General features: G+C 39.8%; 4 protein-coding genes and 1 non-coding gene across 6 annotated transcripts; 4 read left to right on the top strand and 1 right to left on the bottom strand.

The window, feature by feature from the left end:
• Positions 1–35,724: 35,724 nt before the first annotated feature.
• Positions 35,725–38,365, bottom strand: chchd7 (coiled-coil-helix-coiled-coil-helix domain containing 7). Of its 2 annotated transcripts, none has more exons than XM_063041864.1 (4): positions 38,227–38,365; positions 36,428–36,568; positions 36,244–36,342; positions 35,725–35,871 (listed from the first exon to the last, which is right to left on the bottom strand). In XM_063041864.1, exons 2-4 carry the CDS (start codon positions 36,479–36,481, stop codon positions 35,767–35,769), a joined length of 258 nt encoding a protein of 85 aa, XP_062897934.1. In that variant the 5' UTR covers positions 36,482–36,568; positions 38,227–38,365; the 3' UTR covers positions 35,725–35,766. The 2 variants fall into 2 exon arrangements, with proteins under 2 accessions (XP_062897934.1, XP_062897944.1); XM_063041874.1 differs by having other exon boundaries at positions 36,428–36,504; positions 38,227–38,296.
• A 113-nt stretch (positions 38,366–38,478) lies between these two features.
• Positions 38,479–92,301, top strand: LOC134354689 (zinc finger protein PLAG1-like). Its single transcript, XM_063063823.1, has 5 exons — positions 38,479–38,613; positions 55,056–55,178; positions 77,935–78,064; positions 78,472–78,837; positions 82,376–92,301. Exons 4-5 carry the CDS (start codon positions 78,596–78,598, stop codon positions 83,637–83,639), a joined length of 1,506 nt encoding a protein of 501 aa, XP_062919893.1. The 5' UTR covers positions 38,479–38,613; positions 55,056–55,178; positions 77,935–78,064; positions 78,472–78,595; the 3' UTR covers positions 83,640–92,301.
• Positions 92,302–114,079: 21,778 nt separating this feature from the next.
• mos (v-mos Moloney murine sarcoma viral oncogene homolog) lies at positions 114,080–115,196 on the top strand. The gene has a single exon (XM_063041852.1). It carries the CDS (start codon positions 114,109–114,111, stop codon positions 115,102–115,104), a length of 996 nt encoding a protein of 331 aa, XP_062897922.1. The 5' UTR covers positions 114,080–114,108; the 3' UTR covers positions 115,105–115,196.
• A 22,902-nt stretch (positions 115,197–138,098) lies between these two features.
• On the top strand, positions 138,099–143,177 carry rps20 (ribosomal protein S20). Its single transcript, XM_063063867.1, has 4 exons — positions 138,099–138,255; positions 139,973–140,072; positions 140,615–140,688; positions 142,955–143,177. Exons 1-4 carry the CDS (start codon positions 138,253–138,255, stop codon positions 143,135–143,137), a joined length of 360 nt encoding a protein of 119 aa, XP_062919937.1. The 5' UTR covers positions 138,099–138,252; the 3' UTR covers positions 143,138–143,177.
• LOC134356777 (small nucleolar RNA U54) lies at positions 140,483–140,546 on the top strand. The gene has a single exon (XR_010020428.1). It is a non-coding gene; the product is annotated as a small nucleolar RNA U54 (small nucleolar RNA).
• Positions 143,178–144,179: the final 1,002 nt, after the last annotated feature.

Here is a 144,179-nt window from a genome sequence, read left to right as displayed (position 1 = left end):
GGGGTTCAGGAGGAGGAGGGTTGAAGACAGGAGAAGGGGTCATCAGTAGGGGGAGGGGAATCCTTGCCAAAGAAGTAGGCTCGGAGACGTAGGCGATGGAAGAAGAGTTCAACATCATAGCGGGCACGGAACTCATTGAAGTGTAGATGGAGGGGGACAAAAGTGAGGCCCTTGCTAAGGACAGAACGTTCTGCCTCAGAGAGGGGAAGGTCAGAGGGGATGGTGAAGACACGGCAAGGGTTGGGGCTGGGGTCGGAGGAGGGTGAAGAGTGGGAGGACTCAAGAGGGACAGGAGGGTTGGGATGTTCAGGGAGAGCGGGGTTAGAGGAGGATGAGGAATCAGAGGAATGGATGGACGATGAGGGGTAGAGGGATGTTTGGGAGTCGAACGGAGGAAAGAGGGTAGTGGGGGAATAGGATAGGCGGTGGGACCCAGCGGCAGTAAGAGCAGTTCCAGTTTGGAGAGTTTCGGGAGCTCCATAGCAGCTGGATCCTAAACTTGGCGTGGCGGAGACTGTATCCTGCAGGGCACCAGAACTGAGGTCGGAGTCGGAAGCGGGTGAGTTCATGGCTCGCCGGGAGCTGGTTCCCCTTTTCAGGAGGCGGTGGTTCCAGTCGGGGTCAGAATCAGAGGCGGGTGGGTCTCCGGCCTACTGAAGACCTGAGAAGTCGAGGTCCAAGGGGTCGGGGTCCGGGCTGGAGCCGGTCGTTGTCATGGGCTCCAGGCGGGAGAGCTTGTTGTCCTTCTTGGACGTGAGGAAGGAGAAGAAACGGCGGTTGGAGGTGTGAATCCGGCGGAGAATGAAGTGTAGGAGAAGTCCATGGCAGACGGTGGAGAGCGAGGCCCAGAGTGGTGGCAGAGAGAGGGACAGGGCTCTTAGGTATCTTCGCATGGCAGCAAGCGTGGCGCGGAGAATCCTGCGGGAGCAGCGGTCAATGAAACGGAAGTACCTAGGATCCTCGCTGGGTCCGAACTGGGAGGCCTGGAACCGGAGCTGGAATTCCTGCGGTAACAGATGGCGGCGGAGACACGTTCCCAGGAAGGAGACGTGGCTGTGGTAGCGGGTCTGACTCAGGATGTGGTCGAAGAGTCGGAGAGAGACAGAGATCACAGAGGGGGAGCAGTGAGAGAGGGTCTCACTGAACTCCCGTCGAAGAGAGGATTTAAACTTCTTCAGGGTAGGCATACCTTGAAGAGACTTCGCAGCAGAGTACCAAATCATAAACACAAAATAATCTGCAGATGCTGTTGTCAAAGGAACACTCACCACCGCCTCCCGAAAAGGGGAACTAGCCCCCGGCAAGCCATGATCTCACTAGCTTCCGACTCCGACCTCAGTTCTGGGGCCCTGCAGGATACAGTCTCCGCCACGCCAAGTTTAGGATCCAGCTGCTACGGAGGTCCTGAAACTCTCCAAACCGGAACCGCTCTTACTGCCCACTGGGTCCCACCGCCTATCCTATTCCCCCACTACCCTCTTCCCTCCCATCGACTCCCAAACATCCCTCTACCCCTCATCGTCCATCCATTCCTCTGATTCCTCATCCTCCCCTAACCCCGCTTTCCCTGAACATCCCAACCCTCCTGTCCCTCCTGAGACCTCCCACTCTTCACCCTCCTCCAACCCCAGCCCAACTATTGCCATGTCTTCACCATCCCCTCTGACCTTCCCCTCTCTGAGGTAGAACGTTCTGTCCTTAGCAAGGGCCTCACTTTTGTCCCCATCCGTCCACACCTCAGTGAGTTCCGTGCCCGCCATGATGTTGAACTCTTCTTCCGTCGCCTATGTCTCTGAGCCTACTTCTTTGGCAAGGATTCCCCTCCGCCTACTGATGACCACTTCTCCTGTCTTCAACCCTCATCCTCCTCCTGGACACCCCGCCCGGGCCTTCTACCTGCACTCAATCTCTTCATCTCCAACTGTTGCCAAGACATCAACCATCTCAACTTCACCACTCCTCTCTCTTGTTCCAACCTCACTCCCTCTGAACGCACTGCCCTCCACTCTCTCCGCACTAATCCCAACCTCACCATCAAACCTGTTGACAAAGGTGGTGCCAAACGGCAGCTCTCTGACACCTCCTCTTACTTACCCCTGGAACAGGACCCCACCAAAAAACATCAAACCATTGTCTCCCGCACAATCACCGCCTTTATCAACTCCGGAGACCTTCCATCCTCAGCCGTTAAACTCATTATTCCCACACCCCGTACCGCTCGGTTTTACCTCCTCCCAAAGATACACAAGCCTGACTGTCCTGGTAGACCCATAGTTTCTGCCTGCTCCTGTCCAGCCAAACTTGTATCTGGCTACCTGGACTCAATTTTGTCACCCATAGTTCAGTCTCTCCCCACCTACATCCGGGATACATCCCATGCCCTCCACCTCTTCAATAACTTCCAGTTCCCCGGTCCCAACCGCTTCATTTTGACTATGGATGTCCAATCATTATACACCTCCATTCCCCATCAAGAAGATCTCAAAGCCCTCCGCTACTTCCTGGATAATAGACCTCACCAGTTCCCCACCACCACTACCCTCCTCCGATTGGCGGAACTGGTTCTCACACTTAATAACTTCTCTTTTGGCTCTTCCCACTTTCTTCAGACTAAGGGTGTAGCTATGGGAACTCACATGGGACCCAGCTACGCTTGCCTCTTCATTGGTTCTGTGGAACAGTTTGTGCTCCAAACCTATTCTGGTACTGCTCCCCAACTTTTCCTTCGATACATTGACGACTACATTGGTGCTGCTTCCTGCACCCATGCTGAGCTCATCAATTTCATCAATACTTCTCTCCCCTTTCTCGATGTCTCGGTCGCCATCTCTGGAGACAGACTATTCACTGACATCTTCTACAAGCCCACTGACTCTCATATCTACCTCGACTATACCTCTTCCCACCCCGCCACATGCAAAAATGCCATTCCCTATTCCCAGTTCCTCCGTCTCCGCCGCACCTGCTCCCAGGATGAGGCTTTCCGTTCCAGGACACTCAAATGTCCTCTTTCTTTAAGGATCGTGGTTTCCCTTCTACGGTGATCAATGATGCCCTCACCTGCATCTCCTCCATTTCCCGCACTTCGGCCCTCACCCCATCTTCCTGCCATCACAACAGGGACAGAGTTCCCCTTGTCCTCACCTACCACCCCACCAGCCTCCGGATCCAGCACATTATCCTCCGCAACTTCCGCCACCTTCAACAGGAGCCCACCACTAAGCACATCTTTCCCTCTCCACTCCTCTCCGCTTTCCGCAGGGATCGATCCCTCCGCGACTCACTTATCCGCACATCCATCCCCACGGATCTTCCACCCGGCACTTATCCCTGTAAGTGTAAGTGCTACACCTGTCCCTACACCTCCTCTCTTGCCACCATTCAGGGCCCCAAACAGTCCTTCCAGGTGAGGCAAAACTTCACTTGCAAGTCTGTTGGGGTCACCTATTGCATACAGTGCTCCCGGTGTGGCCTCCTCTACATCAGTGAAACCCGACGCAGAATGGGGGACCGCTTCGTCGAGCACCTCCACTCCATCCGCCACAACAGACAGGATCTCCCGGTAGCCACCTACTTCAAGTCTGCTTCCCATTCCCATTCAGGTATGTCCATACATGGCCTCCTCTACTACCATGATGAGGCTAAACTCAGGTTGGAGGAGCAACACCTCATGTACCGTCTAGGTAGTCTCCAGCCCCTTGGTATGAACATAGAATTCTCCAACTTCCGGTAATTCCCTCCCCCTCCCTTCCTCTATCCCTATTTCACATCACCTCCCTCATAGTTCCGCCTCCTTCTACTACTGCGCATTGTTCTCCTGCCAATCACCTCCCTGCTTCCCCTCCCCCACTCCTTTGTCTTTCAAATTACTGTTTTTTTCAACTACCAGCATTCTTCAAACCCTCCCCAAAGTTCTTCCTTCAGTCCTGACGAAGGGTTTCGGCCTGAAACGTTGACTAATCTTTTCAACTGATGCTGTCTGACCTGCTGAGTTCCTCCAGTGCATTGTGAGTGTTCCTTTGACAACAGCATCTGCAAATTATTTTGTGTTTCTGACTTGGACCAACCAAGCAGAGTCCACTGCCAAGAAGGCCCACCAGCACCTTACCGAGAAAACTAAAGAAATTTGGCCTGTCCCCTAAAATCCTCACTAATTTTTATAGATGCACCGTAGAAAGCATTCTTCTTGGGTGCATCACAACCTGGTATGGAAGTTGTCCTGTCCAAGACCGGAAGAAGCTGCAGAAGATCGTGAACACGGTGCAACACATCACACAAACCAATCTTCTGTCCTTGGACTCACTTTACACCACACGCTATCAGAGCAGTGCTGCCAGGATAATCAAGGACACGACCCACCCAGCCAACACACTTTTCGTCCCTCTTCCCTCCGGGAGAAGGCTCATGAGCTTGAAGACTCGTACGGCCAGATTTAGGAACAGCTTCTTTCCAACTGTGATAAGACTGCTGAGCGGATCCTGACCCGGATCTGGGCCATACCCTCCAAATATCTGGACCTACCTCTTGGCTTTTTTGCAATACCTTACCTTCCATTTTCTATTTCCCATTTATGATTTATAATTTATATTTTTAATATTTACTATCGATTTGTACTCCAGGGAGCGGGAAGCGCAGAATTAAATATCGCTGTGATGATTGTACGTTCTAGTATCAATTGTTTGGCGACAGTAACGTATAAAGTATAAAGTAGTAAATTCCTGGAATATTTAAACCATTTCTCATATCTTGAAAAACACCATTCAGTGAAGGCAGATTTCAATACTGAAATTCACCATTTCTTCAATGCATCAACAGGTATTTTGGTCTATTGAGGAAAAGTGTGTTTGAAGATAAAGAACTCAAAAATGGCATACAACTCTTGGTTAACCACTTTTGTACACTCTTCTGTGTGTTCCTGAGACTTATACTACCTAGACCAGGCACCACAGGACGCTGAAAAGATAACACCAATGCTGCATTGTGAAAAATCGTAAATTCACTTAAGGATAACTGAATCTACATAAGAGACCTTTCCCAGGCACTGAGGTATGAATAACATTCAGTCCACTCCTTTAGCCAAGTCATGTTGTATGGAGATCCACCATCAAACACTAAAACACTCTATATCAAACTGCTGGAGGAACTCTACAGGTCAAGTAGATCTGTGCGGGATGAGGGAAAATCAACATTTTAGGTCAAGACCTGATGCAAAGTCTCATCCTGAATATTGACCATCCCCTTTTCCTCTACAGATGCTTCTTGACCCATTGGTTCCTCAACTAAACTGTATTTAGGTTTTTGATCTGCAAGACTCTTGTGACTCTATCTTGGAGCTCTGACATGGGAGACGATGAAGCTGGTCGACAGAAGAATCAATAATGTCCTGAAAACCTCCATGAATGAAATCAACATCCCCATTGACTTTGGGAATCCCTAACTCAAAAGCATTCCATGTATAGGAGTGTCTGAGATGCTACCAAAAGCCTTGTTGAATGGTGTTTTGAAGTTAAAGCAATGAAACATTTTATTATAACTATCAGTTGCATATAAATTCTCGTTGCTCTTTTGAATTAGTCTAGTTCAAATTCCATGGCATTGCTCACAGGCTGAATGAACAGAACCTTATAAAAACATATCCAAAAGATGGTAAAGGTACAGATCAGAACTATTAGTCAACAAATGTAGGAGAAAGCATAGCAGAAAAAAATACAAATGAACATTATAAACTTCAAAGTATTAGAAAATACCCAATATCCAGAAGTGAAGATGCTATGAGCAGCTCAACTGAACCCACCTTACCATCCAATGGGCTAATGTACAAATATCAGCACAACTTTTCGTGATTTAAAATCTCTCCTATCTATCACTTCCGTGGCTCTTCTCTATTACTATTTACTAGGGCAAGAAACATGTATACAGCTATTAAACAGGTTTAATATTACTGGCATATGTTGTGACATTTGTAAACTTTGCGGCAGCAATACAATGCAATACATGATAAATATAGAAAATTACTGAATTGCAGTAAGTATATGCGTATATGTATATTAGATAGTTAAGATAAAATAAACAGTGTAAAAACAGAAATAAGTAACAAGAAAGTAATGAGGTAATGTTCATGGGTTCAATGTCCAATTTGAAATCAGACTGCAGAGGGGAAGAAGCTTTTCCTGAATCACTGATTGTGTGCCTTCAGGCTTCTGTACCTCCTTCTTGATGGTATCATTGAGAAGAGGGCATGTCCTGAGTGGTGAGAGTCCTTAATGATGTCTGCCACCTTCCTGAGGCACTGCTCCTTGAAGATGTATTTCCAAATAAATAGGAGAGGCCTTCCTACATTGGTGCCTAAAGTCATTTCACTTTGCCTCAAAAGACTGAGGTATTTCAGAATTAGAATCAGGTAACATCGCTGGCATGTGTTGTGCAATTTGTTGTTCTGCAGCAGCAGCACACTGGAATACATAATAATAAAAACTATAAATTAAAACAAGAAGTATATTACTAAAGTAGATAAGCACTGCAGAAAGAGGGGGAAAACTGAGGTAGTGTTCATGGGCTTATTGTCCATTCATAAATCTGATGGCAGAGGGGCAGAAGGTGCTCCTGACTGTGTGTCTTCAGGCTCCTGTATCTCTTCCTTGATTGTAGCTATGAGAAAAGGGCATGGGGGTCCTTAATGATGGAAGCCAGCTTTTTGAGACATCACCTTTTGGGGAGGCTAGTATCCACGATGGAGCTGGCTGAGTTTACAACTTTCTGTCACTTTTTCCAAGCCTGGGAGGTGGCACCTCTATACCAGATGGTGATGCTACCAGTTAGAATGCTCTCCACAGTATATCCATAGAAATCTGTAGACATGCCAATTATCCTCAAACTCCTAATGAAGTATAGCCGTTGTCATGCCGTCTTTGTCATTTCATCAATATGTTGGATTCAGAATAGACCCTCGGGGATACTGACACCCAGGAATTTGACATTGATGATGCTTTTCACAACAGACTGTGCTGTACTATTGATACACATGCTGGTTATGGTGTTCTGAAATGAAAAAGTAGCTGTATTAACCTTTCAATTGTACAGGAACATCATTCAACAGACACATTTTTGTCACTCAGAAAATAAATTGCTCTCCAAAGGATACTCAAAATACAGGTGATTCAAAGAGGACTGCCCTTCAGTTTGGGACATCTCATTGAGATCTGAATTTCTGGTTTGTCTGATGTTGTATCCTATGACCTTCTCTGATTCATGCCTTCAGATGCTGCTGCAGTGGGACTTCACAAGATCTAAGAGAGGCGAATGAGCAGCCAGAAGTCTTGGTACATATTGGCACCAACAACATACGTAGACAGGGTGAGAAGATCCCAAAGAGAGAATTTAGGGAGCTAGGTAGAAAGCTGAAAAGCTAGGCCTCCAGGGTAGTAATCACTGGATTGTTGCCTGTGCCATACACCAGTGAGAATAAGAATAGGATGATCTGGCAGATGAATGCGTGGCTGAGGAACTGGTGCAGGGGACAGGGGTTCAGATATCTGGATCATTGGGATCTCTTCTGGGGAAGTTACAACCTGTGCAAAAAGGACAGGTTACACCTGGTTTGAGAGTGTCAGGGGACAGAAGAAAGTGAAGTTGCCATTAATAGGGGGAAGATGATTGGGAAACTGAAAGCTCTGAAGATAGTTAAGTCAGTTGAACCATACAGAATTGGTCCTTTATCTCTTTCACCAATCAACTTCCCAGCTCTTTACTTCACCCCTCCCCCTCTCCCAGTTTCACCTATCACCTGCTACCTTGTATTTCATCCTTGCCTACCCCCCACCTTCTTACTCTGATTTCTCATCGTTTTTCTCCAATCCTGCTGAAGAGTTTCAGCCTGAAACGTCAACTGCTTACTCTTTTCCATAGATGCTGCCTGGCCTGCTGAGTTCCTCCAGCATTTTGTGTGTGTGTTGCATGTATTCACTAACTTTCTGTTACAGTCTCCATTACACATTCCAAACTTGTAAGTCTCAAACATATCAGAAAGCACTCATCTAACATCCCCTTACCAGTTTTTTACAACGTCCGTGAATTAGACCCCATGCATAATTTGTAAGTAAACTGACCGGCTTCTCATAAGTATCAAACCTACCTCCAGCCAACACTCTGCCTTTCTCATTTCATGTATTGTCACATTGCCACATTGTTCTGTTCTCCTGAGTTGTTGATGATATTGCTCATTCCCAAGAACTTCTCCACTTGCTCTGGGTACAGGATAAATAGCTGAATCTTTTCATGTGCTTGATTACCAACACAACCACCAAGTCCAGTGACTTCAGTATGTAGAGACCTCACGTTTGATTAGGATCATGTTGCTTCCTTAAGCAGCAACATCCCAGACACACCATAGCATTTATGTAATTTATGTTCACTGAAGAAAGTAACAAAAATGCAACTTCCAACACAAAATATCACCGAATCTTGGGGACATAGCCTCAAGATTCAGGGGAGTAAATTTAGGATTCAGATGAACAGAAATTGCTTTTCCCAGAGAGTGGTGAATCTGTGGAATTCTCTGCCCAATGAAGCAGTGGAGGCTACCTTAGTACATATATTTAAGACAAGGGTGGATCAATTTTTGCATAGTAGGGGAATTAAGGGTTATGGGGAAAAGGCAGGGAGGTGGAGATAAGTCCATGGCCAGATCAGTCATGATCTTATTGAATGGCAGAGCAGGCTCAACGGGCCAGATGGACTATTCCTACTCCTATATGTTATGTTCTTGAAAAGTAGCCACTAGTACAGCAATATATCAAAAGTCATACCACGTGCTGCAGAAGTATCTCAATTACTGAAAACAGCTCCCATAATTGAAGTATGGTATATTGAGTACAGTTGCAGATTTGGTCATAACTAGTTCATGTCCATGGCTTTTCCCTTATATCTATATTATTTTTTGTTTTGTCCTATGTAAAACCATGGGGTTTCATTTACTGCAAGAAGATTAAATACATTTTAGAACACAATTGCAAAACATCAACTGAATTATGAAATATAAAACCATGTAAATAAACGGTACCCTCGTTGTTAGCACAACACTTTACAGTACCAGCGACCGGGGTTCAACACCTCCCGCTGTCTGTAAGGAGTTTGTACGTTCTCCCCGTGACTGCCTGGGTTTCCTTCAGGTGTTCTGGTTTCCTCTCACAATCCAAACACATAATCAGTTTTTAGGTTTATTGGCCATTGTAAATCGTCCCGTGATTAGGTGAGGGTTGAATAGGGGATTGCTGGGCGGTGCGGCTTGAAGGGCTAGAAGGGTTAATTCTGTTCTGCATCTCAAAAAAATAAATAAATATAAATAAATAAAACATATTCAGTCACCATAACCCAGTTTAGTTTTCCACTTTACCTTGTAATTATGTATGTGTCACTTTCATTATAGGTTATTTTAATCATGTTACCTATGGATTAATTAGGCAGTTACGCATTTACCTTTAGTAGTAGAATCTAGTTTGACAGTTGTAAATATTTCATACTATTTGCCTAGCTTTTAGAACAGACACCAGTAGTGAACAGTCAAAGGGGTTCTGCTAGTTGGGATGTGCCGCCATTGTAAATATGTAAATCTGTAAATTTGCCTGACTATATTCCAAATGTTAAAATTTGTTAGTAATTATGGCAATTGAAATTGTAGCTAATCATTTATTGTTATCTTTGTGTTGAAGAACTATAAAACATAATTTCAGGACAGTGATATTCCCCTGGATTCTCCTGGCGGTTTATTGTGCGAATAAACACTTCTATAATTCTTAGTTCCAGCTTCTGTGCTGCTCAATTATTGTCGCTCACAACAGGTCAATAATTTACTCTTTCCTTACTTGTCACTGATCTCAGTATAAGCTGTTTTCATAGAACATAGAACATAGAAATCTACAGCAAATTATAGGCCCTTTGGCCCACAATGTTGTGCCAACCATGCAACCTACTCTAGAAACTGCCTAGTGCATAGCCCTCTATTTTTCTAAGCTCCATGTACTTATCTAAGAGACTCTTAAAAGACCCTTTCGTATCTGCCTCTTCCACCTTCACTGGCAGTGCATTCCATGCACTCTCCACTCTCTGTGTGAAAAACATACCTCTGACATCCCCTCAGTACCTATTTCTAAGCACCTTAAAACTATGCCTCCTCGTGTTAGTTATTTCAGCCCTGGGAAAAAGCCTCTGGCTATCCACACTATCAATGCCTCTCATCATCTTATACACTGCTATCAGGTCACCTCTCATCCTTCGTCGCTCCAAGGAGAAAAGGCAAAGTTCATTCAACCTATTCTCATAAGGTACACCCTCCAATCCAGGCAAATTCCTTGAAAAGCTCCTCTGCACTCTCTCTCTATAGTATCCGCATCCTTCCTGTAGTGAAGTGACCAGAACAGAACACAGTACTCCAAGATGGGTCTGACCGAAGTCTTATATAGGCATAACATTACCTCACGGCTCTTGAACTCAATCCCACGGTTGATGAATGCCAACACACCGTATGCCTTCTTAACAACACTTTCAACCTGCGCAGCAGCTTTGAGTGTCTGATGGATATGGACCCCAAGATCTCTCATATCCTTCACACTGCTAAAAGTTCCTCCTCAAATTTGATCTACCAAAATCAACCACTTCAAAATTATCTGGCTTGAACTCCATCTGCCATTTCTCAGCCCAGTTCTGTGTCCTATCGATGTCCTGCTGTAACCTCTGACAACCCTCCAGACTATTTACAACACCCCCAACCTTTGAGTCATCAGCAAACTTACTAACCCATCCTTCTACTTCTTCATCCAGGTCATTTACAAAAATCACAAAGAGGAGGGGTCCCAGAACAGACACCTGCAGAACACCACTGGTCACCAAACTCCGTGCAAAATACGAACCATCTACAACCATCCTTTGCCTTAAGTGGGCAAGTCAATTCTGGATCCACAAAACAAGGTCTCCTTGGATCCCATGTCTCCTTACTTTCTGAAGGAGCCTTGCATGGGGAGTCTTACTGAAATCCATATACACTACATCCACTGCTCTAGTTTCGACAATGTGTTTTGTTACATCCTCAAAGAATTCAATCAGGCTTGTAAGGCAAGACTTGCACTTGACAAAGCTATCCGGACTATCCCTAATAAGATTATGTCTCTCCAAGTGCTCATAAATCCTGCCTCTCAGGATCTTCTCCAACAATTTGCCTATCACTGAAGTAAGAGTCAATGGCCTATAATTTCCTGGGTTATCTCTACTCCCTTTTTTGAACAAGGGAACAATATTTACAACCCTCCAGTCCTTTGGTACTTCTCCGGTCCGTATTGATGATGCAAAGATCATTGTAAGAGACTCAGCAATCTCCTTCCTCGCTTTGCACATTAGCCTGGAGTATATCTCTTCGGGTCCCAGTGACTTATCTAACTTAATGCTTTTCAAAAGTTCCATCTCTCTTAATATCTCTATGCTCAAGTGTTTCAGTCCACTCCATGCAGAATACGAACCGTCTACAACCACCCTTTGCTTTAAGTGGGCAAGCCAATTCTGGATCCACAAAGCAAAGTCTCCTTGGATCCCATGCCTCCTTACTTTCTGAAGGAGCCTTGCATGGTGAAACTAATCAAATGCCTTACGGAAATCCAGATACACTACATCCATTGCTCTACTTCAGCAATGTGCTTTGTTACATCCTCAAAGAATTCAATCAGGCTCGTAAGGCACGACCTGCCCTTGACAAAGCCATAGTGACTATCCCTAATCAGATTAGGTCTCTCCAAATGCTCATAAATCCTGCCTCTCAGAATCTTCTCCCCACAACTTGCTCAGTATAGACCTTTTGGATTTCACTACATATTTTCCTTGTCACAGTTAATATAAAAGGCCAACAATGCTGCTAAAATAAAACACACTCAAGGATTATGCTGATGACATATGGAACATTAACAAACATATATAATTCTGTGATAATGATTACGTCGGGATGTATGACAGCAAGATGGTGCCACCGACCAATGGCAACGTCTCTCAGACAGTTCAAAAACTAGTTCTTCTTCTCCATTTTCTTTTAAATATAGGACAAGGGAACATGAACCATTCTTCATAAAAGGATCAGGAGTGGAGAGAGTGAGCAATTTTAAATGCCTGGGTGTCAAGATCTCTGAGAATCTAACCTGGACCCAACATATTGATGCAGCTATAAAGAAGGCAGGACAGTGGCTATATTGTATTAGAAGTTTGAAGAGATTTAGCTTGTCACTAAAACATGATAAAACTTCTATGGATGTACTGTGGAGAGCATTCTGACAAGGTGCATCACTGTCTGGTATGGGGGGGGGTGCTATAGCACAGGATCGAGAAAAGCTACAGAAAGTCGAAAATTATTCAGCTCCATCTTGTGTACTAGCCTCCACAGTATCCAAGACATCTTCAAGGAGCGGTGCCTCAGAAAGGTGGCATCAATCATTGAGGACCTCCATCATCCAGGGCAGGACCTTGCTTCATTGTAAGCATCAGGAAGGAAGGACAGCTCAGTGATTCAGGAACTCTGCCATATAGTACCTAAATGGACATTGAATCCATGAACACTACCTCACTTTTATTACTTCTGTTTTTGCATTATTTTTAATTTAACTATTTAATATACTTACTGTAATGGACTTACTTTTTTTTCTATATTATCATGTATTTCTTTTCCAGTCTTTTTATTAATTTTCAAAATTTTAAATAAAACAATAATAATGATAAACAGAGAATGGGATTACATTATTGATAGTTTACATTTGCAAATATAAAACTGCTAATAGTACAAGTATGTTAGATCTCCCCAACTCTAAATATAATTGAATATAATTGAAAAAAAACTTTTTTAAAAACCCAAACTAATGTTAATGGGCTTAATGGACCGGTGAAAAGAAAAAGAATCTTAACATGTATTAAGAAAATGAAGGTAGATTTAGCCTTCTTACAGGAAATGCATTTAACAGAAACAGAACATCAGAAATTAAAGAGAGATTGGGTGGATAGTGTTGTTGCAGCTTCATTTAATTCAAAAGCGAGGGGAGTAGCAATTTTGATCACTGAAACGTTACCAATTAGAATACAAAATATAATAATCGATTCTGCGGGGAAATATGTGATTATACACTGTCAACTTTTTTCCGAATTATGGACTCTCATGAATATTTATGCACCAAATGAAAATGATGCAAAATTTATACAAGAAGCTTTTTTGAATTTGGTTGATGCACATGAAAAAATATTAATAGGAGGAGATTTTAATTTTTGTCTAGACCCAGTCTTAGATAGATCAACTAAGGCTGTTACAAAATCAAAGGTAGTAAAACTAACTTTATCATTGATGAAAGATTTAAATTTGATTGATATGGAGAAGAAAGAGTTTATTCATTCTATTCTAATAGACACAAAGCTTACTCAAGGATAGATTTCTTCCTATTATCAATCAATATTCAACACAGAATGAAAAATATGGAATATAAAGCAAGAATATTGTCAGATCACTCTCCTTTATTAATGACAATAATAATGACTGACAAGGAAGAAGTGACTTATAGATGGAGATTTAATTCAACATTATTAAAACATCAAGATTTTTGTGATTTTATGAAAAATCAGATCCAATTTTTTTTGGATACAAACTCTCATTCAGTGGATGATAAATTTATACTATGGGATGCGATGAAAGCATATTTGAGGGGTCAGATAATAAGTTATACGTCTAAAATTAAGAAAGAATATATGGCAGAACTAGATCAATTGGAAAAAGAAATTACAAAATTAGAGAAAGAATCTCAAAGACATACAACAGAAGAAAAACGAAGACAACTTGTCAATAAGAAGTTACAATATAATACGCTTCAGACATATAGAATGGAAAAAGCAATCATGAGAACTAAGCAAAGGTATTATGAGTTAGGTGAGAGAGCACACAAAATTCTTGCTTGGCAGTTGAAAATAGAACAGGCTTCCAAAACGATAAATGCAATTAGAACAAGTGCAAATAAAATTACTTATAAACCTTTAGAAATTAATGAAACCTTCAAAAGTTTCTATTCTGAATTATATCAATCCAAATCACAAAATGATGTTAATGAGAGAAAAAGATTTTTATCACAAGTAACTCTTCCAAAATTGAATTCGGAAGAGCAGAAGGGATTAGATATGCCTTTTACATTAAAAGAGGTTGAAGAAGCTTTAGGATCACTTCAAAGTAATAAATCTCCAGGAGAGGATGGTTTTCCAGCTGAATTTTATAAAAAGTTTAGAGATTTATTATTTCCTCCTTTTATGGAGTTAATACGTCAAGCGGAAAAAACACATAAACTCCCAGAATCTTTCTCAACAGCGATTGGAATAGTATTGCCAAAAAAAAAAGAGATCCTTTAAAACCAGCATCATATAGGCCTATTTCTTTGTTGAACACGGATTATAAAATAATAGCAAAAATTTTATCAAATACATTATCTAAATATTTACCAAAATTAATACATATGGATCAAACAGGATTTATTAAAAATAGACAATTGGTAGATAATGTAACTCGGCTACTCAGTATAATTCATTTGGCACAAAAAAGGAAGGAGATGAGTATAGTAGTAGCCTTGGATGCAGAAAAAGCATTTGATAGATTGGAATGGGATTTTTATTTAAAGTATTAGAAAAATATGGGTTTATAAACTGGATTAAAACTTTAAATACTAACCCTAATGCTAAAGTAGTGACAAATGGTCAAATTTCAACACCAAACAACAGGAATTCTGCAGATGCTGGAAATTCAAGCAACATACATCAAAGTTGCTGGTGAACGCAGCAGGCCAAGCAGCATCTATAGGAAGAGGCGCAGTCGACGTTTCAGGCCGAGACCCTTTCAACACCATTCCAGTTAAAAAGGTCAACTAGACAAGGTTGTCCATTATCACCTGCTTTATTTGTATTGGCGATAGAACCATTAGCAGAACTAATTAGAATTGATTCAGATATTAAGGGTTTTAGAGTTAATCAGGAGGAATATAAAATTAATCTATTTGCTGATGATGTTCGGATTTATTTAACAAACCCACAGCATTCGTTACGTAAATTATCTTCTAGATTGGATGAATATGGGAAAGTATCAGGGTATAAAATAAATTGGGATAAAATGAAATTTTACCTCTTACTAAAGGAGATTATAGCCAATGTCGACTACTAACACAATTTAGATGGCCGATAAATGGTATTAAGTATTTAGGTATAAGACTTGATAATGATGCAAAGAATTTATATAAATATAATTATTTACCACTATTGAAAAAAATTCAAGATCTTGACAAATGGATGATACTACCAATAACATTAGTGGGTAGAGTCAATGTTGTAAAACTGAATATATTTCCTAGGTTACAGTATCTGTTTCAAACATTACCAATACAACTGCCACAGAAATTTTTTCAAGAATTAAATAAATATGTGAGAAAATTTCTTTGGAAAGGTAAGATGTCAAGAATATCATTGGAAAAATTGACATGTAAATTTGAGTTAGGAGGGTTACAACTTCCAAACTTTAAGAATTATTATAAAGCAAATCAACTTAGATTTATTGCATCTTTCTTTGACGAACAAAAACCGGCATGGATTAGAATAGAATTAGATAAGATAGAGAAAATACACCCGAAAATTTTATATATAAATGGGAATCTAAATGGATATGGGAAAAGAAAGAATCTCCTATATTAAAACATTTGATTGATCTATGGAATAAGATAAACGTTGATGATGAAATAAAGAAATCTTTATTAGCAAGGAGACCTTTGATTCAAAACAGACTTATTCCTTTTACAATGGATAATCAACTTTTACATAATTGGTATCAAAAAGGGATTAGATCTATAGGAGACTGTTATGAATGAGGTATATTGATGTCATTTGAACAATTAATGAATAAATATAAAATATCAAATAACACTTTCTTTTGTTACCTTCAATTAAGGGCTTATTTAAAAGACAAACTGGGTCAAACAATGTTTTTGCCAAAACCCAATGAAATTGAAATTTTAATTCAAAAAGGAAAAATTTAAAAATTTATATCTTTTATGTATAATTTGATTCAAATACAGATAATTAAACAAGGAATGCACAAATCAAAACAAAAATGGGAAACAGATCTGAATATTAATACTGATGAAACAAATTGGTCAAGACTATGTCTTGACAGTATGATAAATACAATAAACATACGACTAAGATTAGTACAATATTATTTTTTACACCAATTATGTATTACACCGCAAAAAATAAATAGATAAAATTCAAACTTATCTGATCAATGCTTTCGATGTAATCAAGAAATTGGTATTTTCTTACATTCTATTTGGTCTTGTTCCAAAATTCAACCTTTTTGGATAAATTTAAGAGTTTTATTGGAACAAATTACTGGAACTCAACTTCCACATAACCCTATATTATTTCTAATAGGTGATATTGAAGGGATAAAACCGAAACTTAAACTGAATAAATATCAGAAAGAATTTATAAAAATTGCATTGGCAGTAGCCAAGAAAGCTATAGCAGTTACTTGGAAATCGGATTCGTATTTAAGCATGGATCGTTGGAATAATGAAATTTCTAGTTGTATTCCACATGAAAAAATTACTTATAATTTAAGTGATAAATATGATACATTTTTGAATATTTGGCGCCCATATTTACAAAAGATAGGATGGCATATTTAGTTACTCCGATGATAAAGATGTTGGTCCCTTGGGGAAAGTAATAAATAAATATACTAAATTTATTTTGAATCCCATGGAGCATGTGGAAACTTTCCAATATCCAGGCAGTTCTTCTTTCTTCTTTCTTTTTCTTCTCTGTTTTTTCCTTTATTTTCAGGTAGGGGTATATATCGGGGGGGAAGGGTTAAGGGGGGGGGAGGGTAGATATTATCTTTCTATGTAATCTTTTCGAAAACTCAATAAAAATTTTATTAAAAAAAACCTAAACTAGGAAAGAAAAAAACTACACTAAATTAAGCTAAGCAAAACTAGACTAAATTAAACAAAACTAAAACAAAGTCGGGCTAACATATTAAATTGGATACAATCATTAATGTCACTAACTCCACTCCTCTATCCATATATTTTTAGTATTTCATTGTACAGCTGCTGTTAAGTTAACAAATTTCACAACATATGCCAATGATATTAAACCTGATTCTGACTTTTACTACTAATCTGCATTGATTGGAGGCTGTAATTTACATTTTGAAAATGTGTTTTTGAGCCAACTGAGTGGTCTACGGTTTTTGCTGTCTCCGGAGGAGTGCAGTGCGGTTGAGAATGAAGTGTGCAATCTCATGTCGGAGCGCAAACACATTTCTCGCTGATTAAAGCATCAAGCAAGATTGAAATCGACAAGGACAAGAGGAAAAGGTAAGTGAGCATTCAGCGTTGTCTGCCTGCGTTTGACCGGTCTCCCTCCCTCTCCTTCTCGCTTGCCGCTGCCAGAAGGAAGTGCAGCAGTCTTGGATCTTGGGCAAGGTTTGATCGGTGTCACTTGTGGATTGGACTTCTTTTTAAAGGACTCTGTGGTTCATGTTACAAATACATTTCTGATTTCAAGTTACTCTTTTTTATTGCTATTTTGCACAATTTTGATTGGGGCATTTTGACATGGACTGGCTTTGTGGCCTGCAACTAATGAATGACACGGCACAAAACTGAGCTTAACTGAACGAAAGTGAACAATCCTAGACTGTTTCAAGAACGCTGTGGTTTGATGTTTAATATTCTGTGTGCTAGTCACTCACTTTTTTTCACTTGCACAATTTGTTCTCTTTTTTGCACGTTGGGTGTTTCATGTTTTCTTTGAACAGGTTCTATGGTACTTCATAGCTGCCTGCAGAAAGACGAATGTCCTGGTTGTATACTGCATATATACATTGAAATGTACTTTGAGACTTTGATGTTGCATTATCATTAGTCTATGAAACAATACTTCATGCTTAGGCTTAACTCCCCAGTAGTTCGGAAGAGGAACTAGTCACACCAAAGTTCAGAATCTAAACTAAGACATCAAAGACAAAGCAGATTAGATATTGAAAATCTGAAAAAAAAACAACAGAAATTAATCAAAATACCCAACTGTTAGCCACTTTTTGTTAATATTTCCAGTTAATGACCTTTCATTAGAACTGTATTACAGTTTTATAATTAGCTTTGAAAGCTATCTGTCTCTCTGTATCTTGTTTTACGGCGGTTGGCATCCAGCTTACTGGTGCATTACCGCCACCCTCTGCTCCCGAATGTGCACTAGACATACATTCTAAATCCCTTCACCCAATCGTGCACGTGCGCGCGCGCACACACACACACACACACACACACACACATATATACAAACCTACACTTCACCCTCCCATCTTTGACCATCCTAGTATCCTATTCCTGTTTATTTGTCATATTCTATAAAAAAACCCCTGTACCCCTTAAAAACGCTAAAAATACCCAGACTTGTGCTCTCTCACCCATGCCCAGCAACCCTTTGAATGTGAATTCCTGCATCCCCAACTCCCTTAATTTATTTCTCATCATCTCTCTCTGTATCCCATACTTCCTGCAACACAAAACTACATGTTCTACTGACTCCTCTTCCTGACATTCCTCACACAATCCTGTCTGGTGTTTCCCTATCATTTTCAATGTTTTGTTTAATGCACAATGCCCCAGCCTTAACCTAGTCCACACAATTTCCTCTCTTCTGTTTCCACTACCTACCCTAGTAACTGCAACACTCTTTTGTATTTGATATAAATGCCTCCCTTTCCCCTCCCTGTCCCATCTTTCTTGCCACATTCGGTTGACTTTTTCCCAGATTACACACTTAACCTCTGCTTTAATGTGCATTTCCACATTTACTTTCTTTAACGCCCTCTTTGCCAACTCATCCACCCTCTCATTCCCCTTCACCCCTACATGTGCTGGAACCCATAGAAATTTTACCTGACCTCCCTGATTTGCAATTCTTGTAACTAACTGAAGGACTTCATAAAGTACATCTTGCCGACTGTTTGTGTGAAAAGACCTTAAACTTGCTAGAACTGAGGATGAATCTGAACATATCAATGCTTTGGCTTGTCTGGCTTTCTGCACCCATTGCAACGCAACCAACACTGCCAGCATCTCCACTGTAAACACCCCTAACTTATTAGATGTTCTTCTGGTGATTCCAATTTCTTTTGCTGGTATTACCACCCCAAACCCTGTCACTCCTGTTTCAGGTTCCTTCGCACCATCTGTATAAATGTGAGTATAATCACTATACATTTCCATCACATGACAGTTAAATGCATTTACCAAATCTGTTTTTCATCTTTCTTTCCTTTTTACCTCCAACAAATGCCAGTCTATGTCAGGCCATACAAGCTTCCATGGAGCTACAACCAGATAAACTACTGAAGGACTTATCCTCAGATCAAATACTCCACATTCTTTCGCGATATCATTCCCTACCCGACTAAAGGTATCCCTCTGAAACCTTCCATTTTCCCAGCACTCCTGCAACACTCCTTTAGTAGGGTGAGAATCATTGTGCCCCTGCAAGTTAGCCCAGTAGTTTGCCATCAGTTGCATCCTTCTTAGTTCCAAAGGCATTATTCCCATTTCTACCTGTAGGGCTGACACTGGTGACGTTTTAAAAGCCCCACTGCACACCCTCAAGGCCTGAGCCTGAATCACATCCAGTTTCCTTATAAGAGACCTAGCTGCTGATCCATATGCTATATTTCCATAGTCCAACACAGATCTCACTAAAACCACATACATTCTCTTCAAAGCTGAACAACTTGCTCCCCATTCCCTACCAGTCAAACATCTCATCACATTTATTACTTTTTTACATTTCTCCTCAACTTTCCTGATATGGTCTGCCTATGTTAATCGTGAATCAAATATAACTCCCAGAAATTTAAATGATGCAACCCTTTCTAATTCAACCCCATACATCCATAACTTCTTCCCTACCTCAACCCTTTTCCTGGTAAAAAATACAGTTTGAGTTTTATCTACTGAAAATCTACATCCCCAATCATAACCCCACTCCACCACGTCATCAATTGCTTCTTGTAGTTTCCTGATTATATGGTCCATGTTCCTGCCTCTTTTCCACAAGGCCCCATCATCCGCAAACAGTGACCTACCTATATCCACTGGTACCTTTGTGAAGACATCATTGATCATAATGATGAAAAGTAACGGGCTAATCACACTACCTTGAGGTGTGCCATTTTCCACTATGTACTGTTTTGATAATTCTGATCCAATCCGAACTTGAATTTTTCTACCAAACAAAAAATCTTTAATCCAATTAAAAACTCTCCCACCAACCCCCATCTTGTGCAATTTAATTAATAATCCTTCCTTCCACATCATATCATAGGCTTTTTCAATGTCAAAGAGCACTGCCACTACTGACTCTCTATTTGTCTGGACCTTCCTTATTTCAGTCTCTAACATAATCACTGAGTCCATGGAATTCCTTCCCTTTCTAAAACCACCCTGATAACTTGCCAGCATTCCCCTTTTCTCAAGCTCATATGATAACCTTTCTATTATCATCCTTTCCATTATCTTACATATACTTGATGTTAATGCAATTGGTCTGTAGCTAGTGGGTTTTGACAGATCCTTGCCAGGCTTCCTTATTGGAATTACTACTGCTTCATTCCATGCACTTGGTAATCTTCCCTCCTCCCACACTCTGTTATAAAAATGCAGCAACTTCAAGAGCGCTCCTTCTCCTAGATTTTTTAGCATCACAGAGCATATCAGATCTTTCCCTGGGGAGGTTGGTCTCGATCTCTTTATTGCTCTCACCATTTCTGCTAATGTAAATGGATCATCAATTATATCATCTGTTCCTTCCCTCCTGCTTAACACACCTGGGTGTTGGCTCATTATTCTTTCCCTTCTTCTTCTCCCTTCTTCAGACAAATTTTCTGAACTGTGTATCAGTACAAATGACTTGGCCATGACCTCAGCCTTATCCCTACTGGAGACTGCAGTTTCCTCCTCAGATATCATTACTGGATATTCCCATTCCCTTCTATCTCCTCCCATCCTCTTAATCATTCCCCATATCTCTCCCACAGGTGTTGTTCTTCCTACCTTGTCGCAAAAACTCCTCCAACTTGCCCTTTTAGCTTGACGTATAGTTCTTCTCACCACTGCCTGTGCTTTCTTATATTGAACCAAATGCTGCATATTATGGGTTCTTTTAACTAGCCTGAATGCTCTATTTCTGTTCTTTACAGCCTGACAACATTCCTCTGTCCACCATGGTACCAGTTTTCTATTCATCCTATTTTTACTCCTAGGTATAGATCCTTCTGCTGCCATAATAATTGCTGAAGTCACCTGACTGTTTAATTCATCTACATTTCCAGAAATATCAATCTTTGTCAACCCTTCTTCACTCAATTTCTGGAACTTACCCCAATCAGCTTTTTCAAACACCCACTTTGGGGTTCCGCCACCTGGTCTTACTTCAACTCTTTCACCCACTGAACACAAAACTGGGTAGTGATCACTGCCTACTGTTGAAGCAGTCCAAACTCCCCAGTTACTAATGCCAGCCAAGGTATTAGACACTAACATAATAGCTAACACTGACTCAGTTCCTGTTGTTATATCTATCCTTGTGCTGCTACCATCATTCATACACACCAAATCCCTTTCTTCCATCAAATCTTCAATTACCTTTCCATTTGGATCTGTAATCTGATCCCCCCATATTGTGCTATGAGCATTGAAATCTGCACACCACACTACTTTATGTCTGTTTTGTCCTTCTATCTTTAATAGGCTGTCCAAATCCAACCTTTTACATGGATTGTAGTAGTTAATTATAACCACCCCCTCCCCTCTCTCCCACACATCCACCACTATGTATTCCTGATCATCTCCTTTTTCCAGTACCCTATATGGTATACCTTGCTTGATTATCATAGCACAACCCCCTCCTCCCCCTAGATTTCTATCTTTCCTTATCATTGTATACCCATATACCACAAAGTCTAAAGTTGGTTTCAACCAAGTTTCCTGAATACACACTACATCCGGCTTTACAACCATTTCTTTAATAAAGTGCTTGAATTCCTGGCTATTGGCCAGTAAGCTCCTTGCATTCCATTGTAAAAGATTCACCATGATTAGTATTAACAAACACATGACACTTCCTGGCTTGACTGATTACTGAGGTTCTCCCTCACTTCCTCCCATGTCAGTCCTACTAACCCTAAATGGTTTACTGCTGCTTTTACCACCAGCTGAGTTTTGTCACTTTTTGACTTTACCTCAGCCGTACTATTAATCACTCCTGCAATGAATGTTACTAGAGCCTTTTTGTCTACATAAATCCTGTCATTTGTTCTTTGTTGCATCTCTCGTATCCCTATTGCTCCCTGTTCATTAGGAGCATTATTCTGTTCTCTTGACATTCTTACAGCTTCTGCATAAGTGATCTTTCTTTTCACTCTTATTTCTTGAATTTTAGTCTCCCGTCTGACAACCTCACACCCACTATATGCAACATTATGAGCTCCTCCATAATTGCAGCATTTTGGTTGAACTCCTGTTCCGCACTTTCCATATTCATAATCACCCCCACATCTAGCACATCTCCTCTGCCTTTTACAGTTTTTAGCCACGTGTCCAAACCTTTGACAATTATAGCACCTCAGTGGCTTTGGCACATACACCCTTACTGGGTAACTCATGAAACCCAGGAACACCTTCCTTGGCACTCTTTCTTCTTCAAATTCAATCAATACTGATTCACTTTTTCACTCCCTCCTTTGTTGTTTACAGTCTTTGAACATTGATTACTTTCCCTCCTTTGATATTCCTCTTTATCTCCTCCATATTTATACTCATTGGTATCCCCGTGATCACTCCTTTACAACCACTATTTTGTGCTCCCACCCTCCCTGTGTATTCCACCTTGCATTTTCCTATCTCATTTAGCTTGAGTGCTTACTCAAGTTGTTCCTCATTCGCACATCTTACCAATAAGTTGCCATCATTAAGGACTTTTGCAAATACTATTTCCCCAACCTTATTTGTCAGAGTTGTTGTTAGCACAAACGGGTTAATTTTCTTCATATGTCCCTGAGCCTTCTCATTAAACCTAATTATGACAACACCTCCTCTCTGAGCTTGTTCATATTCCTCACTTTCAGAGCTTTCTCCACTATCATTTCTTATTCTTTTATTCCCTTGGTCTTGGTTTTTATTCATCCGACCCCTCACTACCTCCTCATTCCCTTTATTTCTCCCTTCACAATAATCCACCTCTCCCCAGCTGCCTACCTCTGGTCCCAAGTCTCTATCCCTCTCCTTCTCCACTTTCTTTCCCTCAACACCACCTCTTATCTTGTCCGCCATTACCGAACCCACACGACCCCCTCCCAGCAATTTCCGTTCCTTCCCCACTCTCTTTCCCTCAACAGGTTCCAAACCACATTCACGCATCAAGCAAAACACCTCAACCAGCCAACTCCTGCGCCAGCCAGGATCAGATCCTTTGAAAGCTATTAAACTTTCACTTTTCCCTTAATTCTGAGGAAGGGTCACTGATCCAAAACATTGAATTCCCTCTCTTTCTGTTATTGCTGATTGACTGGCTGAACTCTCCTAGCATTTCTGGTTTTGTTTCAGATTTCAGCATCTACTGTTTTATTTGTTTCATGATTAACTACAACACTGGTGCAGTTTCCAGTATACACGCCAATCACTGGTTCCACACAGAAAATGGGGATTCAGTATCAATGATATTCAAACTTTTTTAAGTTATGATGGAAAAAAAAATCCACATTTATGAAATGTAATCCTTCTTGCAGTGATTTCTCTGCAGAACCATACAATTCTGGAATGAAATATTTGTGCCTTCTAGAGAACTGGTGTAGGTCACATAATTTAATTCTTAAATAATACCTATCCAATATTGTACCCAATTATTACATCCTTCTTTTCTTATTGAGAAAGAAAGAAACAAACATCCAAAACAAACTCATCAGCCTCAATATGTTTTCTTCTTTCATAAAGCTTTCTTCTTTACTCAAAGCTGCTATGCAGGTTGACTCTGTGGTTAAGAAGGCAGGCAGTGCGTTGGCCTTCATCAATCGTGGGATTAAGTTTAAGAGCCGAGAGGTAATGTTGCAGCTAAATGGGACCCTGGTCAGACCCCACTTGGTGTACTGTGCTCAATTCTGGTTGTCTCACTATAGGAAGGACGTGGAAACCATAGAAAGGGTGCAGAGGAGATTTACAAGGATGCTGCCTGGATTGGGGAGCATGCCTTATGAGAATAGGTTGAGTGAACTCGGCCTTTTCTCCTTGGAGCAACGGAGGATGAGAGGTGACTTGATAGAGGTGTACAAGATAATGAGAGGTATTGATCATGTGGATAGTCAGAGGCTTTTCCCCAGGGCTGAACTGGTTAGCATGAGAGGGCATAGTTTTAAGGTGCTTGGAAGTAGGTACAGAGGAGATGTCAGGGGTAAGTTTTTTTACGCAGAGAGTGGTGAGTGCATGCAATGGACTGCTGGCGGGGCGGCGGTGGAGGTGGAAACGATAGGGTCTTTTAAGAGACTCCTGGATGGCTACATGGAGCTTAGAAAAATAGAGGGCTATGGGTAAAGCCTAGGTAGTTCTAAGGTAGGGACATGTTTGGCACAGCTTTGTGGGCCGAAGGGCCTGTGTTGTGCTCTATGTTTTCTATGTTTCTATAAAGTATTCTGGGTATCAGTTCTCTCAGATCTGCTACAAAGTGATTGCTGAGCTGTGCACATTATCTTTACATCTTCTTCTGTCAAGTAAATCTCTTTCTCTGTTTCCCCTAGTACAAAGATCAACTTCTTAACTGTGATATTCTTTGCCCCACTGTGCTCTTTCTCAATGTTTACTGCCTCTTCTCTTGTGTTACGTTAATTCCAAGCAATGGTATCTAACAAGTAGAGTGTTAAAACAGATTAGTTATGAAACTTCACCTGCCTTTCTTTGCATACAGCACACTGAAAATGTTTGCCCTATTTAGACCAGGCAACACATATATCTTCTTCATAGGAAAGGCTGCTCTGCACAACTTCATTAAGACCTTCAGGATCCCAGGCAAATTCTCAGCTTCCCACTTCATTCTTCAACAATATACAACTGTGAAGATAGACTCAAAGTTCAAAGTTCAAAGTAAATTTATTATCAAGGAGTGTACATGTCACCATGTACTACACTGAGATGAATTTTCTTGCAGTCATTCACAGTAGAACAAAAAAAACAGAATCAGTGAAAAACTACACTCAAAGACTGACAAACAATCAATGTGCAAAGGACAACTCTACAAATAAAAAAGTAACAAACAAATATGCAAATAAGTAATACCGAGAACATGAGTTGTGGAGTACTTGAAGGTAGAGTCATAGTTGTGGAACCGGTTCATTATTGAGTTGAGTGAAGTTATCCTTGCCGGTTCAGGAGCCTGATGGTTGAATGATAATAACTGTTTCTGAACCCGGTATTGTGGGATGTAAAGCTCCTGTACCTCCTTCCCAGTGGCAGCATTGAGAAGAGAGCATGGCCATTCAATTCTCATGACTTAACTCAATCACTTACGTCACATAATCCGTAATCACAAATGTTGGTTTTATTTTTCATGAATTACCTCCAAACAATATTAGCTTCATTAATAACGTACCAAAGGATTCATTTTGAGCCTTACTTTCAACAAAGAATGACTATTGGTGAACATTTTGATTTTCACGTGGGTTCTGATGTGCTTGTAAAGTATCCAATGCATTCTCTGGGGTTCCATGGCGCGGGATAATTCTCTTCCCTTGTAAAAATGAGATGCATGAATGCATTTAAATTCCTTCTCTTCAAGCTCATTGTCAAAGTCAGGTAAATACATAGTGTGATCTAATCACATTACAAGCCTCCATATTCAGTACTGAATCCATAATGTCAGATAATAAGCCTTTTCTGTACATTGGATCTGGCTAGTTTTGGTGCAAATACATCCACCTGTAACCGGTTGGGTACTTCCCATCTTCCCCTTTTTTGATTCAGAATTTTAGCAACAACTCTGTTCTGCATCCCTTGGCTCCAGCATGTACTTCTGTTCTGCTTCGCTATCTCTTGTTTCTTATTTTCCCAGCTCTGCTGGAAGACATTGAATGAAACATTAACTCTATTTCTTTCTCTGCCTGTTGTGCTGAGTATTTCCTGCATTTTGTTTTAATTTCTATTTATCACGTCAAGTTTTTCTCTCTATCATTTCCATTATTCAGACTATTACTTGCCTGGAAATATGGACACTCGAGTGCCTTCATTTGCTTGATCTTCTATTGTCACAATAGAATCCTAAAGCTCATTGTCTCTTGACACATATTCAAATGTTATGTCAACTGGGATGGAATAGTCTTAAAATTTGGTATTAAGATTCAGGGTATCACATCTATTTCCCTCATCTCTGCTCTTACAGTTCTGCTCCTGGACAGATAAGTAACGTGTTTCCATAATCCACACCTTACATCCCACCAGCTTGTACATTTATTTTGGGGAATTTATGAAAATTTAATGAGATTCCACCGTGAGAATTCTTTTTGCCCTCTCCTTGCTTTTCTGTACACAGAGAGCATTGTTCCCTTCACATCTCCCTGGACTGCTTTACTGTCTCTACTAATCAGCCCTCTTCTTACGGTGCTTTTTCATTCCAGCATGGGGAATGCAACGCCCTTTACCTCTTCTCTTCCCACTCTCCTGGTTCCTCGGCAGTCCACAAAGATAAATCACTGATTCAAGAGTTCAAGATTAATTATTGTTATTTCCTACACACAAGTGTAAGGAGGACATAATAATTGTTACTCCAAATTCGACGCAGCACCAAAAACACATAGAAGATAAAGAACACAATAACATTACCCAAAAACACATGATAAATATAAATATATAAGATCTAATATGTATCATTTGATCCTCAGAATGGTATCTCCTCTCCTCAACTGAATATAACATCATAAGGATCTATAGGAATTTCTGCTTTAGATCATCCATCTGTAATTCTCTCTCCCTTAGCATGGTCTGACCTGCCAAGCATTTTGTTCAGCTTCAAACTGTACAGCTTTTATGTTTGTTGGTTTGTTTGAGTTCCCCATAATTGCCCTCATTTCATAGCTTTTGAGCTCTTGTGTTCATGGTCACTCTCTCCAGCTGCCCTCTAAACTATCAGCCAGGTGATTCAACATGAATCTTATCTCTGTAGTTACCCTTGCTTCATCCTTTTAGAGATTCCCGACATCTCTGCAACTTAAAGCTAACTTGCTTTCTCATTTTTTATGAAGAATGCAGATCAAAACATAGTGCCTATATAGCCACACATTTTCATTGTGGATTGACTAATCTATAAATTGCAAGCCAGCAGTGTTTTTATCTTATTTTAACAACACCTTTACAGTTAAATAAGCTTTAGATGTAGGAAAGGAGACTTTCAAGCAGAAGAGAGTTGATCTAAAGTATGGACGAATAGGTAGATTTTAGAAACAAAGTCCCCTAAAATACAACATCATCAAAATAACAAAATCATTCCAAGGAAATGCACTAGAATTCTGTGAATTAAAAGAATTGTCCCAAAGCCACAGAGGTGGTAGTTGACAAAAAACCTTGCACAGAGCTGGATTTTTAGGGGTAAGGTGACATATGAGACAAGGGATTGGGTGTTTGCGTAGTTGAAGACATCACAGAACAATTAAATTCAGGAAGGATCAAGATGCCAGGCCTGGAGAAGTGCGGACAGTGAGGAAGAACAAGGATGATGAATGAATAGGTCTTGGTCAGGTTAATACATAGGATAGAGTTTTAGATGAATTCAGATTTACTGAGTATTGAACAGGAAGTCCAGCCAAGAATACACTGGAACAGTCAACTCTAAAGGTGACAAAATATTGAAGGTTCTGTGTGTGCTAATGAGATTCCTGGATGGTACAGTATGTTGCCTCCTGGGTGCCAGGGTCTGTGATATCTTGAATCGAATCCTCACTATTCTTAAGTGGAAAGGTGAACAGGCAGAAGTTGTGGTCGATGATGATACAAATGACATGGGTATGATGAGTGACGATATTCTGCATAGGGAGTTCAGGGAGTTAGGTGCTAAGTTAAAGGGCAGGACCTCCAGGGTTGTGATCTCAGGAGCCATGTGCTAGTGAGGCTAGAACTAGGAAAATTATACAGTTTAATACATGGTTAAGGAGTTGGTGTAGTAGGGAGGGCATACGATTTTTGGATCATTAGGCTCCCTTCCAGCGAAGGTGGGACTTGTACAGAAGGGATGGTTTGCACCTGAACTGGAGGGGGACTACTATCCTAGTGGGAAAGTTTGTTAAAGCTGCATGGTGGAGTTTAAACTAGAGTGCAGGGGGATGGGAACCAGAGTGCCAGAACGGTTTGTGGATAGGTTGTAGACGTAGATGTTGGTAAGACCTCAGACAGAGTTCTGAATCAAAAGGTTGAGCATGGTGTGACTACTGTCCCAAGCTGCCAAAATTTCAATGCAAGAAGGGTGAATACGGGACTGAAGGTGTTGTATCTGAATGTGTGCAGTATACAGAATTAGGTAGATAATCATGCAGGACAGCTGCAGAATGGCAGGTATGATGTTGTAGTCATCACTGAATCATGGCTGGAAGATTATAGCTGAGAGCTTAAAGTCCAATGATACACATTGTATCAAAAGGACAGGCAGGAAGGCAGAGGGGCAGCATTGTTATGTTGGTAAAAAATGAAATCAAATCATTAGAAAGAAGAGACATAGGGTCAGAAGGTGTTGAATCATTGTGGATAGAGCTAAGGAACTGCAAGGGTAAAAAGACCCTGATGGGAGTTGTAAACAGACTCCAAACAGTAGTAAGGATGTGGCCTACAAATTACAATGGGAGACAGAAAATGCATGCCAAAAGGGCAATGTTACAATAGTCATGGGGGACTTCAATATGCAGGTAGATTGGGAAAACCAAATGATTGCTGGATTATAGGAGGGGGCATGTCTAGCGTGCCTACGAGATGGGTTTTTTTGAGCAGCTCATGGTTGAGCCTACTACAGGATCGGCTATTCTAGATTGGGTGTTGTGTAATGAACCAGAATTGATTAGAGACCTTAAGATGAAGGAATGTAGGGGCAAGTGATCATAATGTGATCAAATTCACCTTGAAATTTGAGAAGGAGAAGCTAAAGTCAGATACATCAGCATTAGAGTGGAGTAAAGGGAATTACAGAGGCACGAGAAAGGAGATGGCCAGAATAGATTGGAAAAGAACACCAGCAGGGATAACTGCAGAGCAGCAATGGCTGGAATTTCTGGAAGCATTTCAGAAGGCATAGGATATATACATTCCAAAGAGGAAGAAGTATTCTAAAGGCAGGATGACACAACCGTGGCTGACAAGAGAGATTAATGCCAACATGAAAGCCAAAGAGAGGGCATATAATAGGGCAAAAATTAGTAGGAAGTTAGAGGATTGGGAAGCTTTCAAATACCAACAGCAGGCAACTAATAAGTCATTAAGAAGGTTAAAAATGGAACATGAAAGTAAACTAGCCAATAATATTAAAGAGGATGTGGAGGACACTAGTGGTGTGATGGAAATTCCAGGTGTCAGAGGACATGAAATGTGTGAAGTTACCATAACTAGGGAGAAGGTTTTTTGGAAACTGAAAGGTCTGAAGGTAGATAAGTCACCTGGACTAGATGGTGTACACATCCCAGAGTTCTGAAAGAAGTGGCTGAAGAGATTGTGGATGCATTAGTAATGATCTTTCAAGAATCACTAGATTCTATAATGGTTCTGGAAGACTGGACAATTACAAATGCCACTCCACACTTGCCTGACAAATCTGTTAGAATTCTTGAAGAAATAACAGGCAGGAGAGACCTGGTTGGTGTTGTGTACTTGGATTTTCAGAAGGCCTTTGACAAGGTGCTACACATGAGGCTGCTTAACAAGCTACTAGCCCGTGGTATTACAGGAAAGATTCTAGCATAGACAGAGCAGTGGCTGACTAGCGGGAGGCAAAGAGTGGAAGTAAAGGAGGCTTTTCTGACTGGCTGCTGGTGATTAGTGTCCCGTAGGTGTCTGTGTTGGGACCAATTCTTCTTACGTTATCTGTCAATGACTTGGATGATAAAATTGATGGCTTTGTCGAAAAGTTTGAAGACGATATGAAGATAGGTGGAGGGGCAGGTAGTTTTGAGAAAGTAGAGAGGCCACAGAAGGGCTATGACAGATTAGGAGAATAATACAGAAATGGCAAATGGAATACAGTGTTGGGAAGTGTATGGTCATGCACTTCGGGAGAAGAAATGAAACATTTGACTATTTTCTAAACGTAGAGAAAATACGGAGTACTGAGGTGCAACATGATTTGGGAGTCCTTGTGCAGGATTCCCTAAAAGTTACTTGGCAGGTTGAGTCTATGGTGAGGAAGGCAAATCCAATTTTAGCATTCATTTCAAGAGGACTAAAATATAAAAGCAAGATGTAATGTTGAGACTTTATAAAGCACTGGTGAGGCCTCACTTGGAGTACCATGAGCAGGTTTGAGCCCCTTATCTTAGAAAGGATATGCTGAAACTGGAGAGGGTTCAAAGGAAGCTCATGAAAGTCATTCCAGGATTGAATGGCTTGTCATTTGAAGAGTGTCTGATGACTCTGGGACTGTATTTACTAGAACTCAGAAGAATAAGGGGTGACTTCATTAAAACCTATTGAATGGTGAAAGGCCTAGATAGAGTGGATGTGGCGAGGATGTTTCCTATGGTGAGAAAATATAAAACCAGAGGACACAGTCTCAGAATAGACAGGTGTCCTTTTAGAATAGAGATGAGGAGGAATTTCTTTAGCCAGAGAGTGGCAAATCTGTGGAATTCTTTGCCAGAGGCAGCCAAGGAGGCTAAGTCTTTATGTCTCGTTAAGGCAGAGGTTGATAGAGCCTTGATTGGTCAGGGCATGACGGGATACAGGGAGAAGGCAGGAGATTGAGTCTGAGAGGAAAATTGGATTAGCCATGATGAAATGGTGGAGCAGACTTAATGGGTATAGCCTTGGAATAGAGTGACATCCATTTAGAAAAGAGATAAGGAAAATTTTCTTCAGGCAGTGGGTAGTGAATCAGTGGAATTCATTGCTACAGACCACTCTGCAGGCCCAGTTATCGGGTGTACTTAGGACAGAGATTCATAGGTTGTTGATTAATCAAATTTTACAGGGAGAAAGCAGGAGAAAGGGGTAGGGAGGGACAATAAATCAGACATGATGGAATGGCAGAGCAGACTCGATTGGCTAAATGGGATAACTCTGCTCTTCTATCTTATGATCTTATAATCTTATATTCCAGTCCTCTCAAAATGAATGCCATTTACCTTCTTTACCACTCTCTCAATCTGCAAGTTAAATCTTAGGGAATTCCTGCACAATGACTCCCAAGTCCCTTTGCTCCTTTGTTTTATAAATTTTCTCCTCATTTAGAAAATAGTCTACACTTTTATTCCTTCTACCAAAGTGAATGACCATACACTTCCTTACAGTATATTCCATCTGCTACTTCTTTGCCTATTCTCCCAATCTATCAAAGTAATTTTGCAGACTCCCTGCTTGCTCAACGCTACTTGGTCCTGAACCCATCTTCATATCATCTGCAAACTTGGCCAGAAAGCCACCAATTCTTTTGTCCAAATCATTTTGGCATATAGCACTTACCAGTAATGACCCCTGAGGATCACTGCTAGGCACCTACAGCCAACCAGAAAAGCCCCCTTTTATTCCCACTCTTTGCCTCCAGCCAGTCTGCTAATCTTCTATCCATGCTAGTGTATTTCCTGCAATACCATGGACTCTTATCTTGTAAAGCAGCCTCATGTGAGGCACCTTCTCAACGGCTTTCTGAGAATCCAAGTAAACAACAGCCACTGACTCTCCTTTGTTTATCCTGCCTGTTATTTCCTCAAAGAATTGCAATAGATTTATCAAGGAAGATCTCTGTTTAAGGAAGCTATGCTGATGTTGGCCTATTTTTGTCATGTGTCTCCAAATATCACAAACTCCCTTTCTTAATAATGGACTGCAACATCTTCTCAATCACTGAAGTCAGTCTAACTGGCCTATAATTCCTCTGCCTGTATACTGGGAGCAGAATTAAAGCCAGGTGGTTGGACTTTCTGAAGTGCGGACATGGGATGACACTGTAAGTGTTCTTTATAGTGCTATAACAGTGCGCAGATGTGTTAGTTTCTCTGGTTACACAGGTGATATCTTGGTGATAGTTGTTCAGAGAGTTCTTCAAGCTGGCCTGTTTGAAATCTCCTATAATGGTAGGGAAGGCATCAAGGTGCACTGTTTTGTGAGTGCTGATCATGGTGCTCAGTTCTTTCAGTGCCTGCCTGACATTGGCTATTGGGAGAATGTACACCACTACCAGAATGGTGGTGGAAAACTCCCTTGGTGGATCAAATGGATGACATTTGACTGCTACATGTTTCAGATTGGGTGAGCAGGATTGAGACTGAGTTCCTATAATATATTTATATTCAAATGTCTGACCTGCATACATTTGTACCTACAAATTTTCCACTTTGAGCAATTGTTCTTTCCTTTCAGTTTTATGTGCTTTGATGTCATTCATTGCAATATTGTGGAGAAATGGTTACTATTTTGAGTAATTTATACCATATGATGGAGTGAATCATACTAGTACCCAAGAAGAGCAGGGTGAGCAGCCTCAATGACTATCACTCAGTTGCAATCATATATCAATTCTGATTAAGTGCTTTGAGAAGGCATGGCAAGAATCAACTTTTGCCTAAGCAAATAGCTAGACCCACAGCAATTTGCCTATTGCCTCTATAGGTTTACAGCAGATGCAAGATCATTTGCTCTCCACTCAGCTTTGGATCACCCTGGGCAATAGCAATACCTATCTCAGGCTGCTGCTTATTGACTGCAGCTCAGCATTCAATACAATTATTCCTACAGGTCTGATCAAAAAGCTCCAACACCTGAGACTCTGTACCTCCTAAAGGGATCCTCATAGAGGGATCAGAAGTGGAGAGAGTGAGCAGCTTCAAGTTCCTGGGTGTCAAGATCTCTGAGGACCTAACCTGGTCCCAATATATCGATGTAGTTATAAAGAAGGCAAGACAGCAGCTAATCTTCATTAGGAGTTTGAAGAGATTTGGCACGTCAACAAATACACTCAAAAACTTCTGTAGATGTACTGTGGAGAGCATTCTGACAGGCTGCATCACTGTCTGGTATGGAGGGGCTACTGCACAGGACCAAAAAAAGCTGCAGAAGGTTGTAAATCTAGTCAGCTCCATCTTGGGTATTAGCCTACAAAGTATCCAAGACATTTTCAGGGAGTGGTGTCTCAGAAAGGCAGCATCCATTATTAAGGACCTCCAGCACCCAGGACATGCCCTTTTCTCACTGTTACCATCAGGTAGGAAATACAGAAGCCTGAAGGCACACACTCAGCGATTCAGGAACAGCTTCTTCCCCTCTGCCATCTGATTCCTAAATAGCCATTGAATCTTTGGACACTACCTCACTTTTTAAAAAATATACAGTATTTCTGTTTTTGCACATTTTTAATCCATTCAATATATGTAATTGATTTACTTGTTTATGATTATTTTTTTCTCTGCTAGATTATGTATTGCATTGAACTGCTGTTGCCAAGTTAACAAATTTCACATCACATGCCAGTGAAAATAAACCTGATTCTGATTCCCTCTGCATCTGGATCCTCAACTTCCTCACCAAAGTCTACAGATTGGAAATAACATCTCTACCTTACTGATAAGCAACACTGGTGCACCTCAAGGATGTGTGCTTAGCCCACTGCTCCATTCTCTCTACACCCATGACTGGCTAGGCACAGCTCAAATACCACCTATAAATTTCCTGACCACACTATTGTTGGCAGAATTTCAGATAGTGACAAGAAAGCTTACAAGAGCTAGTTGAGTGGTGTTGCCGCAACAACCTTGCACCCAATCTCAGTAAGACCAAAGAATTGATTGTGGACTTCAGAAAGGTGTAAGATGGGGGAACACACACCAGTCCTCAGAGAGGGATCAGAACCGAAAGAGTGAGCAATTTCAAGTTTTTGGATGTCAAAATCTCCGAGCCCAACATACTAATGCAGTCGAAAAGAAGGCATGACAGCAGCTACATTTCTTCAGGATTTTGAAGAGAATTGCTATTTCACTAGACTCTCACAAATATCTGTACCATGGAGAGCATTTTAACTGGTTGCATCAATGTCTGGTATGGAAGGACCACTGCACAGGATCAGAAAAAGATGCAGAAAATTGTAAACTCAGCCAGTTCCATCATGACACTTGCCTTTCCAGCATCCACAACACCTCTAAAAAGCAAAGCCTCAACAAGGTGGCATCCATCATTAAAGGCCCCATCATCTCTTCTGATGAAAGAGGTGGTACAGGAGCCTGAAGGCACACACACATTTCAGGAACAGATTCTTCCCTTCCATCATCTTATTTCAGAATGAACAATGAACCATGAATACTACCTCACTATCATTTTCCTCTCTTTTTGCACTACTTAATTTTTATATACATTTCTTATTGAAATTTAGCTTTTGTTAAATTTGCTGCCACAAAACAATAAATTTCGTGACATATGCCAGTGATACTAAACCTGACTCTGATATTTGCGTATTTGTGGAGATAACTGACTAAAGGATGTTTGTAGAAACAGAACCTGTTTGTTATCCAGGGACAGCATGTAAATTCTCCATGTACTCCCAAGTTTGATATCCCCAAGCAAATATAAAAATCCCGAACTTGCATGCAGTGTTTCTCCAGTAATTTCCCAAATGATAGAGAATCCAGACTTGCATTACACACTTACAGCAATTCCCCAGGACTTAACCTACAGAATCTGCCATCTGAACCTCAGCCAGGTCACAGTGACTCTATTTATTTGAATTGAGAAAAGCTTGAGAGAATACATTTCATTAATTTAAACGCTTGAATTGAGTTTTCTTAAAAGTTAATTGTTTGAAAGTATTCTTGATTCCAGTTTTGTTTAAAAAATAAGTTGAGTACTTTTTGAATGTTTCTGAATTTTAGCAACATTCAAAACATTTAACTTTCCGCAGATTTAGCAACCCGCTTACCCAGTTCCCTCGGCTTTTTCCACGGCGACTGCTCCTTACTGTGTATTGCTATACCGAGCTTCCTTTTATAAGTCTAGCATGAAAGCACAGGCTGACAACTATACATCCACAATAGTCAAACCGACAATCAGCACGGGAACTCGCCACTAGCAGCAAACTCCATCATTTGTAATTGCCCATGTTGGCAAAATAAACACAACACCCTAGATCAAAATAGAAATATTAGCCTCCAGCATCTTACTGTCAGGCCATAAACTTAAGCTTTTTAAGTTGACAATGTAATCCAAGGCTTTGCATTTTAAAGTTATGTGTTTCAACAATGCTTTTTTATTGTACATGGCTAACAGTAATGACTTTAGGCATCTATGTTCTGATAGCTGCATGTATATACACCAAGCCCTTGTGTTGTTTTATTGCATTATATTTGATGGTCTACTTATATTCATTAGGTAAAAGCTTTACTCAGACATAAAATTACATTTTCAATAATACTCTGGTTTTTAATTCACATTTATTGATTTTTCAAGAGTATAATCAGTAGGGCTTCTCTTGATATTCTTCTAAAATCTCTTTTCTTTCCTTGGCAGATGGCATTTCAGGTTTAACACCACTCCTCCTTCTTTGCACTGTTACATTATTCTTCATAAAAGGGACAAAAAGTTCCATGTAAATAATAATTTCCAAAAACTTTATTAAACATACCACAAACTAAGAGAAATATGCAACATATATGCTTTGGAAAATAGTAGTAAAAGTTACAAAAGTCATAATTCCTGGATTGGACAGAGTGAAAATATTTTTCAAGTCCTGCATCATCTCCGGCGGAAAATCCTGAAAAAGGAAATGTTACAAGAAAGCACTTGAAGAACCTCCAAGCGGTGGAATAGTTAACTTGATTATAAAATCAAGGCTGTTGCAATATTATCCCAAGGCAAGCTAAATTTGCAACTGACATTGACTGATGTTGTTCATGGTCTCCTGTTTGGGAGTTAAATCTTCACTTAAACTTACCCAGAATTTCCTACACATCTTATATCTCAGAAAGTAATAGTTGCACATGTTTTTGTTGTAGTTATTTGCTTCTAGGCACTTCTTGGAGGCATCACCTTCCTTTAAATAAAAGTAGAAGAGCTGTCACATCTGTTAACAAATTTAGTACAATAAAATAATTGCTAGCATTTGGTAACTCTCCTACCTCAATACATGGATTTATGTCTTCATCTCTTAACTTTCGCACATTTCCAGGCATTCTGAACTAGATCTTAAAAGTATCTTGCATCAATAGAAGGTGCAGTGTAAATGACCAATCTTCCAGTAGTGTGGAAATTTCTTAGTGCTTCTCAAGTGGAAAATTGGTTTAGGAATCATTCTGCAAACTTTATGAAAAATATTTCTTCCCCAGACTCCCCAGTTTCATTCACCTTTACAATTTATTTCTCCTCTCTAAACACATTTCCATTCTCAATCTGTTTTACTTTCCGTCCACTTTCAATTCTGGTGTCTTTATCTTATGGATCCTTTTCCTTTATCACCTCTCTCCACAGATTTACGTTATACCTCGCAAATTCACTGAGCCCACATTTCCTTTCTTTCTCATCCCATCTTCCTCCAACATTCCTTTTCCTACCAGCACTAGGAAAGAAGATTGAGACAGTATTCATATCTTACAGGAAGATACGAGACAGAATTTATAAACACAAGAGATTCTGCAGATGCTATAAGTGCGGAGCAATGGACACAAAATGCTGAAGGAACAGCAAGTCAGGCAGCATCTATGGAGGGGAATAAACAGTCCACATTTCATTACGAAGAGTCTCGACACAAATGATCCCTCCATAGATGCTGCCTGACCTGCTGAGTTCCTCCAGCATTTTATGTGAACTGCATGAGACAGAATTGATTGATTGGGTGTAGCGCACAAATTTCTTCTCTAGTGATTCCATCTTGCTCCTTCCTTTTCGAACAGTAGTTTTCTTTTCTTCTTTCTACCCAGTTTCTATATGCACTTTATCTCCTTCTATATCCTCCTCTTTTAACTCTCATCTCCACTGTAGTCTTTCTTACTGACCTTTTTTGGTCACTCTTCTTACTGGAGTTAGATCTTCATTTAATCTTACATTCACCTCAAATTACCTTCATCCCTACTGTCCCCTTATGTTGCCTGCCCTCCTAAATCATCCCTTATCTTCCCCCTTCATTGGCAAACTATGCACGTTGTTTAAGCACAAACAAGAAAAAAATCTGTAGATGCTGGAAATCAAAGTAACACACACAAAATGCTGTGGGAACTCGGGTATGGAAAAGAATAAACAGTCGATGTTTCAGGCCGAGACCCTCCCCAGTCCTGATGAAGGGTCTCGGCCCAAAACGTCAGCTACTGTATTTACTCTTTTCCATCGATGCTGCCTGGTCTGCTGAGTTCCTCCAGCATTTTATGTGCATTAGGCAGTTCATTCTCGCACTGCTCCCTTACTCCCTCTCAGCTATGGCTTTTCATCTCAGCTCTCTCTTCCTTCAGCACCTTTCTACCATCTGCCTCTCCTCTATATCAGCTCTGTTGTTCTCCAATTGACCCCCGCCTCCTCTCCGTCCTTTTTATTCCCCAACTGCCTTCTCTCTTCTCTGCTCCTTTCTATTGCTTTCTCTTTCGTTTTGTTGATCTTATCTTGCCATAATTTCCCATCCCCCCCCCCGTACCCTCTTGGTCCTTTATTATTCCCTCTCTCCCATCCCTCGCCCGTAATCTCAACATTCTGACCCGTCCCAAGTGCCTTCTTGGTCCTAATTGCTCCAATACCTCCATTCATATTCCAGTACGTCCGTATTCTTCTCCCATTGCAACACACCCCTCCCCCATTACACCTACTCTTCCCTTCCTCTGCTTCTCTCCGTCGATTCTCTATATGCTTTGGTCTTTTGTCCTGGATAACCTCTAATCCCCACTCTCACACTTAGTCCCTCAACATCCCTCTACCACTTGCCCACTCTCCTCACCTCCAACATCAGTACACATCAACCAGCGACGTCACAAGCGGCCGCGCATTATAACATGTGTAGAACCAAACGTGATGGCGGAAACCTTGGACTGACATTGATGGACAGAGATATTAGACCATTAACGCATGGAGTCCTTTGCCATATGTCAAGGGGAGCCCCGCCCCTAATCCCTAATAATCCAATAAAAAAGGGGTGAGGGGGCGGGATGTCCGCCATCAAGGTAGGTGGAAGCGCAGCGCGTATACAATGGCCGCTGGAAGGAGGCTAAAGCAAACAATTTTTAGGCCCGCGGTGAAACAAAAATATGAGAAAAAAATTTTTAAAAATTCGTAACATTGTTTAAAGCCGGAAAAAATACGGGAAAGTGATGTTGAGTGTCCCGCGGTAAGTTTCAGTTGAATTTTGCCAGGTGTTGTCCCCGTTTTGAAATAGTTTATCAGGGTTATTTAAATCATGTTGTGAGAGGGGAGAAAGTTTGTGCCCCCGTTTGTACCTCAGAGAGAGAGAGACGGAGGCAACGGCTGCAGAGACAGAGGAAACAACTTGTGCGACTAATCCCAGCTCATCGCCACTGCCGGGAGATAACCTCGCTGCCTGTAACACTTTATTCGCTCTCAGCCCGGCTTCGGCTGGGACTAGAGTTTAATTTATCTTAATTTTTGTTGTTCTACGTTCAGCGACAGCTCTGCGGAGGGAAAGAAAAACTTGAAGCTTCTGTCAAAGCTGCAACGCAACTTAAACGAATTGAAATTTTAATGAACTTTTCATTAAAAAGTTCACTTTTAAAAAATGCGCACTTTTCAAACTTCCCTTTCTCTTCTCACCCCCCCTCCCCCGCCCAGTTTTTGTTTCGTATATGACTTTTGGAATAAACGATAACAAATAAATTAGCGCTTCAATTAAAATGTTAACTACATGTTGTACTGCAAACATTTTTATAGCATCCATAAGTTTTAAAGTTTCTTAATTTAAATTTTCATTGCAGTATCGAGATGAAGTGAGCAGGATTTGCTGAAACATGCAACTAAGGTGTTGAGGGGGAGGGTAAGAAAAGGGTTGTAGTTGAATATTTTGAGTTTTAGCGATGTTAGTTAAGATGTTTTTAGGAAGAGGCGCTTTCTTAAAACAAAACATTTATTTTTAAATGACGTTTCGAATCTGGCAAGTTTCGGGGAATAATGGAAATGTAACTTTTCTCTTTAAACTTTGTGTAAATAAAACAAGATTTGTGTAATGTGATGTTTCCCAAAAACAAAATGCATACAGCTACCTTAACTCGAACCACTATTGGCTTATTTAGCAATGTATTTTTCGATTAAACTGATAATATGGATTTCAGTTTGGTACAAGTGTTTATAATTGGAGATTAATTTCGATTGCTGTTTCTATTTTTTGCATTTTAATTTGCGAAGTACACAAAATAATTCCACACAGGACGATTTAATGTTATGAAGAACGGTGGGTTGGGGGGGGGGGAAGGTGGAAACGAAGCTAAACACAAATTAACATCTTTACGACTGCATACTGATGAATACTCTAAAGTCGGTCTGATTAATTGGTTCCTCTGCCCAGAAACGGACTGATGTTTGCTTCTGTTAAATTATTGCCTTTCCTTCTTTTTGGTTTGAATTGGCTGACGCAAATTGTGCGTTTTTCTGCACATGTAAAGCAGTACTGCATTTCTGACATGTTTCAGGCGGGGGGAGCGGGGGTGGGATTGCTTCTTGCAGAAGACAACGTGAGTTGATGAAAACTATTTTGAAATCGAAAAGACGGATACCTGGTTCATTCAATTTTTTTTAAATCTGCGAACTCGAGACCTACAGCACTTGTATTTGTTGTCTCGTTGTATTGTGATTAATATTCTAATTACTTGTGGACGTAGAGCACGTCAGCGCCATTGGAAAGCCTCTGCTCTTGCTGCTTCTGCAGCCATTGGTATAATGACCTGAAGGATGGGCTATACGGTGATAATTTCAAAAATAAATATTAATTGCATAAATAGTTGTCTCTGTAGTTTACTCGAATCATTCGATTGTTTGCCGAAGTGTGAAACGTACGATACATCGCATCATTTATGACGACTATTTGAAATAGTACTTTTACATGATTGAATTTTATTGAAGCTGACCTAATCATTGCAGATTGTATGGAATTACAAATTAACTTCAATGTAAGTGTACAATTACTATTTTGATGGAAGAAAGGAGACTAGGGAAATAAAAATCCGAATCTAAATTTGAAACGGTGTGTTCCTAGGAATGTATTAATCTACTTTAAAAGCTAAAGCTACAACGGTGTTGAAAAACACGCACACACTAATTATATTTCTAGAACAGGAGAATGCAGAAGTCTAGAACACTGGATTAGGTCAAGCTTGGACACTGTTCACAGTTGTGTCTCGTCTATGCTTTTAAGTATGGAGGAGGCACAGGAAGGAGTGCAAGAGGTTTCATCAAGTTGATCCCAAACTAAGGAAGAACAACTATCAAAGACCAAGCAGCTCCGAGTTAATTTAGGGTGACAGGTCTTTAAAATGACCGACTGGACTAACTGCAAAGCAGATGTTACCAGTTGTACAAGAGATTGTAGTCATGAATTCAAGCATACGAGAATCTGGATTGTGTGACCACACAGAATTGGTCGTTCACGTCAGTGTGGTTAGAAGTTAATAAGCACATGGGGGGAGGAGGTGTGTGTGGTGGAGGAATAATATTTTGGCTTGTATGGAAGACAAATACTGGAATTGAGTTTTTTTTTGGTCAAATGACTTCAGAAAAGTTGCATCAAACATTCTGCATTTAACTGATTCTATTTAATATAAATTATTCTGGTTTCAGATTGTGCTAGCTTTTGTTAAATGTTTGCATAACTGAGCCAGGTAACGGTTGGGTCAATATTCTAGGTTTAGTACATTTTATTCTGTAATAACTGATTCATAATGAAGCAGCAACCATCTGGTAAGTTTATAACGAGAAAGGAACTGTAGCTTAAAATAATTGATTTTTTTTTGTGTCTGTCAATTCACAATTAATTGCAAAGCTTCTCTCTCCTGGAAAACATATCTTTGAATTCAATACTTCAACAGCTAATTGTTCTATTTGACTTGGAGCATTTGGGTGTTAAGGTTTTGGTAAGTTCATAAGTTTCTGAATTGGAATCATTTTACATTTGAGTAGTGACTTTTAAACTCCTTTATAAAGCAGACTGTAGTTTAAATTCCATTGAATTATTAACTAGGTGTATTTTTATTTTAATAAAACGTAATTGTATCAGATCTGGAAGCACTTTGTAGTCTCAAAGTCATTTAAATCCTGAATGTATTTGGGAAAACTTTTTAATTGTCTAAGGTTTTTATTGGTGCTAATTTCACCTCTAATGTACAAAACCTGGGTTCATAATCCTGTCATTTTGTAACTGGTTCACATGGACTTCAAATTTTGTGCCTGTTTGTTTTGATGTTCTGACATTGAAACAATCTTGGATATAATAGTTTGTAAACTTTACTCCAACATGGGAATTGTCAAAACATGTTTGTAAAAGTGAGAGCAAAGAAATTTACGAGCAATGATATTTAGGAATCACTTCAATCTCAGGAATTCAATACAGTATTTTCTATTCATTTCACAGCGGGTAGTCATTCAGCTGTGATTATTATCAGAATGTGGAGTGTACACAATTTAATCTACAATTTAGATGTATGTATGTATAAATAGTGTTTATAAAATAATGCTTTGGTTTCTGAAAGCCAGTGAAGGTGTTCAATTGTCTAGAGATTAACTGCACTGTAAGAACACTGCACTAAGTTCATGCTGCAAATGCATCAAACCTGTTATGATAGGCTACTGTTTGAATGCATATATTTTGTGGTACTAAACTCCAAAAACTCTACTTTGTGTACTGATTAGCAAGATTAATAAAGGTAAAAGAACCTGTGAAATCTATCAATAAGATCGATTTATTGTCATTCTATTGGAATAACTATATTTAAAACTAAATTGTTTTAAATTCCATGTAAGCATTGTTCAGGTTGTTTCAATGTCAGATTTTTTTTCTGTCTTTTTTTCAACAAATTAGGGTGACACTTCTGAGTATGCCATTTAAATTGAGCAAGAAAAGCCACAACAAAACATAACACTGCTAATCTGTAATTGGTGGCAATAGATTGGTGATGAGAATTTAATTGTTTGTTTAAAAGTTCTTTTTGGGTTTTGAAAGTGCAATTTTTGTTTTGGCAGTTCTTAAACTTTACAATCAGAAACTAATAAACATTAACATGCTTTCATAATGGTCAATTTTAATATTTGCAGAAGCTGATTTGCTTGCAATTTCTGGTGTTTTCTTTTTAAACTAGAGAAAATAAAGGATGAGGTTCCATTTTAAAAATTAAAAGGTGCAATTTGGAAAGTATTATAAGACAATGCTTGCTTTGTTTAAAACAGCAGAATGTATTCTCATTCCAGACTATGCTGGAAATATTTGTTTGTATTCTGCCATGTTTTGACACCTGGAGTAACTTGTATAGAGTTGACCTTCTAAATGAAAATATTAAGAATGCATTTAATTTTGGAGTGTATTGCTACCTTTGCAGAATCACTTTTAAAATACTTTGCCAGAATTCAAATTGATTTATTCCAATAACTTTGTATATTTAAGATTTACATACAAATGTCATTTTTAAAGTAAATGTTATTTAATAAAATTCACTTATTGATCTGACAATGAAAAAGTGCTTTCAAATGTAGATCAATGGATCTGGTCATTAGGATTCTAAGAACATGAAATGTTTGCTATTTAATAATTTTTAGTTGTAATTAATTTCAAGGATGAGGTGAATTAAACATTTAACAATGTTAAGAACATGTTATTGAATAGAATGATACAAGTCTGCTGTACACCCTCAATCTAACAGCTCTTTGGATCTTATGAATATTTTGGTTACATTGCATTTTGCTGCTAGTATATAGTTGAGGGTGTTTTTCCAATGTATTTTCAAATCAATGTAACTGTAATCCTTCATTTACATCAATTTTTCATGAAAATATTTGTGGTTTAAATGTACTGGCAACTTTAGGATGTTCTCTGGAGTAAAAGGAATAGAGTCCATTGTGCAATTTTTTCAAATAATTAGGCCTTTAGTTTGATTTTAGTTAGAATAAGAATTTGTGTTAAAACTCCTTCTGAAAGATTTGTTTGAATGGTAACATTTGTTAACAAGGTCATTGGTTCAAAAACCAGCAAAAGCATTAATAACTAATGATTAAATTTCCTTGTTTAATTTTGAGAGTTTTTTGATTCCCAAAATAGTGCTTTACTGTGCAAGGTTTAAGGAACTAGTTAAACTATAGTTGCACCTATAATCAGTTTGTATATTTGTACATTTTTATCAAAATTATTGAAAGTGATCCATTAATTGATCAAAATCATTGGCATCAAAGTGTAGTGTTCCTACATGGTAACTATTACTAATCCAGAATTTTGCTACAAATGTATCTTGTAATTTACTAAGTTAATAGAACATAGATTGTAAAGTTTCAGTGCATAATTTCAAATTTACCTATAAATAAAAAAATGAAGCTCATTAAAGCACTGTACTTATCAACTATGTTGGAATGCATTTAGCAACTACCACTGTATGATTCCTCAAAGTGTATTGAGAGCTGAGGTGGAGTACCTTTTGCTCTTTTTACTACTTGATCGTTTAATCAAATTTGACATGTATGGTTCATTATTTTTAACAATTTTTGTGCCATAATTGTAAACCAATATTTTCAGAAATACATCTTGAAATATCAGATGGTATTTCAAGTGAAGGAATACATTTTGGATGGAACAAAAGTAACAATTTAACTAACTTTCAGCAAAGTGTGGCTAACTAATTAAGAATCCATTTCTTCTAACACTGCTTTCTTTAAAAGTGACAACTGAAATCATTAAGATTTTATTTTCAGAGCACAAATGACCAATGTAGCATATGTTTTGTTTTTAATGTGCTGTGTTTTTGTTACAGCTCTAACATCCTTGTAGAACTGAGCAACTTAAGGTGCTAAAATCTGTATTTGCAATTAGGATTTGAAAGTATCCGCTTTGACAAATTATTTGCCTCTTAAATGAAGTTCAAGTTAAGTGGCATGGTAACATGTAAAATGGTTGTACAGAAATGAACAAGATTTGTTTATAATATTTTTATCAGTGCTTTCCCAGTTTTTTTTTCCCTTTTCAATAACTGAGTTTAAATCTGAAATAAGTTTGTAAAGTCAAGTCCTTTTAAAGCTTTTTTATTTTTATGTTCCATGGCAATAAATTGCTAATGAACCAGAAACTTGTTTCTGATGTTCAGATTTATTAAAACCAATAACATTTTGTAATGCCTTACCAAAGGCATTTCTTAATCTCAGTATGAAAAAATTACTAAAGTGTATTGGTCTAAACTTGAGCTATTGCTGTAGGTGGTGAAAGATCTTAAGAATATGGATGTGTGCGGTAAAACTTCAGTGTGTATGAGGTGACTTTGTGTAACCAGTTAGGATATAGACTTCAAGTGTGTGGGGTAAATTATGGCAGATGTTCTGATGCAGTATTATCAGTACAATTATAAAAGCTGTGCAAAAAATTAAGACCAGGCTTTATTATGTGAACAAATGTTTTTTTTAAAAGCAGCAGAGAAATGCCTTAAATTATCTATCCTAGTTTGGGGCAGTGACTTGGTGTTCTTCGGTCTATTGCTGACCAATAAATACCACACATTTAATGTCTAAATAGATCACAGGAAAGTACAAAACAAATTAGTAAAATTTAACAACATGGGCTAAAGGGGTCAAATGTATGTTTTAATATTGGTGGGATAAACTTAATTTTTTTTTTTAAAAAAACCTTGAGTTAGGCTAGATGACATTTGGGGGCTGCTATACTAAATTTGGTCTCTATACTTGTGGATTCTGAGGGATTTCAGAAGAGCTCAGAATATTCCCAGAAGTTCAAATTTTTGAAAAGTGAATCTTGAACTATTTGGGTGGGATGGAAACAGAAGCTGAAGGTTTCTTCTCTAGAAGAGAAAGCTGAGTATGTGATGTAATGAAAGTTTTTGATAATCTAGGTGTGTTCTGCTTTTTGGAAGACCAAAATCAGGGGATGTATTCATAAAATAGGCAATACTACCTGCTATACATATGTTTCAGTTGGGGGGGGGAGGAAGAAAGGAGACAGAACATCAAAGTAACTAATGAATCAATGAAGTCATGTGGGGGAAGATTTGTGTGAAACATAAGCACTATCGACCACTAGAATGAGTTTCTATGATGTCATTTGTTATTTTCAAAGTTAATACTACTTCTGAATACTTGACTGCTAAGCTATTCTGCACCATTCAAGTATTGACTTTGCCTTAAATTTATTTTTAAATTTTTAGTATGTGACTTACCTTTCAAAATTCACTTCAAGCAGATTACCTGTTTAATATATTTGGTTTGTTTTCTCTAGTCATAATTTAAAGTTAATGGTGTGTTTGCTATAAACATTTATCTTAGAAAAGTTCATTTTTGTGATATTAGCTTCAAAGAATCTAATTGACTTTAAAATAGTGCTTTAAAATATTCATATGCTGATGACAATATTCACTCAACTTGTATTCCAGAATCCTCATGGAGCTGGTGTTCTACAGGCTAATGACTTGCATAGAATTTTATGTTGAGAATATAAATTGCCCTCTTCAATGGACAGTACTCCTGCATTTCTGAATCCACATAGTAAATTCTGGATTTTGCAGAAATGTATACATTACCTCATTTTCCATTCTTTGAGATAAAACTAGGAGGCATGTTCTTATTCAAATTTAACATTAAATTGTTTCTTGCAAGTGTTTTTATATAGTTTTGATGTCTGACTTGTAGAATTATGATTGGATACTAAAATTCATTTAGAATGCTATTTGAAGACAAGTTGTTTTATGCACATTTTCAATAAAACACATTATCCCAAATAACATGTTATTCTCGTTTTTTCCAGAATATTCAATTCTTGTAACTTGCAGCCTGTCTTGTAGCAGGCAATGGTTCAGATGCTAACTCAAACTTACCAAATGCATAGTACCAAAATGTATGAGGACTAGAACAGTTTCTGTAGAGCAGTTTATAACATTTTAGTGAATGTAAAATTAGCTGCCACTAACTTGTCCATGATGTAATCAATTCTAAATTAATTAATCTTTAGCTTGCTCTTTTAATTTTAAATGTTGTCTTTATATAGCTAGCAAAGTATTTAATATGGTATGTTAATCATCTCCTTTGCTAAATTCCCTTTACCTGTTTTAAACTGTCATGATTTTAATGAAGATTGCTGTATTTTCATTAATGATGTTTTTAGATACTTGACCTGTATTGCTTTCTTTACACTTACTTGGCTTTATTTCAAAATGTATTGAGTTTCTCTACGTTTGAGCCAGTTATCCATTTGTCCCACATCTATTGTAACATAATAGTTTAATTTATTGATGGCGTTACCTGACTGTCTTTTTTTTTTAAAGAACATGGCACTTAATTTTCCCTATCCATAGTATTTACCAGATTTTGTCAATTGCATCTACTCCACAGAAAGCCTAAATGTAGAGAATCTATCCTATAGATTTCCTTCAAGGGTGACAGATTGTCTGAGCCATGATCCAACTATGAATCATTTAAGTACTTTAAATGATGCAGTATCAATTAGTGATAGTGGTTCCATTTTCATGTCTTTGCCACCCATTAAAGATGGCAGTTCCCTAAGAACAGGATTTGTGCAAAAATTCCTGTCTCTTTTAGGGATCTGTCTCTGGTATCCAAAGGTCAATGCAATATTTGAATTATTAGACAAATACATGTTGAAATGCTGATACAGTTGTCCTGGAGACTATACATTTAGAGAGGAATGTCTACAGCTTGAATTCAGATTTCAGCAAGATCACCCCAATGTGATGGAGAACAACTAGAGCATGTAGAATGGGATAAAATTGTAAAAGTAATGTCTGACTCTCCATACTTTGAAAATTCAACTTGTTCAGTTGGCTCTAAATCTACTTTTTTTTAAAAAAAAAGAGAGAAACTGGCAACTTCCCCAGCTCTCAAATTCTACACTATAATAATCTCACAGGCTTCAATATCAATATCAAGTTCACAATATTGAGTTATAAAACAGTCCGATTTGAAGTGGCCACTAATAGGCTTGTTAACAACATGGCAACAACATGGCTACTGCAGGTTTGCGATAAACATTTACCCATTTTAATTGAGAATATTCAGGGATGCCCTTGAGGTAAGCAACATCAATATAAACATATTTGGTCCAATTGAGTAAGTGTTGGGATGTGTGCAGTGGCATTCCCACAGTTCTAATGTGGGTTGGGAAGAATGATTTGTATTTTCAAGGTGACTATTTTGGATATTGAAAGTGAGGATATAAACAGCATAAAATTCAGTATGATAATAAAGCAACAGCCTTTAGAAGACCAATTAGTGGAAATAACAATTTTAATCAGAATGATGGAAAGAGTTAATGGGCTGTTTTTTAAAGTGCTAAATATGTATGGTTGTCTACAAAAATGTTTTGAAAGGGATAGCAAGTGTCTGTTGGCCTGTACTCGAGTTTAGAAGAATGGTGGGGGAGGGGTGTGGTCTCATTGAAACCTAGCAAATATTGAAAGGCCTAGATGGTGGCCATGGAGAGGATGTTTCCAATAGTGGGGCACATTCTTAGAATAGAAGGTCGTCCCTTTAGAACAGATGAGAAATTTCTTTAGCCAGAGGGTGGTGAATCTGTTGAATTCATTTTCACAGATGGCTGTGGAGGCAAAGTCATTTTGTATATTTAAAACAATGTTCTTGATTAGTAAGGGCATCAAAGAGTATGGGGAGAAGTCAGGAGACACAAGTTCAGGGAAAATCGGCTATGATCTTGGAGCTGATTGGTGGAGCTAACTGGATGGGTAAATGGCCTAATTCTGATCCTATGTCTTGTGTTCTACCTGCAGTGTTTCAAGTTGATGCAATGTTTTGCCACCTTGAAGTCAAAAATTGAAGGGTGATGCTCAGTAATGGTTTCCAATGTTGATAAGATCCAGGGGATATTAAGAGAATTTCTTTTTTCCCTGGACACTGGATCTTATCAGTACCAAGGAGGGACTCTTATTAGGATGCTCCAAATTGAGGCATTTTGTGGTAGTGGGGTCTGTTAGTCAATGGGTCAAACGTGGACAAAATTTCAGGAAAGATTTGAAATATTTTGCATTATATAAAACACCAAGAAAGTGAAATTGATGCAATAATAACATCGGAAAGTGATTTGTATTTTGAAAATCATGAAACTTTTGCAAAGTTAGCAAACAAGTAGGACAATTTAACTGGCTGTTAGACTTGTTGGGCCAACATAGCTATCCAGCCTTCTATGCTTGTATACTTAAAAAGCATTACTGCTACTAAGCTGTGTTTCTTCCAAAAAGCTGCCTGTCGTTCAATACAAATCAAGGTGCATCCATTCAGTTACCAATCTGGCTATTTTGTCTCCTCTAAAGCTCTTCCCTCTGTTTGACTTGTGCTTTAATTCAGCTGAAAGCCTTACTGAGAACTGATTTTTATTAAAGCAATTGAAATTAGATCGCTGTTGGAATGCAATGTACAAATCTATCCTTTACAATGTTTTTAGTTGCCAGCAAAACACAATTTATTATAAATTGCCTCTACAACCTTCAGAAAGTCCTTCCTAGATTGAATTTAACTTGTCATGCTTCATGCATCTGTTCCTATGAACAAAGTTGCTACTTCACTACTTTTTTAAATGAATTTCTTAATTGTAAAATGGGTCAATTGTTTTTAGGTAAATTTGACTTGCTGGTTCTTGACACACAACAAGATGGAGAACTTCCTCCACAGGATTATTTTGACCGCTGGTCTTTTGGTTTCAGCTGTGCTGGTGTTCCTAAGGGGGAAATCTTGTGGGTGCAAACAAACCCAATCAGAATCTTCACAAAAGAGAAGGCAATTGCAATCATGTGACTTTGTGATATCACCATATGCGTTCAGTGGATTCTTGGATTGCCTATTTTCTGCTTTTCAGTGCCAAGTTTTTCTAATGTCTAGTTCCATACAAACTTGTAAACAGCCCTTATTAATTTACAGCAATAGAGTGGCTTGTCAAGAGGCAGGTAATCATGAGTAGTATGTGCTATCCTATTCAGCTCAAGTCATCATCTTCCCATAAGTGATCGTGAGCTTTTCTGCATCAACACTCTTGCAATACTACAAGAGCAGAGCATAGACAAGGAAATCTGCAGATGCTGGAAATTCAAGCAACGCACAAGAAATGCTGGTGAACGCAGCAGGCCAGGCAGCACCTATAGGAAGGGGTACAGTCGACGTTCATGTCCTGACGAAGGATCTCAGCCCGAAACGTGGACTGTACCTCTTCGTATAGATGCTGTTTGGCCTGCTGCGTTCACCAGCATTTTTTGTGAGAGTAGGGCATAGATTGTGCCAAATGTCTTTGTTCCTAATCTGTGCCTCTTCAACTTTTTAAAAAGGTGATTTAACATTAGCTGAACTTCCAACAATTCTTTAACTGTACTGTTGTCCGAAATAAGAATTTCTTAATCAGTGTCTGTTATGGAGTTGATTATTAACTAGTGGTATGGTTGTTCAAAAATGCATTGCAGGGGCTTAACCAAATTTGTTTTGATGGTAACAACCACTTCAACAAATACTGCCCAAAGGAGAGATCAATAAATTTGAAAAGGCCATAATTCCTTTTTTTTTTGGGGGGGGATAGAATTTGACTATTAAGAGATATCAATGCAGCTTGTGTATTAGAGGTGGATAATATTCATTACCCCTGAAACTGAAAGGCTCGACAGTCTGTCTGTCTAGGTGCCATATCTGATGTGGACGTTGGTGACCATGGTTTTCCATATCGATCTATCCTTCGTTCTTTGGATGACTTCCATTTCCTTGATGTGTAGCCACCTGGCTAGGCTTTTGATGTACATAAGCCGAGGTCTTCCTCTAGGTTTGCTCCCCTCGATCTTTCCAGAGAGCATGAGTTTTTCTAGCTCATCTTTCTGCATGATGTGTCCTAGGAATCTGAGTTGTCTTTCTCTTACTGTTGGTATGAGTGATCGAACTGCTTGGGCTGTTCTGAGAACTTCTTCATTTGATGTGTGTGTGTGTGGTCCGTGATATTTTTAACATTCTCCTATAGAGCCATAATTCAGCTGCTTCTAGTCTCTTTTCCATTGCTGGTGAAATGGTCCAGCATTCACTTCCATAAGTCAGGATAGAATAAATGTAGGACTGCAGTATTCTGTTTTTAGTGTACATGCTCATCTTTCTGTCTGTTAATATGGTCTTCATTTTTTGGAAAGCTTCTTTCACCATTGCTATTCTGTATTTGATATCTGTGTTGCACCTGCCATTACTTGTTATTAGGCTGCCAAGATATCTGAATTTGTTGACTTGTTTGATGTTTGTATTTCCGATCTTGATCACACATTGTGGGATGTTTGTCTTTCTGGAGATGACCATGCTTTCTGTCGTCTTGGTGTTGATTGAGAGGCCTCTGCGATTACTTTCTGCTGCCACTATAGTGAGTAGTTCTTGAAGTTTTGTTTCTGAGTCTGCTATTAGTATGATGTCATCAGCATATCTGATGTTATTTATATTACAGCCTCCAATTGTGAATCCTTTGATGTCTTTGATACTTAAGATATTTCACTATACAGGTTGAATAAGTCTGGTGAAAAGACACAACCTTGCCTGACTCCTGTCATGATATTCACATACTCACTCACTTCTATTCTGATGGATGCTGTCTAGTCCCAGTACAAGTTTCTTAAGAAACGTACATCTTTCCCATGTATGTCAAGATCTTAAAGCATTTCCAGAATATCTTGCTGTCTGACTGTGTCAAAAGCTTTTGTATAGTCGATGAAACATGGGTAGATGTCTTTTTGTACCTGGATGGCTCGTTCACTGATCATCCGTAGCATGAAAATTGCATTTCTGGTTCCAGTGTTTTCCACAAAGCCGCATTGTTCCTTACTGATTTCTGGTTTTAATACATCGTCTTGCTCTCATCATGATTACTCTGAGAATAATTTTTGCCACGTGACTCATCAGGCTTATTGTACAATGTAACTCACATTCACAACTCAACAGTAAATTTGTTTAATGAATACTGCCTGTCTTTAATACACAAGCTGCATTGATGTCTCTTAATTATTGGTGCAGTTTTAACAACAGCACAATTTTAAGTGAATGCTTAATGTTATAGGATAAAATATGACCTTTTATGAAGCAGGAAATTAATCTGATACAACTTGGATTGTTTCTATTTCTATTGTCTAGTCCTGTATTTCGAAATTTGCTATTTAAACCTTCAATTACTGATCCCATCTTTCTTTTATTGAGAAATAAGGGGATTTGTTTTTTTGCAGATTTATTTAGTGATGGTCAATTGATGTCTTTCGAAGAGTAAATATTCTCTCACACACATTTCTTGCAATATTTACAGGTTAGACAATTTTTACAAAAATGTTTCTACATTTCCATATATGCAAGAATCTGATTTGTTGGACACTATTTTGAACATGAATCCCTTAGTGAGAGGCTCCATTGGTAGAATTTTAAATTTATTTTTACTTCAAAAAGATAACCTCTCACTGAAGGTTAAACAAGATTGGGAGAGAGAACTTAATATGACTTTTGTTAATGAAGATTGGTCGTGAGTTCTGAAAATGGTTAATTCTTCTTCGATATGTGCCAATCATTGTTTAATTCAGTTTAAAATAGTTCATCGCTATTATTTAACAGAGAAGAGGCTATCCAAAATATTCCTTAATATAGATAATTATTGTGATAGGTGCAAAAATGAAGTAGCTACTTTGTCACATATATTCTGATCATGTCCCTCGTTGAAATCTTTTTGAAAATCTTTATTTTCTACAATTTCTAAAGCTTTGAAAATTAATTTACAACCTAATACATTGACTGTTCTATTTGGAATAGTTCCGCATCATATTCAGGGTATTTCATTTTCAAACCAACATGTAATTGCATTCGTTACATTGTTGGCAAGAAGAACTATTTTATCGAAGTGGAAAGATACCTCTGCTCCTACACTAACTCAATGGTTTTTCCAAGTAATATTATGTCTTAGTTTGGGAAAAAATTAGAAGTAGAACTTTTGATCCCCGATTTGATTTTGAGAGAAGGTGGGGCTCTTTTGCTAAATATTATCATTTAATTTGAATCAATTTACATGGTTTCCTTCCAATTTTATGTAATATAAATGTGATTTGGTGGTTGTTTTCTTTTTCTTTTGTTTATTTATATATATTAATCTGATACAACTGATGTATTAATCTGATTATATAATTAATTGTAAGATGTATTGCTCCGGGAGTTGTTTCCTAATGGATTTTTCTTTTTTTTTTGTTTTATAGTTGGTGGGTTTTTTTTAAGTTAGCTGGGTTTCTCTTTTTTCCTTTTTTCTTTTATAAAAAATTTTTTTTTCATTAGCATATGTTTTTCTTCAGCTTTATTATATATATATACACTAATTTGTTGAATTTCTGTATTTTATAGCTGTAGAAAATTATGTATTAATAAAAAGATTTTTTAAATGAAAATGAAATGTTACGGTAGCATCACTAAAAATGCATTGTTCTCATTTGGTGTTCAACAAAAATTGTTTAGTAAGAAATAAACTAAATGTTTTCAATCCATTTCTGCAGATCAGATGTACAAAGCTTTAGTTTAAAAATTGCAGGCTAATGTAAATTTGAATAGTGCTATAAATGATTTGTATTTGGTGTTTCAGTCTTCTAGTTTTGAGTTTATGTAGCAAGAAATTGGGCCAGATTGAAGACTTTTCCAGTTTCAGAAAATTAGATATCAATTTTCAAAGTCATATCTGGTATGCAGCTGCTTTGTCGTCTTACAAGTTTACTAATTGCATTAAAGATATCACTGTCTGTCAAAGGAAAACTGGATACATTTTGGAATACAAAATTAAAGATTTGAAGTATATTATAACAGATGAAATATCAGTTTAGGTAATCACATAATAGACACACTCATCAGCCATCAGTATGGGACTAAATCTACAGATGTGTACAGTTGAGCAATCATGTAAATAAGTAAGCAAAAACTAATTTCTGTTTTGAAGTTTAATGCTAAGATCATGTTAAACACCAGCTTACTAAATCACTTTTAGCAGGATTGATTTCATTGTCACTTCAATGCAAGTAGTTTTCCTCTTTCATTGAAGGCTGCAAAAATAATTGATTTTGATGTTCTACTTGTGCACAGAAATTCTGAAACTATCAGGTTTTCATGGCCTGGTTTACTGGTTATTTCTTCATTACACAAATTCTGGGTCATTCATAATCCTATTTACTGTTTTCTGTGATTAAATCATTCAATTTTAAAAACTGAAAATTTGTGTCCAATATGTGAACTGAGAGTAAAAATATTAAATTTCAAACCTGTAACAAACAATTTAAGATTATAAATACTGATATCAATGAGTTTAGTTTGGTATTTATTCCACAAATCAAATAGTCTTTACAAAGTAAATGTATAACTCTTATAAATTTACCATGTTCTTAATTTTAGTTAACATCAGGATGTCTAATGTCCATCATTTTTTTTAAAAAAAAAATCTGATGGGTTGCTGCGTGTTTCCTGAGCAGATTAGTTTACCCACAAATCAAGCTATGAATAAAACTCGGAAGTAAGAATTTGGGCTTGACTAGAAAAATAATCTGAAATGCTAGAAGTCAAATCTAGGGTAAGAAACTTGGATATTCAATGTTCAACAAAGCTTTTTGATTATTGGCCAGAGTATTTCTTCAGTTAACATCACACTAAGACCCAGTAATATCCAAGAGTAAAGTTGTATAATCTGATTTGGTTTATCGAAATATGTTCAGGAGCATTTGGTGTTCAATAGACTTCAAAATATCAAAAATCCATATTTTCCAACAGGGAAGAGACTTATTCATGCTATAGTTACAAATTTTTGTTGAGGTTGGTGTTTCAGTACATTAGAACTGACTTGATGGGTAGCTGGAATGCTTTGGGATAGTAGTATGTTATAAATTGCTGTGGACAATTAAATGTTATAAGTGGAGAAATTGTAGCTTTTTAACAAATCCATGGGATTTGTTTCTTAATGTTTTTTGATACAGAATAGTCAACTGAGCCTAGCAATAGTATTAACCAAAGTCATTTGTTCTTTGCTATTTGTTCACTTTACAGCATTTGGACTCTTTTATACTAAAAACCATATTTTTTTATAGTCCATTAACATCTCAGGGTATTAAGCAAAATGGTCATTGCCATTTAAAACCTGTTATAGCATAAATGTATTCTAAGCAATATTTAAAGTAATTTAAATAAATAAAATTGCTGTATTGTATAAGCAGCCATGTTTCACCGACCACAATTTATCATCCATTAAATCATACAGCAACTTATTCTGACCAGACTTTCCTAAATATGTAAACCTGAAATCTTGTCTGAGTAAATTCTCGGATGGACTGTAAGAGTAGTTTGAATTGTATCATTCATGCATTTTCTATTAGGAGTTTTGCCAGAATTTGTACATTTCACCCTTACTACTAATTTGGTATGTTTCTAAATAGCAAAACCTCTCCTCCTGAAAATGAAATTGTCAGCATCTTATAATGTAATAGCTTGCATCCGATTTCTCAAGTTGAATTTAATATTCCTAGCAATAATTAAGTGAATGAGGATGTGTTGATACAAAGTTTATCTGAAGATGACTTCGTACTTTTTTTTTAGGCCGTCAAAAATGGGACACGGCCAATTCTGCTCACAACCTAGAAGAATTGGTGAAACTGGCTGAGGATGCTATACGAGAAGCTGGAAATTTGAACTATTTTTAAACAGTGAAGTACAAAGAAGGTAAATATGATGCCCATCTTTTGTCAACGTGGGCTTAGTATGCAGTTTTTAGATGCAAATTATTTTGAACTGTTAGGTCAAGGTGAATATCTCAGTTGGGCTGTTTGGAGGATGCTACTAATCTGGTTGAGCATCAAGTATGAGGGATAATGAAGAGTATCAACAAAGTGCTTTTAGTATTTGAGTTAATAAGGGTTCTGAACAGATTTTGATTCAAAAATGATTAAGCTAAATTGCACGTGAACAAGAGATCTTTGCGGCAATACTTGTGCTGTTAAGTGGACACATTCCAATAGTAAGTGAAGGAGCCGCATTCAGAGAGAATTTAGATTATTAAAGATGTAAAGGTTAAAATGAGAGAAATTAGTTTTAGAGTTCTGAATATATTAAAGAATATTGAATATAGATAGCAGAAGAGATCTGAAAAGTAGCCTGTGAACCCACAAATTTAGAAATGAGAAGCCTCCTAGATTTGTCTGCCATTCAATAAGGTCACGGCTGAGCTGTTACTTTTCATCCCCTTATTAAGAACCTTGTCTCTTTTGATGAGAAAAATCAGAAACCTGGTGTCCACTGGTGTTTTAGGAAGAGTTCCAAAGATGTACGATCCTCAAGTTTTCGGTTCATCTTAAATGGTGCCCCCCCCCCAGTTCTGCCCCCAGCCCACCCTCCCGAATCTCCCACAAAATGAAGCAATTTCTCCATTTATGCCCTGTCTGGACTGTTCCAAAGACTTGCTTGTTGTATTCAAATCTCTAATCACTTTTAAACTTGCCCCAAGTGTAAGCCTAAACTAACCTTTTTCCTTGCAGTAAAACAGTGCAGTTACAGGTCTTTCCAGTCAAATGGCCTATGACTGTGCAGAGGAGCTACTTGGGGTGGTATTGAGAGCGCACACACACATACGCCTTGCATAAATGGCAGGGACACAGCACCTCACTACCTACTTGCTCATCATACCCAATTTTGGAACAGTCAATGTTCACACGAAGTCTACATTAATCACTTCGGATACTGCAAAAAGAGGAATTAAATCATTATTTAGTCTCGAATAATGGCTTAAAGACCATTGAAGTGCAAATTTGGGTTCAGAACCTTTACAATAAACAAAGTTCTGTTGGATGGCTAAATTGCATGTTGAACCTGCACACTAGTGTTGTGGATCAAAAGAGTCACACTCACTAGTCTATTCTGGTTAAACAGAAGTGTATTTGATCAGTTGTTTGCCTGCATAAGGGAAAGGGATATCATTACCTAACAGATTCAGTCAATATGTTGTGTATATATTAAAAAACATTTGAAAGATGGAAAAATTATAACAATGAACAGGCACTGATTTCATTTAAAACTTGTCCAGTACAATATTATTTTCCAGGTGTCTTATCATGGAGAGTCCTGCCTCGGGTCAGTATGAGTGGTTTCACAATGCATCCCTTAACTTAATGTTTGATACCAACCACATCTCTTAAAGGCAACTGCAAACTTGTGGTTCCTAGAGATGTTCTGTCTAACCTTATGTACCACATCCCAGTTTTCAGCTGGCCTACTGCAGTAACCCTTGATCCAAGGAAACTATTACTAAGCTAAAATATCTTGTATTGAGTTTAGTTCCATTTGGAAGTCTGAGGTGCTAATTAATACTCTTAATATACAGCAATGCCTTTAGTATTTTGTTTAACTTTCACATTCTCATGGCTACATTTGCAGAAAGGACAGCTAACTGTTCTTGAAAACAGCACCGGTACAATTTGTATGACCAGAGCATCAAATGTGATTTGGATCGAATAATAATAAATACTTTATTGATCCTGCGTGGGAAATTCTTTCGTTACACCAGCAACATCTAAAAACACACGTAGCAATGTGCAGACTTGACTAATAAAGTACAGAATATGCACAATTTACCAATGTGTAATAATTTGCAATAATGTATGAGATAAAACAGACTATTGTACTATGATGTGTGTTCTCCTATCGCACAGGCATAAACTGTTGTATATGCGAATTGCAGTTGGAAAGATTTTCTGTAATGACCCTTGTGACAGCAGAGTTGAATGAGCCTATTCGAAAGGGTGCTCTGTTGTTTATTCAGTAGGTCATGGAGAGGATGTACCAGATTGTCCATAATGGATCTACATAAATACTGGATTTCCCTGAATCCATAGTGGGTACTATTCTGGCTCTACTCTTAAACTCCTGTTATCCTTATTTCATCCTTGGACTTGGGATGCAACTTAACTGGCTGTGTTACCACTTAGTCACGCAGAGATTTGCACAGAAATAGCTTCTTTAGCCTACTGAGTCCAGGCTGGCCATCAAACCCCCATTTTTGATGGGGGCTTTGCCCTCCCCTTGCCCTTTTCACCTTCCATCTTTCCCATCAATTTCCTTTCCCCATGGATTCTCCACTTAATTACACACCAGGTATAATTTACTGTGGCCAATTAACTTGCCAACCGGCACACTTGGAATGTGGAATCACGTAGAGGAAACCCTCTTCCTAGGCAATAGATGCACATTCCACATTAGCAGTATTTCTACAGACTGTGTGATATATGTGCCCTTCAGGATGTGTTGTACTTCATATTTTTCTATTAGTCAAGTTACCTGCACGAGACTTGCACAAGGAGGGCAATCTTGTTTAAGAGCAGAGAGTTAAGATGTCTTAAAGATTGGTGTGGGAGAAATGGGTTTGAATTTGTGGGACATTTCACTAGTATTGAAGGAGGAGGGATCTGTTGCAATAAGATGGGCTGTACTTGTACTATGCTGGCACCAGGGTCCTGGCAAATTACGTAAGTAGACCTGTGGATGGGGCTTTAAACTAAATAGTAGGTGGGGGTCAGTTCAACAGCTTTGAAAAAGTAAGAGGTGAAGTTGCTGGTCCGGTCTCCAGAATAAAGAATAAGATAGTTTGGAAAAAGATAAGAATTTTACTTAAGGCAACATGGAGAGAAAATTGTGGATGAATTTTAACCCGGATAAACTGTTTTCACCATGCAAGCCCTGTCTTGGTGACCTCACATTTGCTAGAGATTGCCCAATACTTGTTGAGGTCACAATGTTCATCAAATTCCATTTTAGCTAGATGGCAGAACTGATAACTACTCACTCCCATGGCCCTTTAGGAGGCAATGAATGCTATGCATGGTGTCTTTTGGTACTTTGCAGCTACCCTATCATTACCATTTGGGTAGCCCCCTACAAGTTAGTTAATTACAGGTAATTTTTCTTGCATTCTCATGTGGTCTTGCTTCCTGGAATGCTACCTTGCTTTGGGCTTGTCTTGTAATGAGGCAATTGGATTGATCATTTACAATTACCTACCTATGACAACATAGCAAATGGTCCAAGAGTACACCTAATCTCCTACATAACTAATTTTAAGACATGAGTTCATCGTCCATCACCTCTGGGGATAAGAACATAGAACAGTACAGCACAGTACAGGCCCATCAGCCCACAATATTGTGCTGACCCTCAAACCCTGCCTCCCATATAACCCCCCACCTTAAATTCCTCCATATACCTGTCTCGTAGTTTCTTAAGCTGAACTCTGTCACATTGGTGGCTATGTGCTAATTCCATTTCATGCGTCTCACCCATAGGGTTGTAGAAAATTCAACATGCATCATTCACCCTATCATCACCTTGTCCTTGGAGTCACTGAATGACAGCTGCCAAAGTAATTTTGCAAATCTGCTCCCATCAGATTGCCCAGTCGCACAACTTGGTTATGTAAGAGACCGCACATGCTGTAATCTGGAGGAATGCAATAGGTCTGTGTGAGGTTAGCCCTGGTTACTTTTCCCATTGATTTATTACCCCTCGTGCGGTCCACCATCCCCTAAGTTGACTGTTCCAGTGATCCTTTTACCTACGACAGTAGAAACCCTATAATTACTCATCTGTAATATTCCTCTTGCTCTTGTAAAGCATATGTATGTGTACACTAGTACATTTAATGGTGTCAGGTACTTTTGTGAATATTAATTTGGCCAGTATAATTTGTCTCAGCATGGGGCTTGTTGCCGACAAACCTGTGTACGGTTAGGTGCCGATCTAACCGGTTTCAAAATTGGCCCCTCTATGGTACGTGCATCAGTGCCTTTGACTTGATACTCCCTCCCTCGTGAGTATTTCATGATATTTTGTTAAGGAATTGCCTATCCAAGGCCCATTCCTCAGTGTTCAGTTTTTTTTTGCAGCTTGTTGTCTGCCTACAACCAATTGCACTTTTGAAGTTATTACTTATTTTGGTGCACTTTTCCTAAATGGAATATCCATTATTGAATGTAATCCCAATAAAATAAAACTAATCTGGAACCCTCAGGGCTCTAGTGGTTCCAGCTGGAGGCTTTCTGGAGTATCTGATGTTATTCCTAATCATACCCCAAAACACTTGCAATTCACTTTTTTTGTATTCTTGTTGTATAGTAATTAATAATGAGGAGCATTCAAATGGTGCACAGGAAACCTGGTGAGTTTAAAGGGAATATTGGGAACAGCAGCCTGGTGAGCCAGAGTCAAACCACTGGGTTGTCTGGGCAGTTGGGCAGTGGATTGCAGTTTACTGTATTCCTGATAGTCTGACTTTGTTTTTCCATTTCTAAAACTTCAAAACATCTTATTGTTCGACTGGCAGGTTTTGACAAAGTTCATCTGGTTTTCCCCAATTAAAGATTCTCTGCTGGTTGGAAAGAGCTGCCAGTGGAAATAATTAACATCTCAGCATTATCTACACAGGAAGCGGTGTTAATTCTGCTTTTATGGTAAATAATTTACACTGTCTTCGATTTTTAAACTGATAAAAACCTCGAGGATCCAAAATCAAATAGACAAGTTAGTATTCATAGATTTAATCTTTCAAATCTGTAATTCCATTTTGCCTAACAAAACTTTTGTGTGTGAGCAGTCCAAACAAACAAGCTCTCAAACTTACAGTAACTGAAATGTTTGAACTAGAGCTAAACAATACCACTCATCTCAACTTAGATCATTTTAAAAAATTGCCATGACTCAGCTCCATTGACATGATCAGACACCTATCTGAAATTTGATTTCATGTCATGTTTAATTCTCAGCTGCAGTCATTACTCCACTGGTTAAAATAATATATGCCAGAGCATGCCATTAAAAATTAAAAGCTTTATAAATAAATACTAAGTTTAATTCCTAGGTTGTAAAATTAAGTATGCAAAAGAACACTACATGCAACTAACAGATATCCCATATAAACACAAAAGACTGGAGGAAATAAGGTCAAACACCATCTATGGAAACGAATAAATAGACAATGTTTCAGGCTGAGACTGTTCTTCAGAACTGGGCAGAAAGGAAGACTCTGGCATAAAATCAATTAGAAACTTACCTCAGAAGATAAGATGTGTGCATATGACCACTTCCAACAACAGACAGGGCTGCAAAGGGTTAACAGCTTTCAGCTTTTTGTGTTAATAGTGACTGATAACTGAAAACAAAATGCAATCATTTTTTATGGATAAACTTACTCAAGGAATTGACAAGGCAAACATTCTGATGCATGAGAATTCTAGCATTTGTTTTGAATCTTAATGTATCTTGGTTTATTTTAGTGTATGTTTTTACATTATAATAATGCAAGGTAGTCCTATATCAAGGTAATCTCAGTTTTCAAGACGGCACCCTTTATTTGGAACGTGCCTAAATGACTATGAAATGCTTTGAGCGGCTCGTCATGGAGTACATTAAAGCCTTTCTCATGGCTACATTGGCCCCTTTCCAGTTCGATTATCACTCAAATACAACGTAATAGCCTCTGCCTTCCACTCTGTCCTGTCCCACCTGGAAAATGGGGTCTCGTACATCAGACTGCTGTTTATAGACTTCAGCAGCATCTCTCGTCCCATTACGCTAAGCACTGGTGCTCCCCCAAGACTGCACGCTCACCCTGCCACTATTCACACTGCTGACATTTAACTGTGTCACAGGATCCAGCTCAAACCATGTCATCAAGTCTGCAGATGACACAACAGTGTTGGCCTTATCAAGAATGATCTACCTCTGTGAATACATGGCTCCTCTATAGAGGGAGTTCATGTCAGGGATGACATAATCTAGTAGCACCACCCTAAACAAGAAGGCACAGCAGCACCTCCACTTTCTATGAAGATAGAGGCAAGCAAGTCTTCTCTTCCTCTGCCCCCCACCCCTATCTTATCTGCATTTTACAGGAGCACCACTGAGTGTCCTGACAAGTTGCATCTCTTATCTACTATGAGAGCAGTCGAGCATCGGAGCAGAAGTTCCTACAAAGGACAGTGAGAATAGCTGAGAGGGTCATAGGGGTCTCCCTACCATCCATCAGTGACGTTTATCAGGAGTGCTGCATATGTAGGGCCCTTAGTATTATTAAGCATCCCACCCATCCATCGAGCATCCTCTTTGACTTTCCTACCATCAGGCAGGAGAGTACGATGCATAAACGCAAGAACGGTCAGGATGAGAAACAGTTTCTTCCCCCAGGCCATTAGGATTCTGAACTTCCTACCTGAAAGCATTCAAAATGTCACTGGGTAATCTGTATCGTACCTTACAATACTTAACATTAACGCACTTCTGTTTGTTATTCAGCTGTAGATTTTATTCTTGCCTTGATAAGTTATTGTGTGTTATGTGTACTACTGCACTTTACACCTTGGTTCGGAGAAAAGTTGTCTTGTTTCTATATACATTATATAAGTTATATACATGCATGTAGTTAATGACAGTAAATTTCACTTGATATGCTGCCACAGTAACCTTTTGCATATCATGGACCTATTATCCAGATCCTTCCACAACTCAAATTTCTGCAAAATCTTAACATTTAGATAAAATGCTGTTCCTTTTGACATTTCACTGTCAGAATGGACCATATTTTCCCACATTTGCTTGATCTGTACCCACACATCTTGTATCCTCCTCTCTGTATTTTTCACACCTTGCTGTTTACAAAATATCAATAAATGCAGTAACTATGCCTTCAGCTCCTTTCATCCAAGTCATTGATGCAAACTCTTTATTTTTTCTAAATTGAGGTCCCAGCACTAGTTCCTGTAGCTCACTAATTACATCTAGCTAACCAGAAAACACATGAATAGTTGAAGAGAGTGCCAAATCGGGGGTCAAAGAGGAGCGGACAATATGAATGAAATGTGTTGCCTATTGGAAAAATCATTTCGAAAAGTAGGCATGTAGTCTCATTGGAATTATTCAAGGGACAGAAAGTGAAGAGTAAACATTTCATATTTATTCCATTTTAGAGGAGTCTATGGTACCAAGAACGTATTGAATGGCCTACTCCTGATCCTTATTTGTAGGTTCTTATTATTAAAATAGGCTTCTGAGCATTGCAAATTATTGTTGCTTTGAGTGTACAGAACTTAGTTTAAATTTGAAGATTATACAAAGCTCAAGTAACCTAGCATTTACCCCCAGAGTGACAAATGCATCTTACAATACATATAGAATGAAAGCAATAGAGTTTTGGGGGACTTGGGGAACAAGAGGGGTTTATAGATGGATTTGGGAGAATGGAGATTGTACATAAAGTTGTACATAAATTATTCTGGCAAATTCAAGAGTGCATGTACTGTACACATACACCCAAGTCTCTGGTCTGACATCTCATTTAATGTTGATGCAAGGGCCATGTGCTTTCCTTTTGGTCCTACTGTAAAGGGTTTTGGAATGTGAAATCATAAACCTTTGTCGAAAGGATGCAGCAGAGGCATGGAAATTTGATCCAGATGGTACAGCATTAAAATTTGTGAAGGACCAGAGACTGGAAGTGTCTGTACACAAGTTCTTGTAGCTGGCAGGACAACTTGATGACTGTTAAAGTAATGGGATATTTGTAGTTGTTCCCATATAATTCAGGACAAAGGTTAGGAAGTTGTGTCAAATGTGGGTCTTGGGAGGAATATTTTGATCATTTGTGCACACTGCTCTTTAGTAAAGATGAGACTTTGAGTTCACCAAAAAAAAAACGTGAATGGAGCTGTTCGTGTGCAGAAATTGAGTGTGTAGTATGACTGATTGTGATTTATGTTTCTGGTAGTAATGTTGAAAGAACATGCAACTTTTAAGAAAGCTGTTGCAAGTAGCCATGCAAGGTCCGAAATAGTGGCAGAAACGTGTAGTGGTAACATTTTGAAAATGATTACAGCGTTATAAGGAAAGAGTAGAGGAGATGAGTAAATGTAATTGAGTGCAAAAGAGGTGTCTGTGTCACAGTGAGATGAAAGTCCTTGTCTTTTATTCTTTCAGGTGGACAAATTACGCTGTTTTTGTTATTCTGTCTTGATATTTCTTTGAAAAGACTAATAAATGCTGGTTTTTGTTAATGTTATGAATGTTTGAATACAAATTTTAACACCAAATAATTCTTTCTTAAACAGTATATACTTAAAGAAAACACAAAGGTATATAAAGCTTTAATTTGCTATTAGTAATTACATATTGTGATACAGGTATAGTGAAACAAATAGCCATGTAAGGTCCACAGGATGGTAGAGTTCACTGTATTTTGGAACATGTTCACCTCAGTACAAGAACTTAGAGGCAACAAAGTTCTTGGAGACTTCTTTATCAATGCTTTCTAGTTTACGGCATCCACAGAAATGCTTTGACAACTAGCCAGTTTTAAAGTAAACACGAATAAACAATGTTTGTGTGTGTGTGTGGGGCGGGGGGGGGGGGAGCCATGACACAAAGATTAAAATACTGGACACTGGTAATCAAGAGTTTTGGACAGATAATTTGAATATGACCAACAGACAGTGTATTCAAATTCTGCAAGTTTAATTATTGTTCAACACAAATACACGTGAATACAACCAAATGAAACAGCATTACTATGAGACCAAGGTGCAAAACACAGTACTAACAGTCACACACTGCCCAAGGCACATATAGCACATAAAACATCGCAGTAAAATATAGTCATATACAAAAGTATAGTACAAGTTCCTGAGTCCATGAATGTTGCAGCAGTCCGCTGTGGTTGTTTGGGAATTTAAGTAATCCAGACTTCAGAAAAAAAAATTATTTATGTAATGTTGACCAGATTTTATCAGTGAAAGAAATTGATGGTTTATGTTCTGCCACATGTGAGTTCATTACTAGCTAATGAATCCACCAGTGACTAAATTGCCCTCTAAGATAGTCTGACAAGCCATTCGGTTCTTTTAGAAACACTACATTAAAACTGAACGACATTTGGCATCAATATAGGCACTGATAGACAATAGCGTTGTGTCGTTTCACCATCACCCTTAATGATCTGGGGATTGTTGTAAGAAGACCATGGCAGGTAGATGCCTGAGAATATCACCATTCTAAGTTCCTTTCTATGCTGCACACCATCCCTACTTGGAAAAAAATCATTGTTTCTTCACTAACACTGAATCTAAATCCTGAAAGTCCCTAACCAACAACACTGAAGTACCTTCCTCCAAGGAAGTGCTCACTGCCACTTTGAAGGAGATTAAGGGTGAGTAATAAATGTTGCACTCACCAGCAATGCCCTCATTTTGCAGAAATGAAATAAAATATTTAAATTATCCTGATTAATTCAAGATTATGTTATCTGAAACATCTTCAGCACCAACATTTGCCAGCTCTTGAAAAAGGGCTGCCAGACTGCCTACAAAATATTGTGCAGAATTGACATAAATAAAAGATATATAAAATAATTTCTTTGGCCTATTTCTGAGATGCGATACCATCATTGTCACAAAATTCTTTCTTTTTACTGACTTGCAAGAACTAAAGAAATCGTCCATAAATATTATCTCCACACCCAATTTCTTTTTAATAGAAAAACATTTCAGCAATGTGGGAATTAACATTTTCCTGCAGTGAGTAGAACTCAGAAGAAGAATCTGAGCAGGTAAATGTTTTCTTCTACATCTTTTTTCTCCTCTTGACTCTAAAAATGAAAGGGAAAAGAAAACACATATATGCTTTTTTTGTTGCTACAAAGTAATTATGTTTTGCCATTCGAGTCAAACTCGATTACAGTGATGCTGGACTGGCAGATTTTCTGTAGTATGGGATAATAATGATGTTAATTCCACAGTAAAGATTTTGTTTTTTCTACAAGATGTTACACAGTAATATAATCAATTGTTCAGTACAGTTGTTAAGATTCAGGGGATCAGGGGAACTGGATACCTGGTGATTTGCAGGGGTGCAAGAAACAGGGGCCTGGTGAGTTTCAGGCCGAGGATGGGGGTGTGGATGTAAAGACATCGAGCATTGGACAAACGTGAGCCTCAGTAAAACTGAAGAAAGTGCAGGAAATATTACCTGTTGAGCCAGATGCCTAACCATCCAGCTTTCCAAATACGCACATAGCCTTTTGTATGTCGAGATGGTTAGTTTTGTAGCACACATCGATAAAACCATTTAGTGTGGAATTTTGATTTGTTGGTGGTAATGAATTTGAGCAGACAAAAGCATTCTGCAGTTTTGAATACTCCGTTATACCAGGTCATTAAAAACATAGAAAGCTTGCATGGTAAATTGATCGAGTTAGTGTCAAGTAATGAGAACGTTGGTTACAAAACAATCGAACTACTGTGACTTAAAGAATTTATTAAAGTACATATGTTGTACATTGTTAATTTCATAGCCACTGAAATTTGGCTTAGGTTCATAGTGCAGTTTTAACCCATTCCCCAATTTAGAATACAGTATAGAAACGGGCTCCTTGACCCGCCAAGTTCATGCCAATCATTTACATCAACCCTGCCCTTAAAATTTCTACCACTCACCAACACAGCTACATCTCTGGGATGTGGGAAGAAACCAGGGTAGCTGGAAAAAACCCATGCAATTACAGGGAGAATATGCAAAAAAAAACACCCACGGTCAGGATGGAACTCTGAGCTCTGGCACTGTCAGGCAGTGGCCGTTCTAGCTTCACCATGTGGTAATGAAAGAGAATAGAATAGTACAGCACATTACAGGCCCTTCGGCCCACATTGTTGTGCCAACCCTCAAACCCTGCCTCCCATATAACCCCCCACCTTAAATTCCTCCATATTCCCGTCTAGTAGTCTCTTAAATTTTACTAGTGTGTCTGCCTCCACCACTAACTCAGGCAGTACATTCCACGCACCAACCACTCTCTGAGTAAAAAACCTTCCTCTAATATCCCCCTTGAGCTTCCCACCCCTTACATTAAAGCCATGTGCTCTTGTATTGAGCAGTGGTGCCCTGGGGAAGAGGCACTGGCTATCCACTCTATCTATTCCTCTTAATATCTTGTATACCTCTATCATGTCTCCTCTCATCCTCCTTCTCTCCAAAGAGTAAAGCCCTAGCTCCCCTAATCTCTGATCATAATCCATACTCTCTAAATCAGGCAGCATCCTGGTAAATCTCCTCTGTACCCTTTCCAATGCTTCCACATCCTTCCTATAGTGAGGTGACCAGAAGTGGACACAGTACTCCAAGTGTGGCCTAACCAGAGTTTTATAGAGCTGCATCATTACATCGTGACTCTTAAACTCTATCCCCGGACTTATGAAAGCTAACACCCCAAAAGTTTTCTTAACTACCCTAGCTACCTGTGAGGCAACTTCCAGGGATATGTGGACATGTACCCTCAGATCCCTCTGCTCCTCCACACTACCAAGTATTCTGCCATTTACTTTGTACTCTGCCTTGGAGTTTATCCTTCCAAAGTGTACCACCTCACACTTCTCTGGGTTGAGCTCTAGCTGCCACTTCTCAGCCCACTTCTGCAACCTATCAATGTCTCTCTGCAATCTTTGACAATCCTCTACAGTATCTACAACACCACCAACCTTTGTGTCGTCTGCAAACTTGCCAACCCACCCTTCTACACCCACATCCAGGTCATTGATAAAAATCACGAAAAGTAAAGGTCTCGGAACTGCTCCTTGTGGGACACCACTAGACACAACCCTCCAATCTGAATGTACTCCCTCTACCACGACCTTCTGCCTTCTGCAGGCAAGCCAATTCTGAATCCACCTGGCCAAACTTCCTTGGATCCCATGCCTTCTGACTTTCTGAATAAGCCTACCATGTGGAACCTTGTCAGATGCCTTACTAAAATCCATATAGATCACATCCACTGCACTACCCTCATCTATATGCCTGGTCACCTCCTCAAAGAACTCTATCAGGCTTGTTAGACACGATCTGCCCTTCACAAAGCCATGCTGACTGACCCTGATCAGACCATGATTCTCTAAATGCCTATAGATCCTATCTCTAAGAATCTTTTCCAACAGCTTTCCCACCACAGACGTAAGGCTCACTGGTCTATAATTACCCGGACTATCCCTACTACCTTTTTTAAACCAGAGGACAATATTCGCCTCCCTCCAATCCTCCGGTGCCATTCCCGTAGACAATGAGGACATAAAGATCCTAGCCAGAAGCTCAGCAATCTCTTCTCTCGCCTCGTGGAGCAGCCTGGGGAATATTCCATCAGGCCCCGGGGACTTATCTGTCCTAATGTATTTTAACAACTCCAACATCTCCTCTGCCTTAATATCAACATGCTCCACAACATCAACCTCACTCATATTGTCCTCACCGTCATTAAGTTCCCTCTCATTGGTGAATACCGAAGAGAAGTATTCATTGAGGACCTCGCTCATTTCCACAGCCTCCAGGCACATCTTCCCACCTTTATCTCTAATCAGTCCTACCTTCACTCCTGTCATCCTTTTGCTCTTCACATAATTGAAGAATACCTTGGGGTTTTCCTTTCCCCTACTTGCCAAGGCCTTCTCATGCCCCCTTCTTGCTCTTCTCAACCCTTTCTTAAGCTCCTTTCTTGCTACCCTATATTCGTCAATAGACCCATCTGATCCTTGCTCCCTTTTTCCACATGACTAGATTTTCCACCTCACTTGTCACCCATGGTTCCTTCACCCTACCATTCTTTATCTTCCTCACCGGGACAAATTTATCCCTAACATCCTGCAAAAGATCTCTAAACATCGACCACATGTCCCTAGTACATTTCCCTGCAAAAACATCATCCCAATTCACACCCGCAAGTTCTAGCCTTATAGCCTTATAATTTGCCCTTCCCCAATTAAAAATTTTCCTGTCCTCTGATTGTATCCTTTTCCATGATAATGCTGAAGGCCAGGGAGTGGTGGTCACTGTCCCCCAGATACTCACCCACTGAGAGATCTGTGACCTGACCTGTTTCGTTACCTAATACTAGATCTAGTATAGCATTCCCCCTAATCGGCCTGTCAACATACTGTGACAGGAATCCATCCTGGACACACTTAACAAACTCTGCCCCATTCAAACCCTTGGAGCTAATCAGGTGCCAGTCAATATTAGGGAAGTTAAAGTCACCCATGATAACAACCCTGTTATTTTTGCACCTTTCCAAAATCTGCCTCCCAATCTGCTCCTCGGTATCTCTGCTGCTACCAGGGGGCCTATAGAATACTCCCAATAGTGTAACTGGTCCTCTCCTGTTCCTGACTTCCACCCGTACTGACTCAAAAGAGGATCCTCCTACATTACCCACCCTTTCTGTAGTTGTAATAGTATCCCTGACCAGTAATAACACCCCTCCTCCCCTCCCCCCCCCCCTCTATCCTTTTTAAAGCACTGAAATCCAGGAAAATTGAGAATCCATTCCTGCCCTGGTGCCAGCCAAGTCTCTGTAATGGCCACTACATCATAATTCCATGTACGTATCCAAGCTCTCAGTTCATCACCTTTGTTCCTGATGCTTCTTGCATTGAAGTACATGCACTTTAGCCCTTCTACCTTACTACCTTTACACCGTTTATTCTGCTTCTCTTTCCTCAAAGCCTGTCTATATGTTAGATCTGGCTTTACTCCATGCACTTCTTTCACTGCTCTGTCACTCTGGATCCCATGCAAATTAGTTTAAACCCTCCCGAACCATGCTAGCAAACCTACCTGCAAGGATATTGCTCCCCCTCGAGTTCAGGTGCAACCCATCCAATCTGTACAGGTCCCACCTTCCCCAGAAGAGATCCTAATGATCCAAAAATCTAAAATCCTGCTCCCTGCACCAACTCCTCAGCCACGCGTACAACTGCCATCTCCTCCAATTCTTACCATCACTATCACGTAGCACTGGCAGCAATCCTGAGAACGCCACCTTTGAGGTCCTGTTCTTCAGCTTTCTGCCCAGTTCCTGAAACTCACACTTCAGGACCTCATCCCTTTTCCTGCCAGTGTCATTGTGTCAAATGTCAATGCCAACATGTATCATGACTATTATTCCACTGGTATTTGTGGTCTAATCCACAAATACTAGTGGAAAATTTTAATGGTGCACATTATAAGCAGAAGCAGGTTTAATATCACCACCATATGTTGTTTTGCAGTAGCAGTACATTCATCATCATTATCATCATCATCAGGTGCTGTGCCCAGTTTGAGCTTTGACTGCCATGGCCCCGACACTCCTGTTTCGGGTCAAGTGGATCAATTCATTGGTATTCATTTCCAGTTCTCTGACTGCTGTCCCCATCATCATTTGTCTTTGTCTTCCTCTTGCTTTCTTCCCTTCAATCTTTCCCATAATTAACGTGCATTCTAACTCCTCTTTCCTAATCACATGTCCAATGAAGTTGCGTTGCCTTTTCATGATCTCATACATTATTTCTCTTTTGGTGTTTGCTCTGTTCATGACATCCTCGTTAGATATTCGTTTCATCCATGATATTCTTTGCATCCTCCTCAAAAACCACATCTCTGCTGCTACAATTCGTTTCCTCATGTTACTAGATATTGTCCAACATTCTGAGCCATATAACATAACTGGATAAACGTAACATTTCAGTATTCTGTGGCAGGTTGTCATGCCTAGTTTAGTATTGGTCAGTATACTCTTCATTCTGGTAAAGGTGTCGTTTGCCATCCCTATTCTTCTTTTGATGTCCGAGTCGCACCTGCCATCTGATGTCACCCAGCTTCCTAAGTAGCAAAAGTTCTGTACTTGTTTCATGTCTTCCCCATTTATTCTCAGCCTGCAGATAAGATTCTCCTTCTTTTTGGATATCACCATACATTCTGTCTTTTTGCAATTGATAGATAGACCCATTTTTGAACTTTCTTCAACCATTATATCAATCATGTTTTGTAGTTCTTCCTCCGTACTTGCAATTAACACAGTGTTATCTGCATATCTGAAATTATTGATGTTTTCACTGCCAACTTTGATTTCCAAGATGTCTCTTATTTTTTGTAATATTGTTTCACTGTACACATTAAATAAATCAGGAGAAAACACCCTTGTCTAATGCCTTTCTTGAGTTTTGTAAACTGACTCACTTCTCCATCTATTCTTACAGCGGCAGTTTGTTCTCAGTACAGATTTCTGATTAGGCGGAGGTCTTTCAAATCTAGATCTAGAGTTTTCTGTAATATTTCAAATAAATTATTGTGCTTCACTTTATCAAATGCTTTTGTGTAGTTGATAAAACAAACAAATCTTTTTGCACTTGAATAGCTCGTTCTGATAGTATCCTTAACATCAATATTGTGTTTCTTGTACCTTTGTCTTTCACAAAACCACATTGTTCTTTGCCTATTTCAGCTTGTATCTTACTCTTAGCTCATCATCAAAATTCTTAGAAGTATCTTGGTGATATGACTCAATAAACTTATGGTCCTATGTAATTCACATTCTATTGCTCCAGGTTTCTTAGGAAGAGTGATAAATACTGATTCCAGTCTCATAAATGTCATTGATTAAATCAGTAAGTTTTTCAATTCCATAATCTTCAAGGGTGATAATTTGTTCTATTACTAATTCATCAGGACCTGCTGCCTTTCCTTTCTTCATCTTATTTATTGCATTACGAACTTCAGATTTTAAAATACTTGGACCTTCAATGTTCTTCTTAATTTCTGGTTTTTCGCCTTGATCGTCTTCAAACAATTCCTGAATATCCTCAGTCTATCTGTTCATAATCTCATCTTTTTCCATGATAATGGTGCCATCCTTTGCTTTGAAACATCCACTTGAAGAACAGAGGAGCTTTTTACCAGTGGCAATCTTGATTTGTTGATGCAACCATTTTGGATCAGTAATAGGGATTCTTTCTATTTGCTCACATTCCTGGTTTAACCATTCTTCTTTGGCTTTTTGACATAAGCTTTTAACTTTTTTATCTAAGGACTTATATTCTATAGGATTTGCTTTCTTCCGTCTCCTTTCTTCCATTAGATTTTTGATTTCATCTGTCATCCATTTATTCTTTGTGCTTTTTTCTTTTTTAGAAATCACTGACTTTTCTGATTCTACCAAGGCATCCTTTAGAGAGTTAAATTTCATTTCTACATGATTGCTATCATCTTCAACAGATTCTATTTCTAGACTTTGAAATCTGTTCCTTACTTCAATTGTAAATTTTTGTCTTAAATTTTCTCCTTTAATTAATTGCAAGTAGTCAAGGGATTGTTCAGGTTTTTGCTTCTTTAGTTTTTTAAGTTTTACTTTTAGAAACATAGAAACATAGAAACATAGAAAATAGGTGCAGGAGTAGGCCATTCGGCCCTTCGAGCCTGCACCGCCATTTATTATGATCATGGCTGATCATCCAACTCAGAACCCAGCCTTCCCTCCATACCCCCTGACCCCTGTAGCCACAAGGGCCATATCTAACTTCCTTTTAAACATAGCTAATGAACTGGCCTCAACAGTTTGCTGTGGCAGAGAATTCCACAGATTCACCACTCTCTGTGTGAAGAAGTTTTTCCTAACCTCGGTCCTAAAAGGCTTCCCCTCTATCCTCAAACTGTGACCCCTCGTTCTAGACCTCCCCAACATCGGGAACAATCTTCCTGCATCTAGCCTGTCCAATCCCTTTAGGATCTTATACGTTTCAATCAGATCCCCCCTCAATCTTCTAAATTCCAACGAGTACAAGCCCAGTTCATCCAGTCTTTCTTCATATGAAAGACCTGCCATCCCAGGAATCAATCTGGTGAACCTTCTTTGTACTCCCTCTATGGCAAAGATGTTTTTCCTCAGATTAGGGGACCAAAACTGCACACAATACTCCAGGTGTGGTCTCACCAAGGCCTTGTACAACTGCAGTAGTACCTCCCTGCTCCTGTACTCGAATCCTCTCGCTATAAATGCCAGCATACCGTTCGCCTTTTTCACCGCCTGCTGTACCTGCATGCCCACTTTCAATGACTGGTGTATAATGACACCCAGGTCTCGTTGCACCTCCCCTTTTCCTAATCGGCCACCATTCAGATAATAATCTGTTTTCCTATTTTTGCCACCAAAGTGGATAACTTCACATTTATCCACATTAAATTGCATCTGCCATGAGTTTGCCCACTCACCCAACCTATCCAAGTCACCCTGCATCCTCTTAGCATCCTCCTCACTGCTAACACTGCCACCCAGCTTCGTGTCATCCGCAAACTTGGAGATGCTGCATTTAATTCCCTCATCCAAGTCATTAATATATATTGTAAACAACTGGGGTCCCAGCACTGAGCCTTGCGGTACCCCACTAGTCACCGCCTGCCATTCTGAAAAGGTCCCGTTTATTCCCACTCTTTGCTTCCTGTCTGCTAACCAATTCTCCACCCACACCAATACCTTACCCCCAATACCGTGTGCTTTAAGTTTGCACACTAATCTCCTATGTGGGACCTTGTCAAAAGCCTTTTGAAAATCCAAATATACCACATCCACTGGTTCTCCCCTATCCACTCTACTAGTTACATCCTCAAAAAATTCTATGAGATTCGTCAGACATGATTTTCCTTTCACAAATCCATGCTGACTTTGTCTGATCATTTCACCGCTTTCCAAATGTGCTGTTATCACATCCTTGATAACTGACTCCAGCAGTTTCCCCACCACCGACGTTAGGCTAACCGGCCTATAATTCCCCGGTTTCTCTCTCCCTCCTTTTTTAAAAAGTGGGGTTACATTAGCCACCCTCCAATCCTCAGGAACTAGTCCAGAATCTAACGAGTTTTGAAAAATTATCACTAATGCATCCACTATTTCTTGGGCCACTTCCTTAAGCACTCTGGGATGCAGACCATCTGGCCCTGGGGATTTATCTGCCTTCAATCCCTTCAATTTACCTAACACCACTTCCCTACTAACATGTATTTCGCTCAGTTCCTCCATCTCACTGGACCCTCTGTCCCTTACTATTTCTGGAAGATTACTTATGTCCTCCTTTACATGACATACTACTGGGCTATGGTCACTATTACAGTCTGCACCTGGATATGTTTTGCATTGAGTCACTGAGTTTCTAAATCTTTGATTTATAGTAATAAAGTAAATTTGATTTCTGGTGTTATCACCTGGACTTTTCCAGGTCCACAAGCATCTTGGATGGTTTTTAAAGTAGGTGTTCATAATGACCTGATTATTCATCTTGCACCATTCTACCAATTTCTCACCTCGTTCATTTCTTTCCCCGAGTCTAAACTTTCCTATGGTATTTCCATCAGCACCTTGTCCTACTTTAGCATTTAGATCTCCCATGACAAGAACAATATCTTGAGATTTGCATCCATTCTTTGCTTGTTCAAGCTCTCCATAGAATATATCTATCTCCTCATTTTTTCCATCTGTTGTTGGTGCATATACCTGTATAATTGCTAAGTCAAATGGCTGTCCTCTGAATCTAACAAGGGGCACTCTTTCTGATATTGCAGTCCTAAAACACTTTTTGCTATGTTTTCATCCATAAGAATTCCTACTCCATTAGTATGGGATGATCCACAAGAATAAACTCGTGTTTTATTTCTAATCTGACATGTTCCAGCACCTATTCAACGAACTTCGCTAATTCCCATGATGTTAATCTTTAGTCTTTCCATTTCATTTATCACCTTGTCCAATCTTCCTGCTTGATATAGGGTTCTTACATTCCAAGTGGCAATAATTTTCTTTTGTGTTACTTAAATTTTATGAACAGTAGCTTGATGACAGTCGGGGATCCCCTGCTGGCCAGAATCAACCATGGTCAAACTCACAAGCAGTACATTGCAATACATAATAATAAAAACTATAAATTACAATGTGCGTGTGTCTGCATATAACTCTCTACAATCAGTCCACTTCCACCCTCTATGCAATATGGTGAGAACACTGCAAGCAGTCGTCGGGCAACAGAACAGTTAAAGGAAGGGGGCACATCTTTCCAGCCCTCCCCAGATAAGAGTTTGTTTGATTCCTCATTTTGAGATTAGAGTTCTCTGTCCCTTGCTGGAGGCCATACAAAGGGCACTGGCAGACCTCCAGAGTGTGTGTGTGTGTGTGTGTATATAAAATAAATATATAATAATATAGTTTGCCATTGTCTTCTTCAGGGTAGTGTCTTTAACAAGCCAAGTGATCCCCGCCATTATCAACACTCTTCAGAGATTGTCTACCTGGTGTCTCTGGTCGCATAATCAGGACTTGTGATATGCACCAGCTGCTCACACATCCATTCCCAGAGATGTTGATGCGCAAAAACTTGAAACTACTCACCCTTTACACTTCTGATCCCTCTGAGGTCTGGTGTGTCTTCCCTCAATTCCCCTCCTGAAGTCCACAATGAATTTCTTGGTCACTGATGTTGAGTACAAGGTTCTTGCTGTGACAGCGCTCAACCAGCTGATCTGTCTAGCTCTTGTACACCACCTCATCACCATCTGAAGTAGTTGCCTCGACAAATTTATAGATGTTGTTTCAGCTGTGCCTAGCCACACAATCGTGGGTGTAGAGAGAGAGTAGACCAGGTGTGCCAGTGTTGATTGTCATTGATGAGCTGATGTTATTTCCAATCCGCACTGACTGGTCTCCCAGTAAGGAAGTCAAGGATCCTGCTAGTACAGATGCCCAGGCTTTGGAGTTTGTTGATGAGCACTAAGGATATGGTTGTGAATGCTGAGCTCTAGTCAATAAACAGCAGCCTGACATGGGTATTACTGTTGTGCAGGTGATCGAAGGCTGAGTAGAGAGCCAGTGAGATTGAATCCACTGTAGACCTTTTATGGCAAAAGGGAAATTGCAGCGGGACCAGAACTTTTCTTAGACAGGAGTTGGTTCTGTCCATGACTGACTTCTCAAAGCATTTCTTCACAGTAGATGTGAGTGCCACTGGGTGATGGTTGTTGAGGCAGCTCATCCTGCTCTTTTTGGGCCCTTTTGAAGTGGAGAGAACCTTGGACTGCAGCAGTGAGATATTGAGTATATCCTTGAACACTCCCACCAGTTAGCACAGGTTTCTAGAGCCCTGCCAAATACATCATCAGGGCTTGACACCTTGCAAGTGTTCACTCTCTTGAAAGATGTTCTGACATTGGCCTCTGAGATAAAGATTACAGGGTCACCAGATGCTGTAGGGATTCACGCAGGTATAGTTTTATTCTCCCTGTCAAAGCATGCATAAAAGGCATTGAGCTCACCTGGGAGTGAAGCATCACAGCCGTTCATGATGTTAAGCTTTGCTTCGTAGGAAGTAGTCTGTAAACCCTGCCAGAGCTAATGTGCACCCAATTCCATTTTGAACCTTCATCGGAATTGGTTTCTCACCCTTAAAGTAGCCTTCCATAGGTCAAACCGGGATTTCTTATATAGTTCCAAAACACTGGTCGTGAATGCCACAGATCTAGTTCGTTGAATCTACTTATCTCCTTCCTGGTTCATCCACAGCTTTTGGTTTAATTGTGGCTTGTTAGAGCAATTTTTGGGTTTAGCACATTTACATTTAGCAAATGACTTCAGCCACCAATCTTCAAATCTGAGTATGAATTGTAGATTTAATCTAAAATGCAGCTCTGAAAAATGGTTTCCTAAAAGCCATGAATCACAGACCAGAGGATGCTGATTACAATTCATTTAGATGTCTCTGCTGTGGGTACAAATTGGAGGTGTAAAGTTTGTGTGTAGTTTCAAAGAAAGCATTGTGGATACATTGTAAATATGGAATTGTCCTTTGATGCTTAGCAGATATCGAACTCCATGTTGGGCCTGCTGTATCTTGTTGAATAAGACATACAGTCGACCCTCCATATCCATGGGTTCCGCATCCGCGGATTCAACCAACCGCGGATCGAAAATATTCAGAAAACAAATTCCAGAAAGTTCCAAAAAGCAAAACTTGAATTTGCCGCGCACCAAGCACTATGCTTAATCTACGCAAATGAAGTGATGCGTAGGCATACCCTGCTGTAGCCTCCCGCCATTTCACAGATCCTCAGTCTCTCTCCAGCACTCGCTGTTTGAGCATTGTATGCCTCACATCTCGTTCGTTCACTCCTTGTGTTGTGAGCGAGAGGAAGGAGTTTAAAGCTAGTAAGGGATGGCTGGCTGGCTATGTAAAGCACTACAGCCTCAAGAACTTAAAGATCGTGGGAGAATCGGCACCGGCTGATACCGAGGCATCAGCATTCCCAGAAGAGCTACGATGGTTGCGTCTGTACTGAACATGTACAGACTTTTTTTTTCTTGTTACTATTCCCCAAACAATACAGTATAACAACTATTTACATAGCATTTACATCGTATTAGGTATTATAAGTCATCTAGAGAGGATTTAAAGTATACGGAAGGATGTACGTAGGTTATATGCAAATACTATCCCATTTTATATAAGGGACTTGAGCATCCGCAGATTTTGGTATCCTGTATTCTGCTTCATATCAACCAGTACTTTTCTCCGTTGGCTTTATTCATGCAACAGCAGTCTGATATTATAAGGTACACAGTCATCCTCACAGGTCTTGATGAAGTGTGTGACACTGTGGCATATTCATTCAGACTCTAAGATGAATCCCTGAATATTGTCCAGTCCACCGACTCAAAGCAGTCCTTCTCCTCCTTTGTTCATATTTCTTTGGCTCCAAGATGAAGACAGGAGGGTATGGAACTGAGGGGGGTGTATCTGGGACGCCAGGTAGCACCGTTGAGCCCTCTGGAGATGTCATGGGCTTAACAACGAAATGTCAAAGGAGGAGGGTGCCCACCTGATGACCCCGATGACATACCTACCCTCCCTCCTTGTCACCACTCCAAACCCACTGCCAACATCGAGAGTGCCAACTTACCATAGGGATTGAAACATCAAGTCCTAGTAGCTCTACTATGGTCTTTAATTTCTGCCCGTTATGCTGGGAGTAGAAGTACAGTCAGATAGTCACACTTTCCAAAGTGGCCTTGGGATGGCATAGGAAGTATTCTTGTTGTTCAAGTGCGTTGGCTGCTCTGGTTCCACAGGTGATATGTTGGCGGTAGTCATTCAGAGGCGTCTTCAAGCTGGCCTGGTTGAAATCTCCCGCAATGATAGGGAAGACACCAGGGTCTGCAATTTCATGTCGGCTGATTACATTGCAAACTCTTCCAGTGCCTGCCTGATGATGGCCAACGTGGAATGTTTACTGCTATCAGGATGTTGGCAGAAAACTTCCTCGGCAGATAAAATGCATGACATTTGACCAATAGATGTTCCAGGTCAGGTGAACTAGTCTGAGATAGAATCACCACATTTGTGTACCATGATGAGCTAATCATAAAGCATACTCCATCTCCTCTGCTTTAAAAGATTGAGCTGTTCTGTCTTCACAGAGAATGGTTGAGCCATTGGACTGCAGCTTTTGAGTCCAAAATTGCTAGTGTGGGCAATGTTTCCATAAAGCAGATTACACAGCCATTCCTAATGTCCCACTGGTACAGTAGTCTTGCTCTGAGGTCTTCAATTTTATTTTCCAGAGACTGTACAATCGCCAGCAGGATAGTCAGGAGTGGAAGCCTAGAGCCTCTGCATTTCAATCATACCTGTGTCCCCGCTTCCATTTTCTTAAAAGGGAACTACACGCGTGACCTGAGTCTGCCGTCCAAGGTTTGTTGATTTTGAGTATCGATAGATTTTTTAAACATCATAAAACAATTCTGCTTACTGAAGTACCCGTGGTTGTAGTTGTGGATTTCAGCTGCGGTGGTCCTAAATGGGAATATTTGTTCATTCCCATTGGAACTGCACACAAATGGAAAAGCAAAGCTATTTTTATGTGGTTAGAGATTGGGTAGTATTGAAGTTCAAAGGGAATTGGTCTTTTTGTGCAAACACACTGGGCATTAAGGGTATCAAGGGTCATGGGCATAATGCAAAAAAATGAGCCTGAGGTAGAAGATCACCTCTGAAAATTTGGGTAAGTACATAAAATCAGTAGTATTGATGCAGTTATAAATAGTCTTCACATCATTATGATGCCTAAAATGACTGAAACTCTTAACTTTTGCTTATAGGTCCTAACTGCCAAATGTGTTGAACACATGAAACTACACCAGAAAGAAGAAACAGAAGTTGATTTATATCAGTACAACTGGGCAAACAACAAGTGTCCAGTAATTAGGCCTACAGTAGACTGCGATGGCCACTGTCATCCCCGGTGATCTTTTAGAAGTAACAGATACTCAGAAGGTTCTAGTGGGGAAACGTAAACGTAGTGAAACCAAATCCAGAAAATCCTTTCCTTGTCAGTTGTGTGGAAAGATCTTCACTAGTGTTGAGAAATTGAAAGTGCATTCATATTCACATACTGGAGAAAGACCCTACAAGTGTTCACACGAGGACTGTACCAAGGCCTTTGTGTCTAAGTATAAACTACTGAGGTATGAAAGACTATTCAGAGTAGATAGTATCTATTTTATTAATTGGGGATATTTGCCTCTGTGAATTTCAGCCTCCAGCTTAAGAGTAATTCTAAATTTCAGATTTGGCATCATTCTAAGCTTAATTTCCTTCAACTAGTGCACCTAAATTATATCAGAATAGACATTAATAAAGTCTATAACAAATTGAATTGAGTACCTTTTTAATAGTTTAAGATGATAATGGCTAAATATTAACCCAAAATTGGTGCGATAGTTTTATAAATCAGTGCACACTTTGATGTAAAAATAAACAATTGGGGATATGTCCTAATTTGAACAATTTCTGCACCTATGTTGCAAATTTTACAATGTGACACTGAGATGAATATAGACTTGAGGCAGAAATCTCAACCAGTGGAATTTTGACCACATTTTGCACCTGGATCGCCAAGGCATCAAAGGAAAAACTTAACCTCAAAGTTTTCTTTGAATGCTTATCAATATTTCTACTCTTTCAAAACTTGGGCGTTTTCACCATTCTTGAAAAAATAATGGCCTATGTCTTAGTGGTTTAAAGAAAACAGTATTAAATGGTAGCAAGTCCAGAAGTCCACGCATGCAGTGTCTAACACAGAAACTGCAGACTTACTGAATGTCAGATTAGTCAGTTTGTTGTGCTTTTGGATATAACATGGAGGGATTGGGATGTGACAGGAGAAAAAGGGAGCAAAACAAAATGAAAAGATGGGAGGAGTAAAAATTAAATTGGGTATTGAGTTCTGTGCCTGATTTAACGGCGCAGGATCTGTGCCAGTAATGGGGACTATGTTGTTGCAGTTAATGCAATGGTGAAGGTAAGTTCTTAATTATTTAATGCTTTAGTATTCTGTCTTTTAGGTTTTTAATGTTACCTTCTAAAATTTTTTTAAAATGTCGCTGATTGTCAGTAACCTTTATAGTTTTGTCAGCAGTGGCACTGACATGTTAATAATTTTGGACATCAGCTTAGGAGAATATGGATTTGTTTCAGTACTGTCCAGTGCATTATGTTCTGGCAATGAATTGATAAAGAATTTGTCAATTAAACTAAATTTTAAGAGTATTTTTAACGGAAAAAAAAATAGTACCAGAAATACTCGGCAAGATCAGGCAGCATCTGAAGGGGTGATGTCAGTTAATGTTTGGGTCAATGATCCTTCATTACAGCAGTGCTTTATTTTTCTGTTTGGTCTTATTGATCTGGTTTTTAACATTCCTTTTGCCACAAGTGAAATAATTAAGTTTAAGAATATGTTGCTTGTGTAAATACTTCAGAATGATAACCAGGAAAAAATCATTTATATTTGAGATTAGAAAATTTGTAGGAAAAATACATTGTTGATTAGTAACTAATGTTTCTGTGCAAAATAACAGCAAATTATGATACCAAATTTCACTGTCCATATTAATTTTTAAAGTTACTTAAAAATAAGATGCTAATTATCTTACACAGTTATTTGAAAATAAAATATTCTAATTGTTACTATTCATGATTTTATATTAAGGTTGTTTACTATTTCTGCATCAAATTCTTGTTTTCCATTTTTACAGGGGGTTATAACTCAAACTGGTTGTTGTAGCTATGGTGAAAACTTTTCAATGCATTTATCCATATTTTTTGTGATAGTCTTCAAATTCGTTTCAATAAGCTTTAGAATATTCGTTTTGTTATTCATTTTTGATAATTTCACGTCTAAAAATGTAAATGAATACTCAGGAATGATGTCATGGTAAACATACTATTGATTTTACAATGTTTCAAGTCATTAACAAATTTATTACTGAGAGGAAAAAAAATCATCCTTCCTGAATTCCAGCCATCAAGAGTATGAATTTTGTTTTCAAAGTATTCCATTAGAGTATTGCAAATTATGCTATGTCTTAAAACTGCAACACTTTTATAAGTGGTACATAAATCATTGAAAACCAGTTTTTTTTATTCCATTTATTTGTTGGAGCGAGTGACTTACTAACGTGAATCATGACATCTTAAAGAATGCAACAGTTTTAGAAATGTATTTAATTTTTCTGGAAAGGTACCCAAATATTAGATGGAGTGAAGATTGTCATATGAATGTTTTGTGATTTATACCCATTTTCACCATTATTTAATAGCTACTGTGATCTGTGCGAGTTATTATCAAATCTTAGAATAACTCACAGAAACTTGATACAAACCACCAGGAAAACATGAAACTTTATCAACTGTCTATCTGCATCAGAATGTATACACCGCTTATTCTGAGTTTTGAAAAACCAGCTTTTATGTTTTAGTTTATAAACTAAATGTTTCCTGCAATAACAATGGGCTAACTTGTGCTTGACCTTGGCTGCAATTTCGACCTGCATTCTGTCTATTTCCATGCATACCTGCACTATAAATGGAGACCCTATATTTCAGATTACAACAGGGCTCCTGAGAGCAACGAAGCCAAGGAGAGTTTTAACAGTTAGCAAGACTACCATTTTAATATCTCTTGTATTCAATGTCATTTCAAATTAAAGTTGAAATAAATAATTAGAAAAGAATAATTTAAAAAATAAAACATTTGTATACAATTAACCTCTAATCTAAAGTAACATTGTTAAAGAAATAACACTTTTCCCCTAGCCTCGTCAGCCATATGCTTGCAATCCTCATTGAAATCAAATCTGGCACAGTATCCAAGAGACAAGGAAACTCAGCAAGACTAGGCCTTGCCAGGGGATTCCATGGGATTCCAGTGGCAGACTGAACTGATAGATTTGGGTCTCTGATTCTGTCTGCTGGTTTCATTTTCCCTCATTTCACAGCACAGAAATCTGAGACACGGGTTGTTAACACTTCGGATCAAAACTGTGCATAGTCTGTCCTTTATAATTTCATAAACAAATAGCTTTTGTACAGTCAGAATACACATTAATATTCTGGATAATATAAAAAAAATTAAAAGAAGAGAAATTTTCTGATGCAAAAACTGCTAAGGAGTATTTTAGTGCGAAGTGTAATTCTCAAAATCCCTAAATTATATGTACTCAATTTTAGCTGGGCATGAGTTTAATCCAGTATATTCAGTGGTTTTAAATTTATTGATTATTGAGAATGTCTAAATGTGTTTCTACATGTTAAATTTATAGGCCATTGCCACATTGATTAATAGACAAAATCAAGATTAGGATATTGATTTTGCTAGATTTAATTATAATCAGGCAACATATTTTACCAATTTGAAAATAGAAAGTACTGGACATGCTCGACATTTCAGGCAATATCTGTGGAACAAGAAGCAATTAACACTTTAGACCTAGATCCAAAATGTTAACTGTTTCTCTTTCCAAGAGACCATATGACATAGGAGCAAAATTAGGCCATTCAGCTTTCCACTGACACTGCCTGACCTGCTGAGTGTTTCCAGTATTTGTTGTATTTCTGAAATCTGCAGTTACTGTATTATACATTACAAAATACCCATCTCCAAACAAGGAGAGTGGTACACTGGAAATGTCCAGTATAAATAACCAATTGTGTCTGTTCAAGGCATATGGCCACCCATTCACCTCAGAAGACCCACAAGTGTACTTACTGTGAGAAAATGTTCCATCGTAAAGATCATCTAAAGAATCATCTGCAAACTCATGATCCAAATAAGGAAGCCTTCAAATGTGAGGAATGTGGAAAAAGCTACAATACAAAGCTTGGCTATAAGCGCCATTTAGCGCTACATGCTGCAACTAGTGGTGACCTTACTTGTAAAGTGTGCTTACAAACATTTGAAAGCACAGGAGTGTTACTAGAGCATCTGAAGACACATGCTGGCAAGTCAACAAGTGGCACAAAGGAAAAAAAACATCATTGCGACCATTGTGACCGTTCTTTCTACACTCGTAAAGATGTCCGAAGACACATGGTAGTGCATACAGGAAGGAAAGACTTCCTTTGTCAGTATTGTGCCCAGAGATTTGGGCGGAAGGACCACCTGACCCGTCATATGAAGAAAAGTCACTCTCAGGAACTGCTAAAGGTGAAAACAGAACCAGCAGATCTTATGGATATACTTAGTTCAAATACTTCATTGTCATTAAAAGATGAGCTAAGTCCAGTGATGTCAGTGGTTTCCAGTGAGTTGACAACTAGATCATTTACAAACACTTTACAAATGAATATCTACAGTGCCCATATTCAGACCATGCAAACATTAGGGGCAACAAATCAAATGGTCTCTTCTCCGTTACCATTAGGAATGGGTTGCCCACTAGACATTGAGACTTCAATTCGCGCTCCTCAAGAACTTTCCTCAAAATATTTTCTTGGTTCTACCTCATATGCCATTGCAATGCCTGATAAAGGACAACCATTAAAAAGTGAAATAGACAGCTACTTAATGGATTTACATAGTGATTTACTCCCCTCTGCCCATGACACTCAATCATCCTCATCAAAGCAAGGCATGCAGTCTCAGCCAGGATCTTTGGGTGATGGATGTGGGGACGTTTTGCTTTCTAAAAGCCCAGCACTCCTCAGTGAACCTCTAAATACATCATCAGCAGACTTTTCTCAGTTATTAAGTTTCATACCTTTAAATAACTCTTCATACAATCAGCCAGTTTCTTCTGGCAATTCTGGTATGTGTTATACCCAAGAGGAGCCTCATACATCCTTAATTCCTCTCCCACCCCAGTACCAGGATTCACATGAAACTGGCAACAGCATTGGTCTCAATGCTCTCCATCCCTTATCTACAGTTTTCACTACTAGTTTAAGCACAACAACCCTGCCACGTTTTCATCAGGCTTTTCAGTAGATAGTGTGATATTTCTTAACCATTTCCTTTTCCAAATATTGTAAAAGTGATTATCCTGATGAAACATTAAGGAATTGGACTGTAACTCTCTGGTTGTAACAACAGTGCTGCTTTGTGAATGACCACCACAGGCAAACAAAGCCAGGAGAAAAAATGTACAATACTGTTTATTTGTGGTCATAATAGGAACATTCTATTTAGCAGTTGATTTCTAATAATAGACATTGAGAGTAAATTTGAGTCTAGATCATCAATAATAGACTCACTGACGGCCTAGGTGTTTACAATAAGAATTGATACAAAATGCCACAGCCCTGAACCCTTTCATTGCAATGATTGTTGTGTTCTAATTTTAGGCTGTACTGACACCAATAATCAGTCTTTCAGATTCATATATCAGATAGCAACTGCAAAATTCACAGTGCTTTATATCTTTTAAACAAACTGTATTCAGTTTTTGAAAAGATTGCTGCTCTGTTTAATAATTTTGCACAGTTTCACTTCGTGGCTGTTTTGAGGATGCATTTTTGCATTTAAAAATGCTGGAACACCAAAAAATTTTTGAACTCTGGCCATATTAATGCACCAAAATTGGTTTTATATATAATCCATTTATTTTATTTAGAAAAATGCTGAGGGTTTTCTTAACAAAGTTCCTGGTGAAAACTTCTATAAAAAATAAACTTCCCATCAGATTTGATTCTGTAGCTTCAAAAATATGGAACACAGAATACATGATTCCTACATTAATTTTCAAATTCTTGTGATAGAGTGGCAGTATAAATGAGTTTTTCTTTCTAATTTAAATTGATTATATTAACCTTAAGTTCTATGTGTCATTTAATGAAGATTATTGATAATAGATTATGAATTAAACTTCTGAATTAGATATATGAATAAAAGCCACATATACTTTTTCATTTTGATCTTATTGTACAATTTCATCTATTAGATTATTGATTATATCCAACATATGTGGAATTTGTCCTCAAAGTAAAACAGTTTAAGTAACACCCAAGTTCCAAAAAGGAAGCACAGCCTTAAGAGGTGAAGAAATAATTGGTAAGGGGTAATAAATATTCTGATAAAAATTTAACTTGCATTTCTATTTGTTTTGTTAACCAAATTCTTAAATAATTTTGAGTATTGGTTAAGCCATCATTGTCACAAGTAGCAAACAATTAGCTAAGTAGTATGTGTTGAAAAACAATTTTCTCATTAAGATAACATTTTGCCCCATCTTTGTGCAATAGTCTGCTCCTAACCTGAAATTATTCCATCTGCTTTGGACTAATTCCTTCAGATATTTCCTTGTTTTCCTGAACCATTTTACTAATTCACTTCCATGTGTGCATTTTGTACTGTTCAAATTGATTATATCATTTATAAAATTGAAAATATATGAAATTGTAATAATTTAGCAGGTAAAAGAAATTGACATCTTGAGATTTATTTTGATCTGAAATCTTCATCTGTTTTCAGCTGAAACCAATTGTATTTACTGAGCCTTTTCTTATATTAAAAATAGAAAATAATGAAAATACTCAGCAGGCCAGGCAACATCTGTGGAGAGAGAAACAAAATTTAAGGTTAATCTTTTTTTTGTTTTCTGTATGTGTTTCAACTATACGTTAGTTCAAATAGACATATTAAGGAATTATTAATTTGGTTTTAAATGGCAGAGTTCAATTAATTTTGAGCAGTATTTTGAGGAATACTATTTGTTGCATTGTACTATTCAGACTATGTGAATGTCATTTGTTCATACAAAAATTTATAAGGTCTGTGAACTTGATTTAATTAGCTATTCAATCCCTGTAACCAGCTGACAAATAGGACTTTGAATTTAGTAGAGTAAGTCAGAAGTAGTCAAAGCAGTTTTAGTAAAACAGTCAGAAGAATGTGTTACAATCGAAATTACTGGTTAGCTGTAAGATGATACCAAAGGTTTTATATTGAAATTCAAACAAACTTAAGATAGGTGAATAAAATTTTAAGTATTGGAAGTCAAATAGAAGCAAAATACTGGAAACTCCATCTGATGTAGAGAAAGCAGATAGGTCAATGTTTATGTAAAATTGGTCAGGTCTACCAGAGTATCTAAAAGGTTGCTTGGTTTGTAATCTACATAAATGCTTTGAAATTGGTTGTGCTTTTGTCACATGGGCTGTTTGAATATATCAGCTTGTGGAACACTGCTAAACTAAAATAAATGGTGCCCAAAAAGGTGGAATATAGGGAAGTACCAAAGAAATTGTTTAGCTGTGATTTGCATGATATTTTACATCAGATCTATATTTGGTCTCTGCATTCCTCATAAGAATTAATAGCAATTGATATGTTACTTTACTGCTTTGGTTATGTCATGTTAGATTTTGGTTTCTTCCACAATTTTGCATTTAGTTATTACCTGTTGACCCAGTATTTGAAATATTCATTGACCAAAAATGTTTTCAATCTAATGAGATACAAATTTATTTCAGCTCACGTAAATGGATTTTTCTTTCTATATGCTGCAATGGAACTCATTAGTCTTGAGCCTATGTTGACCAGACCCCATTACTTTGAATGCAGGTTGTTAGTACTAAATGAGGTTGGAATATTAGCTCCCAGTTGTACTCACCTCTGCACATTTGGTTCCTTTCACTTCATAGAATCAAGTCTTCACAGGCAAGTTCAGCTGGTGGCCAAAATTCTCACAAACATGTAGTACTAGCAACCGAAGACAAGTTTCACCCCGTAAACATTTGGCTTCACTGAAAGTGCTTCTTCACCAAAACTAACCCTTTGCTAAAAATTAGTACTTTTATCTCCTATTCCATCATTGATATTAGATCAATTAACATTTCACTGATTTTGTAGTTTAATTTCAAATCTTTTTGTGAATTAAGTTCAAAAAATATTCCAAGTATTGAAAATATTTTACTGCTGCTAGATTTAATAGGATCAGAGAATATTATTGCAGGAGGACATTTTAGAGCTCTAATTCTTATACTGGCTCTTTGAAAGAAGTTTCCTTTATGTCTGTAGCCCTGCAGTGACCTTGGCCTCAAGTCTCAAGTCAAGCCTTACTTCGCCTGTCCAGCTCACTTTTAAAGATGCTAATGAAATGAAAATCCCATTTTGTTTCCTGTTTTGTTTAGTAATGATCTCCCCCAAGCTATAGAACATGGTATCACAAACTCTTGTCATCCTTAAAATCTTCTGTGTCGCTTCTTAACTTCACAACTATTCTTTTAACTATATAAACTTTTACCTAAATATCCCTGTATGCCCCCTATCAGTGATAGCATCACAGTTCACCTCAGTGCTCTTAAAGACTTGAACCCTTTTTGAAGTATGGTCCAAGAATTATTCACAATACTTGTCCTAATGATTAAGTTTCAGTGTGATTTCTTGTGGCTTCTGTTTCTCCACTGATTAATCAGCATGCTCCTTTTCACCTCGTCTACATCAAAGTAAATATATATCAGCACATCAGATTTATTGTGTTGAAGTAATATCTTCATATAGCTAGATGAGCTCAGAATCCGAATAAGAATCAGGTTTAATATCACTGGCGTGTATTGTGAAATTTACAGCAGCAGTACAATGAAATACCGTTTGTACATGATAAATAAATATAAAGAAAAAACAGAATTACAGTACATTAAGACATTTATATTTACACATAGACACACTGTATATAATAGTTCAGTTAAAATAAGTAGGGCAAAAAAAACAAAAATAAGAAATACTAAGGTGGTGTTCATGGGTTCAATGTCTAATTAGAAATCGGATGGCAGAGGGAAAGAAACTCCCATTATAGTTGACGAAAAAGAGTAGAAAATAGCACTGAAAGGACATACAGTATCATATAAAAACAGTCCCAAAATTGTTAAACACTCATCTCTCAGCAGTTCTATACATCTCTTGCCTTTGAATATCACTAGTCCAGGAAGATGTTAAAGTCAATAGATTTCATGTTTCCTAGTATATTCTCAGTGGAATTTTATGGGGAAAAAAATACAGATGTGGTCATCAGCAGAAGAGCTGCAAAATGAACAATTAGTAGCATCCTGTGAAATAAAGGATTGGTGATTTGGGAATTAAATACATTTCTTTAAGGAGGTACAGGCCTTTCCAACTATGTATGCTTGGAGACAATGTATACTGAGTGCTGTGCATTTAAAACAAAGATTGGTAATTTGATTGAATTACAGGAGAAAGAAATTGGACAAGAAATCAAACTGGAGGTCAGTAATTAGCCACGATGCTGGAGCAACCTCTAGGCTCTTGGATTACTTTTTATTCTCATTTCCTTTCCCTAAATAATCACAAAACTAATAGAAATTCAGTATCTAACTTACATAAAGAATGGACAAATTGAGGAGGTGGTGGACTAACGTTTAGCACCAGTAAACACAAACGAGGAGGAAATTTCAGAGTGCTTTAAGTTTTTTTGTTAGGAAACTTGTATACTTGCAATTTTTTGTAAAATAATGAACTTTGAAATGCATTGATTCGACATCTGAATACCATTTTCTATGCTATTAATATTGAATCATGTCTAGGAATCAACATTTTTTGGCGAAATAACATACAAAATTATAATTATTGCAGTTTGTGCTTTAGCAGAAAATTGTAATGCATATAAAGTAGCAATTAAAAATTACTAGTCAAGAAATTTGTTCCTTGCTCTACTACTGTAGTGGTGCAATATTAATCATTCTACAATATGATTTGGAGGATTTGGAGTCTCTGTTCCACTAACTTGATTGACCTCTGGTCTGATTTCTGACCAATTGCCTTATCTCTTTATTCAATCAAGCCTAACCTTACCAATCTATGTTTTTGAAATACATTTTCCAAGCAAGTGTACATTACAATTATGTATTTCCGGGGAAAAAGACTTGCAATCACTGAAGAAACTTGCCTCACTGTCGAATGGCCAATCCTTTACCTGAGAGGATGCTGTTAAAATGGTATCTCTCTTCTCCCACCCCCCCCCGCCAAAGTCTTGCAGAATGATAAATATTTAATGAAGACTACAGCAGATCATCACAACACCACATTAAGCAAGCATATCTTCCTTTGGGACGCGGATACTAAAACTGGACACAAGTTTTACGTAGATCCATTCTCACCAAAGTGCCTGGTATAATTGCAGGAAGAATTCCTCGTGCTTACACATTTCTTTGCAGTAAAGACCAACACACTCTATGTTTTGTTACCTGAGATAGATCTTTCCAAACAACATTTACTGGAAACTTTGAGAATCTGTTTTTCTCGTCTTTGTTTTCCCCTCCATTTTATTTAGTAGTGACTTTATGATGCTAATCTTTTAACTGCTGGAACCACTTTATTAATTTTTTAAGATCATCAACAATGCAGCCATTGTCTTTACAGTAACCTTATTCCCCCTGAGATGCAGTTCATCATGTCAGGTTTTATTTTAAGTTAAGAATCTAATTTCAGACTTAAGTTTGTTACATTCTAACAATTAATCCTGATGAGATCAGGTTTCTCAAGAGTTTCCCCTTATCATGAGCATAAACAAAGTGCCCAGGCAAAATGTTCAGTTTATTCAACTCACCGAGACTCCATGAAGGATACCTTATGATTTTTAATCTGATTTCTATTATTGTAAAGTCAAACTGATATAAATTATATTGATCAACAATTCATTTAAATATTAAAGAAGCATGAATTTTGTACCAGTACTAAAGATTTTGTGTACAGTGACACTAGGTGGAAATCTTGACTATATTCAAAGACATTTTTTAATTACTTTCAGAAATGGAATACTCTATGTGAATTTGAAAGTTAGTATCTAACCATTTATAAATTAAACCTTTCTTGGTGGAAGACTACAGTATATGCTTAAATTCTGAGATATAAATTAGAATTTTAACTGAGCATGATACATTAGGCATGACTGTAAGGTGGGCCATTATTCAATGCAGTGGGATAGGTACCTGTTGTATGTAATGTATAGTTCAACGTATAGTTGCCAGTGCTGTTGAATAAATGGTTTACCTTCCATGGGTAGATGATTGAAACAAGTAATTAATGACAAATATTTTTATTGTATCAAGTCTATTAGCTGTTGTAAAGTGCATAGTTCATAAGATTGCAATCCTAAAATTCATTTGAAACAGAATAAATGCAGAATTTATAGATTTGAAAATACTCGGGGTGTGAAGAAAATCTCTGATATTGGTGCATTGCATTATTTGAAAACTTAAACATTATATAATGCATTGTGTACTGAACTAAGCAAATGCTATATAGCTGGTTACATTGAAACTTTGCTTAAAATTCAGATACACATTTTATATAAGTTTTCAACCATGAATTTAGTTGGTTAAAAATAATGCACACACTAATGTTGGAGTTTAGAAATATTCTAGTCAAGCAGCATCTTACAGAGAACCAAACAGGTGGACTTTCAGATAGATGTTCTTGGCCAGGAAGGCTTCTCTCTTTATAGGTGCTATATGACCTGCTGAGATTTTAAATGTGTACTTCTATTTGTATTTCAAACTTCTAATGCTCCTTTGGGAGCCTGGGTAATTTTTTGGGAAAACTTAAATTGGAATGATATGGCTTATATTTAAAACTGAAGTCAGAATTCTTTGCTTGGGCACTGAGATAGACTGAGTAGGTAAAACTGTGGTTGCAACACAACTGAAATGGAAATGGTGTGAAGATGACCAGTGTTATGTTGTTCAACATTTGTATTTTACATACAATGTGTAAATGAAACTACAATTACAGTTCCAGATATGTAAGCTCTCTTCAAAAGGAAGGATATTTCTTTACATCATGAATGTCTCATTTAAATAAATCTGACTTTATTTTAGATTTGGTCAAGAGAAAACCTTTGTATGCGAGGATGCCAGCTTATGAATAAATAGAGCAATCAGTTTAGGAGTCTGGAGAAGAAGCCCCCATGACACATAGGATAGTTTATGTTAGAAAACCAATCTGTGATAAAATGGGGGGTGGGGGGAACGCGGTGGCCAAAAGTCTGATTTATTCTGAAAATAATCTCCTGTAAACAAAATGGATTGGTATGATCAATCCTGGCATATAAATTGTATCCAAACTCCAATAGGTTGGTGAATTTTAAACAGTTAACCTGTTCACATGATTATGTTTTTTTTCATATGTCAACTAAAGCACAAGCAAGTGCATGCTGCTTGAGAAATTGAATTTTCATGATGTTTAAATGTTATTTTTTTTCAAAATTGTGTAAAGGTACAGTTTTTATAGAAGCATAAAAGTAAAATGTTAGACTATTGTTGCAACACATATAGCAAATAGTCCAAGTTGTAGCTTTGTCTACAGAATATGTGCAAAATAATCTATATATTTTTAGCACTTTCATATTCATTAATCCTTTAAGAGTATCTCTTGAAGGTTGTATCTTTAACCATCATTACAAACTTGTTTCAAGTGCCATTAGATTTCATATTAGATCATTAGATTATAAAATAAATTTGTATATAAAATTTTACATTTTTTATTTAACTTTTAGCAGGTACAAATGTCATAGCATTTCTTTTATTAAAAATTGTTGTATATGCTTGCACAGTTGCTGTGTCTCACTTAGGGAGTTTACTTTACATTCAAGTCAACATTACAATAACCAGTATATAATATGATGGTTCTTTGCTGCTGCCGTCCCATCAGCTCCCTGTAAATAACTATTTATACGGACAGGAAAATACACAAGTGAAAACTATTGTGGTACAAGTGAAGCAAATTTGGTGGGGAACACTCCTGCAACTTTTTTTTTGAAGTATATATTTTGCTGCTAATTCACATTGGTTGGAGGAAACCAGTCCTCGTGGTGCTATGAACTTTCCCTTTCTTTATCTATTACTATAGCTCTATAATTCAATTAAAGTAGGGAAATCAAATGGTAAAAATGCTACAAAAATTCTTAAGTACCTAGTCTTTGTGTGAAGTTACAACAAATTATGTAGTTGTAGCAAAAGGTGATGGGAAGAATTGTCTGACCCAAAGTTGATACGGCATTGACATGCTTTGCCTCTCTGTATAACTGAGGATTGTTCAAATCACATGAGCTATGGTGCATTTAATTCTGAAAACATTGTAGCATTTCATGCAGATCACTCCCTCTTTACTACCCCACCCTAACAGAATTATTACATCTATGTTACGATACGTTCATATCTTGCATCTCCATGTGGAAATAAAAGATTAAAAAAAAACTTTATTGCCCCCTACTTCTGTATAATGGAAGTGTAAGATTTCAATGGATCTTAAGTGAAAGTGAAATAGATGTAAACACAATTAGATATTTAATTGGTTTAAAACATATTAGTTTAAAGTAAACCAACACTGATGGAAGAAACTAACTGCATTCCACATTGGACTTTTGTACTACTTTTATTTCATCAATTGTTGTTCAGAATGGAAAACATTTTGCTTATGTATACACTTATCAATGTATTTACATACTACTGGTATCTGTACAAATATAGGCATAAATGATGTTTTTTAAAAAGCTTTTACAACTTAAAACTACAGTAAAAAAAACTTTAGAGTTTAATCTTTACATCCAAAGAAATGCTTCAAAAGCAAACTGATTATTTATTGTGCCAGATAACCTGCATTTTTGTAAACAAATTTACTATAATAAAACAGTTCTGCTGCAGCTTCACTTGGTCTAAAGTGTCATTATTGTCAAACAACGTTATTAAACGTTATAATTTATATTTCAATGAAAAATCAGAAAACAATTCATTGACAATTACATAATGAAAAACTTGTGAAAATCAAAGGCGTGTACTCAATGAAAGTGTGATCTGAGCCATTGACTGCTTATATAACCATGTGCTGTTTGGGCCATCTCTACACTTTAGCGGGCACTTTCATGCCAAATCAGCAGTGTTAAGGGGGTGTAGGTTAAAAGCAAGGTTTTTGAAGTCCCAATATAATAGTTACACAACAGACCAATAGTCTCGAGGCTGAATCCAAGTGGAATGATAAATATGGTAATTTATAAATTGTTACTACAACATCACCATATAAATCCCACTACATAGTAATAAAACAACTCAATTAATCATACAAAAGTCATAAAGGTCTGACACCTCTCCAGTTCTCACATCTTGGTTCAATTCTATAATATAGCTAATTACTTAAACATTCTGACAAGACCCTTAATTGCAGGCGATCAACACACACATACACACATTTTTTTAAGGGGTCAGTGACACTGATGACAAAACTTTGGAACTGTGTCTACCTAATCTTGTAGCTAGAATGCACTATGGAAGAGGTACCCTCAGACTATAATCATAACCTCAGTTTTACAGAACCACATCTCACGCTGTCATATCAGACTCATCATCCACTGGACAGAACAAACTAAAGGCAGGATTAAAAGCCCACAACTCCATTTTTGCAGGCAGTGTATTTCACTACCAGCAACAAGTGATGGATTCAACATTAGAGTTCAAAGCTATTAGAACATAGAATGGTACAGCACAGGAATGCCCTTGACCCACGATGTGCTGAACAAATTAATCTAGTAATTAAATGCCTAATTAAACTAATCCCTTCTACCTACACTATGTGCATAAATCTCCATTTTCTGCACATTCATGTCCCTATCTACAAACAACATTCCTATCATGTTTGCTTCCAGGACCATCCCTGGCAGTGCATTACAGGCACTCTCTGTGTTTTAAAAAAAAACCCCACATATTTCCCTTCAACTGTTTCCCTCTCACCTCTAGTATTAGACATTTGGACCCTGTGAGAAAGATTCTGGCCGTCTATCTACGCCTCTCATAATCTTATATACTTCAATCAGTTACTTCTTAAGCCTCCACCACTCAAAAGGGAAAAAAACACATTTGTCTAGATTCTCCCTATAGCATTTACTCTCAAATCCAGACAGCATCCTGATAAACTTCCTCTGCACCCTTCCTAAAACCTCTACATCCTTTCAATAATGGGGCAACCAAAACTAAATGCAATACCTCAGACTTTTAAAGCAACAACATTAACTTCCTGACTCTCGACCTCAAAGCCTTGAGTAATAAAGCATATGTCTACTGCCCTATCAACTTATGTGACCACTTTCAGGAAGCTATGGACTTGGACCCCAAGATCCCTCTGTATACCAACACTGTTAAGAATCCTGACAATAACTCTGTACATTTGATCTCTCAAAATGTACCACTTCACACCTGCCTGGATTAAACCACTGCAGGCCTAGTGTGTGAAGAGATTCCGCCTTTGGAATTGTTTAGCTGGTTCAGTTACCTCTACAAAAAAGGTGGATGGTTGAATATAGCTACAATGGTCTCAACTCAAAATATGAACTGTTTTACTCTTCTCCATGGGTGCTCCCTGACTTGCCGAGTTATTCCTGTATTCTGTGTGTGTCTTGGGCCAAAAACTCAAGTTTGCTCAAGAATCTCTTGTGCCTATAATTTGAACTTGGTCTTCTCCACCTCCATCAATGTCCTATCTACCAAAATTGAAAGTAAATTTATTATCAAAGTACTATATGACACCATATACCACTCTGAGATTTGCTTTCTTATGGGCATACACAATATATCAAAGAAACACAACAGAATCAGCGAAATACTGTTGACAAACAACAAATGTCACTGACCTGCTGGGCCCACGACAGATGCTCTGAAATGATAACAGTGAAGAATTTAAAGTTGCTGACCCTCTCCTCCTCTCCTCCTCTGCTGCCCCACTGAGGACTGGCTCATGAACCTCCGCTTCCTCCTCCTGAATACAATATTTAGCTCCTTGGTCTTGCTGATTTTGAAGGAGAGGTTATTGCTGTGGCACCACTCAGCCAGATTCTCAATCTCACTCCTATATGCCAATTCATCAACACCCTTATTCAGCCAATGATGGTGGTGCCAGTAAAGTAATTGAAGGATTTACCAATAATCCCTTGAAGCTGCATGTGAATGCTAACCTACTCATCAATGTCTCCAAATATTAGCATAGCCACAATCCAAAATTGCATGCAGGATTTTGTGACCCAGAGCTAAAATGAAATCAATAGGAGTCAAGAGAATTATACCTACCATACAGAAAGACATCATTAGTCACAAATCACAGCCATGTATCACCCAAACTGCAGTGCTAGGGAAGTGTTCTAAGCTCAACCATATTAGGCTGCTTTATTCATGTTATTCCATTTTCAAAATCAAGAGTGGAGATAATAATGGATAATTCCATATTGGATAAATAAGCAATGTTTAATATAAGCAGCCAATGTGTACCTGCAACAGGGGCTGGACAACTTTCAGGAATGAATTAACAAATATCTAATTACACTTGTGCCACATAATGATCTTTCCAGCAGAATCTTCAACAGCTTCCCAGTCATCAATAATTCAGTAAGATATGAGCTGTGACAGCCTTTTCAGCTCAGAGACTTTAACCCTGGAACAGATGCTGGATATTCAGAAATAAGCAGCAAGCCAAACTACTATCTGAAAACACCTCTCGATCAAGCACATTGATAACTGTATTCAAAACAATGCCCCAGTGATATTTGCCGGTATGTTGGGTTCTATATTTGTCCCTTCATAATGGCCGTAGTTAATTTGATCTAGTGGATGAATGGTAGTAATTGATCTCAGATTCTTTAACAACACTTTGCTATCCTTTTCATTTTTGCATGGTGGCCAAGTGGATGTTGTGGTCAGCTATAGGAGGTAAGTAAGAGATTGGTGTGTTGATGGAAGTTTAATTGGGCTTCTGTTTATTGATAACACAGTCAGGTGAATTGTTCACAGACAACTCAACCAGATAGGGAGAGCACAGTTTGCTTCCTCCCTTTCTTCCACTTGCTTCCCGCTGTTTGCTAAAAAAACTGGAGACTAAGCCAATGAATTGGAATTGTACAGCAGACCTCCACAAGTCTGCACAGCTCTTCCAAAGTATTTCTGGGAGCAAAACCATTATTAGAGCTCAAGTTGCATTTTGTGTGATAGCACGGCATTCATTGCATCCAAAGTGCCCATTCTTCCACAGATTGAACATCAGATTACGCCCACAGAAAAAAGAATCTCGGGGTTGTGTGTGGTGACATGTATGCACTTGATAATAAGTCAAAGGTTTTAAAAGACAAATGTGAGATATAAATTTACTAACTTACTGCTTGTTGCACTACTAAAGCTTAGGGCAGCAATAAAGGTCCTCTATCTCAATCTGTCCTCGGCCACCTTCTCCACTGTGCCCAGATGTGGTTCAGGGCTCTCATTTCTGCCTCTACAGCATGGTGCCAAGTTTTCTTTGGTCTCCTCTGTTTCCTCTGCCCTGCAGGGGTCCAGTGAAGTCCTGTCTTGATGGTAGAGTTGGCCTCTCTTCTCATCACTTGGTCAGTCCATCTTCAGCCTTTCCCCGTGATGATTGTGGCCATGCCCTCTTGGTGACACTGAAGGAGTAGGGTGTGGTTGGAAATCCTTCTTGGCCAGAAAATGCGGAATATCTTCTGGAGGCTCAAGGTGTGGAAAGACAACAGCTTAACAAAGTAGTTATCTGTCATGTGTTTGGACCCGTACATAAGTGTGGACGGAACACAGCTCTGATACAGCTTCACCTTGGTGTGGACGCTGTATTTGGTGAGATATAAAACAGTCAAAATTCGTACTTCGTAAGAAACTGCCAAAGATGTAGAGAGGCCATGGCGGAAAATAGAGTGCTGTGACAAAATATGTTATAGGAAAAGGTGCCACTTACAGTACATCTTTGTCAAACCCAAGATGTCAATGTAATTTCTCACAATAAGTTCACAGTTTCAGGGGACCAGGTTCCCCATGCACTTAGTTCCAGAAATACATGCTGGAATGAAATACATTGATGGCTGGTGAATGATCTTCTCATGGTTAGTCCAAGTGAATGAACTTGGCATGTTTATGAAGCATAAAGGAGGTTACTGACATAACCACCTTCATGTGGGCAGGACAGAAAAGGCAAGGACAAAACAAGAAGAGACACTTGGAATTGCTATTTACTAGAAGACACAAAATACTTCAGATGCCCTTTTGGAAGTTGCCAAGAGAGATACAAAATAAAGTCGGAGAGCAAATCCTGAGATAGATAGATAAATAAATAGATAGATAAATTGGTTATGGAAAAGTACAAAACTTAGCTATCAGTGCAAGAACCTTCATTTAAAAAGCTCAGACTTCATGAAGCCATAGTCCTGCCATCGATGCAACCAGTATGAATTTTTATTTTGCATGCTTTCCTGTTTCACAGATCTTACCACTAAGTGTGTGCATACTACAAGTAGACTCATAGAGTTATAGAGAAGTACAGCACAGAAACAGGCCCTTCAGCCCATCTAATATATGCAGAGTATATAAACTGCCTACTCCCATTGACCTGCACCAGGACCATAGTCCTCCATACCAATACTATCCAAGTACCTATCCAAACTTCTCTTAAATGTTGAAATTGAACTCACATGTACCCCTTGTGCTGGCACTATGACGAACCTCTGAGTGAAGATGTTTCTCTTCATGTTCCCCTTAAACTTATCTCCTTTTACCTTTAACCGATGACCTCTGGTTGTAGTCCCACCCAACCTCAGTGGAAAAAGGCTGCTTGCATTTATCCTATCTATACCCTTCATAATTTTGTGTACTTCTAACAAATCTCCTCTCAATCTTCTACATTCTAAAGAAAACATTCCTAACCTATTTAATCTTAATTTATAACTCAGATTCTCCAGACCCAGCAACATCCTTGTTAATTTTCTCTGTACTCTTTGACCTTATTTACATCGTCCTGTAGATAGGTGACCAAAACTGCACACATCACTCCAAGTTAGGCATCACCAACATCTTATACAACTTCAACATAACATTCCATCTTCTATATTCAGTACAGAGATTTATGAAGGCCAATGTACCAAAAGCTTTCTTTACGACCCTATCTACCTGTGACACCACTTTCAATGAATTATGGACCTGTATTCCCAGATCCCTTTGTTCTACCACACAGTGCCCTGCTGTTCACTGTGTAAGACCTACCCTGGTTGGTCTTACCCAAATGCAAAAACCTTGTGCTTTTAAATTCCAGCTGCTATTTTCCTAGCAGATCACTCTACAAGCCATGAGAGCCTGCCTCACTATCTACTACACCCCAATCTTGCTGTCATCTGCAAATTTTCTGATCCAGCTAACCACATTATCATCCAGATCATTGATATAGATGACAAACAGCAAAGGACCCAGCACTGAACCATGTGGCACACCACTAGTCTCAGGCTTCCAGTCAAAGAAGCAGCCATCTAATAACACTTTTTGGCTTCGCTCACAGAACCAATGTCCAATCCAATTTACTACGTCATCCTGAATGCTAAGCAACTGAACCTTCTTCACCAGCTTCCCGTGCAGGACCTTATCAAATACCTTACTAAAGTCCATGCAGACAACATTCACTGCCTTGCCTTCATTCACTTTTCTGGTAGCTTCCTTGAAAATCTCGATAAGATTGGTTAGACATGACCTACCATACACAAAGCCATGCTGATTATTCTTAATCAGTCCATATCTATCCAAATACAGGTGTCCCCCGCTTTTCGAACGTCCGCTTTACGAAACCTCTCTGTTACAAAAGACCTACATTAGTTCCCTGTTTTCGCTAACAGAAGGTGTTTTCACTGTTACGAAAAAAAGGCAGCACGCGGAAAAGATCAGCGCACGATAAAAAAAGCACAGCGCGCCCCGAGCAGCCGCTCTCCCCCAGATTCGGAACGCCATACTAGCCGGCATTGCTTAAACACGTGCCTGTGAGCAGCCACTAGCAAGATGAGTTCTAAGGTATCAGAAAAGCCTAAAAGAGCTCGTAAGGGTGTTACTCAGCGTAAAACTAGACCTAATTAAGCGTTTCGATAGTGGTGAACAAAGTAAGGACAACGTGAGTTTGACTTGTGGAAGTTGACGAAGATGATGTTGAAGAGGTTTTGACGTCCCATGACCAAGAACTGATAGATGAAGAGCTGATGCAATTGGAAGAGGAAAGGATAACAATCGAAACTGAATGAGTAATGATGAAGTACGACTTTAATTTTGAAAGGGTACATCGGTTTGGGCATATTTGCAAGATGGTTTGAATGCTTACAAAGAACTGTATGATCTAAAAATACGCAAAGTTAGCAGTCAAGCAATCCTTCCACATCAGCCACAGCAGATGACGAACCTCGACCTTCGACATCGAGGCAGGCAGATATAGAAGAAGGTGACCTGCCTACCCTCATGGAAACAGACGATGATGAGATGACATCCCAGTGTCCCACCAGCCCAACCCCCAGGCTGCGGACAGATACCGATTCGCGGAGAATGCAGCGGTAGCCGGGAGGCACACAGCGCATCTTTAAGAAAAAAGCCGAAATAAACATGCTAATTAATTAGGTGCCGCCCGGCACGTAATTGTTGGCCCAGATCAGAGGCGCAATCACACCACCCAAACTCTGGCAACTCAGCCTAACACACCATCATCAGTGTGCTCGGCAAGCTGATTTCCCGATTCCCGTAAGTGATACTACACTGTACGTACATTATTTCTACTTTATATCGGCTGTGTATTTTTACGTGTTATTTGGTATGATTTGGCAGCTTCATAGCTTAAAGGTTACTGGAGAGAGTGTTTCTGCCAACAGCGCTTACGCGTGTTTCTGCCGAGAGCACTTGCGTGAGATTTTTGCTACGGAGAACAGTGCGGCAATGATTGTGGAAAAGTATTTCTACTTTATATAGGCTGTGTATTTATCAAATCATTCCTGCTTTTACTATATGTTACTGTTATTTTAGGTTTTATGTGTTATTTGGCATGATTTGGTAGGTTATTTTTGGGTCTGCGAACGCTCACAAAATTTTCCCATATAACTAAATGGTAATTGCTTCTTTGCTTTACGACATTCCGGCTTACGAACTGTTTCATAGGAACGCTCTACCTTCGGATGGCGGGGGATACCTGTACTTATATATCCTGTTCCTTAGAATATCTTCCAATAACTTTCTCAGAACTGAAGTCAGACTCACCAGCCTATAATTTCCTGGTTTATGTTTAGGGTCTTTTTTAAACAGCAGAGCAACAGTTGCTATCCTCCAATCCTCTGGTACCTCTCCTGCTGCTAAGGATGATTCAAATATCTCTGCTAGGGCCCAGCAATTTCTGTACTTGCCTCCCCTAGAGTCCAAGAGAACAACTTATCAGGCCCTAGGGATTTATCCACCCTGAGGATTGCAAATGAACACCTCCTCCTCTGTAATCTGTACAGGGGCCATGAAGTTGATGCTGGTTTGCTTCACTTCTATAGACTTTGTGCCCATCTCAGATGAAAAAAAAGTATTTAAGATCTCCCTCATCTGTTTTGGCTCCACACATGGATTACCATTCTGGACTTCCAAAGGACCAATTTTGTCCCTCGCAATCCTTTTGCTCTAAATGTATCTGTAGAATCCCTTAGGATTGTCCTTCACCTTGTCAGCTAGAGCACCACTTCATGCCTTCTTTGAGCCTTCCTGATTTATTTCTTAAGTGTTCTCTTGCACTTCTTACACTCCATAAGCACCTCATTTGTTCCTACTTGCCAATACCTGCTATGCATCTCCTTTTCTCTTCCTAACCAGGGCCTCAATATCTCTTGAAATCCAAGGTTCCCTACATTTGTTTCCTTTACCTTTTAGTCTGATGGGTACATACTGTACAAGCTTTGTGTCTCAAAATTTCATTTTTGAAGGCCTCCCACTTCCCAAGTACACCTTTGTTGGAAAACAGCTGAACCCAATCCACACTTGCCATATCATTCCTGGCACCATCAAAATTGGCCTTTCTCCAATTTAGAATCTCAACCCACAGACCAGACCTAACTTTTTTGCATATTTACTTTGAAACTAGTGGTATTGTGATTACTGGATGCAAAGTGTTCCCCTACACAATCCTCTGTCACCTGCCTTGTCACGTTCCCTAATAGCAAATCCAGTATCATGCAGTCTTGTTAGGACTTCTACATACTGATGGAAGAAACTTCCCTGAACATATTTGACAAACCCTGTCCCATCTAGTATGGGATATCCCATCAATATGTGGAAAATTAAAATCAGCTATATAACAACCTTATGTCTTTTGCAACAGTCAGCGATCTCTTGACAAACTTGTTCCTCTAAATCCCTCGGACTGTTGGGTGGTCTGTAATATAGCCCCTTTAACATGGTTATACCTTTCTTATTTCTCAGTTCCACCCATAGTCGAGTTCCCCTGTTTGTCCTGACAGACCACTGCTGTGACATTTTCCCTGACTTGTAAAGCCACCCCTCCTCCTTTAAACCTTAGCTCTTGGTTGTGTCTAAAACCCCAGAATATTGAGCTGCCAGTCCTGCCCCACCTGCAACCAAGTCTCACTAATGGCTGCAACATCATAATTCCAGGTATGTCATCTGCCTCTCGTACGATACTTCTTACATAGAGATATACGCAGTTCAGGACAGTAGTTGCACCATGCTCAACCTTTTGATTCCTGATTTTGTCTGAGCTCTTACCAACATTGGCCCCTAGAAACTGCCTACTAAGTGTTCTGGCACTCTGGTTCCTATACCCCTGCAACTCTAGTTTAAACCCCACTATACAGCACTAGCAAACCTTCCTGCTAGGATATTAGACCCCCTCCAGTTCAGGTGCAAACCGACCCTTTTATACAGGTCCAAACTTCTCTGGAAGAAAGCCAAATGACCCAAAAATCATATGTCTTTGCTACTACACCAACTCCTTAGTCACATGTTAAACTGTATGATCTTCCTAGCTCTGGCCTCACTAGCATGTGGCACGGGTCGCAATCCTGAGGTCGCAACCTTGGAGATCCTGTCCTTTAACTTAGTTCCTAACTCCCTGAACTCCCTCTGGAGAACTTCACTTGTCCTACGCATGTCATTGGTACCAAAATAGACCATGACCTCTAGCTGTTCACCCTCCCACTTAAGAATGCTAAGGAATCAATCCAAGATGTCCCGGACCCTGGCACCAGGGAGGCAACATATCATCCAGGAATCTTGTTCTTGCCCTCAGAACCTCCTGTCCATTTCCTTAACTAATGAATCCCCTATCACCAAGTACACCTCTTCTCCTCCCTTCTCTTCTGAGTTACATAGCCAGACTCAGTGCCAGAGACCCAACTGCTGTGACTTTCCTCTGTTAGGTCGTTCCCCCCCAACAGTATCCAAAGTGGTTTACCTGTTGTTGAAGGGAATAGCCACAGAGGCATTCTGCACTCCTTTCATCTTCCTGACTGTCACCCAGTTTCCCGTGTCCTGCACCTTGTGTGTAACTACCTTTCTATATGTCCTATCACCCCTTCAGTCTCACGAATGATCCAATATTTATCCAGTTCATGCTCCAACTCCTTAATGCAGATTGGGAGAAGCTGCAGTTGGATGCGCTTCTCGCAGATGTACTCACCAGGGTCACTGGAGGTCTCCCTGCCTTCCTACATCTCACAAGGGGAGCATTCAACTATCCTCCCTGGCATATCTGCTGTCCTAACTGAGCAGGTGTAATTTGCCTAGAGCTTTTTATTTTTAGGTTTCTCTGACTGAAGCCTCTCTTTACTGAAGCTTCGAAGAGCTAAAGCCTGAAGATTGTTACTCTGACTCTGTCAGCTGTGATGGTGGCCGCAGCGCTGGCCTCTGCTTTCCTTTAATTTGCTCCAAACGCCGATTGGTTGCTGGTCAGATCTCAATTGCACTGCCGCGATCTGCCGATGCCTTTTTCTACTCAGTCAGTGGACCTGAGTGAAATCCCCTCCTCTCAAACTTCTGATGTCCGGATTGGTCGCTAGTCAGCGCTCAATTACATAGAATTTGTGATCCTGGTTCTGGGATACAGCCTGCGGATGCACTGGGACACATCAGCAGTGACGTAACCTAGGGTCGTTGGGTGTGCTGGGTCTTTCAACATCATACACCCCCGCCCAGGTGACCCAGCCAGGGTTGATCAGACCCCAGCTTGTGTCCCAACAACATTGGCCCACGGATCTCCCCTCCTGATCCACAGCCATCTGGAGGCTCTCTCAGCGGCCTCTGTGATGGTCCTGATAGCTTTCCTCTTGCCAGACCCAGTGATGCCTAGTAGGGTGCAGACTCTGCAGAGTGAGTGGCCAGCAAAACCCCTGCACTCAACTTCGATGGGCTCACAGCGAGCCTCCCAGCCTTGTCCCCAGCACTGATCCACCAGCTCCTGGTACTTGGCCCACTTCCACTCACTTGCCTCCTCAATGCGGTCCTCCCAGGGAACTGACAACACGATGAGGACAACCTGCTTCAAGGACACTGAAGAAAGGACCACATCCGGCCTCAGTGAAGTTGTTGCTTTTTGGTCGGGAAACTTCAGCTGCCTCCCCAGGTCAACTTGAAGCAGCCAATCTGCTGCGGTGCTAAGCAGGCCCGATGATGACGCTGGTCTGGGCTGACGTAGGGGCCGTGCTCCGGCTCTGACAAAGGAGATGTTCTTCCTCTGACCACCCTGTTTGCTGGTGGTCATGGCCATCACAAAGCTCTCTGCCACTGCCTTCAGCACCTGGTCATGACGCCACTGGTAGCGACCTTCCCCCAAGGCTTTAGGGCAGCTGCTAAGGATGTGCTCCAGTGATCCTCTTCCTGGACAGAGAGGACATGCTGGTGTATCGCTCTTGCCCCTGGCATGGAGGTTTGCAGGGCTTGGCAAGAGATCATAGACAGCCTGGATCATAAATTTAATGCACTGGGGTTCTGCCTGCCAGATGTCAGACCAGGAGATTTTCCGCTCCAGCGCACCTTCCCATCTTGTCCATGCTCCCTGCTGCCGCATGCCCACCATCCTGCTATTCCTCTCCTCTTCAATGCCAGACCGCACTTCCTGCAGGACTCGTTGGTGTCTGACCTTGCCTTTGGCCTTGTCATAGCGAGGTTGTGAACCAAAGCCCAGCCCTGCTCGCCCAGTTGACACTGTCCCCACCAAAGCCCTGTGTCTCAGCCAGGACTCTGCTACCACCAGCCCTTCCTGAGCCTTCCACCTCCTGTCCGTCCGCACCTGGATGCCTGCTGCTGCCACTTTAGGGCCCTTGGAATCCTTGTACTGCAGCACCTCTCTTGTGCGGGAAACCCTGAACTCCTCGTCCAGGCTGCTGAAGGGAAGTGACAGCTTATTGCACGTTCCGTACAGTGCTGCACCGCTCAGACTACGAGGTAGGCCCAGCCACCTTCGAAGGTAGTTACTGACCTTCCTCTCCAGCAACTCCACAGTTGTCACAGGCACCTCGTATACCAGTAGCAGCCACAGGATTCGGGGTAGGATGCTATGCTGGTTAATCCAGGCTTTGAACCTTCCAGGTAGGCTTGACTTGTCCATCGTGGTGAGCCAGCTCTCAAGCTGATCACACGGCAGCTGCATCTCTGCGGGTATAGTCGAAGACCTTCCCCAAGCTTTTGACTGGCTTGTCGGTGATAGACGGAATTGATTCAAATTCTGTTTTCTCCATGGTGTGCACACATTATGGTAGGCAAGACCTGATGAGGTGTTGGAACTGGAAACTGTGAGAGATATAGTGGATCAGAAATTTCCTGCAAGCCATATTTTCGTGACTTGACTGGTTGAGGTAATAGGATGTACAAGGACTGCTGAAATCACCTGGAGAAATTGTGCATCAATGTGGCATAAATATGATTTTCAACTAGAGATGATGCACTTCCTTTATTTTAACCTCCGACTAGGGGTACATCATGGAGTAAGTTGTTCTGGCTCTTCAAGCCACACCGCCCCACAACCCCTGTCTCACTGAGGGCGGGGAAATCTAGTCTGTAGCATCAAGTGATCCTTTTAGTTCAAGTTCAATCCTCAAAGTAAATGTATTATCAAATTATATATATGTTCCCATATATTGCTGTGAGATTCATTTTCTTGCAGACATTCGAGAAGAAATAAGTGTAATAGATTTCACTAAAAAAAACTGTACATAAACAAATTCTGACAAACAACCAATGTGCGAAAGAAGACAAGCTGCACAAATAATGATGATTATGGAGACACGTAGTCCTCTTTTACTGTCATTTAGTAATGCAGCATTAAGAAATGATACATTATTTCCTCTGGTGTGATATCACAAAACACAGGACAAACCAAGACTGAAAAAACTGACAAAACCACATAATTATAACATATAGTTACAAACACTGTAACAATACCATAAGCTGATGAAGAAGTCCGTGAGGACAGTAAGGTTCAAAGTTTCTCAAATGTCCCACATCTCATGCAGACAGAAGGAAGAAAAACTCTCCCTAATACGGAGAACATGAGTTGTTGTAAAGAATGCTTGAAAGTAAGTCTGTAGGTTATAAAATCAGTTTAGATTAGTGGTAAATGTAATTATCCTTACCAGTTCAGGAGCCTGATGGTAATAGAGTAATAACTGTTTCCGAACCTGGTGGTATAGGGCCTAAGGCTTCTGTGCTACCTGACCAATGGTAGCAGCAAGAAGAGGGCATGGTCTGGATGGTGGGACTTTGATGATGGATGCTGTTTTCTTGTGGTAGCCCACCATGTAAATGCACTCAATGGTGGGGAAAGGTTGCCTGTGGTGGATGGAGTGGGCCATCTCCATCACTCTCTGTAGCCCTTTTCATTTCTGGGCAGACCGTTATGCTTCCAGTTAGGATACTCTCCACTGTGTATCTATAGAAGTTTGTCGAAGATTTTGGTGACGTGCTAAATCTGCATGAACTTCAAAGACAGTAGAGGTGCTGTTGTGCCTGATTTGTGATGACACTTGTGTGCTGGTCCAGGACGTATCCTCTGACATGTTAACATCGAGGAATTCAGCTACTGACACTCTCTACCTGCATTCTCCAAATGATGACTAACACATGGACCTCTGGATTCTACCTCCTGTAGTCAATAATCAGCTCTTTAGTTTTGCTGATGTTGAGTGAGAGGTTCCGCACTGTACCAATTGGTGTCTATCAGTGATGAGATTGAGGCTCTAGTTGCCCTCAATCAATGCCCAGGTCTTGGAGCTTAGTGATGTGTTTTGAGGGGATGATAGTGTTGAATGCTAAGCTGTAGTCAATGAAGAGCATTCTGGCATATGCATATTCACATAATAAATGAATAAAATGATGAACAGGAAGATTAAAACAGTTCCACAAATTTGAGATAATCAGTTATCTCTTAAAAATTCAGTTTTGCCTACCCAATAATAGAAGGGTTTTCCAAAGTTAATTCTACAAGCACCTGGGTATAATAGTGATTAAATTGCTGGATTTGCAGCCAGAATCCAAAAGTTCAAAGTTCAAAGTAAATTTATTTACAAGGTACATATATGGCACAAAATATAACCCTGAGATTCATTTTCTTGCAGATATACTCAATAAATCAGACGGATCTCCATATCGACTCTGCCCTGGCTTGCGCCCTGGAGGGGGCACTCCCCAGTGACTACCAGAGGCGCAGTACCCATGGTCGACCACGACTGACGGAGGCCACACACTCAATAAATCCAATAACCATAATAGAATATTTTAAAGGCCATCAAACTGATTAACTCACGCTGATTTGAATGTATTTCTATGTACACTGACTGTTCTATTTATTATAAATTATTATAAATTACTATGGTTGCATATTGCACATTTAGACGGAGACGTAACGTAAAGATTTTTATTCCTCATGTATGTGAAGGATGTAAGAAATCAAGTCAATTCAATTGAATTCAATTCAAGACCGCACTAACGGTGGACAACAGTGTACAAAAGAAAACAAACTGTGCAAATACAAAAATACTAATAACAAATAAATAAATAATCAATAAATATTGAGAACATGAGATGAAGAGTCCTTGAAAGTGAGTCCATAGGTTGTGGGAATAGTTCAATGAAGGGGCAGGTGAAGCTGAGTGAAGTTATCTCCTTTGGTTCAAGAGCCTGATGGCTGGGGGGTTAATACCTGTTCCTGAACCTGGTGGTGTGAGTCCTGAGGCTCCTGTACCTTCTTCCTGATAGCGTCAGCAAGAAGAGAACATGCTGGGGGTCCAGATGATGAATGCAGCTTTTGTGTAGATGTACTCAATGGTAGGGAGAGCTTTACCTGTGATGGACTGGGCCATATCCTCTACTTTTGTAGTATTATCCATTCAAAGGCAATTGTGTTTCTATGCCAAGTAGTGATGCAGCCACTACTCTTCACCACACATCTATAAAAGTTGGTCAAAATTTTAGATGTCGTACCAAATTTTCTCAAACTTCTAAGGAAGTAGAGGCACTGTTGTACTTTCTTTATAATTGCACTTACGTACTGGGCGCAGGACAGGTCTCTGAAATGATGACACTAAGGAACTTAAGGTTGCTGACCCTCTTCTCCTCAGATCTCCTGATGAGAACTGGCCCTTGGATGTCCAGTTTCTTCCTCCTGAAGTCAATAATCAGCTCCTTGGTCTTGCTGACATTAAGAAAGAGTTTGTTGGTGTTGCACCACTCAGCCAGATTTTCAAACTCCCTCCTATATGTTGATTCGTTACAACCTTTGATTTGCCCAATAGTGGTGTCATCAGCAAACTAAATATGACATTGGAGTTGTGCTTAGCCTCACAGTCATAAGTGTAAAGTGAGTAGAGCAGGGGGCTTTGTAAAAAACCTTGTGAAGCACCTTTGCCGAGAGAGATAGTAGAAGAGGTGTTGTTGCCAATCCAAACTGCCTGCCATTTTAAGGGAAATCAAGGAACCAATTGCATAAGAAGCTAGTGTTGAATGCCGAGTTGCAGTCAGTAAAAAACATCCTGATTTGGGCTTCTTTGCTGTCCATAAGTTGCAGCTTTGAGTGAAGAGCCAATGAAATGGCATCTGCTGTGGACCTGTTGTGCCAGTAGGCAAACTGGAGTGAATCCAAGTCGTTTCTCAGTCAGAAGTTGATATGTTTCATCACCAACTTTTCAAAGCGCTTCATCACAGTGGATGTAACTGCTACTGGATGTTAGTCACGGAGGCAGGTTACCACATTCTTTTTAAGCACTGGTATAATTGAAACCTGCGTGAAGCAGATAGGTACATCAGACTGCCAAAGAGGCTAAAGACTTCAATGAACACTCCAGCCAGTTGATCAGCACAGGACTTTAGTACTTGGCCAGGTATCACATCTGGGCCAGATGCTTTCTGTGGGTTTACCCTCCTGGCATGTCAGCCTCAGAGACTGAAATAATTTTGTCATCAGGTTTGTGATTGTTCTTCCATATTTTGATGGTCAAAGTGAGCATAGAAAGAATTGAACTCATCTGGAAGCCCTTTAGTCACCTATGTTGCTTGATTTCACTTTGTAAGAGGTGATAGCATTCAAGCCCTGCCACGGCTGTCGAGTATCTTTCATTGATTCAAGTTTAATCCAGAATTGCCACTTTGCCTGTGAGATGGCTTTCTGGAGATCGTACCTAGCCCTCTTATAACTTTCTTGGTAACGAGACTTAAATGCCTCTGACATGGCCCTCAGCAGATTGCGGATCTCTTCGTTCATCCAGGGCTTTTGGTTGGGGAAGACTCTGAATGATTTTGAGGGGACACATTCATCTACGACTGTTTTCATAAAGTTCATGACAACCGTAGTGTATCCATTCAGATGAGATCATCCAGATAGTTTATTCCAATATTATCTGTGAATCCCAAAGACATCTGATAATTTAAATTATTAATACTTTGGGAAATTGGATTTATTTTATAAGAAAAGCTCACCTTGGTAACAATAAGTGTTGGTGCGTGGCCAAGTGGTTAAGACGTTAGACTACTGATCTGAAGGTCGCGAGTTCGAGCCTCAGCTGAGTCAGTGTGTTGTGTCCTTGAGCAAAGCACTTAACTACACATTGCTCCTGCATGTTTATAGCCCAGTGGCGGCGGTTGGTGCAGTATGGACAAGACAAGAGTAAGTATCACTGGTTTTACAGAAGTTTATGGGGAGGAAATCTGCCACATGGTGAGACCTCAAACCCATGTTGACTTTTAACGGCCTTCTCAGTTCTGAGCCAAATGGGGATGGGCAATAAGTGACAATATAACTGGCAACATTCATCTCCAATGAACAAATAAAAAAGCTAGATATCTGAAATAAATACAGAAAATGATAGGTTAGTCAACCACTATGGTGAGAGAACAAGAATTGAAATTAAAGTCATAAAATGAGAGTTCACTGCTCAGTGTGTTAGTGGTGACATTGACAGAGACAATGTATTGCCATCTTACTTAAATAAATCGATTTCATGGTGGAACTTCTACTCTTTACTGAAAAGGAAAATTAGATGCATGCTGGATGTGGGCAAATACCCTTTGAAAATCACACAAGATTCTGAGTAAAATCCTGGAGTATAATTTGAGTTATTCATCACCATGCATGATTGTTTTGATGAAATTTAAAATCATTCCAGGAAACAAATATGCTACAGAGAAACATTCAATGAAAAGAACAAATTAACCTTTTGAAAAGGGGTTGGGATGGGCTGGGGGAGAAACACCTTGTGATTTTTTTTCAGTTAGTCTTGAAAATCACGTTTCATCTTTTTAGTTTAATGAAATTCTCCAATGACTAAATCTTGCTTTGATGAGTGGCACATTCTCACTCAAATCCATCTTGCTTGAGTCTTGGTGAAGGGTCTGAGCCTGAAATGTCAATTGTTTATTTCCCTTCTTAGATGCTGCCTGACCTGCTAAGTTCTTCCAGTATTTTGTGTGTGTTGCTCAAGATTTCTGCAGAATCTGTTGTGTCTCTACTTGACAAGATGTTGTTAAAAATAGTAGAAAGAACAAGCCAGGGAACTATAGGTCCATCTGCAGTAGAATAGTTATTGAAAGGAATTCTAAGGGTCATACTGTAATCTGCCAGCATTTAGATAGACAGCATCTGATTAGGAGGAGTCAGCATGGCTTCGTGTGTGAGATGTCATGCTTGACAAACCTTTTGGAGTTCTTTGAAGAAATAACATCAGAGGTTGCTGAGGGTTGGGCAGTGTACGTTCTCTGTTTGCAGTTGAGTTAGGCTTTCAGCAAGGTCCCAGTTGGTAGGCTGTTCTGGAAGGTGAGGTCCCATGGAATCCAGTAAGATTTAGCCACTTTTATCCAAAATTAGCCCAGAGGCTGGTGATTGAAGGTTGTTTCTTGGAATGGAGGCCAGTGACTAGTGGTGTTGTGACCCTTGCTATTTGTTATTTATGTAAATAATTTGGATGTGGATGCACAAGGCTTGATCAGCAAGTTTGTTGACAACACAAAATTAGGAGATACTGATAGTGAAGAAAGTTATTGTAATTTACAAGGAGCTCTTGACCAGTTAGGAGAATGGGCCATGGAGTGGCAAATTAACTTCAATACAGCTAAGCATGATGTGATGCATTTTGGTAAGGCAAACCAGTCTAGGGCTTATACTGTGATTGGTGGGGCACTATAGAGTGTAGTGGAACAGCCAGACCTAGGACTACAAATACATAGCTCATTTGAAGTAATGTCCCAAGTAGGATGGTGAAAAAGACATTTAGCATGTTTCCTTCAGTCGTAGCAATGAGCATAGGAGTTGAGACATTATGTCTCATTATGGGGTGGGAATCAAATTAAAGCGGCTAGGTGTGAGGAGGTTAGTTCACAACAGAGGGATGGGAACCAGTGCAGAGAGACAGAGGGGTGTAAAGTGAGCGTAGAAGCAAAAAGTACAAAGGGGAAAAGTAAAAGTGGCAGGCCGACAAATCCAGGGCAAGCATTAAAAAGGGCTAAGAGAGTTGTAAAAGAGTGCCTGAAGGCTTTATGTGTCAATGCAAGGAGCATTCGTAATAAGGTGGATGAATTGAAAGTGCAGATTGTTATTAATGATTATGATATAGTTGGGATCACAGAGACATGGCTCCAGGGTGACCAGGGATGGGAGCTCAACGTTCAGGGATATTCAATATTCAGGAGGGATAGACACGAAGGAAGGGGAGGTGGGGTGGCGTTGCTGGTTAAAAAAGAGATTAACGCAATAGAAAGGAAGGACATAAGCCGGGAAGATGTGGAATCGATATGGGTAGAGCTGCGTAACACTAAGGGGCAGAAGACGCTGGTGGGAGTTGTGTACAGGCCACCTAACAGTAGTAGTGAGGTCGGAGATGGTATTAAACAGGAAATTAGAAATGTGTGCAATAAAGGAACAGCAGTTATAATGGGTGACTTCAATCTACATGTAGACTGGGTGAACCAAATTGGTAAAGGTGCTGAGGAAGAGGATTTCTTGGAATGTATGCGGGATGGTTTTTTGAACCAACATGTCGAGGAACCGACTAGAGAGCAGGCTATTCTGGACTGGGTTTTGAGCAATGAGGAAGGGTTAATTAGCGATCTTGTCGTGAGAGGCCCCTTGGGTAAGAGTGACCATAATATGGTGGAATTCTTCATTAACATGGAGAGTGACGTAGTTAATTCAGAAACAAAGGTTCTGAACTTAAAGAGGGGTAACTTTGAAGGTATGAGACATGAATTAGCTAAGATAGACTGGCAAATGACACTTCAAGGATTGACGGTGGATATGCAATGGCAGGCATTTAAAGGTTGCATGGATGAACTACAACAATTGTTCATCCCAGTTTGGCAAAAGAATAAATCAAGGAAGGTAGTGCACCCGTGGCTGACAAGAGAAATTAGGGATAGTATCAATTCCAAAGAAGTAGCATACAAATTAGCCAGAGAAAGTGGCTCACCTGAGGACTGGGAGAAATTCAGAGTTCAGCAGAGGAGGACAAAGGGCTTAATTAGGAAGGGGAAAAAAGATTATGAGAGAAAACTGGCAGAGAACATAAAAACGGACTGTAAAAGCTTTTATAGATATGTAAAAAGGAAAAGACTGATAAAGACAAATGTAGGTCCCCTGCAAACAGAAACAGGTGAATTGATTATGGGGAGCAAGGACATGGCAGACCAATTGAATAATTACTTTGGTTCTGTCTTCACTAAGGAGGACATAAATAATCTTCCAGAAATAGTAAGGGACAGAGGGTCCAGTGAGATGGAGGAACTGAGCGAAATACATGTTAGTAGGGAAGTGGTGTTAGGTAAATTGAAGGGATTGAAGGCAGATAAATCCCCAGGGCCAGATGGTCTGCATCCCAGAGTGCTTAAGGAAGTGGCCCAAGAAATAGTGGATGCATTAGTGATAATTTTTCAAAACTCGTTAGATTCTGGACTAGTTCCTGAGGATTGGAGGGTGGCTAATGTAACCCCACTTTTTAAAAAAGGAGGGAGAGAGAAACCGGGGAATCATAGGCCGGTTAGCCTAACGTCGGTGGTGGGGAAACTGCTGGAGTCAGTTATCAAGGATGTGATAACAGCACATTTGGAAAGCGGTGAAATGATCGGACAAAGTCAGCATGGATTTGTGAAAGGAAAATCATGTCTGACGAATCTCATAGAATTTTTTGAGGATGTAACTAGTAGAGTGGATAGGGGAGAACCAGTGGATGTGGTATATTTGGATTTTCAAAAGGCTTTTGACAAGGTCCCACATAGGAGATTAGTGTGCAAACTTAAAGCACACGGTATTGGGGGTAAGGTATTGGTGTGGGTGGAGAATTGGTTAGCAGACAGGAAGCAAAGAGTGGGAATAAACGGGACCTTTTCAGAATGGCAGGCGGTGACTAGTGGGGTACCGCAAGGCTCAGTGCTGGGACCCCAGTTGTTTACAATATATATTAATGACTTGGATGAGGGAATTAAATGCAGCATCTCCAAGTTTGCGGATGACACGAAGCTGGGTGGCAGTGTTAGCAGTGAGGAGGATGCTAAGAGGATGCAGGGTGACTTGGATAGGTTGGGTGAGTGGGCAAACTCATGGCAGATGCAATTTAATGTGGATAAATGTGAAGTTATCCACTTTGGTGGCAAAAATAGGAAAACAGATTATTATCTGAATGGTGGCCGATTAGGAAAAGGGGAGGTGCAACGAGACCTGGGTGTCATTATACACCAGTCATTGAAAGTGGGCATGCAGGTACAGCAGGCGGTGAAAAAGGCGAACGGTATGCTGGCATTTATAGCGAGAGGATTCGAGTACAGGAGCAGGGAGGTACTACTGCAGTTGTACAAGGCCTTGGTGAGACCACACCTGGAGTATTGTGTGCAGTTTTGGTCCCCTAATCTGAGGAAAGACATCTTTGCCATAGAGGGAGTACAAAGAAGGTTCACCAGATTGATTCCTGGGATGGCAGGTCTTTCATATGAAGAAAGACTGGATGAACTGGGCTTGTACTCGTTGGAATTTAGAAGATTGAGGGGGGATCTGATTGAAACGTATAAGATCCTAAAGGGATTGGACAGGCTAGATGCAGGAAGATTGTTCCCGATGTTGGGGAGGTCTAGAACGAGGGGTCACAGTTTGAGGATAGAGGGGAAGCCTTTTAGGACCGAGGTTAGGAAAAACTTCTTCACACAGAGAGTGGTGAATCTGTGGAATTCTCTGCCACAGCAAACTGTTGAGGCCAGTTCATTAGCTATGTTTAAAAGGAAGTTAGATATGGCCCTTGTGGCTACAGGGGTCAGGGGGTATGGAGGGAAGGCTGGGTTCTGAGTTGGATGATCAGCCATGATCATAATAAATGGCGGTGCAGGCTCGAAGGGCCGAATGGCCTACTCCTGCACCTATTTTCTATGTTTCTATGTTTCTATGTTACAGGTGCATAAGTCATGAGTGAAGCTGCACTTCATCGCCCTGTTATAGGAAACATGTGGTTAAACTGGAAAGAGTGTAGAAAAGACTTATTGCTAGGACTAGTGAGCCTGAGTTTTATTCCACTGAATGCAGAAGAAGGGGGGTGACCTTATAGAAATGTTAAAAATTATGCAATGGGGAGGGGTGGCAACAGTCTTTTGCCAAGGAAAGGAAAGTCCAAAACTCGTGGGCATAAATCTGGGATGCGAGGAAAACATTTAAAGCGAACTTGCGGGGCAACTTTTTCAGCCAGCTGTTTGTGAGTATATGGAACAAACTACCAGAAGCAGTCGATGAGATAGGTACAACAGTGTTATTTAAGAAGCACTTGGACAGGTGGGGCTTACAGGGGTATGAGCCGAACGCAGGTAGTTGGGACGCGCTGAGCTGCCACCTTGATTGGCCTAAAAGGCCTGTATCCATGTTGTGACTCGATTACCTCTAAAAAGCCGTTTGATGGCTTCATTGGCCATTGCTAATTGGTAACAATTTTCCTTAGAGATAATTGTATAACGTTATCGAAATTTTCTTTAAAACTGATTTAATTGAAAATTCTATTATTTATTGAAAGTTCCTCGTTTATTTTGAGGTCATTCATTTGACCAGCGTGCATCGGGCTTCGATAACAAAGTGCAGATGTCGCTCATTTACACCAATTAACAGTCAGCAATAAAGGACACTGCCGGGAGGTAGTACTTCACAGGTTTATTGGGGGGAGTCTCCTTCAAATAAGATGCCGTCGCCGATTCCTGTTCACCGAATTTTACCGAAAGGCTTTCCTCCTGCCATTACTTTGCGAGCTTGCAGCAGTCCCAATCAGCTCCAGAGAAGACACTTCTCTTTCGTGAAACAAACTAAGGAGTTGCCGCAACGGCCTTGGTATACGGTCATTTGGGATGAATTAAAGCTATTCGACCTTCTGGGCTCGGGAGGCTTCGGCTGGGTTTACAAAGGGACTTACTACGGCAACACTGTGGCAATAAAGAAGGTAAGAAAGTGCACTAAGAACAAACTGGCCGCCAGGCAGAGTTTCTGGGCGGAGCTGAATGTCGCACACCTGGTGCATGAGAACATCGTGAAAGTTGTAGCAGCCACCACGTCAGTCCCCGCGAGTCCGCAGGTCGACGATTGTGTGGGCACCATTATCATGGAATATGCAGGAGGAGCGAGCCTAGACCACAGGATTTACAACAGTGCTGATTCGCTGGAGGTCGGAGAATGCCTGAGGTTTTCGAGTGATATTGTGAGCGGACTGACTTTCCTCCACTCTCACAATATCGTCCATCTCGACCTGAAACCAGCCAACGTACTCCTCACAGACTCGGGACGCTGTAAAATTGGTGATTTTGGTTGTTCTTACAAACTGGCGTCGAGCGGTGACTTGAAACCCAATGGCCAATTACGGCATCTAGGAGGTACCTACACCCACCGCGCGCCAGAACTGCTGAGAGGCCGCAACGCTACCCTCAAGGCGGATATTTACTCTTTCGCCATCACGCTCTGGCAGATGGTGAGCCGCGACCACCCCTTTTCTGGCGATCGCCAGTGTGTAATGTATGCAGTAGTGGCCTATAACCTGCGCCCTCCCTTTTCTCCTGTTTTCAACGAGACTTTGATGGGCCGGAGCATTCGCTCTGTCATTGATGACTGTTGGGTGGTTGAGCCGAGTAATAGACCTAGTGCAGAACAATTGTTAGAAACTATTAATAACTTGAAGTCTCTACTCTAATATAATTTTAGGAAATATGTAATTAAAATAGGCTCATTCATGTGTTCAATGTTGTCGACTTCGTGAACGAAATTAGCTGTTTAAATAAAATATTTGAGATCTGTTGTATTTAACACTCTAAATGGAAGGAAGAGTTGGGAAATCCTCTCAAATAGAGTTGGCTGAATGTGTTCTACGCCGGCAAGGCTCCTGAATCCGTACACCATGTTTGGTGTTTGCTTCACTGATGACGTATGTGAATGTTAATTTTCAAATTCGGAACACACACGTCTTTGTTTAAAAATCATATGGCAAATTTGGTTCAGTGTTGAAGATAGAAGTAAGGGGATCACTTGTGTTCTTGCGGAACCTAACTATCCTCAAGTCTGGTAGCTATTGCACTCTGGATGGTTCGCCCAACATGGGGAACATTCCAGTTTAAAAGCCCTCCACACTTTGCCTGCCCGTTTTCTGTGGCAGTAACTACCCTGGTTGGGGTTTATTGGAACACATTGTGGAGACGCATGTCCCCACCGGACACCCCTTTACGTTACTAGAGGAACTTCAGATCGCAACCAACTGTACAATTGAACAAATTGGGCTTCAACTCAAAGCAAAGGGGTGAAATCTATTTTCAATCGGTAACTGTTCTTTTACTGTTGGGTTGGGAGTTCCTATATTTGACATAGATTTAAGTATCTGATCACTTCAATTGCCCAGGCATAAACTGGAACAAGCAGTGTTGGCCACGATATACTTTTTGCCTTTGCAATTCCAAAACCATCAACTCACACAGCCACAAGTCTGTTTTCTTTTGATGTACTCCGGTAGTTATTAAATGCTAACTAAACCTTGTTTGCCTTCATTCCCGAGCGGAGTTCTTGGAAGCAGCTGGATAAACGGTTGAATGTTCCCAGTTGTGTACCTGGATGGGGAAGGGAGCACACCCAACTCTTCCTTTCTCCTCCACTCCACCCCCCGCCCACCCACACACGCTATAACAATGCCAGATGAGTAAAATGCTTAGGTGTTCGTATTGGTGACGAGTTGTAAATAATTGCCTTGACTGATTTTTTTAAACCCCGAACTTGCAGTGTGAGCTATTCCATTTCAATTTTGGAGATGCCGAAGGCAGTTTCACAATCGACCCTGCTACTGGGTGTAAATGGGTAGGAATATACTATGGAAAATAATTACCGTCCTTTCCACACACCCCCCCCCCCACCTGGAAGTTTCATGTTTTATAACTTTGAATCAGTATTGATTTGGCTTTTTTGACACTGATCAAGAGACCCCTGAAAACAGATCTCTAAATTACAAATATAAAATAGATTGATTACATACGTATTCACCCCCTTCAAGTCAGTATGTAGTAGATGTGCCTTTAGCAGCAATTACAGCCTTGAGTGTGTGAATGGGTTTCCATCAGCTTTGCATAGCTGAACCCTTATAAAAATGCTCAAGCACTGTCAGATTGTATGGGGAGCGTGAGTGAACAGCCTTTTTCAAGTCCAACCACAAATTCTCAATTGGATTGAGGTCTGGACTCTGCCTTGGCCCCACCAGGACATTACATGGGAATGGCTTAAAAACAAAGTTAGATCTGGTTGTGTGCTGGGGTCGTTGTCTTGCTGGAAAATAAATCATCTCACCAAATCTCAGTCTTCCTCCAGGATCTCCCTATATTTTACTGCATTCATTTTACACTCTACTTTCACAAGCCTTCCGGTGCCTACTGCAGTGAAACTTCCCCATAGCATGATGCTCAACAGCAGGGATGGTGTGTTTCTGCTGTGTGTTGTTTAGCTTACTATAAACAAGCAATTAATCTGATGGCTAAAAAGCTCAATTTTGATTTCATCAGACCATAGATCCTCCTCCCAGCTGAGTTCAGTATTCCACATATCTTCTAGCAAATTTTTGCTGAGATTTCATTTGAGTTTTTTAAACAGTGGCTTTCTCTTTGCCATGCTCCCATAAAGCTGAGACTGGTGAAATCCCTGGGGAAATGGTATGCGTAGTCTCTTCCCATCTCAGCCACTGAAGCTTGCAACTCCTCCAGAGCTCTCATAGGTCTCCTGGTGGTCTCCCTCACTAGTCCCTTGCACAGTCACTCAGCTTTTGAGGATAGCCTGGTCTATGCAGATTTACAACTGTGCCATATTCTTTCTATTTCTTGATGATTTAACTGTACTCCAAGGGATATTCGCAAACAGGAGGAATTCTGCAGATGCTGGAAATTCAAGCAACACACATCAAAGTTGCTGGTGAATGCAGTAGGCCAGGCAGCATCACTAGGAAGAGGTACAGTTGACATTTTGGGCTGAGACCCTTCGTCAGGACTAACTGAAGAAAGAACTAGTAAGAGATTTAAAAGTGGGATGGGGAGGGGGAGATCCAAAATGATAGGAGAAGACAGGAGGGGGAGGGATGGAGCTAAGAGCTGGACAGGTAATTGGCAAAAAGGGGTATGAGAGGATCATGAGACAGGAGGCCCAGGGAGAAGGAATGGGCAAGGGGTATGGTCAGAGGGAGGAAAAGGAGAGTGAGAGAAAGAATGTGTCTATAAATAACAGATGGGGTATGGGGGGGGGGGTGGCATTAGCAGAAGTTAGAGAAGTCTTTGTTCATGCCATCAGGCTGGAGGCTACCCAAGGGATATTCAGTGACTTGGAAATGTTCTTGTATCCATCTCCTGACTTGTGTCATCCTCTGTTTCTCCACAAATTTCATCTGCCCTTTAACCAACCTGTTATATTTCTGCTACCACGTGCCAGTATCCTCAAGTTTATAGTAACAACTAGCTCTGTCATCTGCAAGTTTGGTTATGGTTTGAATTCTCAATATTGTATATTAATTGCCCTAATAACAATCTCAGAAGAATGCCATTATTCAGCAGGGAGGGAAAGTTTTGCCCTAGTATTCTGGCTAAAGCTTAACCAGCCTTTATGCTCTGTTTCAATTGCAAACCTTATTGAGAGGTTTCTGGGAATTCCTGTAATTGAACTGAACTAATTACTCCAATTATGAATTTGTTTTAAATCTTCCCAAAAATTTCTGGTGGATTTAGTTAATTCACTGTCCTTTAGGTAAATACTACGGCCTTTGCTGAGTTTTTAAAATCCAAAATATATCCCTCACCTCTGGTCCAGGTGTTCCTGACCTTTTTAAATGCAAGGGGTCTATAGACCAAAAATTGGGAATCCCTGCATAATCTTTGCTCTGTTTAAAAGATTAACAATTGCTTCATTCACTCCACCGGCACCACCTTCATATCCAAAGATCAGTGAGGTTTAGGATCCCAATAAAACTGGAAGAATTCTCCTCTGAGCCGTGGTGACTTCGCTAATTTAAATTTAGACAAACTTTTGAACGTGTGTAGTTTTTTTAAAAAAAAAGAAAATAACCTCTCCATTTGTCTACGGCTGGTCATTTGGGGATCGTCCTCTTCCCTGGTGAAGACAGGCGCAGCACCTCAATAGTTTACATTACTTCCCAGTTCTGCTGCGTTTGATGACCACAGCTCGTTTCTCCGACAGAACACTTCTCAATTCCATACAGGTTGGTGGCTCGTCTTTTCCAGTGTGCTTTCTTGGTCTTCGTTTTAATTTTCATATCGTGTTTTTAATCTCGTGCGTAATTATCGCTAGTAGTTATCCACCTTTCACTTTGGCTCTCCTCAGCCGGCGTCACACTGCCGTCTAATTTCAGCGAACCGCTCTTTAAGCGGAGTCCTGCTACTGGCTTCTTTAACGCCAAATCTCATTGCTCGTAGGTTTAAACAGCGTCAACTTCTCGCCCCTCTGAATCATGGCATCCTACTTCGCTCTCGAGACTTTAAATCGGCCTTTCATTCCACAGCTGCCTCCTGGTCCGCCATGTCTTTCTATTGGTTTTGATTTTGTTGTTGTTTTTATTTCAGGACTCCAGGAGCTGCATTTCTTGCTGTCTCTCAATTTAAAAAAAAAAATGAGAGGTCCAGATTAAACGGGGCTGTCCGGATGCCTGAGAGGAAACGGGACTACCAATCTTTTGAAGCAGGGCGGTAGTGGCCGCTGATTTTAAGAAGGAACCTGATGTATCTAAGGGACCGGATGTTGTAAGTATTTGAATGGACAGGGACTGGTTAGGAAATGCCATCTTGGCTTTGTGCATGGTAGGCCATGTCTAGCCAATCTTGGAATTGGAGGAAGTTGCCAGGAAACTAAAGGAAAGGCAGTGGATATTGTCTCCATAGATATGACAAGGTCCTGCATTAAATGTTAGTCAAGAAAATTCAGAAGCTTGGCATTCAGTATGAGGTGGTAAATTAATTTTATAAGTTTTGCAAGAGAAAGCCAGAGAGTGGTAGTAGATGGTTGCCTCTCTGAATGGAGGCTTATGGCTAGTGGTGTGCCCGCAGGGATCTGTGCTGGGTCTGTTGTTGCTTGTCATCTATACCAATGATCTGATCATAATGTGGTAAACTGGATCAGCACATTTTTGGACAGTGAGGAAGGCTATCAAAGCTTGCAGGATCTGGACCAGCTGGATAAATGGACTGAAAAATGAATACAGAACATGGGATATTATGTTGAACGGTGCAAGATGTTAGTGACACCTAATTTGCCATATTGTGTGCAGTTCTGGGCACCTACCTACAGAAGATGTAGGTCAGATTGAAGGAGAACAGAAAATTTACAAGGATGTTGTCAGGACTGGAGGAGCTGAGGTATAGGGAGAAGTTGGATAGTTTAGGACACTATTCCCTAGAGCATAGGAGAATAAGGGGTATTTGATAGAAGTTTTCAAAATTGAGGGGTAAAGATGGGGTAAATGCAAGCAGTCTTTTTCCACAGGTTGAGTGAGACTAGTATTAGTTTATGGGTTAAGGGCAAAAAGTGAAATTTAAGGGGAACCTGAGTGAGAACTTCACTGAGGGTGGTGAGAGTGTGGACTGCAAGTGGTGGATGCAGATTTAATTTCAACATTAGGATAGGTACATGAACAAGACAGGTGTTGCAGGCTAAGGCAGGACGATGGGACTTGACAGCATAATATCCTGGCACTGACTAAATGGGCTGAAGGGCTCCCCTGCTGTAGTGGTCAGTGACAGTGCATTTGTAGCCATTCCATTTCAGTAACACCGCTTAAGCAGTATGTAGGTACCAAGCATTTCATGACATCCTGCCGTTGCTTTCAGACGGTGCTTGGCTTCCGTCTCTGAACAACAACCTTCCCCCCACCCCCCCCACCACAGTTTAAAACAGTCAGTCACCCTCCATTTGAGCACAGGTGGTGTGTAGCTGTGTCTGGATTAACCAGTACACCAAGTACTAAGGATTTTCAGCAGATCCCACAATATCATACATTGAAAAGCTATTTGGATAAATACATAAGGTTTAGAGGCATTTGGGCCAAATGCAAATGAATGGGACCAGCTTAGTGGACCAGTGGATGAGTTGGGGTGAAGAGCCTGTTTCTGTGCTGCTTACTCTAGGGATCTAATAAGCTTATCATAAATAAGATTGCAAAACATGAAGAAAAGTAGATTTCTTTACATTGTTCAGTCTAGATGTGTCAGTTCTATACATTCGATGTCAGTACTTAAACCTCTGAGGCTTTTGCAAAGGATCCAGCCTCTCATTATCTAGTGTCAGAAGGACCTTGTACTGTCTTTTTCCAAGAAGACTCATCAGCTTATCTTTCAGCAAATGCTCCTATAATCTGGAATGTCAATTGGTACTATTCCTTGCTTCTTGCTTTAAGCAACATCCTGCTGGCACTCCTGGCAGGTCACTTAACTTCAGAAGCAGCTAGGGGCTACCTCGGGGCCACTGCTGGGAAACATGGTAAAACTGACAAGCTTAAGGACTCTATATTTAAATATCTGAAGCAAAATTGCCAAATTAAGAGCAGAAACTTGGATAAAAACATAGAAAATAGGTGCAGGAGTAGGCCATTCGGCCCTTCGAGCCTGCACTGCCATTCAGTATGATCATGGCTGATCATCCAATTCAGACCCCTGTACCAGCCTTCTCTCCATACCTCCTGATCCCTTTAGCTACAAGGGCCATATCTAACTCCCTCTTAAATATAGCCAATGAACTGGCCTCAGCTGTTTCCTGTGGCAGAGAATTCCACAGATTCACCACTCTGTGTGAAGAAGTTTTTTTTAATCTCGGTCCTAAAAGGCTTCCCCTTTATCCTCAAACTGTGACCCCTCGTTCTGGACTTCCCCAACATCGGGAACAATCTTCCTGCATCTAGCCTGTCCAATCCCTTTAGGATTTTATATGTTTCAATAAGATTTCCCCTCAATCTTCTAAATTCCAACGAGTATAAGCATAGTCGATCCAGTCTTTCATCATATGAAAGTCCTGCCATCCCAGGAATCAATCTGGTGAACCTTCTTCGTACTCCCTCTATGGCAAGGATGTCTTTCCTCAGATTAGGGGACCAAAACTGCACACAATACTCCAGGTGTGGTCTCACCAAGGCCTTGTACAACTGCAGTAGTACCTCCCTGCTCCTGTACTCGAATCCTCTTGCTATGAATGCCAGCATACCATTCGCCTTTTTCACCGCCTGCTGTACCTGCATGCCCACTTTCAATGACTGGTGTATAATGACACCCAGGTCTCTTAGCACCTCCTCTTTTCTTAATTGGCCACCATTCAGATAATAATCTGTTTTCCTGTTTTTGCCACCAAAGTGGATAACCTCACATTTATCCACATTAAATTGCATCTGCCATGAATTTGCCCACTCACCTAACCTATCCAAGTCACCCTGCATCCTCTTAGCATCCTCCTCACAGCAAACACTGCCGCCCAGCTTCGTGTCATCCGCCAACTTGGAGATGCTGCATTTAATTCCCTCATCTAAGTCATTAATATATATTGTAAACAACTGGGGTCCCAGCACTGAGCCTTGCGGTACCCCACTAGTCACTGCCTGCCATTCTGAAAAGGTCCCGTTTATTCCCACTCTTTGCTTCCTGTCTACCAACCAATTTTCTATCCACATCAATACCTTACACCCAATACCGTGTGCTTTAAGTTTGCACACTAATCTCCTGTGTGGGACCTTGTCAAAAGCCTTTTGAAAATCCAAATATACCACATCCACTGGTTCTCCCCTATCCACTCCACTAGTTACAGCCTCAAAAAATTCTATGAGATTCGTCAGACATGATTTTCCTTTCTCAAACCCATGCTGACTTTGTCCGATGATTTCACTGCTTTCCATTTTCCCCACCACTGATCTCAGGCTAACTGGTCTATAATTCCCCGGTTTCTCTCTCCCTCCTTTTTTAAAAAGTGGGGTTACATTAGCCACCCTCCAATCCTCAGGAACTAGTCCAGAATCTAACAAGTTTTGAAAAATTATCACTAATGCATCCACTATTTCTTGGGCTACTTCCTTAAGCACTCTGGGATGCAGACCATCTGGCCCTGGGGATTTATCTGTCTTTAATCCCTTCAATTTACCTAACACCACTTCCCTACTAACATGTATTTCCCTCAGTTCCTCCATCTCACTGGACCCTCTGTCCCCTACTAATTCCAGAAGATTATTTATGTCCTCCTTAGTGAAGACAGAACCAAAATAGTTATTCAATTGGTCTGCCATGTCCTTGCTCCCCATAATCAATTCACCTGTTTCTGTCTGTAGGGGACCTACATTTGTCTTAACCAATCTTTTTCTTTTCACATATCTATAAAAGCTTTTACAGTCAGTTTTTATGTTCCTTGCCAGTTTACCCTCATAATCTTTTTTCCCTTCCTAATTAAGCCCTTTGTCCTCCTCTGCTGGACTCTGAATTTCTCCCAGTCCTCAGGTGAGCCACTTTTTCTGGCTAATTTGTATGCTTCTTTGGAATTGATACCATCCCTAATTTCTCTTGTCAGCCACGGGTGCACTACCTTCCTTGTTTTATTCTCTTGCCGAACTGGGATGAATAATTGTTGTAGTTCATCGATGCGATCTTTAAATGCTTGCCATTGCATATCCACTGTCAACCGTTTGTGTCATTTGCCAGTCTATCTGAGCTAACTTAGCTAATTCATGGATACACTTGGAAATAATCACTGGGATCACAATACCGGGGGTGGGGGGGGGGTGATTGATAAGTTCGTGGCCTAAGGTAGAAGGAGTCAATTTTAGAAAACCTAGCACATTTATTTTTCAACATAGCCCCCTCTTACATGTGCACACTTAGTCCAGCAGTTGTGGAGCATACGGATCCCCGGATCCCTTCTTTGTAGAAGTGGTCCACAGCAGGGGCAATTGATAAGTTCATGGCCTAAGGTAGAAGGAGATGAGTTATACCACTCTCGTTACATGCACCTGCAGTTCAACTCTTTGAGTGAAAATGCAGAAAGTTTGAAGTTAAAAACTCATCTTCTTCTACCTTGGGCTATGAATGTGTCAATCACCCCTGCAGAGGACCACTTCTGGAGGTCCAAGATGCGAACTTCTACAAAGAAGGGATCTGTATGCCCCACGACTGTTGGACAAAGTGTGTAAATGTAGGAGAAATAGATGTGCTAGGTTTTCTAAAATTGACTCCTTCTACCTTAGGCCACAAACTTATCACCTCGTAGTCAGGTGGCACAGAGACAAACTCCTAAGTCCAGTGAGTTGGTGCTGACTAAGTACCCATTTACATGGATCCTGTTACTATTATCATGACCATCTCATCTCCCTCTAGATCAGGGGATCCCAAACTGTTTCTGCCATGGACTAATACCATTAAGCAAGGGGTCCATGGTCCCTAGGTTGGGACTCCTGCTCTAAATATTTGATTCATCAATGCATTCTGAGTAGCTGACAGTTGCTAATTCACCCTTGTTTCGTTAAGAATCTGGAGAGAGAATGTGCACATTCCAGACAGCAATAGGGATTCAGGATTGAATCTGGGTTGATGGAACTGGGGCAAAAGCCCTACCAGCTACACCACTCTGTCACTTCAAATTTGTATGTTGATGGTAATTTTACTTTTCAAAAGGATAGGTAGAAACAAAGTGGGGTAATTCTGCCAATGAAAGATGGAATAGGTAACTTTATTAGAAACAATCAACGCTTTGAAGATGAGGTACATTTGGATGGGGATTTAAAAAAAAAACATGGATAGAAGAGAATGGTGGGAGTTGTGTGCAGGTCCCTGAAATAGGAATCTCACTTGGAAAGTGGATACATCCAGAAATAATGGAAGCATGTGAAAGTGCAACATTGATCACGAGTAACTTCAAGTAGTTTGGGTTAATCAAATTAGAAATGCAGGGATATGAATAAATTAATAAACCACACTTGAACTGATTTCTGGGAGCAATACGCCATGGAGCCAACTAAGGGACAGGCTGTCATGGATCTGGGAATATGTAATGAGACAGATTTAATAAATGATCTCAGAATAAAAGATCCCCTGGGAAGTAATGATTGCAGCATGATAAAATTAGCATCTGGCTGGAGAGTGAGAAACTTGATTCTGAAATGTGTTAAATTTAAATAAGTAGAATTGCATAGAATGAGGACAAAATAGATTAACATGGACTGGATGAAGAGGCTAGCAGGTAATGCATTAGACAAACTATGGCAGATGAATCAAGAGAATTCATAACTCCCAGCAAAATTAGTGCTGATTTTAATTGAAAGAATTGATTGTAATGGGGGGGGATGGAAAGTGGGGTAAAACAAATACGGCTATCTAAGGAAATTATAGAGGGTATTAAGTTCGGGGGTGGGGGGAGGAGTTGTTGGAGAGTCTAGGTCAGACGGCATCGTCTCAGAATAGTTTGATGCCCAGTTAACGCTGACAGAGGAATTTATTCTCTCGAGGGATTGCACTTTTGGAATTCTCCCAGGAAGTTGTGGAGGTCGAATCCCTGAATATAGTCAAGTCTGAGATAGATTTTTTTTAAATCAGTTAGGGAATCAAAGGTTATGGGAATATGGCAGGAAAATAGACTTAAGGAAATTTGGATCAACTGAAATCTTTTTGGAATGGCAGATTAAGCTCCAATAATGATTGGCATACTGCAGCTTGTATTTCTTATGGTCTTGAATTGCATCATTTACTTGCTATATCAAAAGCTGAAGGTGATTGTTTCATTATATACAATCTAGCTAGCAAATAAAAATAATTCAAATTCAATTAATGTTGAAATTTCAATATTCGGTATCGAGGGTGCAAAAAGCAACCAAGTTTTTTTTTGTTTTTGGTTTGTTTCCACCATTTTCCAGTTGACCCTTCTATATTCTATGACTCTTTACACCTGAAAGATATTAGGGTAACATCTTTCAACTGTTCAGAGGTGAATGAGTGAACCGTACCTTTAGCTGTTCCATTTTTGTAGAGAAGTTCTCTTGTACAGCATTATGCTAATATAACATTGTCTACCCACAGGATAGTTGCTATAGGACTGTTCGTACAACACCTGGGCGATTCTGTACCAAAATCATTCGGTCTGGTATAATAAAAAGTAAATACACAATGACAATTTCCTGGCAACAGTTTCATTGGTATAATAATGGAAACATCTGCTTATCATCAAAGGATACTAGTTAGAATTTAATTTAATACTTTGATCATGATTTGATAATTTCTTAAAAGCACCAGTCATCAATATAATTCACATTAAAAATATACTGTAGTCTTCTATCAGCAATAGTGCATGCATAGATCTGTTGTCAGTAGATGTTGAATTAATTAAGTTATGTCAGAATATTATTTTTGGCTTGAGAGGCAAAATGATTGTATGTTTTAAAATGGTGGAAATGGAAAAAAAATTAGAAATTTCTCACAAGGGAAAATTTTCCAAATCTAGTGAGATAATTCTTAATTGTTCATTTAAATTCAGGGTTTTAATAAATCTTATCAAATGTTAAAGGAACAAGCTCCTACAAAAGTCAATCTATTTTAGTTTTGAGGAATAAATAGGTGTCCAGAAAGTACAGGCAGGATAGTGTAACAAAACAATTTGGCAGGTGAAACTTAGTTACTTAAACACTTTGATTGGTTCAATGAAGAGCATTATAAACTGGAGTACAATTCCAAAAGATATGGTAACAAAGCTTGAAGTGTACACATACAAAATATTGTAAAGGGGCAACAGTCTTAAGAAATTGGCTGTAGTGCCTAGAGCCTTTTTTAATGTATAGCAAGGAAATCATTAAAAATTTACTTGGCCTGAGGAAAGAAGAATAATTAAGAGGGGGAAGGATATATTTACTATATTGATTCCCTAATGAGGGAATTTAGTTACATGAATATACTGGAGATAAGAACATAAGAAATAAGAGCAGAATTCTATTGAGGCCCTATGAGACTTTTTCTTTATAAATGTCATGGTTGACCTTCTACCTCAATGTTATTTTCTCTCACTATTCCGGTTGTTATTTTGGGTATAGGGCTAGATGTGAAATGTGTCTTTCAATAACTGAACCATGTAATATGACATTTGATGCAGTTTAGTCTCAGATGCTGATGTTGGGTGGGTGGAAATGATCTTTTATAAAGGATGTGTGATGTGGAGTGCCATCTTTCTCACATGCTTTATCGAACATCAACTCAAGCCTGCATTAGACTGGTAACAGATTTAGGAAGTTGCTGCTGGTGGAAAAAGAATGGCAGTAATTAAGTGTGGAAAAAGAAGAGCTCTGTAGGTAGAGCAGTCTGGTAATTGTCAGTCGGTATTCTAATGAACTGGAGAAGTATGAGAGATCACAACCATTTGTTTTGTATGTGGAACTGTATCCCTGAGAACAGACAATATGGTAGTGGTCTCAGGGAGCACATAGAACAATGTGATGTGACTATCTGTGGAAAGATGAGGTCAATATTATTATTGGCAGGAGGTTGTGATGTACAAGATGTCACTGAGTTTACTAGTAAAACAAATTGCATCTGAGTTCTGTTGGAAGGAGAAGTATAAAAAAAAGTTTGAACATAGAGCAAAACAGCACTGGATCAGGCCCTTTGGCTCAAGATATCTATGCCAAACAATGCTGAATTAAACTAAATCTCTTCTGGCTGTACGTGATCCATTTTCCTTCATTCCCTGCATAGTCTTGTGTCCATCAAATGGCCTCCATGATGTGTTGTCATTATTACACAGGCAGAATAGAGGCAATTGGAAATTCTGGAGGTTTTATTTAGTAGATAACAAAATTGTAATGTACATCTGAAATAAATTTGCATTTATATAAGTTGTGGTTATTTGGATTTCAGAACTGGTAAGAATTAGATCTGCCAGGGAAAAGTTGGTGGCTGGAGATCTGATTAATGTAATTTCTTGGAAATATTTCACTATTTATCTATTTTTTACTGAATTTATCTATTTAAAAAAAACAAACAAACCTGAATTCCCTTTGCAAATTTCTATGGAAAGAGTAGATCTTGTTCTGTAGTGAAGAGCAACAATTAACTTCTAAACAATGCAGAGCAAAAGTTATTAATACATCTGCCAAGTATCTTGTGGAATCAGGTAATGATTTGGTAAAGTGCTTCTGAATCTTTCCCACTTCCAGTGTGAAGATTATAGAATACAAGAAATAGGAGCCGGATCGGCTGATTTTTACCTCAACACTATTCCCATAACCCTTAATTGTATAATATTTAGAAATCTATGCATCTCACTTTTGAATTCAATCCAAGATTGGGCACTCTGGGGCGGACACTTTCAGAGACTGATCACCCTCCAAGTAAAGATGTCTCCTCACTCTTTGTCCTACATGGCTTACCTCTTGTATGGAGACTGTGACCCCTTCGATTTACATTCCTTGGCTAAGAGAAACATACTCTGTATACCTAGCCCTCGAAGAATTGTGTAAGTTTCAATTGGGTCACATCTCATTATACAAGATTCCAAAAAGTAGAGTCTTGGCCTGTCCAGTTGCTCCTTGAATCAGATGTCCACAAATTGAAAAAGCCTGTGGCTGTCATTTTGTAAATCATCTCAGAGTCATAAGTTTCTAGTTATTGTGCCTTTCACTGTGGTCCTAAACAATAACTACATATCAGCATTGGATGCATCAGCTGCCTATTTCTCTGGAGGTATCTAGTTAGTTCTTTTCAGATGGGAATGGACGTCTTAATTTTACTGGTTGGTAGCTCCTCAAGGAGATTAGATGCATTGATCTTAAGAAAAGCAACTCTACAGAATTGACCATGACACTTGGAGGTTTCTTTTTGGGTAACATGACATCTAATTTCACAGGATCTCTACAGGATGAACAAAGGCCATTTGGTCTGAAAAGTCTTTACTAGCTTGTTCCATTCCCCTGTTCTCCCTCCAGTCCCATTAATCCTTTTTAAATGCTTATCCAGCTCCCTTTTGAACACTGCATTTAAATCTGCCATCATTACTAATGGCACAATTTTTTTTGTCTCTAACTGTATGTAGTTTAAAATAGTTGACAATGGTCTGCAGCGGAGATCACTGCAATTGGTCAAATGGGGAGCTGATAGATCTTCACAATGGAGCAACTGTTATTGAAGGAAAGGTCCAAGCAGTCCAAGTCTTTTTAAAATGTATTTGGATGTGCATGTGTGTCCTTAATTGTGATATTACTCTTAATAACTGTTGGACAACATAACCAAAGTCTCAGTGAATTTATTATCAAAGTACATGTAGGTAGGAGGAAGACAGCCATCATAAACTACCTTGATCTTTTTCTTTTCTTGCAGGCATTGACAGGAAATGAAGTAGAACAGGGATGAGGAGGAATTTCTTCAGCCAGAGGGTGATGAATTTGTGGAGTTTGTTGCACGGGCAGCTGTGGAGGCCAAGTTATTGAGTATATTTAAAGCAGAGGTTGATTAGACAGGGTGTCAAAAGTTATGGAGAGGAGGCAGGAAAATGCATTTGAGTGGGATGGTAAATCGGCCATAATGGAATGGAGAAGTAGGTTCAATGGGCTGAATGGCCTAATTCTGCTCCTCGTCTTGTGGTCTAATTTATTTAAAACTATACATAAAGACTTTCAAATAACCAATATGCAAAAGACAAGTTGTGCAAGTGAAATAATGGTGCTCTATGTTTCATGGTAAGCTCTTCACGGTGCTCAGACAAAGCTTGCAGCAATCTTGTTTACCCCCATGCGGGAATGTCTAATGATTAAATGCCAACCATTCTACTTGCCAAAAGAGTTCTCTTCCAAGATCCTGATTGCACTTTACATAGTGCTAAATGCCGATGTTAAGCAATCACTCGAGGTATTGATTGCAGTGATTAGCAAGCAAACAAACAGCCACCAACGTCTTTCAAAACATGGTCGGGGACTTTAGTCAGACTTGTTTGAAGAAATCTTTTCCCAGTTATCATCATGTCTGAAACACAAATGGCCTCAACAGACTAGACCAGGATGATTAGGAATGCCTATGTTTCATCCTTCGATTATATTTCAGGAAATCTGATCATCTGGCTGTCTTCCTCCTACCTACATGCAGATCAAGACTCTGGAAATAAGGACAGCAAAGAGGTGATTGTGGGAGGCAGAGGAATAGCTATGGTATTGCTTTGAGTTGGTAGACTGGGCCATGTTCAAGGATTCATTGGAGGATCTCAACGAATACACCATGACTGTCACAGACTTTATAAAAACTGCTGTAGATGAGTGTCCCCACAAAATCATTTGGTCTTCCCCAATCAGAAGTCCTGGATAAACCTCATTCTGCTGAGGGCTAGATCAGTGGCAGTTAGGTCTGCTGACCAAGAAAGATGCAAGGCCCTGGAATGTCCTCCAGAAAGCTATTTCGTGAATTGTCAATTCTGGACCAAACCTGAATCATGGAAGAATGCTCGACAACTGTGACATAGCTTGACTGCAATCACCAACTGACATTGGTGATAACAAAGTTTTGATCCTAGATGAGTTCAAAGGCTTTACACTCATTTTGACCATCAAAACACGGAGGCACCTTCGGGAACACCTACAGTCCTTGACAATGCTGTGATTTCAGTCTGAGGTTGATGTGAGAGCATCCTTCAGGAGAGTGAACCCACAGAAATCAACCTGTGAAGATGGGATACCTGTCTCAGTACTAAAGACCAGTGCTGATCAACTGGTTGGAGTGATCACTGATATCTTTAACCTCTCACTTTGGCACTGAGGTACCTACCTGCTTCAAGCAGGCTTCAATTATACTGGTGCCTAAGAATGTGGAAGCCTCAATGACTATTATCCAGTAGCACTTCATCTATTGTGCTTAAGTGCTTTAAGAGTATGGTGATGAAATGTATTAACTACAGTCTGAGGATCAACTTGTATCCACTCCAATTTGCCTTCTGGCACAACAGGTCAACAGCAGATGCCACTTCATTGAACAGCACGATGGCACAGGTGAACCATGGTGTCATTTTGTCAGCTGCAGACAGTACTTCTAAATATATTTTTAAACATACCTCTTTTGAATTATTCTCACTGCAATCTGTAGCATGTAATTTCCCTCTAAGCAATGTGCTCTTAAATCAACTTGGTCTACAGAGTCCGTGGTTATCTGAAGGTCTTGGTGGGATAGCCAGGTACAGCACGTTTACGCAGAGGAAGATTCATTGCCGTGGCTGGAAGTGAAGCAGGAGGGGAGGATTCCAGCCGTGCTGAAATGCAGAGCGATGAGGCCACCTCTACACAACACCTTGTTAGCAAATGAGAAGCTGCTGGAAAACAAAACGAGGACCTGAGGGCAAGAATACTGTATCACAGGGGAAAAGAGTGTCTGTTATATTCTGTATGAGTGAAACTTTACTGTCTCCCAGCACACCAGATACAGTGGTCAAACCAGAGGGCTTCTTGATTTTACTGAATAGGTCAAACCACTGATTCAGAAAAGGCAAAAGGAGGAGGTGTGTTTTTCATGATAAACTGTTTGTGGTGCTCCAATGTGGAGGTTTTGTCGAACTCGTGTTCTCCCCACTACCCGCTATCAAGTGCTCTCTGTTTTACTTGCCCAAGGAGTTCTCCATAATTCTGACCAACTTGCATACCACCAGCAGTCAACTCTAATCAATCACGTGAGATAATTGCAAGTAAGAAGTAGTCCATCCTGCGCATTTCAAATTGTAGTCAGGGAATTCAACCAGGCTTGTTGAAGAAAATCCTGCCCAATTACATAACCTGTAGCCCCAGAGGTCCTAAAGCACTAGACCATTGCTATACTAAAATAAGGAAAACCTATTGTTCTGTGCCCAGACCACTTTTCAGTAGATTGGATCATTTGGCTGTCCTTCCACCTGCGTACAAGTAGAGCAAAGCTCCAGAGATTGGGACAGCAAAGTGGTGTTTATAGCAGGCAGAGGAATGGCTACGGGATTGTATCGAGTCAGTGGACTGGGCAGTGTTCAAGAACTCATCTGTGGATCTAAGTGAATATACCATGGTTGTAATTGACTTTATTAAAACAATTCTAGATGAGTGCATCCCCACAAAATCATTCAGTCTTCCCCAATCAGAAGCCCTGGATGAACCATGACATCTGCAGTCTGCTGAGGGCCAGATCAGAGGCTTTTAAGTCTGGTGACCAAGAAAGTTACATGAGGTCCGGGTACAATCTCCGGAAAGCTATCTCATGGGTAAAGTGACAACTCTGAACTAAACTTGAATCAACAAAGGAAGCTCAACAGTTGTGGCAGTGCTTGAATACTATTGTGACTTGTAAAGTTATCATGGGTGACAGCAGGGTTTCACTTATAGATGAGGTCAAAGACTTCTATTCTCATTTTGACCAAAGCATGGAGGAACCATCAGAGACTCCCACATCCCATGCGCCTTCAGGAAGGTAACCCATGAAAAACATCCAGCCCAAGAAGAGTGTAGTGACCTGCCTCAAATGACTGTAGGACTTGTTGTACTTCTATAGTGAAGTGTTTTGAGAGGTTTGTGATGGAACATATAAACTCCTGCCTGAGGAGTGACATAAATCTACTCCAATTTGTCTACCAGAGCAACAAGTTCACAGCAGATGCCATCTCATTGGCTCTTCACTCAACCCTAGAAAATCTGGACAGCAAAGATGCATGCATCAGGGTGTTCTTTATTGACTACAGCTCAGCATTCAATACCAACACCCCCTCAAAACTAATCAATAAGCTTCAAGACCTCTATCAGTACAGGTGCACCACAAGGCTGTGTGTGTAGCCCTCTGCTCTATTTTACTCTATCACTTGTGGCTAAGTACAGCTGTAATGCCATATTTAAGTTTGCTGATGACACCAGTCATAGGCCAAATCAAAGATGGCGATGAATCAGTATGTAGAAGGGAGATTGAGAATATAACCTAGTGGCACAATGTCAGCAAGACCAAGAAGCTGATTATTGACTGCAGGAACAGAATACAGAGGTTTATGAGCCAATCCTCATCAGGGGATTAGAGGTGGTGAGGGTTAGTAACTTTAAGTTCCTTAGTATATTATTTCGTTGTCCCAGCATGCAAGTGCAATTATGAAGATAGTCATATAGAAACATAGAAACATAGAAAATAGGTGCAGGAGTAGGCCATTCGGCCCTTCGAGCCTGCACCGCCATTTATTATGATCATGGCTGATCATCCAACTCAGAACCCAGCCTTCCCTCCATACCCCCTGACCCCTGTAGCCACAAGGGCCATATCTAACTTCCTTTTAAACATAGCTAATGAACTGGCCTCAACAGTTTGCTGTGGCAGAGAATTCCACAGATTCACCACTCTCTGTGTGAAGAAGTTTTTCCTAACCTCGGTCCTAAAAGGCTTCCCCTCTATCCTCAAACTGTGACCCCTCGTTCTAGACCTCCCCAACATCGGGAACAATCTTCCCGCATCTAGCCTGTCCAATCCCTTTAGGATCTTATACGTTTCAATCAGATCCCCCCTCAATCTTCTAAATTCCAACGAGTACAAGCCCAGTTCATCCAGTCTTTCTTCATATGAAAGACCTGCCATCCCAGGAATCAATCTGGTGAACCTTCTTTGTACTCCCTCTATGGCAAAGATGTCTTTCCTCAGATTAGGGGACCAAAACTGCACACAATACTCCAGGTGTGGTCTCACCAAGGCCTTGTACAACTGCAGTAGTACCTCCCTGCTCCTGTACTCGAATCCTCTCGCTATAAATGCCAGCATACCGTTCGCCTTTTTCACCGCCTGCTGTACCTGCATGCCCACTTTCAATGACTGGTGTATAATGACACCCAGGTCTCGTTGCACCTCCCCTTTTCCTAATCGGCCACCATTCAGATAATAATCTGTTTTCCTATTTTTGCCACCAAAGTGGATAACTTCACATTTATCCACATTAAATTGCATCTGCCATGAGTTTGCCCACTCACCCAACCTATCCAAGTCACCCTGCATCCTCTTAGCATCCTCCTCACTGCTAACACTGCCACCCAGCTTCGTGTCATCCGCAAACTTGGAGATGCTGCATTTAATTCCCTCATCCAAGTCATTAATATATATTGTAAACAACTGGGGTCCCAGCACTGAGCCTTGCGGTACCCCACTAGTCACCGCCTGCCATTCTGAAAAGGTCCCGTTTATTCCCACTCTTTGCTTCCTGTCTGCTAACCAATTCTCCACCCACACCAATACCTTACCCCCAATACCGTGTGCTTTAAGTTTGCACACTAATCTCCTATGTGGGACCTTGTCAAAAGCCTTTTGAAAATCCAAATATACCACATCCACTGGTTCTCCCCTATCCACTCTACTAGTTACATCCTCAAAAAATTCTATGAGATTCGTCAGACATGATTTTCCTTTCACAAATCCATGCTGACTTTGTCCGATCATTTCACCGCTTTCCAAATGTGCTGTTATCACATCCTTGATAACTGACTCCAGCAGTTTCCCCACCACCGACGTTAGGCTAACCGGCCTATAATTCCCCGGTTTCTCTCTCCCTCCTTTTTTAAAAAGTGGGGTTACATTAGCCACCCTCCAATCCTCAGGAACTAGTCCAGAATCTAACGAGTTTTGAAAAATTATCACTAATGCATCCACTATTTCTTGGGCCACTTCCTTAAGCACTCTGGGATGCAGACCATCTGGCCCTGGGGATTTATCTGCCTTCAATCCCTTCAATTTACCTAACACCACTTCCCTACTAACATGTATTTCGCTCAGTTCCTCCATCTCACTGGACCCTCTGTCCCTTACTATTTCTGGAAGATTATTTATGTCCTCCTTAGTGAAGACAGAACCAAAGTAATTATTCAATTGGTCTGCCATGTCCTTGCTCCCCATAATCAATTCACCTGTTTCTGTTTGCAGGGGACCTACATTTGTCTTTATCAGTCTTTTCCTTTTTACATATCTATAAAAGCTTTTACAGTCCGTTTTTATGTTCTCTGCCAGTTTTCTCTCATAATCTTTTTTCCCCTTCCTAATTAAGCCCTTTGTCCTCCTCTGCTGAACTCTGAATTTCTCCCAGTCCTCAGGTGAGCCACTTTCTCTGGCTAATTTGTATGCTACTTCTTTGGAATTGATACTATCCCTAATTTCTCTTGTCAGCCACGGGTGCACTACCTTCCTTGATTTATTCTTTTGCCAAACTGGGATGAACAATTGTTGTAGTTCATCCATGCAACCTTTAAATGCCTGCCATTGCATATCCACCGTCAATCCTTGAAGTGTCATTTGCCAGTCTATCTTAGCTAATTCATGTCTCATACCTTCAAAGTTACCCCTCTTTAAGTTCAGAACCTTTGTTTCTGAATTAACTACGTCACTCTCCATGTTAATGAAGAATTCCACCATATTATGGTCACTCTTACCCAAGGGGCCTCTCACGACAAGATCGCTAATTAACCCTTCCTCATTGCTCAAAACCCAGTCCAGAATAGCCTGCTCTCTAGTCGGTTCCTCGACATGTTGGTTCAAAAAACCATCCCGCATACATTCCAAGAAATCCTCTTCCTCAGCACCTTTACCAATTTGGTTCACCCAGTCTACATGTAGATTGAAGTCACCCATTATAACTGCTGTTCCTTTATTGCACACATTTCTAATTTCCTGTTTAATACCATCTCCGACCTCACTACTACTGTTAGGTGGCCTGTACACAACTCCCACCAGCGTCTTCTGCCCCTTAGTGTTACGCAGCTCTACCCATATCGATTCCACATCTCCCCGGCTTATGTCCTTCCTTTCTATTGCGTTAATCTCTTTTTTAACCAGCAACGCCACCCCACCTCCCCTTCCTTCGTGTCTATCCCTCCTGAATATTGAATATCCCTGAACGTTGAGCTCCCATCCCTGGTCACCCTGGAGCCATGTCTCTGTGATCCCAACTATATCATAATCATTAATAACAATCTGCACTTTCAATTCATCCACCTTATTACGAATGCTCCTTGCATTGACACATAAAGCCTTCAGGCACTCTTTTACAACTCTCTTAGCCCTTTTTAATGCTTGCCCTGGATTTGTCGGCCTGCCACTTTTACTTTTCCCCTTTGTACTTTTTGCTTCTACGCTCACTTTACACCCCTCTGTCTCTCTGCACTGGTTCCCATCCCTCTGTTGTGAACTAACCTCCTCACACCTAGCCGCTTTAATTTGATTCCCACCCCCCAACCATTCTAGTTTAAAGTCACCTCAGTAGCCCCCGCTAATCTCCCTGCCAGGATATTGGTCCCCCGAGGATTTAAGTGTAACCCGTCCTTTTTGTACAGGTCACACCTGCGCCAAAAGAGGTCCCAATGATCCAAAAACTTGAATCCCTGCCCCCTGCTCCAATCCCTCAGCCACGCATTTATCCTCCACCTCATCGCATTCCTACTCTCACTGTCGCGTGGCACAGGCAGTAATCCCGAGATTACTACCTTTGCGGTCCTTTTTCTCAACTCCCTTCCTAGCTCCCTATATTCTTCTTTCAGGACCTCATCCCTTTTCCTACCTATGTCATTGGTACCTATATGTACCAGGACCTCTGGCTCTTCACCCTCCCACTTCAGGATATCTTGGACACGATCAGAAATATCCCGGACCCTGGCACCAGGGAGGCAAACTACCATCCGAGTCTCTGGACTGCGTCCACAGAATCGCCTATCTGACCCCCTTACTATCGAGTCCCCTATCACAACTGCCCTCCTCTTCCTTGCCCTACCCTTCTGAGCTACAGGGCCAGACTCTGTGCCGGAGGCAGGGCCACTGTCGCTTCCCCCGGGTAAGCTGTCCCCCCCAACAGTACTCAAACAGGAGTACCTGTTGTTAAGGGGCACAGCCGCCGGGGTACTCCCCATCACCTTCCTTTTCCCCTTCCCCCTCCTAACCGTGACCCACTTGTCTGCCTCCCGTGGCCCCGGCGTGACCACCTGCCTTCCACTCCTCTCTATCACCTCCTCACTCTCCCTGACCAGACGAAGGTCATCGAGCTGCAGCTCCAGTTCCGTAACGCGGTCCCTTAGGAGCTGCATCTCGATGCACTTGGCGCAGATGTAGACGTCCGGGAGGCTTGGAGACTCCAGGGCCTCCCACATCCGACACCGAGAACAGCAAACTGCCCTCACAGTCATAATGCCCCTCTCCTCAAATAGCAACAGAAAATGAATGTCAAACCTTCCTCGCCTCACCCGCTTCCGCCTAAGCCCGGTGAGCCGAAGCCCTTAAGTCTTCACTCTGCCCAGTCCATTACAGGTAAAGCATTTGCCCATTATTGAAATGTGCCTACAACCAATGGACTCACTTTCAAGGACTATTCATCTTGTGTTTTCAATATTTATTGCTTATTTATTATTTCTTTTTGTATTTGCACAGTTTTTTTCTCCTGCATTCTGGTTGAACACCCAAGATGAGTACTCCTCCATTGATTCTGTATGGCTATTATTCTAGATTTATTAAAATACAAATTTACTTTGAGGTCTGAACTTTCTTCACTCAACCCAGAAACATTTGGACATTAAAGATGCACACATAAGCATGGTCTTCATTGACTATATTCAATAATGTAATCCCCTTAAAGCTAATCAATAAGCTCCAAGATCTAGGCCTCGATATTTCCTCATGCAACAGGATCCTCTGTTTCCTCACTTGTAGACCCCAGTCAGTTCAGAATGCCAGTACTCCTCTACAATCACCATTAGTACAGGTTATGTGCTGAGACCCCTGCTGTACTCCTTCATACTTATGGCTGTGAAGGTAAGTACAATTCCAATGCCATATTTGAGTTAGCTGAGACCACTACTGTCATCTAAGTCCACCATCCAGGTCATGCTTTCTTCTCGCTGCTGTCTTCAGGAAAGGAGGCAGAGAAGCCTCAGGACTCTCACCGGCAGGTTCAGGTACAGTTATTACCCTTCAACCGTCTTGAACCAGAGGGGTTAACTTCACTCATCCCAACACTTACCTGTTCCCACAATCTATGCACTCACTTTCAAGGACCCTGTCACACGTTCTCAGTATTTATTGCTTACGTATTCATTATTTTGTGTCTTTTTTATGATCTGTGAATGACTAGATTGATCACGGAGTATAGTTTTAGATAGGTGCTAATGTCAGAGCACTATTCTGCTATATTATACGTAAGGTTTTGAGTGGTTAAGTGAGCCTCGGAGAACAGCTCTTTATCCACTGGGTCACTATTTTGGCGATAAAAGCTTTCGACCTAACCCTGTGCAGGCAGGAGCCCCAGCCGTGATAAACACGCTCCTGCGAGCGAATCCAATGAAAACACACATTCACACATATGCAATAGTTATCCTGAAAAAAAATCTGCGTCAACTTGTGTTAAATATGGGATCTGACAAATGCTTTTTGCAGCATTAAGATCAGTTTTGGTGTCATTCTAACTAAAATCTCGGTCCGCTGAATCAGGCTTTTGCATGGCTCCCCTCCTAAAGTACCCATTGCTCCTGAGAATAAGGCCGTGCGCTGAGCCAAGATTGCCTTCGGGGTTAATTCAGGACACGGGTACATTTCCAAAGAGTGGAGTGTTGCCGCGGCCTCCACAGCTCCATCAACCCCGGCCGTCCCGTCCCGTCCCACCCCACCCCGCTGGCTGGCGGCTCCACCCCACAGCTTGTTTCCTTCCGGGGCGGCTGCTGGAGCCCAATTTAAGCGGCGCCAAGGCAGCGCCACTTCCTCTTTAGCTGTGACCGAGGGTTCGGGCTGATCTGCTCGCTGACTCCTGACTCACCGCTGTTCGCTCACTTTCAGAGTTCCCACCGGGGAGGAGAAAAGTCGACGGATAAGTCGGTCAGGAAGTCACCATGGTGAGCAGCGCCGGAGGGGATCGCGGGTATCCGCTGGTTGGTGTGGGCCCGGGCCCGGGCCTGGATTTGTCCACGTGCCGCCCGAGCCGGTCCGCTGCCGGCGCCCCACTCCCGTCGCTGCTGTTGCTCTTGAGTTTGTTAGGGAAACGGGCCCTTTGGCCTACCGAATCCATGCTGATCATCAAGCTCCAACCTGTACTGGTCCCTTTGATATTCTCCTCCCAAAGTTCCAAAAACTTGGCCCGGATTTTACCTTTCATCCACTACACCAGTGGTAATTTTACAGGTTAATGTGTTACCTCGGACAGTTCTGGGATGTAGATGAGATCTAGAGCACAGTGTGAATTACATGGTTATAGGAAGCACTGCAATTTGTACCTTTAGTTCAACTGATAGAAATATACGTGAGTAAAGATAAGTTGAAGGGTAAATATGCTTGATAATGGCAGTTAGTCTTCAAAAAATCCAGTGGGTTTTTATTTCTAGTTACTTGGGCCTTGTTTGACTTCAGGTTTTATTTCTAAATGGTGCGGACGATGCTAGTAGAAATTGCGTATATAGGTTTATCAGTTACGCAAAGATGGGTGGCACTGTGTACAGTTGACGGACACGTAGAAAAGGATGCTGATACATGAAGCAAACGAAAAAAAGATGTTGAGTCTGACTAATGATTTTTCATGCTTTTGAACAGTTAGTAAGCATGGGACAGTGCAGCACAGGAACAGACAGGCCCCTTGAATTCTGTTAAATTAAGTTCAGTCTCTTCTGTCTCTACATGATCTATATCCCTCCACTTCCTTGCACATCCGTGTGCATGTTTAACTGTCCTAAAGTGCCATCACCATTACTCCTGTCTGATCATTCCAGGCATCTACCACTCTTTAAAATAAGCTCTGACCTACACGTTTACTTTAAATCCCCCCCCCCCCCCGTTTTAAATGCATGTTTGCATGTCCTGCAGTACTTGATATTTGTACCCCTGGGCAAAAGATTCTGTCTACCTTGTCTATAGCTCCCGTGACTGAATAAACTCTACCAGATCTCCCTTTGTTACTTCAGAGAAAACAACATTAGCTTGTCCAGCCTTACCTTGTATCTCATTCCTTCTAACTCAGATCCTGGTAAACCACTTCAGCACCCTTTCCAAAGCCTCCACGTCTGTCCTGTGTTGAACAGAATTAAAAATAAACAGCTAAGTTCAATTGAGGGATATTTAAATACTAGAAATAAAATCCCATCTAAATTTACTCTAGAGAAGAGCACAGACAAGGGGTTTATTCATTTGAATGTCTTTCATTTAAGTAAGTAAAGTCCGTGCACTTCCCTGGAGTAATGTTGAATGGCCCATGTCAGTGAGACACTGTTTTCAAGCTTCAAGCTGAATCCTGAACCTAGTGGCAGAAAGAAATGGTTACCTCACCTCCAGTAAGTTGGACCTTGTTTGGCTATGTGGCCGTAAGTTATCGTGAGGCGCAGATGATTGTCAGAGCATAATTCATATCACGTTTCTCTCAGACAGTAACTGAGTATTTCTAGCATTTCTTAAATGTATAGGTATGGAACAACTTGAATCAGTTAACTTTTTTATAATTGACTTTAATATGGTATCAAACGTTATAACTAAATCATTTTTAACGTTACTCAGGGGGCGAAAAATACAAGCTATGTTCTTTGAGAATCTAATTTTAATTTGCATCTCTACTTTCCACTCATAAAGGCATTTAAAGACGCTAGCAAAGCACCTGTAGAACAGGAGGTTGCAATCCATCGCATTAGAATTACTTTGACCAGCCGAAATGTAAAATCACTTGAGAAAGGTAAGCATATGTACAAAGTGGACTTAAAAAATTTTTTGTAAATATTGAGAGAAAAAACTTAAAAGTTCTTGATCAGTCAGTGGTAGATGTGCACACTTGAGTAATTGGATCAATGCATCAATGAGCAGCAAGGACATGTAGCTGGACAGTTTGGACTTGTATGGAAATTTAAATATAACCAAGAAAACTTAGTTAAATTGTTCTTGCTTCGAATTGTTTGAAAGCCTCAGTTTGATTTTTTGATTATCAATGCAAATTTTCTCATTTGGAGGCTCAGTTTTTGAGTTTACAAGCATAAGATTTGTTTAAAAAGGTTGTACTTTTAAACAAAAGTGCTTCCTTAATCAATAATAAATTTGTATAAGTAAAAACTTGTTTGTTCTATTGAAATTACAGGGTTTTGTATGTCCTGGCAAGGAGGATATTCTGTAAATGAAACTACATGATTGATTTATACGCTATTCTGAGCCAGTTCTGAAGCTGACTGTAAATTCTGGCAATGTTTGTTTTTGTTCGTAACAACTTTGTTCCTCTATCTGCAGTTTGTGCAGATCTAATTCGTGGTGCCAAAGAGAAGAACCTAAAAGTCAAGGGACCTGTTCGTATGCCCACCAAGGTATGCTGCTTTATATGGATAAAGACAATTTTGTGCATTGATTTTATTTGCTGTGATCTTGTATTTGCAGCTTAAAGTTACAGCAAATCAGAAATTAGAATTTAGATTGGATATATAATTCAGACTAGCACTTGCTATGTTATGCAGAGACAGGTGATTTGAAAGAGATTGATGAGTGTTTATTGATCTTATGTAATATATAAATGGGCGTATCTGGTTACTACATTAGCCTCAACTTTCACAAGAAACGGGTCAGTTATTTCATTGTTACACCAAGATCACTGTATAAAGAATAATAATATATATAATAGCTGTGAACTAATCTGGGATGTGACAATTTCTTCATATCTGATCTGAAGGTCATATGTCCATATTCTATATCTTATTCTATATTTAATACATGCAACATGCACAAAATGCTGGAGGGTATCTATATTCTTTACTTTGGTTGCCAAGTATTTTCCATTGAACCACGAATTTGGCCAGCAGTTACTGGCAGGCAGGTGTGTAGCTTCAATTTAAATCTTTTATGGCATTTTAAAAATATTGAGATGTTTTAAGGATATAAACCAGGACAATTCTACCAGAGAGCCAGGACATAAAATTCAAAAGCAATAAAATGCAGAAAGTTAACATGCAGATAAAAGCAAGATTTGCTTGAATTGCAAGGGGAAATATCAGGTATAAGAATAAGAAAACTGTATAGTAATTGTGATGCTTTTGTGAGCTCATATATCTACTGAGAGGAAGTGCGACAAAAGTACAGAAAGTAATCTTACAAATGTCATGAAAGTTACAAAAATGTATTGCTCTTGAATTCGAAGAATGGGTGAGTTCTAAATATCAAGTGATTTTTAGAATGAATTTTCAGATGGGTTAGAATTGTTCAGATCTCTTCTGGCAGGAGAAGCAGTGTTGGCGTTGAATTCAGAGATTTGACCATCGAGGACTGGGGAAGTTTGGCTTGATCCTGAGTTGGTGGTGGAGGAGACAGGAGTTGTATCAGTAGATCCCATTATTACTATTGTTACTAGGAACTAGATTTGAAAATATACCATAACTACATTATAACGGAGTATTCTAAGAACATTGGAATTGGGTTTGAGAGTATCCCAGTGCAGTGGAAGGTTCTGAATAGACGCGTTTCTTTTAATAGGTAATGTTTCGGGTAAACAAATTATTAATTTAAAAGGTAGTAGTTTGATTAATTGGTAACTAATTTAAGAATCTTGGTAACTAGGAATTGAACTTGGAATTTAAGTATGTTACTATACATTGCTTCAAAAATTTGGTAAATGCAATACTGACTACCAAAAACCTGAAACTGACATTAGGCAACAAAATCACAACTGATGTGACCATGCATATACAGGTTCAAATATGGCTGTGTAGTTAGGCCTGTTTTGTTGCATAATATTGGGAAAAATTTATGTTATGTATGTATCTTGGTGCTCTCAGGCAGGTACTAGCAGTTTTAAGAGTTGATGCTGTCTTATTTGACAATTTTAAGTATCTGCATTAACACCTTTGACATTGTCACTGATACTTATACAACCAATGCTAGCATCTGATTTTTTTTTTGTATGGAATGGATGATGAAATTCCAGCTGCAATAAATTCTTCAGTCGTTCCACAAACTACTCTTCTCTCATTCACCTGCCCTGCATTTCACCTAGGGAAATGTGGAATTTTCACTGTTCAAAGAATATACCACTATCAAAATGCACTTAGGACTTTCCTTACAGTTAATTGCAAGTAGAATTTAGTGTCTTGTGGCATTACATGCTACTACATGCATTCAAAGACTGTCAGAAATATCATTACACTGTCAATGACCACCAAGAGACGTACTGAATTTCTCACAGTCTTGAATAAATGCTAGAATACATCAGTTTCCTTAGTGTTGCACTGGGTTATTATTTTAGTTCTTGCTATTCTGCTTGCTGCTTCAACCTTGCAATGTTACTGGCTTCAGCTGTGAAAACTCACATTTTTTTTAGCATAGTATCATGCTGCTGTTCAAAACCTCTTGGGGAAGTGAATTGCAGATCAATGGATCAATTAGTTAATTGATATTTCAGCATGAGAATATATCCAAACGTATTGGTAAATCATTCTTGAAAATTTTGTACTTTTATTCAATTTGATGTAGCTCAGTTTACAGTTTTTCCTTTGTTAGTTCACTTTGTATGGTCATTAGTTAAAATTAACTAACTGTCTTGCAGGAGTTAATTTTAAATTCATGAGTTTATGTACTTTGTTTCAGACACTGCGTATCACAACAAGAAAGACCCCTTGTGGTGAGGGTTCCAAAACCTGGGATCGTTTCCAAATGAGGATCCATAAGCGCCTAATTGACTTGCACAGCCCTTCAGAAATTGTGAAACAGATCACCTCCATCAGCATCGAACCTGGTGTTGAAGTAGAGGTTACTATTGCTGATGCTTAAATCTTATGGAAATGAAATAAAAATTAAAATTCCACAGTGATTTTTCTTAATCTGAATTTATTTTTATTAACACAACCAAATAGATGTTTTATCCTCTAGTGTGACCAATGAAATTAAAACACTTCATAGATTGAGGATGCTTCAGTAAATTGCACTTATATTGTTGTAAAGGCATTCAAGATGCTCTCGCCAGCCTAGCAAACTAGAAATGGTAAATTAGGGACACGCCTGTGAACAAATTTTGAGCAGGACTTTCGTGAACCACATACTCCTCAGTGACTGATTAAACACTGTGAAGTCTTTTATATTACATACCAGATATTAACCAGTTTGGAATAGTGGCTTCTACTTAATTGAGATGCATCAGGACCAGTACATTTTGGCCCTATTAAGCAGCTGCCCTAAGTCAAAGTTTCATGGAAATAGTTTAAAAAAGTATATTAAAAAAAACCGAGTAACAAATTATGTATTTAAATGTAATAGAACAGAACAAATTAGAACATAGCCACTGTAAAACTAATTATTGATGGAGGAATTCATCCGTTTTAGTGATGAAGAAAATCTGCTGACACCTAGTGCAGGTAATGGACTGCCTTCATACAATGCTGTCAATGATTGCATCCTCCAGATGATCATTTTTATTGCAACATTCAAGATGGTTGTTGATACCTTCAAATTATTGATATTTCCTTACTTAATGAAGCAGTGAAATAGTTTTTTACTCTCCCAGTTGTTTCTGGCATCTCCTAGCCTGAATGCTTGAAATCACAGTGAGCAAAACAGTTATGAATTTCCTCACTGTTTATTTCTTGCCGACTATCTAATACAAACCACTTGAACACAAACACATAATTGATGCTATTTTAAAAACTTTGTTCTAAACAGTGTAGCGTTTAATGGCCACAAAAGTGTGCATGTCTGACATTAATTAGAATTTGGCAAGTCTGCCCCAATTAATATTGTGTCCCAAATGAGGAAATTCTCTAGATTCGTTTTTTGCTGTAAGAGTTGTCCCAAATAAGTGGCTGCCCTGATTAATTGA

Source organism: Mobula hypostoma, chromosome 1 (genome assembly GCF_963921235.1).
Source record: "Mobula hypostoma chromosome 1, sMobHyp1.1, whole genome shotgun sequence".
NCBI classification, from domain to species: Eukaryota; Metazoa; Chordata; class Chondrichthyes; order Myliobatiformes; family Myliobatidae; genus Mobula; species Mobula hypostoma.
This window is presented reverse-complemented; position numbering and strand designations above follow the sequence as displayed.

Excerpts from the sequence above, each read along its gene's own strand:
- chchd7 (XM_063041864.1), bottom strand. The coding sequence starts at position 36,481 with ATGCCTGGAAATGTGCGAAAGTTAAGAGATGAAGACATAAATCCATGT. Across the intron at positions 36,343-36,427 it reads ACATAAATCCATGTATTGAG|GAAGGTGATGCCTCCAAGAA; the intron begins GTAGGAGAGTTA and ends TTTTATTTAAAG. Across the intron at positions 35,872-36,243 it reads AGATGTGTAGGAAATTCTGG|AATAATGTAACAGTGCAAAG; the intron begins GTAAGTTTAAGT and ends CCTTTTATGAAG.
- LOC134354689 (XM_063063823.1), top strand. The coding sequence starts at position 78,596 with ATGGCCACTGTCATCCCCGGTGATCTTTTAGAAGTAACAGATACTCAG. Across the intron at positions 78,838-82,375 it reads TCTAAGTATAAACTACTGAG|GCATATGGCCACCCATTCAC; the intron begins GTATGAAAGACT and ends TGTCTGTTCAAG.
- mos (XM_063041852.1), top strand. The coding sequence starts at position 114,109 with ATGCCGTCGCCGATTCCTGTTCACCGAATTTTACCGAAAGGCTTTCCT.
- rps20 (XM_063063867.1), top strand. Across the intron at positions 140,073-140,614 it reads TGTAAAATCACTTGAGAAAG|TTTGTGCAGATCTAATTCGT; the intron begins GTAAGCATATGT and ends CTCTATCTGCAG. Across the intron at positions 140,689-142,954 it reads CTGTTCGTATGCCCACCAAG|ACACTGCGTATCACAACAAG; the intron begins GTATGCTGCTTT and ends ACTTTGTTTCAG.